The 144,179-nt window shown below is 38.8% G+C and overlaps 5 protein-coding genes and 1 long non-coding RNA gene across 9 annotated transcripts in view; 2 read left to right on the top strand and 4 right to left on the bottom strand.

Moving 5' to 3' along the window:
• Nucleotides 1-25,165, bottom strand: part of Tom70 (translocase of outer membrane 70) — a 25,187-nt gene extending 22 nt beyond the window's left edge. The window contains exons 1-3 of the mRNA XM_067767428.1: nt 24,936-25,165; nt 23,577-24,639; nt 1-6,185 (exon numbers count right to left, since the gene is read on the bottom strand). The exon at nt 1-6,185 is cut by the window's left edge and continues 22 nt beyond it. Coding sequence (XP_067623529.1) covers nt 5,392-6,185; nt 23,577-24,591 — 1,809 coding nt within the window. The 5' untranslated portion in view covers nt 24,592-24,639; nt 24,936-25,165 and the 3' untranslated portion in view covers nt 1-5,391. The remainder of the gene's footprint in view (nt 6,186-23,576; nt 24,640-24,935) is intronic.
• Nucleotides 25,166-39,049: 13,884 nt separating this feature from the next.
• On the top strand, nt 39,050-42,017 carry LOC137242685 (T-complex protein 1 subunit delta). The gene is made up of 5 exons (XM_067769944.1): nt 39,050-39,322; nt 40,144-40,796; nt 40,864-41,003; nt 41,071-41,755; nt 41,842-42,017. Exons 1-5 carry the CDS (start codon nt 39,217-39,219, stop codon nt 41,857-41,859), a joined length of 1,602 nt encoding a protein of 533 aa, XP_067626045.1. The 5' UTR covers nt 39,050-39,216; the 3' UTR covers nt 41,860-42,017.
• Nucleotides 42,018-49,928: 7,911 nt separating this feature from the next.
• Nucleotides 49,929-51,433, bottom strand: LOC137242684 (uncharacterized). Its single transcript, XM_067769943.1, has 4 exons — nt 51,285-51,433; nt 51,110-51,225; nt 50,867-51,050; nt 49,929-50,812 (listed from the first exon to the last, which is right to left on the bottom strand). Exons 1-4 carry the CDS (start codon nt 51,376-51,378, stop codon nt 50,199-50,201), a joined length of 1,008 nt encoding a protein of 335 aa, XP_067626044.1. The 5' UTR covers nt 51,379-51,433; the 3' UTR covers nt 49,929-50,198.
• A 27,941-nt stretch (nt 51,434-79,374) lies between these two features.
• muc (dihydrolipoamide S-acetyltransferase muc) lies at nt 79,375-88,634 on the top strand. 4 transcript variants are annotated; one of them, XM_067767424.1, is made up of 8 exons: nt 79,375-79,759; nt 84,215-84,399; nt 84,461-84,856; nt 84,995-85,161; nt 85,223-85,371; nt 85,446-85,645; nt 87,152-87,254; nt 87,316-88,634. In XM_067767424.1, exons 1-8 carry the CDS (start codon nt 79,629-79,631, stop codon nt 87,443-87,445), a joined length of 1,461 nt encoding a protein of 486 aa, XP_067623525.1. In that variant the 5' UTR covers nt 79,375-79,628; the 3' UTR covers nt 87,446-88,634. The 4 variants fall into 4 exon arrangements, with proteins under 4 accessions (XP_067623525.1, XP_067623527.1, XP_067623526.1 ...); XM_067767426.1 differs by having other exon boundaries at nt 79,376-79,759; nt 84,461-84,760; XM_067767425.1 differs by having other exon boundaries at nt 79,376-79,759; nt 84,461-84,760; nt 84,947-85,161.
• LOC137240750 (uncharacterized) lies at nt 79,378-80,092 on the bottom strand. The gene is made up of 2 exons (XR_010949822.1): nt 79,964-80,092; nt 79,378-79,902 (listed from the first exon to the last, which is right to left on the bottom strand). It is a non-coding gene; the product is annotated as an uncharacterized lncRNA (long non-coding RNA).
• On the bottom strand, nt 87,637-136,991 carry LOC137240749 (clavesin-1). The gene is made up of 4 exons (XM_067767427.1): nt 136,766-136,991; nt 121,790-122,058; nt 92,104-92,565; nt 87,637-89,151 (listed from the first exon to the last, which is right to left on the bottom strand). Exons 2-4 carry the CDS (start codon nt 122,045-122,047, stop codon nt 88,969-88,971), a joined length of 903 nt encoding a protein of 300 aa, XP_067623528.1. The 5' UTR covers nt 122,048-122,058; nt 136,766-136,991; the 3' UTR covers nt 87,637-88,968.
• Between the last annotated feature and the right edge of the window lie 7,188 nt (nt 136,992-144,179).

Here is a 144,179-nt window from a genome sequence, read left to right as displayed (position 1 = left end):
GTTCCAACACTTAAACGAGCTTCCAATTTATTTATTTCAATCAATAACAATAATTTAAGCGTACATAAGTTATATTATAGATAATTTAGTGTTTGCGAGTTACACAAGGATTCTCTAGGCGTTGGGCAAAAAAACAGAAAGAAGATTGCATATTAACAAAGTGTAGTACACTAATCATAACTCTACAAATCACTTATCGTACCCGTCCTGCTATATGGGGCAGAACCATGGACCATGACAACAGCAGATGAAGCGGCTTTGGGAGTGTTCGAGAGAAAATTTCTTCGAAAGATTTATAGACCTCTACGCGTTGGCGATGGCGAGTACCGAAGAAGATTTAATGGTTAGCTGTACGAGCTATACGCAGACATCCACATAGTCCAGCGAATTAAAACGCAGCGGCTGCGCTGGCTAGGCCATGTTATGCGAATGAAAGATGATGCTCCGGCCAAGAAAGTGTTTCTATCGGAACCCGCCTATGGAAGCAGAGGTAGAGGGCGGGCCCACTCCGTTGGAAGGACCAGGTGGAAAACGATTTAAACTCCCTTGGTGTGACCAATTGGCGCCGGTTGGCGGTGCGAAGGAGCAACTGGCGCGCCTTGTTGGACGGTCAACCGTTTAGACGGATAAGCGCCAATTAAGTAAGTACACTAATAGATGACTTTTGATCGATAACAGAGCCAACAAAAAAAGCTGTATGAATAAAATATGTTGTTTCCTAATATTTGTAGTTATGCAACAAAATTGGTTTTAAAAAAAATATAAAATTATATATAGTAACCCAGTGCATTTTGCTACATTTTCAATATGTATGAAATCATTCGTCTACAAGAAGTAGTATCTATGCTTAATAAAACGCGGGCTAGGGTACACGAAATGCATGCTCCAAACTCTTTGATATGAGGCCAAATATTGTTTAACCCTCTCATGCCCACAGGCAACATTATACTTAGAAGCATTTTGTGCCGTTTTTTTTATTACCTTTACATGAGTTTTTTTTGCATTGCTAAGCTTATGAGTTATAGAAGCATGCAGTCCTGTTTTTCTTTTGTACGATGTGCATGCTATCATTTAGGATCCGTTATCTGTTGAGAGAATTTGTAGTGATTATTTCGCAAGTTAAGTGTTTATCAGAAAATTGTAAAAAGATACTGAAAAAAATATTTTGTTGCAAAAACAAGTGAATAGTTTGTATTAAATAAAGGTGAGAGATCTAAAAACGCAAAAGAAAATCATAAAAGTGTTTAGCTTGCTTATACAAATTTTCTGAAGCTGGTGTTGCCTTTAGGCAACATTGGTCAATTATGGACATTTCCAAATAATGCAAATTTATATATGTATGTACAAATTTATATGCGCCCAAGAGATCTAACCAAGACAGAAATTGAAAAAAATTGTTAATTTTGATTGGGATGATTCTGGAGATGAGGGGAATGAAGATGAACTAGAAAGTACTGAAAATTTCTTTGAAGAATCTGTGAAAAACGTGATTGATAAGGAAGAAAATGTAGAAGTCGGCCTGATTGAGGGACTAATTAGCAACGAGCTTCAAGGAGAGGAAGAGATTGTACAGGTGATTGAGAAAATAGATTTACAAAGTTTGAGATGGAGGAGTTCAGAAGTAGCGGAAAGTGATTTCAATTGGAAAAGCGAAGTGCATTGTAATGAGGTAAAGCAACCAAATACTTCATCCAGTTCTTTCAAGAAGAATTCCAAAGTGTTGACGAGCAAATGATTGCATATAAAGGTATTTAATTTTATTCGTACATATGTAGATTGTAGATTTTTATGTATTGCGAAAATATATGTTTACAAGGACAACACAGTTTGAAACAATATCTGCCGAATAAGCCCTACAAATGGGGCCTCAAAATGTTCACTAGGTTTGGTGTATCTGGCATTATTTACGATTTCACCCTCTACATTGAAGAAGGAACGTGCAAGTCTTTTGGTTTGGGAATATCATCGGATATTTTTTTAGATCTGGCTACCAATATTCCCATGAACCAAAATTTCAAGTTATTTTTTGACAATTGGTTTACGTCAATAAGTTTGATGATTGCTCTAAAGCAGAGAGGTATACTAGCCGTAGGTACAATCCGAAGTAATAGATTGAAAAATTGCGCCCTAACCAGTGAGAAGGATCTTCAAAAACGAGGTCGTGGATTAAGCAATTTTAAATTTGAAGCAATGCATGATTTGATAGCTTGTCTTTGGTATGATAACAAGAGTGTGCAACTGGTTTCTAACTACGCAGGTACAAATCCCATGAGTGAGTGCAAGAGATGGTGCCGAAAAGAGAAGAAGTTTATAAACATACCTCGTCCTGGTATCGTTGAATGCTATAACAAACACATGGGAGGAGTCGATCTTGCTAATATGCTGTTAGAGTTGTACAAAATCAACCATCGTTCAAATAAATGGTATATGCGTATAGTTTACTGGTGTATAACATAATCGAATAAGCTAAGATTCCGCATTCCGGAATTGTTGTATTTGTAATCGAATTTGAAAAAAAAGTTTGATGACGTAGCGATTTTGAAATTTTTCGATTTATTACATTTCTCTCATGTTTCGCTACCAGTGTTCGGAGTATTTAAAACTGTTACCTGAGTAAACGACTACGCCGGAGTAAAAATTAAATTTTCAGAGTATATTTTTTCTTCCTTCTTGAAAGCGGACGAACAACTAACATCAAATTGATTTGGTGGCTTGGCAAACCTCTCGATTGTGTTTTTGCCAATAAATGTATCTCAGCAAAAAAGTTATCTGCCTTATCAGATGCACATGGAGTCGGCCTAAAACGTATAGGATGACCAATTAATGCTCCCATTAACACACCACATTCTATCCCCCCGGATATTTAGCGCGAAAAAATCGTATAATTATTATTTTCGTTTTACCATACATATTTCATGCTCTTTTCATGGACCTAGGTTTTGAAGACCGGGACAGATTCCTGTAGGAACGACAATGACGACCTGGTAACTGACGTACAGAGTGTGGGGGAAGACGAACCCGATACCCCGGTCGCCGATGATGAAAAACACTTCCCGGCATCCAATCAATATGACGGCTAAAAAATCACAAGGTGCCAAGTAATGGCGGGATACCCGCCGAGCTGTTCAAACAGGGAGGCGAAGAGTTGGTATAAGATAAAGAAGCAAAAAAAAGTGGGTCTTGCAGTAAATTTGGACAAGATGAAGTACTTGCTGTCATTGCGGCCTTTGTAGCTCACTGTTGACGGATATAAATTCGAGACTGTGAAGGATTTCGTTCATTTTGGAAGCACCATTAAAAGCAAAAACAATGTCGGCTTAGAAATCAAACGGAGAATAATTCTTGCCAACAAGTGCTTCTTTAGGCAATTGAAAAGTAAAGTCCTCTCTCGACGAACAAAATTCTCGCTCTACAAGTCACCCATCATACCTGTCCTGTTGTATGGCTCGGAATCATGGAAGGTGTCGAGAGAAGATGAGATGGCTCTTGGAGTATTCGAGAGAAAAGTTCTCCTGAAGGTTTATAGTCATATGTGTGATGTCGACGGCGAGTATCGAAGGAGGTATAATGATGAGCTATATGATCTTTACGCAGATATGACGATAGTGCAGGGATTAAAAATCCAAAGGCTTTGTTAGGTAGGGCATGTTATGCGGATGAACGAACACGCTCCGGCAGTTTGTAAACAGAGGAAAGAGAAGACCTTCACTGAGTTGGGAGAGATAGTTGGAGGAAGATTTGACCTCGCTTGGTGCCCCCAATTGGCGACTGTTATCGCAAAAGTGGGTTAGCTGGCCTCACTGACTCAACGTACTTAACTTTTATATAAAACTTCAAGAACATACAGCTCGTTGAATTTTGGCAGGATTTACAGATCGTGGCCGGACGCATTTTTTGCTTACATTTTACTCCTTCTATTCTTATTCCGTACAAATAAAGTACAAAAACTGTGAGTAGAATGTGAAGAAACATGTTTTAAGACACGAAAAATGAATTCACGTCATTTCATCCAATCGTCACTTGTAAACAATCAGCTTTTCATACGTATATAATAAAAACTTCAACCAAAAGATATTAGGTAGAAATACTATTTAGTTTTCAACTCGATCCAAATAAACCTTTGCAATAAAAAATGTAGTAGGAGGTAAGAGCGGAGCAAAATACTCCGATTGGAATAAAGTCTGAACACTGAGTCAGCAATAAAACATGTTGTTAAAAGCGTGACTTCACGACGAGAAAATTTATTTCACAGCTATCTATGATTTTGTGCTCTCTCATTTTTTATTGCGGGATCTGTTTATTGGTTCATGGGTGTATAAATTCGTCTGTAGTCAATAGTTGGATGTTGTATCGCAGAGACGTTAAATATACCGACGGTGATGAGAGCCATATGCCGCCTCTAAAATTTCAGTTGAGGTCGCCCATCATCACTGCCTTCAACGATGGATGACCTCAGCGCAGCCATCAACAAGCTCTTCACCATCGGGATCACCATCACCTGCTATTTCGACGGGCTCTGAATTAAACGTCCAAAAAAGACCGTACGTTTCAGAATCTGAAAAATCTATACGATTTCACAATATTGGTCACTGGTTATTATGGGAATCAAAAGGAAGATGCAGGCTATGCCACTCTGGTTTTCCACGCTCCAAATGCAGTAAATGCAATGTTTATTAGTGTTGCAATCCCAAAAAAAATTGTTTTGTGTCTTACCATACTTAAATTTTAATAAACGTTGCATAAAAGACCTATCAACATGTTTTTTAGTTTACCACCATTGCCCGATGTTGCCTATGGGCAACATCTTGTAACGAGCGAACCAGAACACCTATGACTTTGAAATTTTTGTTAATTTATATCGAAGCCAACATTAACGTATATGTTATCTAAAAAAAATTTTAGGCCCTTCGGGGCATGAGAGGGTTAATTTCAATACCCAGTACAAATACGAAAAAATCTAGTAGCCTGGTCCAAAGTAATGGTTTCATTTTCCACGCTGTTAAAACTTATTGCATTGAGTGTTGAAAAATGCATGTTTACATTATACTGCAATTTTGAGCTCTGCAATCCCTCTATCGTTAAACTGTGCTACAAGTAGCTTAAGGTGGCTTAATAAAAAGTTGATATTGGTTTATTGTACAAAGTCTATTAACAAAAGCCAAATATAGTTAGTGTTAATAATAAATAACAAGGTCTTGCACTTCATTTTTTGCATAGAAAACCAATTTTTCAACAAATTCTCAAGTCCACTTAGACAACTAAAAAAAAAACATGCCCGTTTTGCAGTTATACTGCAAACATGTCTCTACTATTTTTAATGTATACTTAGCACATACTAATATTATTTATCTATATGTATTATCTTCTAAATAACTACATAAATTTATTTATTTATCCGCTTGTTGGCATTCCCGCCGTTTGCGCTGCCAGCGCTGAAATTGTTGACATATCAATACCTAATTTTCGTGTTACATTCACTTGAGCAACTGCTGCATTTCGCAAAGCATACAAATGTCCCATTTCCGGACGACTTTTTGCTAATTTTATTGCTTTTTCAAATAGTTCGATAGATCGATTTAGATTTGCACGTTGCACTTCTATGGTGCCTAGTGTTTCAAATGCCAATAAACATTTATCATCCACTTCGAGCGCTTTATTCATAAGTTCGATTGCACCTTCGATATCGCCCTTCCATTGCAATAACATTATACCACGATGTACATAGAGCGATGCATTTTCTGGTGCTAATTTTAATGCTTTCTCGTAAAATTGATCGGCTTGTTGAAATTGTTGTTGATCGCCTAAAACTTGTGCCATCAAGCTATAACATTCAACACAATCGGGAAACTTTTCGATGGCATTCTTGAATTCATTCATAACAATCATGAGACGCATTTGATCTTGTGACATTAGCGCCATACGATATTCTGCATAACATTTTTGTATGTATGCCATTGCATGATTTGGCGCCATTTTTACAACTTTCTCAAATTCATTTAATGCTTCGGATAATTGATCGACTAGAATATAGATTTGTGCACGTTGATGATAGACATCTGGATTTTCCGGTTGTAATTTTGATGCAGCTTCAAAATCGGCCAAACCCAAGTCTTTTTCTTCTTGTTGTATATACAAAGAGGCACGTTTAATGAGCGCAGCAGCCCGAAGTGAAGCCTCAGCATCAGCTGTGGATTAGTGAAAAAATAAAGATTAGATAGGGAGTAGTTAGAATTTTTGTTCTGAAAAGTTATACAACACTCTTCGTGATTATTCGGGTATCGGGAAAAGAACCGTTCCTAGAAAAGGTAAAGCTTCGACGTCAAGTAAATGGTACCCAAAAACTAACCAGATATAAAAAGGCAGCCAGTTCCAAAAAAAAAGCCGATTCCAAATACGTCTTGTTCGAAAGTAACCGGTTGAAAAGAAATTTTATTTATTTATTTAGTTTATTTATTTTATTTATTTATTTATTTATTTATTATTCTACAAATTTTACAACTAATCAGACCAAATATAATTACGGATTACAAAATAAATTACAGAAGCATACATAGTGAGCAAAATTATATTATAAAATATTTATTTATTTATTTAAGCCAATTAAAAAAGAATCTTATAGGCTAATTATAAAATTGTAAAGTAGTTAACAATGTTAATATAAATTACCTTAATTACAAAAAGTATTAAAAATACTCAGAAAGCCATCTTTCGAACAAGAAAAATCTATCTCACAAAATTTAGAAATTCTATTGAACTCAATTAAGGCTCTAGTAATTGGAGCATTCCGCGCATAAAGAGCCCTAAGAACACCAATATGAAAAAAACTCAGAAGCACGAAGAGCTCTAGCCGTCATATTAATGAAAATGCTCTCCAAGAGCACAGGACAATCAACAACCCCACGTAACAAATCGAAAACGAACGACAGCGATAAAATTGTCCTCCTGTTCTGCAATGATTTTAAGTTAATCAATAAGCAACGAGCTTTATACGTCGGGATATGATCCGAGAAGCGCAGACTGCGTAATGCAAAGTGTACGAATACTTTTTGGATTCGTTCAATTCTTGCAACGTGGCAGGAATAATACGGAGACCAGATGAAACAAGCGTACTCAAGTTTGGATCGCACAAACGGGAATATAAAAGCTTTAGCGTATACGGGTCACTGAAATCCAAGCTATGACGCCTAACAAAAGCTAGCATGACATACGACTTAGCAATGCACACATTAATATGACTTGAAAACGAAAACTTCGAGTCAAATATTACTCCCAAGTCCTTAATTTCACTAACCCGCAACAGGGGCGAGTTTGATATTTGATACACGGTATCAATCAAGTTGAAACGCTTCGAAAAAGTTATTTGAAAGCACTTTTTTGGTTAAGTGATAACCGATTATTATTACACCAGTTACTAAGTTTATCCAAAGCTTCTTGCAACAATACCGCATCATGAAGGCTATGAATAGGCAAGTATATCTTAAGGTCATCTGCATACATCAAGAATCTTACTTTAGAGAAGCAAGAGCGAATATCATTCAGGGCTGTCATGGAATCCAAGTCGGTTTTGCGTTTTGTCGGAATTACAAACCAATATTGATTTAAATTGGTGTCATAAAACCGTATTGGTTTTGCTCTTTTCGAATGTAAATAAAACCGATGTTCGAATCAGCTGTTTTGCGGTGCATCGGCAATTTTGATGTTAATTTGTTTGGCAAAATTTTATAAAATAGTTGTTTTGTGCAAGTAAACAGCAATAAACAAATTGATTGACATCAAAATAGCATCAGCAGCTGTAGCATTTATATTATTGGAAGAAGAAAATTGCGAGAAGGTCAAAAGGAAAATTTTGGAGAGATCGCAGCAATCCATTTGAGTTTCCAGAGACAGCGTAAATAAACTATTTCTTAATGTGGGTTTCTAGATATGTATAGTGTATTTGCAGTTACATTGCATACTATCGCTTAAGCAAAGAGACTTTCCGAATGGTATTGGACACCGTTGAAGGATGCGTAACTCGCTCGAAAGTTCTGCCAGTGCTGCAACTAGCAGCTACGTTACGATTTTTGCTGAAGGACCCTATCAAAGATCAGTTAGCAAGGATTCTAGCATGAGTGTAGGTAGAAGCACGGTGTCAACGATTTTAGATGATGTGCTTCGTGAAGCTCTTCGGAATATCTGGATGTTTCTCCATAGATTCATTGAATTTTTATGTTTTCCCCTATTAAGAATGAAAATATATGTAAATTTACATTTATTTTTATAAAATAAACTTTTATTTACTTACATTTTTAGAAAATACTCAATTGCAAGAGAAATTCAACTATGAAAAAATTAAATCCAACAGCATTGAACTGATTGGATTGTTTCCGATAGCAAAACCGATATTATGGGATTCTGTGACACCTAAAACCGACACTAATTCCAATTCGAATATTACACCGTTAACATTGGATTTCATGACACCAAAGTAATTATTTTGTCGTTTTTAAATCCGATTCCGACAACAATTGGATTCCATGACAGCCCTGATTGATTTAAATTGGTGTCATAAAACCGTATTGGTTTTGCTCTTTTCGAATGTAAATAAAAGCGAAGTTCGAATCAGCTGTTTTGCAGTGTTATCGGTGCACCGGCAATTTTGATGTTAATCAGGGCTGTCATGGAATCCAAGTCGGTTTTGCGTTTTGTCGGAATCACAAACCAATATTGATTTAAATTGGTGTCATAAAACCGTATTGGTTTTGCTCTTTTCGAATGTAAATAAAAGCGATTTTCGAATCAGCTGTTTTGCAGTGTTATCGGTGCATCGGCAATTTTGATGTTAATTTTTTTTGCAAAATTTCATAAAATAATTGTTTTGTGCATCTAAACAGAAATAAACAAATTTATTGACATCAAAATGGCATCAGCAGTTGTAGCATTTATGTTATTGAAAGAAGAAAGTTGCGAGAAGGTCAAAAGGAAAATTTTGGGCGATCGCAGCAATTCATTTGAGTTGCCAGAGATAGCGTAATTAAAAATATTTCTGAAAGTGGGTTTCTAAATATTTATAGTATATTTGCAGTTACATTGCATACTATAGCATAAACAAAGGGGCTTTCCGAATGGTATTGGACACCATTGAAGGACACTTAACTCGCTCGCAAGCTCTACCAGTGCTGCAACTAGCAGCTACGTTACGATTTTTAGCTGAAGGACCCTATCAAAGATCAGTTAGCAAGGATTCTAGCATGAGTGTAAGTAGCAGCACAGTGTCATCGATTTTAGATGATGTGCTTCGTGAAGCCCTTCGCAATATCTGGATGTTTCTCCATAAATTCAGTCAAAATACTGTTTTGCATTGAATTTTTATGCTTTCCCCTGTTATGAAGATATATGTAAATTTTGTAAAAATAAACCTTTATTCACTTGCATTTTTAGAAAATACTCAACTGCAAGAGAAATACAACTAGGAAAAAATGAAATCCAACAGCATTTAACTGATTGGATTGTTTCCGATAGCAAAATCGATATTATCGGATTCTGTGACACCTAAAACAGACACTAATTCCAATTCGAACATTAAACCGATAATATTGGATTTCATGACCCCAAAGTAATTTTTTTGTCGTTTTTAAATCCGATTCCGACAACCATTGGATTCCATGACAGCCCTGAATTTTTTTGGCAAAATTTTGTAAAATTAATTGTTTTGTGCATTTAAACATAATCCATTGGAGCTGCCAGAGATAGCGTAAGTAAAAATATTCCTTAATGTGCGTTTCTAAATATTTATAGTGTGCTTGCAGTTTGATCGCATACTATCGCATAAACAAAGAGGCTTTCAGAATGGTATTGGACACCACTGAAGGACGCTTAACGTGCTGCAACTGGCAGCTACGTTACGATTTTTATCTGAAGGATCCTATCAAATATCAGTTGGCAAGGATTCTAGCATGAGTGTAGGTGTCATCGATTTTAGATGATGTGCTTCGTGAAGCGCTTCGCAATATCTGGATGTTTCTATATAAATTTAATCTAAATACTGTTTTGCATTGAATGTTTATGCTTTTCCCTATTAAGAATGAAAATATATATAAATTTACATTTATTTTTATAAAATAAACCTTTATTTACTTACATTTTTAGAAAATATTCGACTGCAAGGGAAAAACAACTATGAAAAAATGAAATCCAACAGCATTTAACTGATTGATTTGTTTCCGATAGCAAAATCAATAAAATCGGATTCTGTGACACCTAAAACCGACACTAATTCCAATTCGAACATTAAACCGATAACATTGGATTTCATGACACCAAAGTAATTTTTTTGTCTTTTTTAAATCCGATTCCGACAACAATTGGATTCCATGACAGCCCTGATTAATAAACATGACAAAAAACAGTGGACCCAGGATACTACCTTGTGGAACACCGGAGGAAGCAACGAACACCATCAACCACAACCATGCAACGACGATTAAATAAATAGGATTCAATCCAACTCAAAAATACTGAGTGAAAGCCAAAACAGACTAACTTTTTTATCAAAATAACATGGGAGACCCGATCGAATGCCTTGGAAAAGTCAGTATACACAGCGTCAACCTGATATCCTGCCTGAAAAGCTGCGAGGCAGTCATTCGAGAAAATAGTCAAATTAGTCACAGTTGAACGTCCTGGAAAAAAACCATGCTGCTCTGGACACACAAAATTCTTAACACAGAAACGTAATTTATCTTGGATGATACATGCAAAGAGGTTCGCAATGGTGGAAAGTTTTGAAATAGGCCTATAATTAGTAATATCATTTTTATTGCCGCTCTTGAAAATAGGTGTAATGAACGCTAATTTTCACGCATCAATAAAAGTACCTGTAGATAACGAATTATTAAAAAATAACAGCAAATATGTATATACATTATTAAATCAGTTGTCGGGATGGACTGTGATGCCGAGCAACGGAATTGATTATTAGTGCTGTCGGAATGGACGTGATTTCGAGCAGCTGATGTATATTTAACACACAATGAGTAGGGCTGCGATGTGTGGGAGGTTGGAAAGGACCTGATTCCAAGCCACCCGCCCAACTTAACTATTGATTATTAGTACTGTCGGAATGGACGTGATTTCGAGCAGCTGATGTATATTTAACACAAAATGAGTAGGGCTGCGATGTGTGGGAGGTTAGAAAGGACGTGATTCCAAGCCACCCGCCCAAAGTAACTGGAGCTGGTAACAGATTTAGTTTAACATTTTAATTTTGAATAAGTTATGAGTTCAAGGCAGTGAGTATATATTTTTGTATATTGTAAAGTGTGTCACAAGTATCAATATTATTGCAGTGATTATTGAAATCCTGACACAGACAACGAAGAGGTTAATGCATTTGAAAATTCGATCTACAGGTAATTAAATATAGCAGTTGGAAATACCGAGAGGACCTAAAAGGGAAATTAAGCATCACCTCGCCAAGCAGTAATGGACTGTTTGTCATCTCTCTTAATAGTTTTACCGTGAATAAAACGCCAAGCATCTCCCTACGGCTCTGTAGTGAAGGCAGCTGTAAAAGTTTTAACCAGCTGCAGTTGGGCGGTAGATTCCTTGATGGATCCCAGGGCAAATGATTTAAAGCAAAAATTGTTTTTGGACCGATTCCAATTTTTCGCTATGAATCTGATAACGCGGGTTCCAGATAATGGAAGCATATTCCAATATAGGCCTAACTAACGATAAAACAAGAGTTTTAGTGACATAGGGGTCATTGAATTCCTTTGACCACCTTTTTAAGAAAGCCAAAGTCCCTCTAGGCCTATTCACGCACGATTCGATATGTAATTTGAAGTCCAGTTTAGGGTCCATCATAACGCCACGATCAGTAAAGTTTGTTACTTGCTTAATGATATAATCGCCTATCAAGTACTGATGGGATTTAAAAGATTTCCACACATAAACATAACATAACAAACATAGAACACATAAACTTGCACTTCGGTAAGTTTAGTGACATGACGTTCACATCACACCACTCAACTAGGTTATTCAAATCCGATTGAAGAAGTGCCCTATCTTCAGGTGAGCGAATGGGCATAACCAGTTTAACATCATCAGCGTACATGAGCGCCATGCAGTGCTTCAAAACATTTGGGAAGTCATTAATGAAGAGCAGGAACAACACTGGACCAAGGTGACTGCCCTGGGGAACTCCAGAAGATACCTTGATGAATTCAGACAAGCAATTGTTAAACACAATATCTCCATCGTACTCAGGCCACATTATTTTAGAGACTTCATCGATTAGTAAAGACCAATTGGCCTTCCTAAATAGTAACCGGCGAGAAGACGCATTCGGATCAGTAGTATTCCGCACCGGTAAACAGAGACAATCCAGGTATATTGAAAGTGCTGGATGATAAACATCCTCAGGCAACACCACTGGATCACATCGAGTTACAGAACAATTCGATGTGTCGTCTGAAAATATTAAACCAAGATATTTGCCAAATTTATTATGAACTCTGTTAAGTTGATAAAGACCAACGTCTGCAAGGTCATTTAAAAACTCGTAGAATATAACATTAGAAGCAGTGGGAACTAGCATTCCGTCAATAAAATTCCACGACACAAAGGGCAGATTGAAGTCGCCAGCCACTAAGACAGAATCAACAGACCTAGACATAGCAAATATAAACTTTAATAGGGAAGAGTGTTTTAAGTATATAGAAATATCTGACTGAGGCGGAATATAAGACGCTACAAAATATTTATAAGTAGATAAGAGTTTAACTCGCACGCAGAGGATTTCAACATCAGCAGAATCATCGAAATACACTTCCTCAGCAGAGAACCTGGTATGTACGGCGATTAACACGCCTCCACCAACTCTGTTTAATCGGTCTTTTCTAAAGATCTCATATGAGTCTGCTAATATCTCAGACTTAAACACCGTTGGTTTCAACCATGTCTCAGTAAAAACCAAAACGTCATAACAGAAGTCATGACTTCGGAGAAAAAGATCCACTAGTTTAGTATTTAGACCCCTAACATTCTGATAATAGACATTGAGGTCATTACGAAAGGTATCAGACAAATCTACGACTCCGCGGAAATGTCTACGTCTTTTGGAAAAAAACGGAAGGGTTTAATGTATACATTAGTGGGCCAAAGAGAAGCATTGAAAAGTTTGCTGTATGCATTTTCAACCACTCGAACTTTAAAAGAGACTCTCACTAAAGAGTTGATGTCAACATCTCGCTTTACTAATTTAAAACAAGCAATATTAGAAGCAGCAATGCCAAAGTGATCAGAGATGTAATTAACAATACTCTCCTCAGTAACAGACGACTTAAACGAGGACAAATGAATCCATTATACCGCACAAATACATCTAATTCGGCATTGACATTGCTACCACTAACAACAACACGCGATTTTACGTTCTCTCGCTAAGTTTGCGGCCTCCGCCGGGAAGTGGGGCCGAATTTCGGGAATTCTCTCGGCGGGAATGAAACGTGCCGAGGTGGATTCAATGACCTTGCGGAAGGCACGCTCCCCTTGGCGGGGATCAGTCGGTATAGGGAGGGCAGCAAAGAGGTTGTCTGTAAAAGATTTATATTCGTCCCACTTTCCTTTTTTTGAAGTTTATGAAAGTGCGTTTTTCTGTGACGATGAAGTCGGCGGTACGCTCGAGCGAAATAAGTATAGGCAGGTGGTCGGATGCCAATGTTACCATCGGCTGACAGTTGACGCAGTTTACGAGTTCTGCGCTCACGATTGAGATATCTGGCGAACTGTGACAGCTTCCTACCATACGTGTGGGGGCTTCTCCGTTTATTATGCAGAACGTCGTTTCTTCTATTTGATCCGCCAACATCTCACCCCTACTGTCCGCCCGCAAATTTGAATGCCATAGATCGTGATGGGCATTGAAATCGCCTAAGATAATGCAATGGGCTGATGCTCAGCATTGCTACCGACTCTACTACGAAGATAGTAGTTATGAGTGGTAGCAGCTGTTTGAGTTGTTGTCGCCGTGGGGCGCGAGCAGCAGCGGGTACTTGTTGTGGCTTGCTGAGAATCTTTTCTGTTCAGTGTGTCTCGTGTAAGGGATGGTTGCATCGGACAGGTTGTTCTGGGCTTGACCCCAAAACCCGACGTCCACGTAACTTTTATAAATCTTTTGTGGCTCCTTGCTGTTCACGCCCAAGGGCGTCGATGGTAACATTGGCATCCGACCACCTGCCTATACTTATTTCGCTCGAGCGTACCGCCGACTTCATCGTCACAGAAAAACGCACTTTCATAAACTTCAAAAAAGGAAAGTGGGACGAATATAAATCTTTTACAGACAACCTCTTTGCTGCCCTCCCTATACCGACTGATCCCCGCCAAGGGGAGCGTGCCTTCCGCAAGGTCATTGAATCCGCCTCGGCACGTTTCATTCCCGCCGAGAGAATTCCCGAAATTCGGCCCCCCTTCCCGGCGGAGGCCGCAAACTTAGCGAGAGAACGTAAAATCGCGTGTTGTTGTTAGTGGTAGCAATGTCAATGCCGAATTAGATGTATTTGTGCGGTATAAATGGATTCATTTGTCCTCGTTTAAGTCGTCTGTTACTGAGGAGAGTATTGTTAATTACATCTCTGATCACTTTGGCATTGCTGCTTCTAATATTGCTTGTTTTAAATTAGTAAAGCGAGATGTTGACATCAACTCTTTAGTGAGTCTCTTTTAAAGTTCGAGTGGTTGAAAATGAATACAGCAAACTTTTCAATGCTTCTCTTTGGCCCACTAATGTATACATTAAACCCTTCCGTTTTTTTCCAAAAGACGTAGAAATTTCCGCGGAGTCGTAGATTTGTCTGATACCTTTCGTAATGACCTCAATGTCTATTATCAGAATGTTAGGGGTCTAAATACTAAACTAGTGGATCTTTTTCTCCGAAGTCATGACTTCTGTTATGACGTTTTGGTTTTTACTGAGACATGGTTGAAACCAACGGTGTTTAAGTCTGAGATATTAGCAGACTCATATGAGATCTTTAGAAAAGACCGATTAAACAGAGTTGGTGGAGGCGTGTTAATCGCCGTACATACCAGGTTCTCTGCTGAGGAAGTGTATTTCGATGATTCTGCTGATGTTGAAATCCTCTGCGTGCGAGTTAAACTCTTATCTACTTATAAATATTTTGTAGCGTCTTATATTCCGCCTCAGTCAGATATTTCTATATACTTAAAACACTCTTCCCTATTAAAGTTTATATTTGCTATGTCTAGGTCTGTTGATTCTGTCTTAGTGGCTGGCGACTTCAATCTGCCCTTTGTGTCGTGGAATTTTATTGACGGAATGCTAGTTCCCACTGCTTCTAATGTTGTATTCTACGAGTTTTTAAATGACCTTGCAGACGTAGGTCTTTATCAACTTAACAGAGTTCATAATAAATTTGGCAAATATCTTGGTTTAATATTTTCAGACGACACATCGAATTGTTCTGTAACTCGATGTGATCCAGTGGTGTTGCCTGAGGATGTTTATCATCCAGCACTTTCAATATACCTGGATTGTCTCTGTTTACCGGTGCGGAATACTACTGATCCGAATGCGTCTTCTCGCCGGTTACTGTTTAGGAAGGCCAATTGGTCTTTACTAATCGATGAAGTCTCTAAAATAATGTGGCCTGAGTACGATGGAGATATTGTGTTTAACAATTGCTTGTCTGAATTCATCAAGGTATCTTCTGGAGTTCCCCAGGGCAGTCACCTTGATCCAGTGTTGTTCCTGCTCTTCATTAATGACTTCCCAAATGTTTTGAAGCACTGCATGCCGCTCATGTACGCTGATGATGTTAAACTGGTTATGCCCATTCGCTCATCTGATGATAGGGCACTTCTTCAATCGGATTTGAATAACCTAGTTGAGTGGTGTGATGTGAACGTCATGTCACTAAACTTACCGAAGTGCAAGTTTATGTGTTTTCCGAGGAAATCTTTTAAATCCCATCAGTACTTGATAGGCGATTATATCATTAAGCAAGTAACAAACTTTACTGATCGTGGCGTTATGATGGACCCTAAACTGGACTTCAAATTACATATCGAATCGTGCGTGAATAGGGCTAGAGGGACTTTGGCTTTCTTAAAAAGGTGGTCAAAGGAATTCAATGACCCCTATGTCACTAAAACTCTTTTTTTTATCGTTAGTAAGACCTATATTGGAATATGCTTCCATTATCTGGAACCCGCGTTATCAGATTCATAGCGAAAAATTGGAATCGGTCCAAAAACAATTTTTGCTTTAAATCATTTGCCCTGGGATCCATCAAGGAATCTACCGCCCAACTGCAGCCGGTTAAAACTTTTACAGCTGCCTTCACTACAGAGCCGTAGGGAGATGCTTGGCGTTTTATTCATGGTAAAACTATTAAGAGAGATTACAAACAGTCCATTACTGCTTGGCGAGGTGATGCTTAATGTCCCTTTTAGGCCCTCTCGGTATTTCCAACTGCTATATTTAATTACCTGTAGATCGAATTTTCAAATGCATGAACCTCTTCGTTGTCTGTATCAGGATTTCAATAATCACTGCAATAATATTGATACTTGTGACACACTTTACAGTATACAAAAATATATACTCACTGCCTTGAACTCATAACTTATTCAAAATTAACATGTTAAACTAAATCTGTTACCAGCTCCAGTTACTTTGGGCGGGTGGCTTGGAATCACGTCCTTTCCAACCTCCCACACATCGCAGCCCTACTCATTGTGTGTTAAATATACATCAGCTGCTCGAAATCACGTCCATTCCGACAGCACTAATAATCAATAGTTAAGTTGGGCGGGTGGCTTGGAATCAGGTCCTTTCCAACCTCCCACACATCGCAGCCCTACTCATTTTGTGTTAAATATACATCAGCTGCTCGAAATCACGTCCATTCCGACAGCACTAATAATCAATTCCGTTGCTCGGCATCACAGTCCATCCCGACAACTGATTTAATAATGTATATACATATTTGCTGTTATTTTTTAATAATTCGTTATCTATAGGTACTTTTATTGATGCGTGAAAATTAGCGTTCATTACACCTATTTTCAAGAGCGGCAATAAAAATGATATTACTAATTATAGGCCTATTTCAAAACTTTCCACCATTGCGAAGCTCTTTGAATGTATCATCCAAGATAAATTACGTTTCTGTGTTAAGAATTTTGTGTGTCCAGAGCAGCATGGTTTTTTTCCAGGACGTTCAGCTGTGACTAATTTGACGATTTTCTCGGATGACTGCCTCGCAGCTTTTCAGGCAGGATATCAGGTTGACGCTGTGTATACTGACTTTTCCAAGGCATTCGATCGGGTCTCCCATGTTATTTTGATAAAAAAGTTAGTCTGTTTGGGCTTTCACTCAGTATTTTTGAGTTGGATTGAATCCTATTTATTTAATCGTCGTTGCATGGTTGTGGTTGATGGTGTTCGGTGCTTCCTCCGGTGTTCCACAAGGTAGTATCCTGGGTCCACTGTTTTTTGTCATGTTTATTAATCAGGGCTGTCATGGAATCCAATTGTTGTCGGAATCGGATTTAAAAAAGAAAAAAAAATTACTTTGGTGTCATGAAATCCAATGTTATCGGTTTAATGTTCGAATTGGAATTAGTGTCGGTTTTAGGTGTCACAGAATCCGATTTTATTGATTTTGCTATCGGAAACAAACCAATCAGTTAAGATTTATAAAAGTTACGTGACACACTGAACAGAAAAGATTCTTTTCCGGCAGATGCAGCAAAACCATTTCTCAAGACCGGGGTCAGGAGACGGACCCGGATTGGATTCGATACCTTCCCGGAGCAAGAGAGTATGGAGCAGTCCCGCTGCAAGGAGCTGCTGGGAGGATGACAATTTGTGGGAGGGACGCAACAAATTAAATGGGGTTACACTGAAATGACAGTCCTTGGTCGGGAAAAATCCCGAGTTGTTGTTGTTGTTGTTGTAGCAATGCGGTCCACCTGACATGGGGGAAGGGTAGACCCTTCCAGGTCTTGCAGTAACGAGCCATGGTTGACCGTATCAAAAGCTTTTGATAGGTCTAGCGCTACGAGTACTGTTCTATGGTGGGGGTATTGATTTAAACCGCAATTTATCTGGGTGCTAATGGCATTTAGCGCGGTAGTAGTGCTATGGAGTTTTCTGAAGCCATGCTGATGAGGGGCTAGCTGCAAATTTGCTTGGAAATAAGGGAGCAAAATGGCTTCAAGCGTCTTTGCCACTGGCGATAAGAGAGATATCGGACGATACGACTCACCTATGTTAGCTGGTTTCCCAGGCTTTAGTAGCGGGACCACCTTGGCCATTTTCCATTTCTCGGGTATGACAAAGGTGGAAACAGACAGGTTGAAGACATGCGCTAAATATTTGAAACCCTCTTTCCCTAGGCTTTTAAGCATCGGCATGGCTATGCCGCCTGGGCCCACTGCTTTGGATGGTTTAGCACGACCAATGGCGTCCTCAACCTCTTTAGCGGTGATGGTGATTGGCAGAATTCTGAAGTGCATAAGGGGAGACGCCGCCACTCTGGGGGTAAGTGACGGGTGACTACGCCTGGGTTGTGGAATGCCAGGACGCAATTGCTGTTGTGGCCCTGGGACTGGGCGTCCTTGGGCAAGCATTGGGGTACCGGATGATTTGGGTTTGCGACCTGGCAACATGGCGCGATGAAACCCGTCGGGGGTTGCCATCGCGGAGACCAGAACATCTAGGAAATTGGCACCACCCAAGGCAGGAGCTGCATTGGGCGGATGTCGCAAACCTATATATTCTGTGCTGGCAGACGGTGCAAAGGGACTAAGAGTCTGTTTCCCTGACCTGCACGATTGCTGCCGGAAAAGAGGGGGGGGGGGGGGGGGGGGGGGGGGGGGCGGGGCTGATGCTCAGCATTGCTACCAACTCTACTACGAAGGTAGTAGTTATGAGTGGTATCAGCTGATTGAGTTGTTGGCGCCGTGGGGCGCGAGCAGCAGCGAGTCGCTTCCCAAGGCAGTCGGTTCTATGTAACCGGAGCGACTCGGGATTTTTCCCGACCAAGGACTGTCATTTCAGTGTGACCCCATTTAATTTGTTTCGTCCCTCCCACAAATTGTCATCCTCCCAGCAGCTCCTTGCAGCAGGACTGCTCCATATTCTCTTACTCCGGGAAGGCATCGAATCCAATCCGGGTCCGTCTCCTGACCCGGTCCTGAGAAATGGTTTTGCTGCATCTGCCGGAAAAGAATTTTTTGGACTGTCATACTCTGTTCAGTGTGTCTCGTGCAAGGGATGGTTGCATCGGACAGGTTGTTCTGGGCTTGATCCCAAAACCCGACGTCCACGTAACTTTTATAAATATTTTGTGGCTCCTTGCTGTTCACGTCCCGTAGTCTACACCTAAGCGCCCCCCCCCCCCCCCCCCCCCCACTACCATCCAGCAGCCCCGCTGCTCAGCAAGCCACAACAAGTACGCGCTGCTGCTCGCGCCCCACGGTGCCAACAACTCAAACAGCTGATACCACTCATAGCTACTACCTTCGTAGTAGAGTTGGTAGCAATGCTGAGCATCAGCCCCTGCCCCCGTCTTCTCCCCCCCCCCCCACTGTTGTTGTTTTTGTTGTTGTAGCGATAAGGTTGCTCCCCGAAGGCTTTGGGGAGTGTTATCGATGTGATGGTCCTTTGCCGGATGCAGATCCGGTACGCTCCGGTACCACAGCACCATTAAGGTGCTAGCCCAACCATCTCAGGAACGATTTATGTGGCCACATTAAACCTTCAGGCCATCCCCTCCCTCCCCACCCCCAAGATCCATGAGGAGCTTGGGGTCGCCAGAGCCTCGTCTGTTAGTGAAACAGGATTCGCCGCGGATAGGTGAGGTTGACAATTGGATTTGGAGAAGCTATATATTGCGCTGGCAACCTGAAGGGTTGCGCTACACACCCCTTGAATCTGGTATTTTAGTCGCCTCTTACGACAGGCATACCTACCGCGAGTATATTCTGACCCCCTTACCCGCTGGGGTGCTCCCCCCCCCCCCCCACTCTTTTCCGACACTCTTTTCCGGCAGCAATCGTGCAGGTCAGGGAAACAGACTCTTAGTCCCTACCTCCGTTTGCACCGTCTGCCAGCACAGAATATATAGGTTTGCGACATCCGCCCAATGCAGCTCCTGCCTTGGGTGGTGCCACTTTCCTAGATGTTCTGGTCTCCGCGACGGCAACCCCCCGACGGGTTTCATCGCGCCATGTTGCCAGGTCGCAAACCCAAATCATCCGGGTACCACAATGCTTGCCCAAGGACGCCCAGTCCCAGGGCCACAATAGCAATTGCGTCCTGGCCTTCCACAACCCAGGCGTAGTCACCCGTCACTTACCCCCAGAGTGGCGGCGTTTCCCCTTATGCACTTCAGAATTCTGCAGTTAAACTGTAATGGACTAACTGGGAAGATTACGGATATAGTCGATTTCATGAAGCGGCACAACATCCGCATTGCTGCGATTCAAGAGACTAAACTCACAGCAAGATCTGCATTGCAGACCTGCTGTTGTTGTTGTTGTTGTTGTAGCGATAAGGTTGCTCCCCGAAGGCTTTGGGGAGTGTTATCGATGTGATGGTCCTTTGCCGGATACAAATCCGGTACGCTCCGGTACCATAGCACCATTAAGGTGCTAGCCCGACCATCTCGGGAACGATGATTGGTGATTGGTGACGCGCTGAATTTGTGTTTATGTGCGTGTCTATTGGCTCTTCTGGCGCTCGCTAATTTTTTCGCGTCCGACAGCACTTTGTTGCCAAAGGCGATGGAAACTTTGTCTTTGTGCTTAGTCGGATTCGATAGGGACTTTACGGTGGACCAAAGTTTACCCACACCGGTAGAGAGGTTACAACCTCTTAGGTGCTCCTCTCATTTCGCCCGCTTGTGTTCATCCACAAGCAATCTGATGCGTTGATTTATATCCCTTATTTGGGGGTCGCCTGGATCAAGCTGTCTTATAAGGTCACGTTCTCTCGCTAAGGTTGCGGCCTCCGCCGGGAAGTGGGCCGGATTTCGGGAATTCTCCCGGCGGGAATGAAATGTGCCGAGGCGGATTCAATGACCTTACGGAAGGCACGCTCCCCTTAGCGGGCATCAGTCGGGATAGGGAGGGCAGCAAAGCGGTTGTCTGTAAAGGATTTATATTCTTCCCACTTTCCTTTTTTTGAAGTTTATGAAAGTGATAGACGGAGAGCCAATAGACACGCACATAAACACAAATTCAGCGCGTCACCAATCACCATCACCGCTAAAGAGGTTGAGGACGCCATTGGTCGTGCTAAACCATCCAAAGCAGTGGGCCCAGACGGCATAGCCATGCCGATGCTTAAAAGCCTAGGGAAAGAGGCGTAGACTACGGGACGCCCTTGGGCGTGTACAGCAGGGAGCCACAAAAGATTTATAAAAGTTACATGGACGTCGGGTTTTGGGATCAAGCCCAGAACAACCTGTCCGATGCAACCATCCCTTGCACGAGACACACTGAACAGAGTATGACCGTCCTAAAAAGATTATTTTCCGGCAGATGCAGCAAAACCATTTCTCAGGACCGGGGTCAGGAGACGGACCCGGATTGGATTCGATTCCTTCCCGGAGTAAGAGAATATGGAGCAGTCCTGCTGCAAGGAGCTGCTGGGAGGATGACAATTTGTGGGAGGGACGAAACAAATTAAATGGGGTCACACTGAAATGACAGTCCTTGGTCGGGAAAAATCCCGAGTCGCTCCGGTACATAGAACCGACTGCCTTGGGAAGCAGATGGCTCATCTGCATTATTTGCATTATTAACTGCGCTAGCTGAAGCATCAGCATACGATAAATTGCCAGCAGAGCACGACACTGCATTAGTATTTGTATTAGTATTTGCCGCATTGTTGACAACCTTTTGAGCATTAGAGTTATTAGTATTATCAGTGGGCATATTTGAATTTGTTTTGCAATTGTTAGCGTCAGCTTTAGTGGATTTAGATGAGGATGCAGTAGATTTAGTTTTAGATATAGAAGTAGTTCCAGATGTAGATGTAGTTTTAGACGAATGTGAGACTTTAGAAGATGAGGTGTTTTTATATGAAGATGCAGATGTAGATGCAGGTGAAGAAGTTTTCTTTGTAATAGAACTAATAGAGAACTTTTGATGTGTGCGTCTGAGTAATATCAACAGGTTTAGATGTAAGAGTAGTATTAGGTGCAGTTGACGAAGCATTAACTGTGAGATTACAGAGAGGGGAATTAGGGAACACCGTGCCAAGCGGGGTAGGGGAAATTCCATAAGATTCCTTTACATTAAGTCGTTGTTGTTGGGTGCGATGGGGAGAAATAGTGCACTATTTTTGGCACTCAGACAACTATATGTATCAGCAACATTTAAGCTGTTGTTGGATGTCCTCAAAGAGTTCATTATATGATTTTTTAAATCATCGAATTTTTTTGTCACAGCACTTGCAATTAAGTCAAAACCTTGTTGTTGAGCCACGAGAATAGCGTTCAAAATATTAGCTAGCTTGTCCGGCATATTTCCACAATTTTCACACAAGTAAAGCAAATGCGGGTTAGACTTGATTAGCTTTACTTCATAGTCAGAGATGCCCTTACTACAGGCTCTGTGGAAAATCGTCTTACAGAACCCATTACACGGAACTAGACTATTGTCACCAGTTCTGGAAAATTGTTTGTTACATTTTCCACAAAATTCATCCATTTTGGCAATTTAAAACGAGAGAAAATAAAAATATAAGAATATGTGAAAATATAAGAGCGAATAAAAAAAAACACGTCCGTACCCGGCGATAGACAAACCGTTGAATTGGATTCAAAAGTAACTGAATTAAATTAAATTATAGCTTCAAAGCTTCCGCAACCCAATTGCAAACCGAGGGGAATCCTGTTACAAATATGAATGTATCATACACATATTTAGCAGGTGAGGCTCTGGCGACCCCAAGTACGTAATGGAACTAGTGGGTGGGGAGGGCGGGATGGCCTAGAAGAATGTGGTCATATCAATCGCTCCCGCGACGATCGGGGTAGTACCTTAATGGTGCTTTGTTACCGGAACGTACCGGATCTATATCCGACAAAGGTTGTCGTAAAAGGCGACTAAAATACCAAAAGGATTCAAGGGGTTGTGTACCGCAACCCTTTCAAGGTGTTTCCAGCGCAAAATATAACTCCTCCAAACCAATTGTCAACCTCACCTATCCGTGGCGAATCCTGTTTCATTAACATCCGAGGCTCTGGTGACCACAAACTACTCATGGATCTAGGGGTGGGAGGACGGTATTGCCTAGAAGTTCGCATGTGATCATACCAAATCGTTCCCGAGATGGTCGGGCATGGTACCAGAACTCACCGGATTGCATCGGCAAAGGACCATCAACATCGATAACGCTCCCCAAGGCCTTCGGGGAGTGTCCTTATCGCTACAATAACAATAACAACAACGAGGAAAGCGGTTCCAAAAAAAATGACATATTCATAATTTTCAAAATGGTATTGCTTTGTGCAAAAAAAAATATTTTAAGTCTTTTCTTCTCTACTCACCATTATTGATCACAGCATCCAAATCTTGTTGTGCTGCAGTAAAATTACCAGAAAGTAAATAAAATGTGCCGCGCAGCAATAAGGCTTCCGTTTTATATTGCGATTCTGATTCGGATTGTTCAATCTCTTCCGTACATGCCGCTATCACACCATCATATTGTTCTTCGTCCAGTGCTTTTTTAGCGCGTACAAAACCTTTCATGGAAGCTGAACCTTCAGCCACTAACTCCTCTGATATATTTATTGCATCAATTGGATCAGCTACGAATGAACGTAAATAAGTGTGAATAAAACTTTTAGATGGCAGCACTGGCACATGCTCTTTTAGACCACGCTCTGTATCTTCACGTCCAGTCTGTTTTAATATGCGATCCGCATACATTATTGTACTATTATTTTGAAACATTTCTAATATACATGTGGCTGTTACATCATCCAAGCAATCCATCAAATCGTTAGTGGCCTCATGCGCTTTAGCACGTCTATAATATGCTTTCGCATAACGTGGATTGTATTCGAGTGAGCGTGAACAATCCTCTTTGACGCGATTCCATTTTTTTAGAATTTCATATGAGGCAGCACGATTTTGATAGAAAATTGCTAAATCAGTACGATTTTCGGCTGGACATTTATCAATCGCTTTATCATAGAATGATATTGCTTCATCATATTTGCCATTGCGATAACATATATTTCCTTCATTTTTGTACATGGTGGCCTCCTTGAGGGGTGACAACTTTTCACTACCTAGTTCCGCATTTTTCTTTTTACGCTCCAATTCGTTATCTTCGGCTGTGCCATCAAGTGATAAAGTTTGGTGCTTATCTTTGACATAGGGTAGTCGCTTCTTACGGTCAGCTGCATTTTTTGATGTGTCATTATCGCCGAGCGCCTTTTTGTCTTCAACCGATTTACGATAGAAGTAAATTCCCAAGCCAATTGCTACAGGAGTGCCAACAAGCAGTGCCATTTGCCATTTTGTAATGCTGATGGAACCACCATATCGAAAAGCCATTATTATTGGGACGTTTAAGTACAGAACGTGAGGCGAGTGGATAGATGTCTGCAAAATAAAATATTCGTCAGTCTTTCCTATCATGTAGAAGTCATGCGTGACAATGTTCATATGTCGTCCCGGAAGGTGTTTAACTTATTCACATCTTGGCGTTACATCAGTAGGGCGAACATACAAAACCAAACTGAGCAAAGCAATCACATTAATGTTAATTTTTTATCTTTGCATTACGCCTGGGTGTAATAAAACAAGATATCAATCGATTTTTTCCTTTATAATGTCGGATTTGTAGCCGCAACCGGGTGGAGGAAAGTGAACGAACATACACGCACATACTTATTTACCTTTAGTTTGTTATTTAATAACTCCGCAACAATCGGCTAGTCTGCTGCAAATTTTGTTCTGATCGCATTGCAATGTTATATATTTTTTATCAATGGCTGATTCTGTTTTTTTAATAAGAATTTTATACAGAATTTAATTTATTTTCTTCACTAAAAGTAATTTTTCTGAGAATTGCAGTGCGGAGACAGATGGAAAAGAAAGACAAAAGGCTCCATTACCGATACTTAGCATAGACTTGACTTGGCTTGCGAACTGTCACTTACAGTTCTGTTAAATAAACATTGCATGTTACTGATTACTCAAAACTTAACTTGACTTAGAAGTCTGTTGAATTTTGATTTTCTATGTAAGTTCTAAGTGACGTTTACATTTTGAGATGCCATTTGTTTGTTTCCATTTCATTTTGACATTTTGTCATACAAATTGACATTTATTTAAAAATAAATTTCAACGCTGATTATGATGCCAGATTTTATGCGCCAAGTGGAGTATAATCGTGGCTAAGTTGCCAAGTTTACGCCAAGTCAAGTCAAGTCTATGCTAAGTATCAGTAATGGGGGCTAAATTCAAGGCGATTCGCCTTGGACAAATTTAACATGTGCCAAGGCGAATCCATACCAGGTGGTGGCAAAGCGAATTCAACCAATTCGCCGTGCAGAAGAATGTCAAGCAAGGCGAATTCAGTAGAGGTGGTGTTATCCCAACAGCTGATTGCTTCTTGATAATTTTCCATACAAAGCCTTGTACAACAAAATGTCAGTTAATCGAAATCTATGAAAATTTTCGTTTGACTTGACATTCTTCTGCACGGCGAATTGGTTGAATTCGCTTTGCCACCACCTTGTATGGATTCGCCTTGATGTCAAGTCAAAAGAAAATTTTCATAGATTTCGATTAACTGATATTTTGTTGAATAAGGCTTTGTATGGAAAATTATCAAGAAGAGGCAATCAGCTGTTAGGATAACACCACTTCTACTGAATTCGCCTTGGTGGTGGTAAAGCGAATTCAACCAATTCGCCGTGCGGAAGAATATCAAGTCAAAATAAAATTTTCATTGATTTCGATTAAATGACATATTGTAGTACCAAGGCGAATCCATACCAGGTGGTGGCAAAGCAAATTCAATCAATTCGCCGTGCAGAAGAATGTCAAGTCAAAAGAAAATTTTCATTGATTTCGATTAACTGACATATTGTTGTACAAGGCTTTGTATGGAAAATTATCAAGAAGAAGCAATCAGCTGATGGGATAACACCACCTCTACTGAATTCGCCTTGTTGTAGTACTAGGCTTTGTATGGAAAATTATCAAGGAGAAGCAATCATCTGATGGGATAACACCACCTGTAATGAATTCGCCTTGACATGTGCTCTCCACACTTTACTGCCCTCAAGTGGGCCGATGAAAGCAGGCTAATCCTGTTTTTTTTTTTTTTTTTAATTCATAAATACGTTTTTTTTTTTTTTTTTTGTATTTTTTTTTTTGTATCGTAATGTGTTATTTATATTTTTTTTTTTGTTACCGAGTCTTTGAGAGGCAGTGGCTTCTGAAGCACCGAGATCCCGCTCAACTACAGAGAAACTCAAGAAATATAGATTCACAAAATACAATAGACTAAAAGTATAAATATAATTTTTTAATTATTATGAGAAGATAGAACCGTCTTTTTTATGGCAAAGAGCGAGTCCGAAACATCAATTATTCTCGAGTGACAGTTATAATCTTCACACAAACATAGAAAAGGTTCGTGTAGTTGGAAATTGCTTCTGCATTGTTTAAGAATTATAGGTTTATAATGCCTTGAAACTCGGCATGGAACATTGAAGTTTACTTCGTTCAAAAGAAATGGGCTTAAAATCGATCCATTTAAAAGTCTAGCCATAAATAGTACACCTAGCATTTCTCTACGACTTGCAAGGGTAGGAAGATTTATTAGTTTTAATCGATTAGTGTAAGGACGAAGATTATACGGAGAGTCCCATTGAAGATTTCTCAAGGCGAAAAGTAAAAACTGTTTTTGAATTGATTCTAGTCTATACACATGAACTTGATAACGCGGATTCCAAATTGTTGATCCATATTCTAATATCGGCGTCACCTATGATGTAAAAAGGGTTTTTGTAACGTAAGGATCACTAAACTCTTTTGCCCATCTTTTCACAAATGCTAAAACCCCTCTCGCTTTATTGACTATGGCATTAATATGATGGTTGAAACTAAGTTTGCAATTCATTGTAACCATTGTTTACTATATAGTTTGGCAGCTTAATTCGAGGTTATGTTGCGAATAGAGTGGAAGGCACTCGCAGGCCGTGAAAATAGGCACTCGAATGGGGTGGAATGAAGAACAGTAGGAAGACCAGAGTTGCATTGGATCAATCATTGCATCAATATTAAAGATAAATTTAGAAAAAATAATTAAATACTTGAGTATAAGCAAAGATTTTCTTTCAATTACTGCAATTAAGGTGTCCTAGATGCTATATATTCCAAAATTATAACATTTTATGTCTGTTTAAAAATTTAACTTCAATTTTCCTAAGATTTCCGTAATATGGCCATTAGTGATGTTTGTGTGTGTGTGCAAGTTTTCAGCGATCAGCTGTTAGTTGCGCTACTTGGTAAAGTTTACAATGATTGTAACTCCCAAGTCGACAAAAACATCAACGCTTTCTAGAGTTTGGCCATTAATTGTGTAGGAAGCTGGCTGTATGTTCCCACGTGAAAAACATATGGATTTACATTTTTCTATGTTGAGAGGCATACAATTCGCATTACACCAAGTAACTAAATGATTTAAATCCGCTTGGAGTACAGAACGTTCTTCAACCGACGCGTATGACTTAAAAAGTTTTACGTCGTCGGCATACATTAAAATTTTAGAATATTTTATAGTTGTGGAAACATCGTCTATAAATATCAAAAACAGAATAGGACCGAGATGGCTGCCCTGAGGCACACTGGAGGGAACATCGATGACATTCGAACAAATGTTTTTAAAAATGACCCTTTGAGTTCAACCGCAAAGATAGGAGGAGATCCAGCGAGTTAGGCCAAGTTGAAAACCACGCAATTTGAGTTTATAAACAAGTAATGAGTAGCGTACTTTGTCGAATGCTTTGCTGAAATCAATGTATATAACGTCGGTATGATGATTGTTTCTTACCCCATTAAAGACAACTCACAAATTCAAGCAAATTGGTTGTGGTTGATTTGGCTCTACAAAAGCCATGCTGAGAACTATCAATCAATGTTGAAATCGAAAATATAAGGTAATTAGTAACGATTGCTTCGAAAAGCTAAGGGATAGCGGAGAGCTTTGCTATTCCACGATAGTTTTCAATAGACGACTTGCTTCCTTTTTTATGGAGTGGGATAAGAAAAGATTCCTTCCAAGCCGTGGGGAAAATGCCATTTTTTAAAGAGAGGTTAAACAGATTAGGAAGGGGCTGGTAAATTTATTCCGCACATTTTTTAAGAAAACATGTTGCGATCAAATCGGGACCGTATTTGAAGGATTCTTTTAGGGTCTTTAGATGTAGTAGAACATTTTCAGGCAGCAAATGTGGGGCATATATTGAGTAACTAGAATGGAGCTCATACGGATAATTTGTAGGTGACGAATCAACCACAGCAGAGTAATTAGAGTGAAAGAATTGAGCGAAGAAGTTTGCAATCTCTTGATCGTCGCTGGAAATGCTATTTCTAAACTTCATGGCAGAAGGAAACCCGTTAGCTCTGCGTTTAGAATTTACGAAATCATAAAAAGACTTGGGGTCGCAAATAATGTTTCTTTTAATTTTACATATGGAAGCTTTATAACACTTTTTATTAAGTTCAAAATAATTATGACGGAAAATAGCGTACTGTGCATAATCAGAATGTAAACCGGTTCCCTTATATAATTTGAATAAACGTTGTTTCTTATTTTTTTAAAGCTTTTAGCTCTTTAGACAATATTGTGATCAACAGTATTCCAAGATATATGTGGCAGGTTAAAGTCGCCTAAAACAATCATTGAGTCCGTGGGCTTTATCATCGAATTGACTGATTGTAACAGTGAAATATGGTGCATATACACTGATAGATCAGAAGACGGTGGAATATAGCAAACGGCTAAGTGCATTTAAACTCGATGGAATGAACTTCGGCTAAAATAACATCTTCAGATGGAATTGAAGAATGTACAGCTAGCAAGACACCACCTCCGGTCCTATTTAAGCGATCATTTCTATAGGTCTGATACTCACCGCAAAAAATTTCGGAATTTAAACATTGGGCTTCAGCCATGTTTCGGTAAAAGCAATAATATTATAGGTACAGTGAATGGTTTTCAAATATAAGTCAGTTAATTTAGTATTTAAGCCTCTAACGTTTTGATAGTAAATGCTTAAGCAAGATGTTAAATTAAGTTTTTTGGATCGGAACTTTGAGGAAGAATTTTTGCTACATTTTGAGTAATCTCAATAGTCTTATGCACAACTTCGCGAACAAAAGCCCCTGGCGGCCAAAATGCGCTGTCCAAAGGTTATCAAAATCTTTTGAGTAGACTTCAATTCTAAATGAAGAAATGTTTCTTTCGGAATTAAATTTAAATTTTCTTAAAGTCATGCCATTAGCCTTAATTTTCGAAGGACATAAGACGAGATATCCTCAACGGAACGGAAGTGTCTTTGTCAAAGCGAGATACAAAAATCGATTTTTTGAGCGGGACTACAATCAGCTTCTTAGCCGGTGCTTCTGAATAAGAAGTCACAGATTGAGAAGTTACAGTTTCAGAAGTTACAGTTTGAGACTCTAAGGTTTTTTCCGCGGCCTTAGAAGTGGATGGAACCACAGCTTGCGGATTAGGGGAAGCCAAGTCTATGAGCTCCACTTGCGGAAGATTAATGTTCTGAGCAGGATTAAGATTCAAAGCGTTAGGTGAGTATGGAAAATTATCAAGAAGAAGCAATCAGCTGATGGGATAACACCATCTGTATTGAATTCGCCTTGAGTTAATCCAAATCAAACAAAAATTTTCTTTTGACTTGACATTCTTCTGCACGGCGAATATGTTGAATTCGCCTTGCCGCCACAGGGTATGGATTCGCGGTAGTGGTGCAGTTTAGGGGCCCCACCCAGATGTTGGGCCAAGATTTTCGAGTGAGGTATCAAAAGACGCGTATAATCTCGAGAACAATAATCCGAAGGCGGAAAAGAAAAATTTTATCTCTGTCCGGAGATATTTGCAGTTGAATTTGGCGATTTTCATGTGGTTGTTGTTGTGTTGTACCCACAAAAAAATTGTGCATCACCGTGGCGGTAGCCACGGTTATACCACACATCCGGACTTGGTATGGCGTAGCCCAGGGTTATTTTTTATAAGCGCGGCCGAAGGCCACCAACGCAGAGAGGTGTTCTGCGCAACAATACTATGGATGCCACCCCCGGTTTCGGAAGTACCCGTGGGTCTTTTTTCGGTTTTTCGTTAATATCTTTTGAACGGGTAAAAAAGTTAACTTCCGCTATCGGATTCTTGATCTAGACGTGAATACGCGTCTTTTGATACCTCACTCAAAAAAAAAAAGGCCCAATTTTAGGGTGGGGCCACTAAACTGCACATTTACCGGATTCGCCTTGGTTGCTCATTGCAATGCAAGGGAATTCAATATGTATGGATTCGCCTTGAACCCAACGGAACGATACTTTGCAAGGTGATGGCCGAAACGAATTCAGTACCAGTTGTTGTTATCCCAACAGCTGATTTCTTCTTCTTGATTATTTTCCTTACAACGCCTTGTACAACAATTTGTCATTTATTTAATAATTTGGGAGAAATTTAAACAACGTGACATCAGGATGGTCAAGGCGACAGCTGTTTCGATTATACCTTGTAAATCTCTTCAAAGCCTTTTATCCCGGGAGTGGGAGTTGAACCCGCTCTCCTACGATAGTTGAAATGGTTACAAACGCATTCAGCTACGTCATGCCTTAGTTGTTGTAAAGTTTTTCCCAATTGCCTTCTTTTTGCATATTTTAATCTTTTACACATTGCTACGTCATGCCTTAGTTGTTGTAAAGTTTTTCCCAATTGCCTTCTTTGCAATTATGTGTTAAAGCTATGCTTGGTACGGCGCAAGGCGAATTCATTACAGGTGGTGTTATCCCATCAGCTGATTGCTTCTTCTTGATAATTTTCCATACAAAGTCTTGTACAGCAAAATGTCAGTTAATCGAAATCTATGAAAATTTTCTTTTGACTTGACATTCATCTGAACGGCGAATTGATTAAATTCGCTTTGACACCACCTGGTATAGATTCGCCTTGGTACGGCGGTTTTCAAAGAAACTTTGGTATTGTTGCTGTTTTTGTTCTATTTATAGAACTACAACGAATTAACCAATTTGTCATTTAATCGAAATCAATGAAAATTTTATTTTGACTTGACATTCGTCTGCACGGCGAATTGGTTGAATTCGCTTTGCCCCACTTTGTATGGGTTCGCCTTGGCTAGTTCAGTACCAGGTATTTATATCCCAACAGCTGATGCCTTCTTCTTGATTATTTTCTATACAACGCCTTGTACAACAATATGTCAGTTAATCGAAATTAATGCAAATTTTTTTTTTGACTTTACATTCTTCTGTACGGCGAATGCATACAAGGTGATGACAAAGCGAATTCAACCAATTCGCTGTGCAGCGAGTTTGCAAGTCTTAAGAGTCAATTAAAGGGAGAATTAATGGTGACTTATAACCATAAAGCCATAACCAGATAAAACAGCTGATCGAACCTGCCTTATGGAAATCAATGTAATCGATTAAAGCTGGAGTCATTGGTGACGTATGTCGTATGGCTGTATCCGTATCCCTAACGTAATCAGCTGTTTATTGTTACGACGGTAAACCAAAACCCAATTGGTTGGCTACGATACGGTTACGACTTTAGCGGCACCAATAATTGATTGCATTGATTCTCATAAGGTTGGTCGAATCAGCTGTTAAAAGGTTACCGATACGGTTACCGATACAGCACCAAGGTCTCCAGCTTAATGGTGCCATACCATAACGCTAACTCGATTACATTGCTTTCCATAAGGAAGGTGTGAACAGCTGTTTTATCTGGTTATGGCTTTATATGCGCCCTTAATTGGTGACTTATAACCATAAAACCATAACCAGATAAAACAGCTGATCGAACCTACATGCAATATTCATTTAACAGAACTGTAAGTGACAGTTCTCAAGTAAAGTCAAGTCTATGCTAAGTATGAGTAATGGGCTCTTAACGCCATAACCATACCATAGCCAACCAATTGGTTTTTGGTTTCTCGCCATATCCATAACCTAAAAATATTTGAGTTGTTAAATTTAATAACTTTTTGTGGATTTTATTCATTGTTTTGTATACGCTATGACTAAAAGACTTTATTTTTCCGGAATATTTTTGTAATTTTTTGCGTTTTCTTCATTTTTATGAAATTTTCACGATTTTTTTGTTAAAGGGCGAATTAATGGTGACTTATAACCATAAAGCCATAACCAGATAAATCAGCTGATCGAACCTACCTTATGGAAAGGAATATAATCGATTAATGGTGCCATACCATAACGCTAACGCCATAGCCAATCAATTAGTTTTTGGTTTCTCGCCATATCCATAACCTAAAAATATTTGAGTTGGTGAATTTAATAACTTTTTGTAGATTTTCTTCATTTTTTTGGATACGTTATGACTAAGAGACTTATTTTTTGTGAAATATGTTTGTAATTTTTTGCGTTTTCTTCATTTTTATGAAATTTTCACGATTTTTAGGTTAAGGCACTATTAATCGATCATATTGGAGATGGTTATGGATATGGGTATGGTTACGACTATGGCGTTAGAGTTAAAAGCCAAATTAAACTTCCTTAACCCTAACGCCATAGTCGTAACCATACCCATATCCATAACCATCTCAATGTGATCGATTAGTTCTATGAAATAATCCCTTACTGGTGCAAGGAAGATTGGAAGAGCAAAAGAAAATATACACAAATACATACTGCGAAGGCTGATGCACAATAAAAGCGGGAACTATTTTGTGGAATTGCTGCTATGTATTGAAAAGTTTAAATAATTCAACTACGCCAATAATTACTTATAAAAGTTATGGTGATCAACGCCAATCAACTAAACCTTAAAACTGCATGTGTTACATATTCACATATTTGTTGAACGTAGAATCAGTCATAAACCAACAATACGGAATCGCGTTAAACAATTGTCGCGGCGCCCTGCTGTTCTAGCAAGTTGGGTGGATCATCATCATACATATATCATTACGTTTATATAGTACATCACTGGTTTCTTGGCTCAGCGTAATAGTGTCTTTATAGATTGCAACAAAGTGGCGTATCACAGGCATAAACAAGAAATAACAGCAGCGTCTTGCTCCTCGTCTTCCCAACGCTTGCGACGACGTGTACGAGATTCAACGCCCTGCCACCATCGTACTTGTATACGCAAAGTGGCTAAAATTCCAAATCCCAGCGCTAAAAATTTTATAATAATCACAAAATTTGGTACTTGCATGATTGGATTAGTACCACAATTACAACCAAGACTCCAACATCTGAAACATCAGCTGGAGGCGCAGCACAAGAAGCAAACATCAAGGTATAAATTTAGATGTAATTACCCTACAAAAAATTCTGGTCACGAAACTTACCCACGCCCATGCAAATATGACTAAGAACATAACATATGATGTATAGTAACTAGTCCAACGGCGTGGAATGACTAGAGCATTTTTTGCAGGGTAGTTAAAGGAACTTCCAAGTGGTACTTGGAGAGTTTTATATAGCCCGGTGAAACATTCGACAGGGACCGATTTTTTTGTCCAAATTACGACATTTTTACTTTCGAATTAGCAACCTAAAAGATAAAAAGGTAGTTTAACGTTTTATAGAAGAAAAGTCACACATAAATGATTGCCACTATGTAACTTTAGCTTGTAATATTTATCTAACCAAAAGAATTACCACATGAACACTCATGTTTGCAACTTAACAAGATATTAAAGAATGCAACCACAGGTTAATATATTTACACATTTTAAAGGCTTGTTCACAAATAAACAGGCAGTTTTGTCTCAGCCAGGTCAAGCAGCCCCTACCTGTTAGAACGCTAACCCTAATTCCAACATACGCCGTTTATTTGTGAATGCATCTTAGACACATTATTTTGAACAAAACTCTTTAGATATAACTAAAATTGTATTCAGCAATTCACGAGCATAATTCCATTTATCTAATACCTACCTAAGCATTAGATTTAAAAAAAAAAAAATTTAAAAGGCATACCCTTTTCTTTATCATTTTAAGAATACATTTTGGCGCTTTAAAATGTTTGAAGTTAGCTCACGCAATCACGTGAAACGTTTTAGCGATTCATTTTGGAGCTCACCCATAAAATGTTAGAAAAAAAAGGAAATTTTATGCACGAATCGGCTAGAAGATTTAAACTTTCTTTTCTTATATCATTCAATTACAATATATATATATATATATATATATATATATATATATATATATATCAACACATATGAATTACTATTGCTAGCGATATTGTTCGAACCACCAGAAGAAGGTAATATACGTGCATATAATGCATAGCGCTACATAAAATTTATCTTTATTGCTTTTGTAACAAATTTTCTCAGTACATATTACATATTATTATTATCATTATAATATGCGCGTTATACCAAATTGATATTTAGTTACACTCAAAAAAATTAAGTTTTACCACAAAGCATATCATAAGTGATTATTGTAACAACGTACTAATGTAAGGGCAAAATGAGTAAGGGGATAAACCATATAACACTAAAATAGTATGTGCATAGATCAAGTATGTATGTATGTAACTTATATACACTCGCAACCAACAACACCAACACATTCACCAACCCCCTACGTTAATAACCAAAACTAGCTAGAACTTTATATATATTTTTTTTTATAATGAATTGTGAATAAATATTGTAATTAAAATGGGAATGTTGACTACCCTATTCTTTTAGAAGGCACTTAGGGCATACAGGTAAGGGGCCACCGAATTATAGGTGCGTCGGTGGCCATGGATTTTGAGGGTGGGACAAGCACCGGGCGTCGCAACAACACCCGCGGCGCCCCCAAGTTATATTCGGCCCTTTTATTTATATTTTTATTTTTCAGCCGGTTTCTTTTGAGTTTCATTTTCAGCGTTGGTAACCGGCCATGTCCGGTTCGGTAAATTTTTTTGCGGTAATTTTTTTTGAATTTTTGAATTTTTAAATTTTGGGAATGTTAACGGGTCGTCCGTGGCACCCGGTTCGACCGGAAGTCGTTTTGATTTGAATTTATAAGCGTTTTGAGTCGGTCTCTGCGCTTCTGTCAGTTTATTTTGATTTTGACAGCTGCTAGTTTGATAGGAACTTTTTTCTGTTTATGGCGCAGGAACAGTAAGGTTGGCAAGGACCCGCCCCAGCCGACAATGACTAGCCACTGTGCACCACTACATCATGCCGACCGCCTTCCTTACTGCTTCCATTGTAAATGCGATTCCATAACAAAATTGCATGGAGTTTGTGTGTATGTCCGCTAACTGTTTCGATCTTACGGCTCCACCATGGCTATAGCATTGCCAGCACAATTCAAACATAAAGTATCACGTTTTTGTTAACGTTTTTAACGTTACCGAAAGCTTTTCGTTTCGGTTGAAAACGAGTTACAATTTGTCTTGATAATTTCTTTATCGCTAATATTTCGAAGTGTTTCAACGGAAACGGTGGAAATTTTTTGATAAACGATTAGCTTAACGTTAAGGTGCATCCCTGAAATATACTCTGGACGAGGCTATAAGTACAGCCTCAATTGCAATCTACCAAAGGCGAATTCAGTACCAAGTACTTTCTATCACCCGCTGTAGATAGGCGCCCTCATATTGAGCACCCTGTCAAAACGCTAAAAAGTAGCCATATTGAACATCCTGTCAGGCATTTGACAGGTAAGATATCACACTTAGTTATCATTCACAATGGTTATCGCAACAGCTGATTGCTTCTTCTTCATTATTTTCCAAACAACGCCTTGTACAACAATAGCTGTTTTTTTTACACCTATGGACGTTTACGCTTAAACTAAGCGTCAAACTTTAAATACACCTCTGAAATTGCTGCGCAAAAAAATTGTACTACTAAATTTCAATACGCATTATACTCAGATGTAACTGAAATATATGTCTATGTTTCACCCACTACACTGATTCTATGCATGTCCACTATTCATCGCAACTGATTCAGCTATATTTTATACACAGCCCTACAGCAGAGGTTTGTGTCTCCGATTTTAGGTACACCCTGTTCTGTAGCTAGTTATTTAACCATTGCCGCTAGATGGGTCTCCTAAGCATTATCTAAGAGAGGATAGGCGTCTTTTTTACGCGCAAACGTAAACGTATACGCGCGTAAATAAAACACGGCTAATATGTCAGTTAATCGAATTCTTTTCCATACAGTGTCTTGTACTTTAATATGTCAGCTAATCGAAAACAGTAAAAATTTTCTTTTCACTTGACATTCTTCTACACGGCGAATTGGTTGAATTCGCTTTACCACCACCTCGTATGGATTCGCCTTGCCGAAAGCGTGCTTGTTACATACAGACACAATTTGGGGAATATTTTGAATAAGGTGCCACGATTTTCCACCTTTTTTTTCGAGGGGTGGCGGGGGTCATAAAAATCACGAAATTATCATCCGCAACTCTAGGAAACTCTTAGTTAATGAAATATAAGCTTTTTAATTTCCAAATTTAGTTAAATTTCAACTTAAGTCCTGCACTTAAAATTCGGGTCACACATGTCGATAGCGGTATCAAAAGACGCGTATTTGCGTCAAGATTAAGAATCCGAAAGCAGAAACTATATTTTTCATCTCGTTTAAAAGTTATTCGCGGAAACCCCGTCGGTACTATTGTCGCTTTTTTCGTTGTTGCAGTTAAACAATCGAAAACATATGAAGGGGGTGATTAGTGTTGCCAGCTCCGCAACAATATCTTTTTAGCATGGTAGAACATTATAAAGTGGTGGCACGTCGACATAAATGCAAACAACCATACACTATCAATGTATTTTGTTTTTGTAATTCTCGGAATAATTTTAAATTAATGTATTTAATTTAGCGAAACGCGAGATTTTTAAGTAAATATTAAAACTTTTTAAGCTTAAGTGCAGAATACATACATTTGTCAAAAAAAAAAAAAAAATAGGATTTTATAGAGATTTGTATGCTGATTCCAACGGTATATTTCTTTTTTGGTGCAAATGAAAGGTTTGGGGGTAATTCCATGTCAAAAGGCGATATTATGAATTTTTCAAATCAAAATATCTCCGAAACTAGTAGATGGATTTCAAAAATTAAAAAATCCAAAAATAACTTATAAAAATACCTTTTATCTCATGTATATATATCTCTAACCTTTCTAGTCTTTATTTACCAAAAATTTGAAAAAGCTTTTTTGGTGGAAATTTGTTAAATTTTAATTCTGCGTGGAACACCTTTCTGCATAGGCGGCCTTTGGCCGGGTTTATAAAAAATAACCCTGGGCTACGCCGTGCCAAGGCCGGGTGTGTGGTATAACCGTGGCTACCGCCACGGTGATATCCTTCTGCGTAGTACACCCTTCTGCGTTCCTTTTCACATGGAATTACCCCTATAGTTATTATTTGCACCAAAAAAAATTATACGGTTGAACTCACCATAAACACCACTACCGATACTCATATACGTTTTTTTAATTTGACAAATGTATGTATTCTGCACTTAAGCCCAGAAGGGTGTACTATGCAGAAGGACATCACGTGCCCCCACCTTATAATGTTCTACCAAGATAAAAAGACATTGTTGTAGAGCTGGCAACACTATTCACCACCTTCATATGTTTTCGTTTGCTTAAGCGCCAAATACACGACACGAACATTTCCGCGAACCTTCCCGTTATGTCATGTTTCTGCGACCTTTTCTGTCGTGTATGGTGGTGTTCACCAGTTCGCCAAAAATCAAAATATTTAAATTTTTGGCGAACATTTGCGCGAACTGTTCTTGCGTGTATGGCGAAATAGCTCATAATTGTAGTAATTTCTGAACGGAACAGACGTGCGCGGAAAAATAAAATGGACAATTAAAAATTTCTGAGTGAATTTATTGAAATGTATAAATTTTTTTTGCGCTTAATTGCCACAGCGAGCAATATTGCTGCAGCACAATTGTTGTCCGTATTCATCACTGTCTGAAAGAGAGCTAATGTTCGGCCAAAAGTTCGTATGGTGTATGGCCAAAGCTGCGAACAAGATTGCGGAATGTTCGCGAAATGTTCGTGTCGTGTATTTGGCGCTTTAATTGCAACAACGAAAAAATCGTCAATAGTACCGACGGGTTTTCCGCGAATAACTTTTAAACGAGATAAAAAATATAGTTTCTGCTTTCGGATTTTGAATCTTGACGCAAATACGCGTCTTTTGATACCGCTATTGACATGTGCGACCCGAATTTTTAGTGCAGGACTTAAGTTGAAATTTTACTAAATTTGGAAATTAAAAAGCTTATAGTTCATAAACTAAGAGTTTCCTAGAGTTGCGGATGATAATTTTATGATTTTTAGGACCCCCTCTACCCCTAAAAATCAACAAAAGTTTGAAAATCGGGGCACCTAATATAAAATCCAATACCACCATTTAAAGTAATGTTGAATGCGCGAAAAATAGTGTGGAGTAACCTTGTAGTAGGACACATTCACCACACACCACAGCAGTATGTATTAAATTACCACTGTCTGTATTTATTATTTAATAATTATTTGTACATTTTTTATTCAGATAATCTGTTCAAAATTTTCGTTTTTACTCTCTAAAACTCAAATCAGCGTATTTTGTGGGTTTAAATTATGTTAAAAATTGTGTTAAAGTTTGTGATGTGGAGGAGGTGTCCTCCGCTGCTTTCCACTGAAGTTCGCGCATGCAACATCTTTAAGTTCAAATATTTTGCTATTTCTCTGCTGGCAGTTCTTTTTATTGTTTTGACAGCTATTTTTTGTGTTGACAATTCAGTTGTCAAAAGCCAGAAGTCTGCCAAGAAAAAAAAAATTCTTCAACCCGTTTTCTCCGTTGATTTTTGTTTGGTATACGATATTGTGATTTTAATCCGCGTAAATCGTTGCCTAAATTAATTCAATCAATTGTAAAGTGCATAAATTTGAAAACACAATACAACAATGGCCCCGAAAGCAAGTTTCGTTCCGGTTAAACCAAAAGGACAAGCCTTCAAAGATAAATCGAAACCGGCAGATGTTCGTCTATCAAATATTCAAGCTGCAAAAGGTTAGAATTTGTGGAAAATATCGTTAAATAAGGCTTGATGTCGACATTTTCATATTTTTAAAGTAGAAAAGTATGTGGTTTGTGGCATAAACGAAATGGGACTTAAAATTTCTTGAAAATAAAAACAGTTGGTTTAATTGCATACAAGCTATGTAACTAAGCTGTCTAGAATATTCCATTTGATTTTTACGGGGTGTGGCGTGTGAATTATTAAGATTTTACCAAAAGCAAATTTAAATTAGAAACCGTTGTAATATTGGGTAATAGTCTAGTTGAGGGGTCGACTGCTAATACGCTACCAAAAATATCGAGAGAGATGTCAAACGACGCGTCGACATCAGTATTAATAATCCAAAGGCGGAAAATAAAAATTAACGCGTTCAAAAGAAAAAAAGACCCGCGGGTACCTCCGAAACCGGGGGTCGGATCCATAGTATTTTTGCGCAGAACACCTTTCTGCGTTGGCGGCCTTCGGCCGCGCTTATAAAAAATAACCCTGGGCTACGCCATGCCAAGTCCGGGTCCGCCACGGTGATGCACAATTTTTTTTGGGGGTACGAACACAACAACCACATGGAAATCGCCAAATTCAAATGCAAATATCTCCGCACAGAGATAAAATTTGTCTTTTCCGCCAACGGGTTATTGTTCTCGAGATTAATACGCGTCGTTTGACACCTCTCGATATTTTTGGTAGCGTATTAGCAGTCGACCCTCAACTAGACTATTACCGTAATTAATGACGTCACGATGTAGAGATATTACTCATACAATTTTATTTCACAAGCATTTAAAAATGATAATTTTTCCTCTATCTTTAGCTGTCTCCGATGCAATTCGTACAAGCTTAGGTCCACGCGGCATGGACAAAATGATTCAAGCCGCCAATGGTGAAGTATCGATAACAAATGACGGCGCCACTATTCTCAAGCAAATGAACGTCTTACATCCAGCTGCTAAAATGCTAGTAGAGCTATCACGTGCACAAGATGTTGAAGCTGGTGATGGTACAACTTCAGTTGTTGTAATTGCTGGAGCTCTATTGGAAGCTTGTGAAAAGTTGTTGCACAAAGGTATTCACCCTACTGCTATTTCCGACTCATTCCAACGTTGCGGCAATAAAGCTATTGAAATACTCACTGATATGTCAACACCAATTGAATTAACTGATCGTGATACTCTTATAAAGAGTGCTTCAACTGCATTAAATTCTAAAGTCGTTTACCAACAGAGCAGTCTTTTGGCACCTCTTGCTGTTGACGCTGTGCTCAAAGTGACTGAGCCCGGCAAGGAGGGAGCTGTTGATTTGAAAAATATTAAGGTTATTCGAAGTCTTGGTGGAACTGTTGAAGATACCGAACTGATTGAAGGTTTGGTGTTTACCTCACGTTCGGCTGGCACTAATGCACCCAAGCGTATTGAAAAAGCTAAAATTGGTTTGATACAGTTTTGCATTTCAGCGCCAAAGACTGATGTAAGTTGCAACAAAGTTCATAATTTCATAAAACTAGTGACATTGCTTTTTATGTTATTGTATGTAGATGGATCACAATGTTATTGTATCTGATTATGCAGCAATGGATCGTGTACTGAAAGAAGAACGCGCTTACATTTTGAATATTGTCAAACAAATTAAGAAAGCAGGCTGCAATGTTCTTTTGGTGCAAAAATCTATTTTAAGGTAAATTATATTGTAAATTAAAATTTTAGAGCTTGGCACTATACAAAAAATACTTTTTATTTTACAGAGATGCTGTATCTGACTTGGCCCAACATTTCCTTGACAAGATCAAGTGTCTTGTTGTAAAAGATGTTGAACGTGAAGATATCGAATTTGTTTGCAAAACTTTGAATTGTCGTCCGATAGCATCATTAGATCACTTTGTTGCTGAAAATCTTGTAAATGCTGATTTGGTTGAGGAGGTACCAAGTGGCAGCACAAAGTTTGTCAAAATTACTGGCATACAAAATCCTGGACGTACTGTATCCATTGTTTGTCGTGGTTCAAATAAATTGGTACTCGAAGAGGCAGCACGTTCATTACATGATGCACTCTGTGTGGTGCGCTGCTTGGTGAAGAAACGTGCTCAGATTGTTGGTGGTGGTGCACCTGAAATTGAAATGGCCCTACAGTTGGCTGCTTATGCACAGACAGTGGAAGGTGTTGATGCTTATTGTTTCCGTGCTTTTTCTGATGCCTTAGAGGTTATACCATCAACATTGGCTGAGAATGCTGGTCTTAATCCGATTGCTACAGTTACTGAGCTAAGAAATCGTCATGCACAAGGTGAAAAAACGGCCGGTATTAATGTACGCAAAGGTGCTATTACTGATATTCTAGCCGAAAATGTTTTACAACCTTTACTGGTCAGCATTTCGGCAATATCATTATCTACCGAAACAGTGCGTTCAATATTGAAGATTGATGATATTGTAAGTCATATATATATATATATATATATATACTTAATACCAAGTGGATACTGTTTATTAATACTCACTTTTCTATTACTTTTTAGGTCAATACAATGGGTTAAATTGATCGCAAAATTTTCATTATAGTCTATTTTTAAATATTTGTTAAAAGTAATCGTTGAGCCTAGCACGTGCGTATGTATGCCATTTTTCATGGCGAACCATTTACTAAATTTCATACTACATATTGAATATACTTGCTGCTTTGATCAAAATCTAATCTAATATATATTATAAATGGCAAAGTTTGGATGTTTGGATGTTTAGATGTTTGGATGTTTGTCCAGACGTTTGTCTTTGTGACTCAATCACGCAAGAACGGCTGGACCGATTTGGCTGAAATTTTGCACACATATAGCCAATAGTCTAGAAGGATCTACTAGCTATATATTTTTCAAAAGGGGCGTGGTCTCCGCCCCCTAGGAACAGTTATAATTTAATTATTATATTTTTTCGTCTTTGCGACTGAATCACACCAGAATGGCTACACGGATTTTGATGAAATTTGGGACACAGACAGTCTACTAGCGAAATTTTTTTCGAACATGGAAAGAGGGGTGGGGGTCCTACAACCCCTTCGAGAAATTATTTCTCAATAATTTTTACACATTATAACTTTACGTATACTGGCCTTCACCAATATCACAGACTCAAGGGGTCAAATAAGTCGAGGGCTTACAAAGTAAGCAGTGACACCCTCCGCCCGCCCCCTTTATTTACCCTCTGGTGTAAAATCTATAAATTGTTATAACTCAATATAAATTTTCTCCTAAATCAATAGTTTTTGGTATCTGGTACATACAGAACGAGATCTAGACAATTTTGGAGGAACGATCAGTGGTCCTCTCCTCTACTCCCGCCATCCGCCCTCCATCAATTGTTTTTATTAGCACGCTTTTATTAGCTTTACCTGTATGTTTCTATGTAACTTTTTATTCGCTCCAATGCGCCTGCTGCCTTATTAAAATGGTTTTATAATTAGCTTCACCTTTTTTGTAATGCCGTAAGGGTCATATCGAGACCCTTCCGGGATCATTTCTGGATGGTTTTCGGGATCGGTCCGGGATTACGCCGGAGTAATTTCGGGACTTTTTCGGGACTATTTCGGGATCATTTTGGGACTCTTTCGGGATAATTTCTGTATAGTTTTCGGGATCCATCCGGGATCCCGTCGGGGTTTTTTTTTGGGACATTTTCGGGACTATTCCGGAATCATTTCGGGACTATTTCGCGATCATTTGGGGACCCTTCCGGCATCATTTCTGGATGGTTTTCGGGATCCGTCCGGGATCCCGTCGGGCTACTTTCGGGATCATTTGCATACCTTCGAGAGATAAATTCTTGATGGTTTCCGGCATCATTACGGGACTTTTTCGGAGTTATTTTGGGTCCCTTTAGGCATAATTTCTGGATGGTCCTCGGGATTCGTCCGGCATCCCGTCGGGGTCATTTCGGGACTTTTTCGCGACTAATACGGGATCATTCGGCATCATTTCTGGATGGTTTTCGGGATCCGTCCGGGATCTCGTCGGGGTCATTTGGGGACTTTTTCGGGATCATTTGGGGGCTCTTCCGGCATCATTTCTGGATGGTTTTCGGGATCCTTCCGGGATCTCGCCGGGGCCATTTGGGGACTTTATCGGGATCATTTGGGGGCTCTTCCGCATAATTTCTGGATGGTTTCCGGGATCCGTCCGGGATCTCGTCGGGGTCATTTGGGGACTTTTTCGGGATCATTTTGGGGCTCTTCCGGCATTATTTCTGGATGGTTTTCGGGATCCGTCCGGGATCCCGTCGGGGTCATTTCGGGACTTTTTCGCGACTAATACGGGATCATTTGGGAACCCTCTCGGCATCATTTCTGGATGGTTTTCTTTATACGTCCGGGATCCCGTCGGGGTCATTTCGGGACTTTTTCGCGACTAATACGGGATCATTTGGGAACCCTTTCGGCATCATTTCTGGATAGTTGTCGGGATCACGTCACGGTAATTTCGGGACTAGTAGGGGATCCTTTGAGGACCTTTCCGGCATCATTTCTGGATTGTTTTCGGAATCCTTTGGGGATCACGTCAGGGTCATTTTGGGACTTTTTCGGGGCTAATACGGGATCATTTGGGGATCCTCTAGGGGTCGTTTCGTGACTTTCTGTGTTATTTCGGGATCATTTGGCATTATTTCTTGATGGTTTGCCGGATCCACCAGGGTCATTTCGGGACCATTTTGGGATCATTTGGGGACCTTTCCGAGATCATTTCTGGATCCGTCCGGGATGCGGTAGGAGCCATTTCGGGATTTTTTGTTACTTTTCCGGGATAGTTTTTGGACCCTCCGGGATCATTTCTGGATCTGTGCGGGATTCCATCTGGGTCATTTCCGGACTATTTCGGGATCATTTTGGGATCCTTCCGGAATGATTTGTGTATGGTTTTCGCGATCCGTCGCTGATTCCCTCGGAGCCATTTGGGGGCTCTTCCGGCATCATTTCTGTATGGTTTTCGGGATCTGTTCGGGATCCTGTCACGGTCATTTCGGGACTATTAGGGGATCATTTGAGGACCTTTCCGGCATCATTTCTGGATAGTTTTCGGAATCCTTTCGGGATCCCGTCAGGGTCATTTCGGTTCTTTTTCGGGATCATTTAAGGATGGCTTTCAGGATTCGTCTGGACTTTTCCGAGACTATTTCGGGATCATTTTGGGACCTTCCCAAGATCATTTCTGGATGGATTTCGGGATTTGTCCGGGATGCCGTCAGGTCATTTTGGGACTATTAGGTGAGCATTTGAGGACCTTTCCGGCATCACTTCGATCCGTTCAGGATCCCATCGGAATAATTGCGGGACTTTTTCGGGATTATTGGGGTCCCTTCCGACATCATTTCTGGATGGTTTTTGGGATTCGTCCGGCATCCCGTCGGGGTCATTTCGGGACTTTTTCTCGACTAATACGGGATCATTTATTTATTTATTTATTTATTTATTTAGTCTAGTAACAAATGTTTAGTACAGACACTTATGACTAAATTACAGAGACCTGCTTATATTAAGCAATGGAGAACATTAACAAGAATTTATATTATTACAGATTAAGTAATTTTTTAGTTTAAGTTGAAAAGCGTATTTTGAGTCGGAGAAATCAATATCCAAAACACTAGAGAAGCAATTAATTTCTGATAGGGCTCTGTTAATAGGCACTTTTGAGTTATAAACAGTTCTACTCAGCCCTATGAAAAAGATTTCAAAGTGGCGGAGGTTTCTACAGGGAGTATTTAAGCATAGTCTTTCAAGAAGCAGCGCGCAGTCAATTTTGCCCGTGAAAAGATCGAAAATGAACAACGAGGCCAAAAGAATTCTGCGATTGTTAAGGGATAATAAGGATATCAGTTGGCATCGAGACTCATAAGACGGGATCGGTTCAGAGAAACGTAATGAAATAAGCGCGAAGCGCATAAAGATTTTTTGAACCCTCTCCAGGCGGTTGATGTGAACTGTGTGGTAGGGCCGCCAAATGAAAGCCGCATACTCAAGTTTGGACCGCACAAAGGACGTATATAAAACTTTGAGTGTGTAGGGGTCAGAGAAGTTTGCGGAATGGCGTCTGACAAAAGCAAGCATTGAAAGCGCCTTAGAAATTGTGAAGCTGACGTGAGTGTTAAAATTAAACTTTGAGTCGAAGTATACCCCCAAGTCTTTAACTTCAAGATTCGTTCGAAGAAAGGTTTCTGCAATATGATAGAAGGTATGAAGTGGCCTCAGCATTTTACCATACGTCACAGTGTGGCACTTACTTATACTAAGGAAAAGACGGTTCTTAACACACCAGATATAAAGCTTATTAATCTCAGATTGAAGAACACCGACATCATTATAACAACTGATCTCAGAATAGATCTTGAGATCATCAGCATAAAGCAGAAATTTGGTAGATGAGAAGCAAGAGCTAATGTCATTAATGAACAAGATAAATAGTAAAGGGCCCAGAATACTGCCCTGGGGCACTCCAGAGGTGGCCCAAAATGGTTTCGAATAAACACCGTCAATATTTACAACATTACTTCTGTTGTGCAGGTAAGATTTAATCCACTGTAGGAACGTAGAGTGGAACCCATAACAAGCTAATTTCGCAATTAGAATTTTATGAGAATTTTTATCGAATGCTTTGGAGAAGTCAAGATATATTGTATCAACCTGAAAACCCCGCCTAAATGCCGCGTAGCAATCCTCAGAAAAGACAGCGAGGTTCGTTAATGTGGATCTGGCCGGGACAAAACCATGTTGATTGGCGCAAATCAGGTGTTTAATGCTAAAGTAAAGCTTGTCATTGACAACACATTCAAATAGCTTCGATGTTGTAGACAATTTGGAAATAGGCCTGTAATTAGAACAGTTACTTTTGTTGCCAGACTTAAAAATGGGAGTGACGGATGCTTGTTTCCAGTCATCAATAAAAATACCCGATTCCAATGATTTATTGAATATAATCATTAAGGGTCGTACTAGAGAAGGACAATTTTTCAATAGAATAACTGAAAGATTATCAACATCAGTTCTGGAGGAATTTTTAAGTTTTATAATCCCCTCAATTATGTCTGCCTCAGTGAGAGTAAGTGACCCAAAATTATTAGCAGAGGGAGACTTAATTAACTTGTGTATGTTATCTGTATCTTCCACAGTTAAATCATTATCTGTGATAAAATTCGCCGAGAAGAAGTCAGCAAAGAGATTAGCAGCATCATTAACAGAGTTGGCAGTAATATTATTGTAGCTTACTGATTTCGGTATGCTAGATACGCTCTTCATGGAGTTAATGTAATTCCAAAAGTTCTTCGGATTGCTCTTGATGTTTACCTCAAAATTTCTGACGTACTTAGCATATAAAGACTTATTAAGATTGTTAAATTTTTTCTTATAAACAATAAACAAATCATAAAATCGACGCTGATTAGTAAACTTATATTTTTTAAAGAACTTGTTTCTCAAATTCTTTAGATGTTTGAGCGCACTATTGTGCCAGGGAGATTTGTAAATTTTATTTTTATATATCGGCACGATTTTTTCGCAAATCTTATGAATTTCATTTTTAAATACATTGAAAGATTTTCCAACTTCACTTTCGCCAAGCATAGCATCCCAATCAACCCCACGTAAAGCAGAATTTAAACGATTAAAATCACATCTTCGAAAATTGAACGATTTTTTCATATTTGATGTAGGAATACAGAAATACTCAAAGAACTGAATTTCAAGCTTTAAGGGCAGGTGATGCAAGTTTGGTGGCGAAATTGAAGACGCAGGTTCCGAGATAACAAAACTAATATTATTAGTTACAAAAATTAAATCAAGAGTGCGATGTAAAGAATTATGGAAACTGTTAATTTGAGATAAACCAACCCCTCCACAATTATCAATAAGATACGATTCATAAGAGCTGTTAATATTAGTAGGAGTTAAATAGAGATTGTTTTCAAGAGAGATCCAGCTAACATTACTTAAATTAAAATCCCCCAGAACACATAGCTGCGTTTCTCCTGAACTTCGCTTAAGATTTAAGATATTATTTACATGAGCCTTATAAATACTTTCTGGGCTGGACGGCGGAATGTATGAAGCACAAATGAGCAGTTGACCCAGAGAGCCATGAATCCGCACACAAAGTTGATCAAGAAGCGTGTCACTAACAGTTAAAGAAACAAGAGAGGCCTGGAGACCGACCCGGGCGGCAATCAGCACACCACCTCCTCTATTTAGGCCAGTCTTTGTTGCATCTCTATCCTTACGGAAAACATGATAAAGCTTAGGATCAAAAAATCCAGCATCTAAGAAATTACTATTCAGCCAAGTCTCAATGATGACAAATACATCATACTCCAATATAGAACTAAATAGGCGCACATTTTCGGTCTTGCTTCTAAGGCCAGAAACATTTTGAAAAAAGATATTGATATATTTGCATGGCATGTGATTGACACTATGAACTAAGTCCGCTGTTGTAGTTTTGCGTCCTTTTGAAAAAAACGGAAGTGGCTGATCGTTACATTGACTGGCCACAACTCAGGCCCTTTCGGTATAATTTCTGGATAGTTGTCGGGATCCATTCGGGATCCCGTCAGGGTCTTTTCGGAACTATTGAGAGATCATTTGAAGACCTTTCCGGCATCATTTCTGGTTAGTTTTCGGGATCCTTTCCGGGTCCCATCAGGGTCATTTCGGGACTTTTTCGGCATCATTTAAGATTGGTTTTCAGGATTCGTCCGGGATCCCGTCAGGGTAATTTCTGGACTTTTCCGAGACTATTTCGGGATAATTTTGGGACCCTCCCAAGATCATTTCTGGATGGATTTCGGGATCTCTCCGGGATGCCGTCAGGGTAATTTTGGGACTATTAGGTGATCATTTGAGGACCTTTCCGGCATCACTTCTGTATGGTTTTCGGTATCCGTTCAGAATCCCGTCGGAATAATTGCGGGACTTTTTCGGAACCATTTGGTGTCCCTTCCGGCATCATTTCTGGATGGTTTTTGGGATTCGTCCGGCATCCCGTCGGGGTCATTTCGGTACTTTTTCTCGACTAATACGGGATCATTTGCGGGCCCTTTCGGCATCATTTCTAGATAGTTGTCGGGATCCGTTCGGGATCCCGTCAGGGTCTTTTCGGAACTATTAGGAGATCATCTGAGGACCTTTCCGGCATCATTTCTGGATAGTTTTCGGGATCCTTTCGGGGCCCAGTCAGGGTCATTGCGGGACTTTTTCGGGATCATTTAGAGATGGCTTTCAGGATTCGTCCGGGAACCCGTCAGGGTAATTTCTGAACTTTTCCGAGACTATTTCGGGATAATTTTGGGACTTTCTCAAGATCATTTCTGGATGGATTTCGGGATCAGTCCGGGATGCCGTCAGGGTAATTTTGGTATTAGGTGATCATTTGAGGACCTTTCCGGCATCACTTCTGGATGGTTTTCGGTATCCGATCAGGATCCCGTCGGAATCATTGCGGGACTTTTTCGGGATCATTTGGGGTCCCTCCCAAGATCATTTCTGGATGGATTTCGGGATCTGTCCGGGATCCCGTCAGGGTCATTTAGGGGTGCGTTCTAGATCCCGTCAGGGTCATTTCGGGACTTCTTCGGGAATATATCGGGATCATTTCTGGATGGTTTATGGGATCCGTCCATGACCCCTTAAGGGTCATTTCGGGACTATTAGGTGATCATTTGGGGACCTTTCCGGCATCACTTCTGGATGATTTTCGGTATCCGTTCGGGATCCCGTCGGAATCAACGCGGGACTTTTTCGGAATCATTTGGGATTCCTTCCGGCATCATTTCTGGATGGTTTTCGGGATTTGTCCGGGGTTATTTCGGGACCTTTTCGGTTCTAATACGGGATCATTTGGGGATCTTCTAGGGGTCGTTTCGTGACTTTTTCTGTGTTATTTCGGGATCATTTTGGGACCCTTTCGGCATAATTTCTTGATGGTTTGCCGGATCCATCAGGGTCATTTCGGGACCATTTTGGGATCATTTGGGGACCCTTTCGAGATCATTTCTGGATCCGTCCGGGATGCCGTAGGAGCCATTTCGGGATTTTTTGTTACTTTTCCGGGATAGTTTTTGCACCTTTCCGGGATCATTTCTGGATCTGTGTGGGATTTCATCTGGGTCATTTCCGGACTATTTTGGGATCATTTTGGGATCCTTCCGGAATCATTTCTGTATGGTTTTCGTGATCCGTCGTGGATCCCCTCGGAGCCATTTCGGAACTTTTTCTGGAGTATGTCGGGATAATTTAGGGACCCTTCCTGGATATTTTCTGGATGGTTTTTGAGATCCGCCCAGGAGCCCGTCAGGGTCATTTCGGAACCTTTTCGGAATCATTTTGGAACACCTTCAGGGATCATTTCTGTGTGGTTCTCTGGATACGTCTAGAGTCGGTTTGTTTGGGACTGTTCGGGGAACTTTTGGACACCCATTCGGGGCATTTCTGGATGGCTTTCGGGATCCGTCCGCGATAGCGTGGGGGTCATTTCGTATCTTTTTCTGGATAATTTCGGGATCATTTGGGATCCTATCAGGTTATCAGCTCATTTAGTTCTTTTTTTTTACTCAATTACAAAAATAAAATGCATTAGACAGAAAACAAAATTTTAAACAGATAATAAGCAGGCTAACGCGAATAGCCCATATATTTAAATTTCTCCTTGCGGACGGGGCCGCGGGTAAAGGCTAGTTTTTTTATAAATATTAAAACTAACTCTGAGAAAAGTTAATTTTTTGTCCTGCAAGCCTTATGGTATAAATACATTTATTAACTTCACTTTATTGAAATCTAAAAGTGAGGAGCCACTTGGATCATCGGCACATTCCGCTTCTCCCAATTTTTTACAATTTAGTTTGTCTGTTAGTTGTGGTGTCCGTATTTAAGTTCGTATTCATATCTCGCTAGTCTTTCTTTCATCTCTATTTCCATTTTTCTCAATTCATAATCTCTATCCGCTTTGCGTTCTTCCAAATAAATTTTTTTTTCCTCCAGATCCAGTCTTCTTTCTTCTAACGATAACTTTTTTTCTTGCAATTCCAAATCATTATTTAGTTTTTGTATTCTATTTCTTTCTCTACTCTCTTCTAATTGTAGTAACTGATTTATGATCATATTTGGATTATAATTACCACTTAAATTGTTTGCATTCGTATTCAAATGTTCAAAATTTTGCTCAATGTTAGTGTTTGGATCACAAACGTTCGAATCGTTTGTAAGATTTGGTGTTTCTGTCGTCCTGCCATTAAAAGGTGGCTCTATATTGTGTGCTGAATTTACTCTGTTATCAGGTATTTCTAACAGGTGTATCGATTCTGTTTTTATATCAGGGTTCGATACTTCATAGTCACAATCTGTCGCAATACCATCTGAATTTACATTATTTGCGTCCTTATCCTTTTGGGGCTTTCTCTTCCTTTTCTGCACACTTATTATTTTTAGCATATCATAGTGCGGACAGAAACGCAAAAGTTGGTCTGCAGTACAATGCAATTAAATAAGTAATTTAAATAACAATATTAGAAACCTACCTCTAATTCGTTCAGGTTGTTGGGCACCCTCCTCTCCCGATGCGGTTGTTGTCGTCTTTAGCCATTGTTCAGCTCTGTCATATGTTTTTTGTAAATTGACTATTTTATAATAGACTAAGTGCCATGCTACATCAATGGATAAATCCTTAGCTAATTTTATGTAATACTGGCGTGCTGTTGGTTTCTGAAAACACTCAATTTCCTTATTAAACATTTCCTGTGACAATTATCAAAGTGTTCTACCTCGAAATTTCCCATATGAACCGTATTGACTGCATAGCGCAGTATCTTTATAATTTCACGATAAGTCCATCTTCTAGATGCCTTAACAATTTTCTTCTTCTTTATACTACATTCAGCTATAATTATATGATGAAGTTGTCAAATATAAATTATTTAAAATGTTGCGAAAACTTACTTTTATTTGCCGGCATTTTTATATAGATTATCAGCTGATGTGATAGTGATGCACAGCCATGGCGGAACGATACACGGTGGCAGCATGGTGACATACCTACAAATATAAATTAAAGTTCCATGTAGTTTGTTTTTGTAAATTCGATGGACAAATGTCAAAATCGTGCTGCGCCGGAAGTTTATGTATCAAATCAAATAAAAAAAGTTTATAATCAGCTGTTCCATGCTGCCACCTTCTATCGTTCCGCCTTCTGCCAAGGCGAATTCATTACAGGTGGTGTTATCCCATCAGCTGCTTGCTTCTTCTTGATAATTTTCCATACAAAGCCTAGTACTACAATATGTCATTTAATCGAAATCAATGAAAATTTTATTTTGACTTGACATTCTTTCGCACAGCGAATTGTTTGAAATCGCTTTACCTTCACCTAGTATAGATTCGCCTTGCCTTGTGCACAGCGGACTTCGATAAGTTTTAAAGTTAAAGCTGCGGGTCAATTCCGTAACTGTGTAAAACTGAAAAATGTACACTCATTGAAAACTCATTTGCACACACAATTTACACTTTAAATTTTCATGCGATTCTGTAAATTATTGTGTACATTGTTTTGCTGAATGAGCGCTGAATGTAAAAGTCTTATGTCAGAGAAAAAATATTCATCAAACGCCATGAAAACAAAAAAGGCATTCTGCAACAGTGCGTATGAGTTTTGAATGTCAGAATAGTGTACACTGGCTGCCAAGAAAACTCACGAAGTTTTTATCAGAATTTTTTTGTTCACAGTTTTGCTTTACAGAATCAGAATTTGACAGTTTACACAATTTCTTATGTACACTTTAAAACTCACAGTTAGCGAAAAGGGCCCCTGGAGACTTTGGTGCTTTATCGGTAACCGTATCGGTAACCTTTTAACAGCTGATTCGACCAACCTTATGAGAATCAATGCAATCGATTATTGGTGCCGCTAAGGTCGTAACCGTATCGTAGCCAACCAATTGGTTTTTGGTTTACCGTCGGAACGATAAACAGCTGATTACGTTAGGGATACGACTACAGCGATACGACATACGGCACCAATGACTCCCGCTTAAAACAGAGTGCACCCAATCCTAAAATACTCGATAATTTTTCACCTCACGATATCGTCGACTCTAAATGGTATAACATGATGGAATTATAGAAGGTGGCGCATTGCGCATGTAAACATTATTTTAAAGGCAATATTTACATCATTTTCCTTTAGCTCTTGTTTTTTTCTCTCTTTCTTTCATTCGCTGAAGAAGTCTAGTGTGACGTAGATTCGCAGAACGAGGCAATTTTTAACTCGTGAATGGACAATCTTATGTGTGTGAATTGTGACTGTATAAGGTTAGGTTTTGTAGTAGATCTTCACAATTTTCAAATTCCTATATGACACTACTTTAATTTGTTTTGAATTCCCATCTAGAAATACTGAAAAACTCTGAAACTTTATCGAAGCACACGATGGAATTATAGAAGGTGGCGGATGTAAGCAGTTTCTCGCTCTAACGCCGCCATCTTGAACGCCCATAAGGCCCCATTACTGATACTTAGCATAGACTTGACTTGGCTTGAGAACTGTCACTTACAGTTCTGTTAAATGAACATTGCATGTTACTGATTACTCAAAACTTAGCAACACTTAACTTGACATAGAAGTCTGTTGAATTTTGATTTTCTATGTAAGTTCTAAGTGACGTTTACATTTTGAGATGCCATTTGTTTGTTTCCATTTCATTTTGACATTTTGTCATACAAATTGACATTTATTTAAAAATAAATTTCAACGCTGATTATGATGCCACATTGTATGCGCCAAGTGGAGTATAATCGTGGCTAAAGGCTCCATTACTGATACTTAGCATAGACTTGACTTGGCTTGCGAACTGTCACTTACAGTTCTGTTAAATGAACATTGCATGTTACTGATTACTCAAAACTTAACTTGACTTAAGCTGGAGACATTGGTGCCTTATCGGTAACCGTATCGGTAACCTTTTAACAGCTGATTCGACCAACCTTATGAGAATCAATGCAATCGATTATTGGTGCCGCTAAGGTCGTAACCATATCGTAGCCAACCAATTGGGTTTTGGTTTACCGTCGTAACGATAAACAGCTGATTACGTTAGGGATACGGATACAGCGATACGACATACGGCACCAATGACTCCGGCTTTAGAAGTCTGTTGAATTTTTATTTTCTATGTAAGTTCTAAGTGACGTTTACATTTTGAGATGCCATTTGTTTGCTTCCATTTCATTTTGACATTTTGTCATACAAATTGACATTTATTTAAAAATAAATTTCAACGCTGATTATGATGCCAGATTTTATGCGCCAAGTGGAGTATAATCGTGTCTAAGTTGCCAAGTTTACGCCAAGTCAAGTCAAGTCTATGCTAAGTATCAGTAATGGGGGCTTAAGTTGCCAAGTTTACGCCAAGTCAAGTCAAGTCTATGCTAAGTATCAGTAATGGAGGCTTTAGAAATAAGAATGTTGGCGCTTTATAAAACTACTTTTTTATTCAGAGGAAAAATGTATATAAAACTATACACATTTTTTTTCTGAAAAAATGGTCAACGGCATCACTTTTTTTCACAAGTTCCGTTTTGTGTTGACTTTTATATGATTCAAACGTGTGACAATTCTCATTTAGTAATTTTGTTTATTTGAAGAAAATTATTAAAGCTAGCATATTTTCTTAATTAAATTATGGCAAGATGTTGCAATATTAATATAAAATCGATAATAAGTGTTTTAAATATATTTTTGCAGGTTTCCTTGTAGGTTTTGCGGTAGGTCTCCTTACAACTACTAAAACTTGGAAGTGGTGTCCTCATTTTTTTCTATGCTCTTGGATGAATGCCCTCTACTCTTTCGAGTAAAAATTACAAATTCTTCCATTTTCTTTTCGTGAAGGAATGCCAACATGTTAGCAGTCCAACATAACCTTTAAAAATTGTCTTGAGGCATTCCATTAACATTGAAATATCAACGACCAGCTTCCGTATCTTATAAGCGGACAGCCTTTGTTGTAAGCGTTTTTGAAGTTCAGGTATTGGTTTCTTCTACAGTGGTAAACTCCCAAGGTTGCCCAAATTTCATATATAAACATTTATCTTGTTTGGTCCAGTCCTACTCACCTTAATGGGAAACTGTTGCGAGAAAGATTTCCAATGATGAAACCTCATACCTGGATATGTATATCAAGCTCAGGGCTCAATCAACATATGTACCATGTTGACTATTTGGAATTTACATTCACGTATATATACACACAAGGACACATATCGATCACTTGTATCACCACCTTCGCAAATTCGATAATAAATACTTTAAATATATTTTTGCAGCTTTCCTTGTAGGTTTTGGGGTAATTCTTCTCACAACTGCTAAAACTCGTCCAAAAATATTGGAAGTGGTGTTCAAAGACGCGCTTTGGACCCAGGACCACGAATCGGAAAGCGGAAATTGAAAATTTGATTTCCTTCGAGAGATATTTGCAAACCGTGACGTATCTCATTCACCACCATTCTGAGACGAACTGTGCTCCTTTCTTTGTTCAATCTATCGCATCTATTGTATGCCGATGTTATCATCGCTTTCCTTGACAAAGACTAGCCGGACAATGGCACCACTGCCCTCAATGGACCGGAAGTTAATGACCTCAAATCATTGGGGTTAAAACCTTTGTCACGGTCAGCATCAAAAGTGGAAGTAGCCGGAGCTGCTAAAACTCGTCCAAAAATATCGGAAGTGGTGTTCAAAGACGCGCTTTGGACCCAGGACCACGAATCGGAAAGCGGAAATTGAAAATTTGATTTCCTTCGAGAGATATTTGCAAACCGTGACGTATCTCATTCACCACCATTCTGAAACGAACTCTGCTCCTTTCTTTGTTCAATCTATCGCATCTATTGTATGCCGATGTTATCATCGCTTTCCTTGACAAAGACTAGCCGGACAATGGCACCACTGCCGTCAATGGACCGGAAGTTAATGACCTCAAATCATTGGGGTTAAAACCTTTGTCACGGTCAGCATCAAAAGTGGAAGTAGCCGGGGCTCTTGGGGTTGTTTGGTTGGTTGCCTAATATACTCTGTGAGTGTTTTACTCAAACCATTTGGTTAGGTCAATATACCTGCTGATGTCCTTTATGGAGCATTTTGATTCCGCCCTTTAACCGGGTAGCAACTGTCATTGAGAGGCCAAGTTTGCTTCGTGTGCCGTTTCTGCTTCAGAAATGTTTAACGAAACATCGGCCTTCAATAGTCCATCCACTTTTCATTGCCGTCAATGTTCCTGTGACCGAGTAACTCAGTGAGTGTAGGAGGCGCAAATTTTTCTGCTGTGGGTACCGCCCTCTTACATCTATCGCCGCTTATATGATTCTCTAATAGGAAATTACATGCACTCTCTGAGCCAAGTAGCTTTTCTTTTGTTGATATTTTTATGTGGCTGGTCCACGCCCAGTAAATTTTACCTTTGTATAGTAATCCGATTGATTTATAAGTCAGCCGAGATGGTCTTGCTAGTACCTTAATGGTACTAGTTACTTGAACGTACCGGAACAACATCCTGCAAAGGATAGTATTCCCCAAAACCTTCGGGGAATGTCTTTATCATCAAAACAACAAAAACCTTCGCTATATAATGTAGACGTAATGCTAGTTTTAACAACGCTTCTCCTTTAATTTGCGTTGTACTCATATTTGATGTTTCCTACAAATTGGCAGGACGGCACCTTCAATTTTTGTGGCAGAAATACTCTCGGAGTGTTTGTTAAATTTTTTTCTAATTGGAAAAAACGTGTTTCCAAATTTGCCAGGATCTCCGGTGTGGTAGGCGGAGTAAGCTACCACAACAACACCGCGGCCGCCATTGTAACACCTTGCTTGATATCTTTACTTTCATCGAAAGTTACATGTGCGGACCGGTGACCGATGCTCCCCTTAGATTCAGGCTCACTGCCTACAGCTGGCCTTTGCATCGAACTTATATAATGTATAATGTATACGTTATGCTCATGACAATCTCCCGAACGGGCATCTGAAAAGTTGCAGCTGCTCGCTTGGTATCTTTACTGTCAGCGAAGGCTTGGCTAGATTTGTACACACTCTCTTCGGTTTCGGACCCCCTACCTATAGTTGGACGCAGGGGAGAAGTCAATGATAGGGATCAAGACTAAAGCCAAAACCTCGACTAATATTCCACCAAATGTATCTACCTGCTGCCTTTTCCGTCCTCCTGTTGTGTGTTCAATAACATTTTCCCCTGATGTAATATATTAAAAACTGCTTTCTTTATTACTCCAGGACACGATTAGACTGTTGTTACACGCCCAAAAATGTCGAGAGAGAGCTCAAAACACACGTTTTTACCTCGGTATTAGTAATCCGGACAACAACCCCTGGCCGCTCCAAAACCGGGGTAGAACACCTTTGTGCATACAATTTTCAACGCTAATTTTGCAAATATCTTTTGGCATCAGTAAAATATATACTTTCAGGTTATTAATATCGAGCTAAGAACGTGTCTTTCAACACCTCTGCCGACATTTTTGCTCGTTTATAAGCATTCCACCTCTGTCCTAAAGTATTACCAGCAAAATTGATGCGCTCACAGGAAGTTTATACGTTGAAAACATCTCAAAATTTAATAAATCGATCTTCATTTCATAATTTTTATGATAAAATTGCTCAGTAATCGCCCGTTTTTTTATTAAAAATTTTCATATTTTATGATAGTAAATTAAAAAAAAAAATAATAATAATTTTTGTACTTTGTCAACAAAGCGCCGCAGGCGAAACTTTTTAATAAAAAATCGGACGTTTTCCGTTTAACACCGCCTCCCCCCCTTATATTTTTCTTAATCCTTTTATTAACTCCACCCTCCATCTTTTTCGATGCATCTATCTCTTGTTCGTCTCACTCTATCTCTTTATCAGTCTCCTTCTTCCTTTTTTTCTCTTCTCTCAATTTCTCTCATTCTTCTTCATCCCTTATTGCCAGTCCCAGAGGGTGGTATGAATTTTGTTCCAGTCCTATTCCGAGTCCCAGTCCCACTCCGAGTCTCAGCCCCAGTCCTAGTCCTAATCCCAGTCCCAGTCCATCTCTGGTCTAGTTCCCGGAAAAAAGGATCGCAAATACTAATACAGGCAAATTAATACACCAAATTTCAGGCAAACCGAATAGGACGTACATCAACAGCTTTCATTTGCTATCCATATTACACACCTTCTAGGGGTATCCGGGTCCACGTTTTGGCCTATATATCGAGACCCTAGTCACCCAGCGATATAAAAATTACTCTGCACTAAAGCACACGTCAACAGCTTCAATTTGATACCCATAATGTAAAAACACATCCTAGTGTTACCCGATCCACGGTTTGGCCTATATCTCGAGACCCTAGTCACCAATAGGTATGAAAATTACCCTCTACTAAGGCATTCATCAACAGCTTTAATTTGGTACCCATAATGTAAGAACACATCCTAGTGTTACCCCGATTCACGTTTTGGCTTATATCTCGGGACCCTAGTCACCATTAGGTATGAAAACTACTCTGTACTAAAGCACTCATCAACAGCTTCAATTTGATACCCATAATGTAAAAACACTATATAGGCGTTCACGGGCCCACGTTTTGGCCTATATCTCAAGAGCCTAGTCACCCAGAGGTATGAAAATTACCCTCTACTAAAGTACACATCAACAGCTTTCATTTGCTATCCATATTCTATAAACATATTCTAGTGGTACCCGGGTCTACGCTTTGGCCTATATCTCGAGACCCTAGTCACCCAGGCATATGAAAACTACCCTCTACTAAAGCACTATTCAACAGATTTCATTTGATATCCATACTACACACATATTCTAGGGGTTTCCGGGTCCACTTTTTGGCCTATATCTCGAGGCCCTAGCCACCAATAGGTATGAATACTACCCTGTTGTAAAGCACTCATCAACAGCTTTCATTTGATATCCATATTGTATAAACATTGTCTCGGGGTATCCGGGTCCACGTTTTGGTCTATATCTTGAAAACCAAGTCACCAATAGGTATGAAAACTACCCTGTACTAAAGCACTCATCAACAGCTTTCATTTGATATCCATATTGTATAAACACATTCTAAAAAATAATTTGTAGTAAAGCACACATCAACAGCTTCAATTTGATACCTATAATGTAAAAACATACCCTATTGTTACCCTGATCCACGTTTTTGCCTATATCTCGAGACCCTAGCCACCAATAGGTATGAAAACAATCCTGTACGAAAGCACTCAGCAACAGCTTTTATTTGATATCCATATAGTATAACACATTCTAGGGGTGCCCGGGTCCACGTTTTGGCCTATATCTCGAGACCCTAGTCACCAATAGGTATGGAAACTACCCTGTACTAAAGTACTCATCAACAGCTTTCATTTGATATCCATATTGTATAAACACATTCTAGGGGTGCCCAGTTCCACGTTTTGGCCTATATCTCGAGACCCTAGTCACCAATAGGTATGACAACTACCCTGTACTAAAGCACCCGTCAACAGCTTTCATTTGATATCCATATTGTATAAACACATTCTAGGGGTTCCCGGTCCACGTTTTGGCCTATATCTCGAGACCGTAGTCACCAATAAGTATGAAAACTACCCTGTACTAAAGCACTCATCAACAGCTTTCATTTGATATCCATATTGTATAAACACATTCTAGGGATGCCCGGTCCACGTTTTGGTCTATATCTCGAGACCCTAGTCACCAATAGGTATGGAAACTACCCAGTACTAAAGCACTCATCAACAGCTTTCATTTGATATCCATATTGTATAAACACATTCTAGGAGTGCCCGGGTCCACGTTTTGGCCTATATTTCGAGACCCTAGTCACCCAGGGGTACGAAAAATACCCAGTATCAAAGTACACATAAACATCTTCCATTTGATAGCCATATTGTACAAAACATCCCAGGATTACCCAAGTCCACGTTTTGATCTCAAGACCCTAGCCAGAAAGGGATAAAAAGTATCCTATGTCCGTTCCCTGGTTCTAAGCTAGCTCTCCACCACTTTCAGCCAAATCGGTTCATCCGTTCTTGAGTTATGCGTAGTGTAACTAACACGACTTTCTTTTATATATATAGATTTTTATGTTTTATGATACGAGAATTAAAGAAATATAATCAAAGAATATTATAAATCAAGTTTTATAATAGTAAATTTAAAACAAGAAAAAAGAATGTTTGTATTTTTTTAACAAAAGCGCCACAGGCGAAAGAGAAGTGAAATAAAGAGAAAAGAAAATAAGAAGAAGAGAGAAGAGAGGATAGGAGAAGAGAAAATAAGAGAAGGAAGAGAGGACAAGAGAAGAGAAGAAACAACAACAGAGAAGATAAGAGAAGAAAAGTTAATTTTTAGTGCAGGGTTGGGAATTGACATTTCATGAATTGTACTAAATCCACTCAAAAATCGTACTTTTTTCGTTCAAATTGTACTGATTTACATATATTGCACTATTACTCATTTACTTTTTTTTAATTTTTAGTACCAAAATAAAAATACGTGCTTAACCGTCCTGTTCATGCATAATTTTTCTTCTTAGTTCGCATGGCTGGGTACACGGGTACCACAAGGCAGTTCATACGTGAGAACTACTAGTGGTACCTGGGTAACCCAGCCATGAGAACTAGTAATAAAAAACTAATTTATTAAAAAAATCATCTTTATGAAATTATATTTAAAAAATTGTCTCTCCTTTTTGTAGACAACTTATTTCCATAGGATGCCACAACATTTTGACTCGTTTCTATTTTTAGATTATGTAAAAATGGTTTTTGAATATGCAAAAGGTACCCGGGTAGCAATCTATGAACAGGACGGTTAATGTATGAATTCATTTGAAATTAATTTTTCTTTTTATTTAGAAGGAAACATTTTTTTTAGTTCAATAAGAGTTTTTGAAAAATATAAATATTATTTTCTCATACATAAAACATACTATTATTAAATAGGTATATTTTAAATATTTGCATATATGTATGTATGTTTGTTAATCAAAAGACTTTTCATCATCTCATTCTGTATATATTTGCAAAAAACGCCTCGTTCAGTTCATTTTTCAATAATCGCACATTTGCCCAAAACTCAAAAATGGAATGATTTTTAAGAGCACGCAATTCTTCGTGTTCTGACAGGGCTCGATATTCCGAATTAATTTCCTCGATTTTATCAATTTTACATGTAGGAAATAACTTAGCAACCAGTGGAACAATGCTAGTTACTTCTCCTGATAAAACAGTTTCAGGAGCAAGCTTTGTGCCCCTATTCAAAATTTCATTATCAAAGTCACTTTTCGTCTGTAGGTTTTTACAAAACTCCTTGTGAAATAAAAAAAAATAAAAAAATAAATGTAAGGCGCGATAACCTCCGAAGAGATCTAAGGCCGAGCTTCTCTTCCAATTTGCGTCGTGCTCCTCTTGATTTTTCCCTACAAATTGGCCGGACGGGACCTACATGTTTTATGCCTACTCCGAACGGCATCTGCAAGGCAGATGAGTTTTCACTGAGAGCTTTTCATGGCAGAAATACAATCGGAGCGCTTGCCAGACACTGCCGAGGGGCGACCCCGCTTAGAAAAATTTTCTTCTAATTGAAAAATCTTATTTCTAAAATTTTGATGTTGCTTTGCCCGGGAGTTGGACCCAGGGCATACGGTGTGATAGGCGGAGCACGCTACCATCACACCACGGTGGCCGCCTCCTTGTGAAATAGTTTGACGTTTAGTTTAAAATTTTGAATATCTTGTTTTTCCAATAAATTTTTACAAATGAATAGATCTACTTCAGCGCTGCAATATATATTATCTATCTATTTAGAAATAGTAGTATTATTCAAATATTCTTTTTAATTTCAGTGAAAACAGGTGGGTTTCATACATATGTATGATGTATGTTCATATTATTTCAAACTAATTATTGCTTGAAAAATCGTATGTGATAAAGAGAGACAGTGCTAATCGAACTACTAGTGCAAGTACACAGACGAAAGGAACGTTGTCGTTTGTTCGAAAGAAGGTTGCCATAGCGTCAAAATACATTACTTAAATTAGAATATTAGCTGTAGGAAAAATTGTACCAAAAAAAGCAGCGTAGTACTTCACTACTTTCTTGAGTCAATTGTACCGAAAATCCCAATCCTGTTTTAGTGACATTTTATCGGTCAAAACAGAGAGTGAATCAATTATTTGCAAGCAATTTTAAAGTTTGAAAATCGTGGCACCTTATATAAAATCGAACCCACTGTGAACAAGAACACTCACTGATTTTTTTTATTGATTTTTCTTGACAGCCAGTGTACACTATTATGACATTCGTTGCGTACTATTGCAGAATAACTTTGTTGTTTTCATGGCATTTGATAAACATTTTCTCACTGACATGACTTTTACATTCAGCAAAACAATGTACACAGTACTTTGCATAATCGCCTGAAAATTTAAGATCTTTTTTATGCAAATGAGTTTTCAATAATTAGGCGGAGTAAGCTACCACAACAACACCGCGGCCGCCATTGTAACACCTTGCTTGATATCTTTACTTTCATCGAAAGTTACATGTGCGGACCGGTGACCGATGCTCCCCTTAGATTCAGGCTCACTGCCTACAGCTGGCCTTTGCATCGAACTTATATAATGTATAATGTATACGTTATGCTCATGACAATCTCCCGAACGGGCATCTGAAAAGTTGCAGCTGCTCGCTTGGTATCTTTACTGTCAGCGAAGGCTTGGCTAGATTTGTACACACTCTCTTCGGTTTCGGACCCCCTACCTATAGTTGGACGCAGGGGAGAAGTCAATGATAGGGATCAAGACTAAAGCCAAAACCTCGACTAATATTCCACCAAATGTATCTACCTGCTGCCTTTTCCGTCCTCCTGTTGTGTGTTCAATAACATTTTCCCCTGATGTAATATATTAAAAACTGCTTTCTTTATTACTCCAGGACACGATTAGACTGTTGTTACACGCCCAAAAATGTCGAGAGAGAGCTCAAAACACACGTTTTTACCTCGGTATTAGTAATCCGGACAACAACCCCTGGCCGCTCCAAAACCGGGGTAGAACACCTTTGTGCATACAATTTTCAACGCTAATTTTGCAAATATCTTTTGGCATCAGTAAAATATATACTTTCAGGTTATTAATATCGAGCTAAGAACGTGTCTTTCAACACCTCTGCCGACATTTTTGCTCGTTTATAAGCATTCCACCTCTGTCCTAAAGTATTACCAGCAAAATTGATGCGCTCACAGGAAGTTTATACGTTGAAAACATCTCAAAATTTAATAAATCGATCTTCATTTCATAATTTTTATGATAAAATTGCTCAGTAATCGCCCGTTTTTTTATTAAAAATTTTCATATTTTATGATAGTAAATTAAAAAAAAAAATAATAATAATTTTTGTACTTTGTCAACAAAGCGCCGCAGGCGAAACTTTTTAATAAAAAATCGGACGTTTTCCGTTTAACACCGCCTCCCCCCCTTATATTTTTCTTAATCCTTTTATTAACTCCACCCTCCATCTTTTTCGATGCATCTATCTCTTGTTCGTCTCACTCTATCTCTTTATCAGTCTCCTTCTTCCTTTTTTTCTCTTCTCTCAATTTCTCTCATTCTTCTTCATCCCTTATTGCCAGTCCCAGAGGGTGGTATGAATTTTGTTCCAGTCCTATTCCGAGTCCCAGTCCCACTCCGAGTCTCAGCCCCAGTCCTAGTCCTAATCCCAGTCCCAGTCCATCTCTGGTCTAGTTCCCGGAAAAAAGGATCGCAAATACTAATACAGGCAAATTAATACACCAAATTTCAGGCAAACCGAATAGGACGTACATCAACAGCTTTCATTTGCTATCCATATTACACACCTTCTAGGGGTATCCGGGTCCACGTTTTGGCCTATATATCGAGACCCTAGTCACCCAGCGATATAAAAATTACTCTGCACTAAAGCACACGTCAACAGCTTCAATTTGATACCCATAATGTAAAAACACATCCTAGTGTTACCCGATCCACGGTTTGGCCTATATCTCGAGACCCTAGTCACCAATAGGTATGAAAATTACCCTCTACTAAGGCATTCATCAACAGCTTTAATTTGGTACCCATAATGTAAGAACACATCCTAGTGTTACCCCGATTCACGTTTTGGCTTATATCTCGGGACCCTAGTCACCATTAGGTATGAAAACTACTCTGTACTAAAGCACTCATCAACAGCTTCAATTTGATACCCATAATGTAAAAACACTATATAGGCGTTCACGGGCCCACGTTTTGGCCTATATCTCAAGAGCCTAGTCACCCAGAGGTATGAAAATTACCCTCTACTAAAGTACACATCAACAGCTTTCATTTGCTATCCATATTCTATAAACATATTCTAGTGGTACCCGGGTCTACGCTTTGGCCTATATCTCGAGACCCTAGTCACCCAGGCATATGAAAACTACCCTCTACTAAAGCACTATTCAACAGATTTCATTTGATATCCATACTACACACATATTCTAGGGGTTTCCGGGTCCACTTTTTGGCCTATATCTCGAGGCCCTAGCCACCAATAGGTATGAATACTACCCTGTTGTAAAGCACTCATCAACAGCTTTCATTTGATATCCATATTGTATAAACATTGTCTCGGGGTATCCGGGTCCACGTTTTGGTCTATATCTTGAAAACCAAGTCACCAATAGGTATGAAAACTACCCTGTACTAAAGCACTCATCAACAGCTTTCATTTGATATCCATATTGTATAAACACATTCTAAAAAATAATTTGTAGTAAAGCACACATCAACAGCTTCAATTTGATACCTATAATGTAAAAACATACCCTATTGTTACCCTGATCCACGTTTTTGCCTATATCTCGAGACCCTAGCCACCAATAGGTATGAAAACAATCCTGTACGAAAGCACTCAGCAACAGCTTTTATTTGATATCCATATAGTATAACACATTCTAGGGGTGCCCGGGTCCACGTTTTGGCCTATATCTCGAGACCCTAGTCACCAATAGGTATGGAAACTACCCTGTACTAAAGTACTCATCAACAGCTTTCATTTGATATCCATATTGTATAAACACATTCTAGGGGTGCCCAGTTCCACGTTTTGGCCTATATCTCGAGACCCTAGTCACCAATAGGTATGACAACTACCCTGTACTAAAGCACCCGTCAACAGCTTTCATTTGATATCCATATTGTATAAACACATTCTAGGGGTTCCCGGTCCACGTTTTGGCCTATATCTCGAGACCGTAGTCACCAATAAGTATGAAAACTACCCTGTACTAAAGCACTCATCAACAGCTTTCATTTGATATCCATATTGTATAAACACATTCTAGGGATGCCCGGTCCACGTTTTGGTCTATATCTCGAGACCCTAGTCACCAATAGGTATGGAAACTACCCAGTACTAAAGCACTCATCAACAGCTTTCATTTGATATCCATATTGTATAAACACATTCTAGGAGTGCCCGGGTCCACGTTTTGGCCTATATTTCGAGACCCTAGTCACCCAGGGGTACGAAAAATACCCAGTATCAAAGTACACATAAACATCTTCCATTTGATAGCCATATTGTACAAAACATCCCAGGATTACCCAAGTCCACGTTTTGATCTCAAGACCCTAGCCAGAAAGGGATAAAAAGTATCCTATGTCCGTTCCCTGGTTCTAAGCTAGCTCTCCACCACTTTCAGCCAAATCGGTTCATCCGTTCTTGAGTTATGCGTAGTGTAACTAACACGACTTTCTTTTATATATATAGATTTTTATGTTTTATGATACGAGAATTAAAGAAATATAATCAAAGAATATTATAAATCAAGTTTTATAATAGTAAATTTAAAACAAGAAAAAAGAATGTTTGTATTTTTTTAACAAAAGCGCCACAGGCGAAAGAGAAGTGAAATAAAGAGAAAAGAAAATAAGAAGAAGAGAGAAGAGAGGATAGGAGAAGAGAAAATAAGAGAAGGAAGAGAGGACAAGAGAAGAGAAGAAACAACAACAGAGAAGATAAGAGAAGAAAAGTTAATTTTTAGTGCAGGGTTGGGAATTGACATTTCATGAATTGTACTAAATCCACTCAAAAATCGTACTTTTTTCGTTCAAATTGTACTGATTTACATATATTGCACTATTACTCATTTACTTTTTTTTAATTTTTAGTACCAAAATAAAAATACGTGCTTAACCGTCCTGTTCATGCATAATTTTTCTTCTTAGTTCGCATGGCTGGGTACACGGGTACCACAAGGCAGTTCATACGTGAGAACTACTAGTGGTACCTGGGTAACCCAGCCATGAGAACTAGTAATAAAAAACTAATTTATTAAAAAAATCATCTTTATGAAATTATATTTAAAAAATTGTCTCTCCTTTTTGTAGACAACTTATTTCCATAGGATGCCACAACATTTTGACTCGTTTCTATTTTTAGATTATGTAAAAATGGTTTTTGAATATGCAAAAGGTACCCGGGTAGCAATCTATGAACAGGACGGTTAATGTATGAATTCATTTGAAATTAATTTTTCTTTTTATTTAGAAGGAAACATTTTTTTTAGTTCAATAAGAGTTTTTGAAAAATATAAATATTATTTTCTCATACATAAAACATACTATTATTAAATAGGTATATTTTAAATATTTGCATATATGTATGTATGTTTGTTAATCAAAAGACTTTTCATCATCTCATTCTGTATATATTTGCAAAAAACGCCTCGTTCAGTTCATTTTTCAATAATCGCACATTTGCCCAAAACTCAAAAATGGAATGATTTTTAAGAGCACGCAATTCTTCGTGTTCTGACAGGGCTCGATATTCCGAATTAATTTCCTCGATTTTATCAATTTTACATGTAGGAAATAACTTAGCAACCAGTGGAACAATGCTAGTTACTTCTCCTGATAAAACAGTTTCAGGAGCAAGCTTTGTGCCCCTATTCAAAATTTCATTATCAAAGTCACTTTTCGTCTGTAGGTTTTTACAAAACTCCTTGTGAAATAAAAAAAAATAAAAAAATAAATGTAAGGCGCGATAACCTCCGAAGAGATCTAAGGCCGAGCTTCTCTTCCAATTTGCGTCGTGCTCCTCTTGATTTTTCCCTACAAATTGGCCGGACGGGACCTACATGTTTTATGCCTACTCCGAACGGCATCTGCAAGGCAGATGAGTTTTCACTGAGAGCTTTTCATGGCAGAAATACAATCGGAGCGCTTGCCAGACACTGCCGAGGGGCGACCCCGCTTAGAAAAATTTTCTTCTAATTGAAAAATCTTATTTCTAAAATTTTGATGTTGCTTTGCCCGGGAGTTGGACCCAGGGCATACGGTGTGATAGGCGGAGCACGCTACCATCACACCACGGTGGCCGCCTCCTTGTGAAATAGTTTGACGTTTAGTTTAAAATTTTGAATATCTTGTTTTTCCAATAAATTTTTACAAATGAATAGATCTACTTCAGCGCTGCAATATATATTATCTATCTATTTAGAAATAGTAGTATTATTCAAATATTCTTTTTAATTTCAGTGAAAACAGGTGGGTTTCATACATATGTATGATGTATGTTCATATTATTTCAAACTAATTATTGCTTGAAAAATCGTATGTGATAAAGAGAGACAGTGCTAATCGAACTACTAGTGCAAGTACACAGACGAAAGGAACGTTGTCGTTTGTTCGAAAGAAGGTTGCCATAGCGTCAAAATACATTACTTAAATTAGAATATTAGCTGTAGGAAAAATTGTACCAAAAAAAGCAGCGTAGTACTTCACTACTTTCTTGAGTCAATTGTACCGAAAATCCCAATCCTGTTTTAGTGACATTTTATCGGTCAAAACAGAGAGTGAATCAATTATTTGCAAGCAATTTTAAAGTTTGAAAATCGTGGCACCTTATATAAAATCGAACCCACTGTGAACAAGAACACTCACTGATTTTTTTTATTGATTTTTCTTGACAGCCAGTGTACACTATTATGACATTCGTTGCGTACTATTGCAGAATAACTTTGTTGTTTTCATGGCATTTGATAAACATTTTCTCACTGACATGACTTTTACATTCAGCAAAACAATGTACACAGTACTTTGCATAATCGCCTGAAAATTTAAGATCTTTTTTATGCAAATGAGTTTTCAATAATTATACATTTTTCAGTTTTTCACAGTTAGGGAATCTAGCCCCTGGCTCGTTTGTATTTAATGAATCTGGTTGTATCTGTCTGGTATTTCGTTAGTTTTTGGGAATATAGTTTACACACTTACACCAATGCTTAAGGCGCATTACCACGGATGGCGTATAAAACATTTTAGAATCAAACTGAGGCGGTTCTTTGTATATGAAAAAAAGAGATCGCATTACATAAGTTTGTTATACATATATGACACTACTTTATTTTTGCTTGGATTCCAAGCTAAAGAAACTGACGAAACTTTATCGGAAATTCAAAACACAAAAAAAATTTCTATTATGAAAAAGCGAGACCACTATTCCCCCAAAATTAGTGAGTTTCACATGTTTTTGTTTATCTTTTACATTTTATTTTTACATTAACAATTTTAACAATAAAAACAATGCAAATAACACGCGAAAATTATTTCGGTCTCTAATGGTTCACTGTTTTCACAAGACAGCTGATTTTAATTGTGTGTTTATGCACCAAATTTTCAAACTAAAAAGAAAATTTTCTTGTGTCAAAAAAAAAAAAAATAAAATAATTAAAAAAAATTTTTAAGTTAAACGGTTTTATTGAAAACAATACTTACATGAAGTAATAATAATACGAAAAGCTAGAAAATAATTAGGTAGGTCCTAGGTACTAGTCATCACACTCCTTATCAATCTATGGCATTGATCAGACAATTAAATAAAAGCGTTGGGCGCGTGAAATTTCTAAAACTGTTAGGCGTAGCATAACCTGATTAAGGTTCAGTTGGTTTTACTTATGACTATCAATAGAAATATGACGCGTCCAACGCTTTTATTTAATTGTCTGATCAACGCCATAGATTGATAAGGAGTTTGATGACTAGTACCTAGGACCTACCTAATTATTTTCTAGCTTTTCGTATTATTATTACTTCATGTAAGTATTGTTTTCAATAAAACCGTTTAACTTAAAAACTTTTTTTTAATTATTTTATTTTAAAGTTTTTAGTCTTTATTTATTATTATAGCCTATTATTTCTCATTCTATTTAGTTCATTTAGTGACTCATTATTACAAGGACTCTTCCTGACAATTTGTTACAATCTAAGTCCTCAATGCATAATCCTTCCAAAGACTTTACTCGACTCTGCGCCACGTATGCTTGTCCCTCCTCCAACTCCCAAATATTTTGATGTCACTTCTACCGGACTTTATGCAATATTTGTTCCAAATATGAGCCAAATCGGGCATCATAGGTCGCTTTCTATTCATGTATGTATTATGTGTTCCAACTATGGACCAAATCAAATCAGATAGGTCGCTTTCTATTCTTGTATGTATTATGTGTTCCAAGCATGAGCCAAATCGGACCACAAATACGATTTTTGTTAATATCTCGATCCTTGCGCCACCTAACGGCGATTTTTTTCATAAGTCGCTTTTTATTCTTGCATGTATTATGTGTTCCAAATATGAGCCAAATCGGACAACAATTACGATTTTTGTGAATATCACGATCCATGCGCCACCTAGCGGCGATTTTTTTCACAGATCGATTTCTATTCTTGCATGTATTATGTGTTCCAAATATGAGCCAAATCGGACCACAAATACGATTTTTGTGAATATCTCGATCCATGCGCCATCCAGGGGCGATTTTTTCACAGGTCGATTCTATTCTTGCACGTATTATGTGTTCCAAATACGAGCCAAATCGGGCTACAAAACGATTTTTGTGAATATCTCGATCCATGCGCCACTTAGCTGCGATTTTTATCTTATTATTGCATTGTCATCGGGTTCTGAACTACATTCCAAGTTTCAAGCTTGTACCTTATCGGGAAGTTACTTAAATTTTAATTACAAGATTCATTCACAACGGCCGTGCATGCAGCCTGCCTGTCAAGTCAACCTAAATAAAACCGTTTAATAAAGAAAAAACGGCCGATTCTCAAAAAAACCTATCGAAATACAAACTGACTCGTTTGTTTTTATTGAACTAGGTTGTATATTCCTTGTATTTTTTTAGTTTTTTGAAATATAGTTTACACACTTACACTAGTACTGAAGCCGTATTAGGAGGGAGTGCGACAAAAATTTAAGATAAAATACAAGAAAAAATATACGAAAATAAAGTAGTGTAGGTATTAATAATAACAGAATAACGAAAGGAAAATTTTGTATGGTAAATCTGGTTTTTTAATTACCAATTAGGAGTAAAGCACGAAAACGAAGATAATGTTATACGTAAACTAGGTTAGGACCTACAAGATTGTCTTCAATTTCGTGCTTTACTCCTAATTGTTAATTTAATAACTAGATTTCCTATATAAACCTTTTCCGTCGATAATCAGTTATTATGAACAAATTTTAGATGTACTTATTTTTTTCATCGAAAAAGAACTACCCTTAAAAATAGAATACGGAAGATATGAAAGTTATCAAAAGCTAGGATTTGCCTGACTTTCGTTACATCTCGAAGTTGTTACGGTCTGCTGTTATGGTCTACGGTTACGGTACACTTGGGAGCGTTTTCGTGCGAACACACCTAGTGATAAGGCGAAAGTTGCGATAAAAAGTATCGAAAAACAAGGAAAAAAACAGACCGGCCATCACTAGCGAAAATTGCCATGAGTTTCCGGGAAAAAATAAAAGAGGAAAGGTGGAAACTTGCGTGAGCGAAATTTTGGCGACCGTACAATTATACAAACGGGATATATAACATCTAGGGGCATAACTTCAGCCTTAGTAACCTTATTGCTCACTTCGCATCCCCAACGATACTCAACTATACTATACTGCTTTGGTAACCTTATTGCTCACGGCGCATCCCCAACGATACTCAACTAATCACAAAACATCCTCGCCGGCTGTGCGCGTAAGCAGGTGATTGTCCAGAAACTAGGAAAGAGTCGATAGCGCAAAGCACCGAAACCGTTCTTTCCAACAAATCTCGTTTCTACGCGTCTATTTTGGGTGGTAATAAACCTTGCATCGGTTGTGTTGCGTGGACACAAGATCCAGCTGAAGTAGGTCGGCGTTCGCAGTCACAGTGCAGTGAGATAAACCCCTTCCTCTACGTTTACAAAGAACCCTACCATCTGCGAAAAAGCGTCTGACACCACCTCTGCCTCCAGGGCCAGCAGTACGCTGCCGCGTAATACAATCAACGTCAAAGAGCCGAGTCATCCGGCTCGTAAAGGGTAGCACGAAGCTTTATCGCCACCCGGTTCACTCGGTTACCTCGACCCAAAGCGCCAACCACCGCCAACGGCGCCTACTATTATCACGGGCACCACCGACAACAATATTAGCCGCAACCTTTTCAACTACGACCATAACGGCTACAGCAATACTAGCCGCATCCTTATCAGCTACGACTATACCGGCTATAACAATGCTAGCGCAACCCTATCAGCTACGACCATAACGGCTACAACAATACTAGCCGCATACTCATCAGCTACGACCATACCGGCTACAACAATACTAGCCGAAACCTTATCAGCTATGACCATACGGGCTACAACAACACCAGCTACAATAACAACCACAGGGCAGCGAACATCGGCCTGCGGCCATCCCAATTGCGACAACGAATATCAGCGGTTAAAGCGGTGAGTTCGTTCCAATACTGAACTAAACATACGTATTTGTAGTCTCAACCTTGTTCTTTAAATTTTTTTTTGACGGCAACAACATATATTGTTAATATACAGACATATTCAAATTCAAGGCTATCACCCTAGTATAGAATCTTAACACGTAATACATATATACATGCATATACCTAAGTTAAAGAGAGCAAGCTGCATCCACTTGTAGTAAAGTTAACTTATTATACCATGCAAAAAAAAAAGGTAGACGTAACGTAAAGTTAAGTAGATAGGTTTAATTAACTTAGAGGCAAGAAAAAAAAAAAAAAAACAATACCAGCACTGACTGATAAATGCGAAACAGTTTACATTTTACCTGAACATGTAAAACGATTTCATTAATTTTACTATAATTTTAAAAGTTCACATTTTGCCTGAACAGGTAAAACGATGTCGTTAGTCTTACTATAAATTTAAAAGTTCACGTTTTACCTGAACATGTAAAACGATGTCGTTAATTTTACCATAAATTTAAAAGTTCACGTTTTACCTGAACATGTAAACGATTTCGTTAATATTTCTATGAATTTAAAGTACACGTTTTACCTGAACATGTAAAACGATTCCGTTAATTTTCCTATAAATTTAAAAGTTATGTTTTACTTGAATATGTGAAACAATTTCTTCGAGGTGTTTAAGCGACTTAAACTATGATTTTTTTCTTTCATTTGTTTCATTAGAAATTAAGTGTGCTTGTAATTCTCAACTTGTTAGTGAAATATTCTAAAGATATAGTTTAAGTTTTTAATTTAAAATTGAGGTTCTTCGAGTGGAAGATGGGGTGCCAATACCTCAGAGCCCAGTGCTCGTCTCCATATCACATTTTTTAAGGGTTCTTCAAATAGAAGATGAGGTGGCTCATTAGAGCGAAATCTCAGAGCCCCCAGTGCTCGCCCCCAATGAATAAATACAAAATGTTCTTCAAATAGAAGATGAGGTGGCTCATTAGGGCGAAACCTCAGAGCCCCCAGTGCTCACCCCCGATGAATAAATACAAGAGGTTCTTCAAATAGAAGATGAGGTGGCTCATTAGAGCGAAACCTCAGAGCCCCCAGTGCTCGCCCCCAATGAATAAATACAAGGGGTTTTTCAAAGCAAAACAAGGTAGCTCATCCCGCAGCCAATACCTTGGAGCCCCCAGTGCTCGCCCCCAATGAATAAATACAAGGTGTAACAGGTACATAGTGACCTCTCTAAATAAATTTAAAAATAACAAACAAATACATTAAAATAAAGATATCATAAATAAGGTGTACCGATGCTTTGCATCGTCCCGTATTTTAAATACACCATAAACAAAGTAAAATAACATACAGTCCATTAAAATAGTAATTTATAAAATAAAAAAGGTAATCAATTTAAAAAATGCTTGCTTGCAGTGGGCTTGAACCCGCAACCCCAACGTGTGAGTCGGGTACGTCATCCACTGTGCCACGACTCATACGCCTACAAGCACATCAAATTACTCCCTTATAACTCACACTAAACTGCTCGCCCTCAACTGCCCCACGCTTAGCTATGGTCCTTCGAGCCGGATGACCGGCTCCTATGGAATTACAACTAGACGACTAAGCCGTCTAGGGGGGGAGCATGTTTAAGCGACTTAAACTATGACTTTTTTTTTCTTTCGTTTGTTTCATTAGCCATTGAGTGTGCTTGTAATTCTCAACTTGTTAGTGAAATATTCTAAAGATATAGTTTTAGTTTTTAATTTAAAATTGAGGTTCTTCGAGTAGAAAGTGGGGTGCCAATACCTCAGAGCCCAGTGCTCGTCTCCATATCACATTTTTAAGGGTTCTTCAAATGGAAGATGAGGTGGCTCATTAGAGCGAAACCTCATAGGCCCCAGTGCTCACCCCCAATGAATAAATACAAAAGGTTCTTCAAATAGAAGATGAGGTGGCTCATTAGGGCGAAACCTCAGAGCCCCCAATGAATAAATACAAAAGGTTCTTCAAATAGAAGATGAGGTGGCTCATTAGAGCGAAACCTCAGAGCCCCCAGTGCTCGCCCCCAATGAATAAATACAAGTGGTTTTTCAAAGCAAAACAAGGTGGCTCATCCCGCAGCCAATACCTTGGAGCCCCCAGTGCTCGCCCCCAATGAATAAATACAAGGTGTAACAGGTACATAGTGACCTCTCTCTAAATAAATTTAAAAATAACAAACAAATACATTAAAATAAAGATATCATAAATAAGGTGTACCGATGCTTTGCATCGACCCGTATTTTAAATACACCATAAACAAAGTAAAATAACATACAGTCCAATAAAATAGTAATTTATAAAATAAAAAAGATAATAAATTTAAAAAATGCTTGCTTGCAGTGGGCTTTGAACCCGCAACCCCAAACGTGTGAGTCGGGTACGTCATCCACTGTGCCACGACTCATACGCCTACAAGCACATCAAATTACTCCCTTGTAACTCACACTAAACTGCTCGCCCTCAACTGCCCCACGCTTAGCTAGAGGAGTATGATTTACCCCAATTTTAATCTTAATTGCGTTTGTAACAAATTTTCTTAGTACATATTACATATTAGTGTCATTATACTATGCGTTATACCGAATTGATATTTTGTTAAACTCAAAAATAAGTTATACTACAACAACATATTAATTTTGTAAGGGGGCCCCAATTATCGGAATTTGTATCCAAACTGTATAGCCCTAGAATAGGTTTGTGAATGAAACGAAAACGGGGATTTAACCAAATTTTTACTTTGTATGTAATATATCTACTATTTATAAGCACGTTTATTTACAATTTTTTTTTTTCACACCAAGCGCTTATAACCCTTGTCAGGAAAAAAGGGGGTGACATAAATATAGGTATAACTTTAAATATTTCTTTTATGCATATATACGATAGTAATAATGAAATTTGAATAAACTTGTAAATAATATGGGAATGCTGGCGTAGCCATTTATTTAGAAGGCACGTAGGGTTATCAGGTAAGGGGCCACCGAAATTTTAGGTACGTCGGTGGCCATGGATTTTGAGGGTGGGATAAGCACCGGGCGTCGCAACACCACCCGCGGCGCCCCCTATATATATTCGGCCCTCTTTGTTTATTTTTCTTTTTGCTTTCATTTTAATTTTCAGCTTTTTGTTTTAATTTTTATCAGTTAGTAACCGGTCATTTCCGGTTGGGTTAGCTGTGTCTCCTTTTCGCTAGATTTTTTTGAGTTTTTTTTTTTAATTGGATTTTTTGAATGTTAAAGGTTTGTCCGTGACATCCAGTTCGGCCGGATGTTGTTTTATTTTGAATTATAAGCGTTTTGAGTCGTCTCTGCGCTTTTTGACAGTTGAGTTTTGATAGGCATGATAGGAATTTTTTTTCTGTTTATGGCGCAGGAACAGTCAGGTTGGCAAGGACCCGCCCCAGCCGACAATGACTAGCCACTGTGCACCAACACATCATGCCGACCGCCTTCCTTACTGCTTCCACTGTAAATGCGATTCCATAACAGATGGCGCTCAACGGGATTTGGTGCCCGAGGCGCTGTCGCGCTGGTCATTCCGGGTCAACTTGTGAAGTTGACCATCCCACCAGTCCGAGGTGAGCAGCCGCAGGAGCAGTCACCTGCGTTGCGGTGGGATGGTTAGATGGATCAAGTTGTCCGGAGTGATCATCGTTGACAGTTGCTGAGGGCCCCATAACAGATGGCGCCCAACGTGGTTCCTGAGGCGCCGGGTGCGAGGGTCACTCCTGGTCAAACTGTGAAGTTGACCATCCCACCAGTCCGGGGTGAGCAGCCACCTGCGTTGCGGTGGGATGGTTAGACGGATCAGGGTGTCCGGAGTGATCATCGTCTCCGGTAGCGGAAGGATCCACGGGACTTCACGTCAGTCCTCCGGATATTTGTATTCACCCGGTGAGGCAGTGCTGAACGCACTTAGTTTTTTTGTAATTGGGATTTTATTTTCCCGGAATGTGGTCCGTTAGTCGGCTTGGAATAATTTTGTCCGCTAATTGGGTTTTTTTTTGTAATGTTAAAATTTTTTTTTATAACTTTTCTTTGCCGAATTTGGTTTGTCTGGTGTGAGTGTGTGAGCGAATGGTAGGACCCCAGCTCAGCCACGTCTCAGGTGGTACCGCAGAATACCACCTGGATTGTGACGGGTTGAGCTGGGATTCAAAGTGGCACCTCTTCCTGTCCCACCAGTCTGGGGAGCGGGCATTGAAGCCGCTCCACCCATTGCGGCGGAGGCAGAAGGGGTGTCCCGGGTGAATGAACGGGAGGCCTCAGCACCCCCAGCCAGTCCCACTAGCGCGTCCTCAGAGACCGCCTCTGCGTTGCAGCTGGGTGTGTTGGGACCAACCTGTGTGTGTAGGACATTGACCCTAGTGGCCCCAACCAGTCCCAGAGGCAGGTCCTTAAGACCCCCTTATGCGTTGCGGTTGGGAGCACTAGGGACAAGAATGAATGAGTTTGTGTTTTTTTTTTCTTTTTTTTTAGCCCGAGTGCCTTCGGGGCATGGGATGTCAGCGTTCCCATTGACTACCCAAATATATTTTTTTGGCCTTCTGTGGGGGCGATAATCACTAGCCTTTCGGAGTTTGGACGAGTTCTCCGTATCAAAATGTCTACACCTTGTTTTTGTTTTGGCCTTCTGTGGGGGCGATAACCACTAGTCTTTCGGAGTTTGGACGAGTTCTCCATATCAAAATGTCTCCCCTTTTTTTGTTTTGCCTTTCTGTGGGGGCGATAGCCACTAGAAATCATCTTTCGGAGTTTTGACGAGTTCTCCATAACAAATGTCGAATTGCCGCAAAGCCCTTTCAAACTAGGAAACAGAATTAATTCCCAACTTGACTTAACCTTTTTTTTTGATGGACCTATGTTGCCCGGCTAGCTTCGTAGTAGGACTTTGAGACTCTTATCTCAGGGGTGAGTCGTGCCCCACGTTGATTGGCATCGGAGGCCCCTGGCAGTGGCTTCCCACAGAGGATCCGGTTTCCTGTTCGCTTCATCGTCAGGTCTTCGAAGGGAAACAGGTTTGTTACGGTCTGCTGTTATGGTCTACGGTTACAGTACACTTGGGAGCGTTTTCGTGCGAACACACCTAGTGATGGGGCGAAAGTTGCGATAAAAAGTATCGAAAAACAAGGAAAAAAACAGACCGTCCATCACTAGCGAAAATTACCATGAGTTTCCGGGAAAAAAGAAAAGAGGAAAGGTGGAAAATTGCGTGAGCGAAATTTTGGCGACCCTACAATTATACAAACGGGATATATAACATCTAGGGGCATAACTTCAGCAGCAAAGGCGTCAAGTTCCGCTAATATACTGCCTTAGTAACCTTATTGCTCACTTCGCATCCCCAACGATACTCAACTATACTGCTTTGGTAACCTTATTGCTCACGGCGCATCCCCAACGATATTCAACTAATCACAACACATCCTCGCCGGCTGTGCGCGTAAGCAGGTGATTGTCCCGAAACTAGGAAAGAGTCGATAGCGCAAAGCACCGAAACCGTTCTTTCCCACAAATCTCGTTTTTACGCGTCTATTTTGGGTGGTAATAAACCTTGCACCGGTTGTGTTGCGTTTACACAAGATCCAGTTGAAGTAGGTCGGCGGTCACAATCACACCTAGTGAGATAAACCCCTTCCTCTACGTTTACAAAGAAACCTACCATCTGCGAAAAGCGTCTGACACCACCTCTGCCTCCAGGGCCAGCAGTACGCTGCCGCGTAATACAATCAACGTCAAAGAGCCGAGTCATCTGGCTCGTAAAGGGTAGCACGAAGCTTTATCGCCACCCGGTTCACTCGGTTACCTCGACCCAAAGCGCCAACCACCACCAACGGCGCCTACTATTATCACGGGCACCACCGACAACAATATTAGCCGCAACCTTATCAGCTACGACCATAACGGCTACAGCAGTACTAGCCGCATCCTTATCAGCTACGACTATACCGGCTATAACAATGCTAGCGCAACCCTATCAGCTACGACCAGAACGGATACAACAATACTAGCCGCATCCTTATCAGCTACGACTATACCGGCTATAACAATGCTATCGCAACCATATCAGCTACGACCATAACGGCTACAACAATGCTAGCCGCATCCATATCAGCTACGACCATACCGGCTACAACAATACTAGCCGCAACCTTATCAGCTACGACCATACGGGCTAAAACAACAGCAGCTACAATAACAACCACAGGGCAGCGAACATCGGCCTGCGGCCATCCCAATTGCGACAACGAATATCGGCGGTTAAAGCGGTGAGTTCGTTCCAATACTGAACTAAACATACGTATTTTTAGTCTCAACCTTGTTCTTTAAATTTTTTTTTTTTACTCTGCAACAACATATATTGTTAATATACAGACATATTCAAATTCAAGGCTATCACCCTAGTATAGAATCTTAACACGTAATACATATATACATGCATATACCTAAGTTAAAGAGAGCAAGCTGCATTGTAGTAAAGTTAACTTATTATACCATGCAAAAAAAAAAGGTAGAGTTAACGTAAAGTTAAGTAGATAGGTTTAATTAACTTAGAAGCAAGAAAAAAAACGAATACCAGCACTGACTGATATATGCGAAACAGTTTACGTTTTACCTGAACATGTAAAACGATTTCATTAATTTTACTATAATTTTAAAAGTTCACATTTTGCCTGAACAGGTAAAACGATGTCGTTAGTCTTACTATAAATTTAAAAGTTCACGTTTTACCTGAACATGTAAAACGATGTCGTTAATTTTACCATAAATTTAAAAGTTCACGTTTTACCTGAACATGTAAACGATTTCGTTAATTTTTCTATGAATTTAAAGTACACGTTTTACCTGAACATGTAAAACGATTCCGTTAATTTTCCTATAAATTTAAAAGTTATGTTTTACTTGAATATGTGAAACAATTTCTTCGAGGAGTATGATTTACCCCAAGTTTAATCTTAATTGCGTTTATAACAAATTTTCTTAGTATATATTACATATTAGTGTCATTATACAATGCGTTATACCGAATTGATATTTTGTTAAACTCAAAAATAAGTTCTACTACAACAACATATTAATTTTGTAAGGGGGCCCCAATTATCGGAATTTGTATCCAAACTGTAAAGCCCTAGAATAAGTTTGTGAATGAAACGAAAACGGGCATTTAACCAAATTTTTACTTTGTATGTAATATATCTACTATTCATAAGCACGTTTATTTACAATTTTTTTTTTCACACCAAGCGCTTATAACCCTTGTCAAGAAAAAAGGGGGTGGCATACATATTGGTATAGCTTTAAATATTTCTTTTATGCATATATACGATAGTAATAATGAAATTTAAATAAACTTGTAAATAATATGGGAATGCTGGCGTCGCCATTTATTTAGAAGGCACGTAGGGTTACCAGGTAAGGGGCCACCGAAATTTTAGGTGCGTCGGTGGCCATGGATTTTGAGGGTGGGATAAGCACCGGGCGTCGCAACACCACCCGCGGCGCCCCCTATATATATTCGGCCCTCTTTGTTTATTTTTCTTTTTGCTTTCATTTTAATTTTCAGCTTTTTGTTTTAATTTTTATCAGTTAGTAACCGGTCATTTCCGGTTGGGTTAGCTGTGTCTCCTTTTGCGCTAGATTTTTTTGAGTTTTTTTTTTAAGTGGATTTTTTGAATGTTAACGGTCTGTCCGTGACATCCGGTTCGGCCTGATGTTGTTTTATTTTGAATTATAAGCGTTTTGCGTCGTCTCTGCGCTTTTTGACAGTTGAGTTTTGATAGGCATGATAGGAATTTTTTTTCTGTTTATGGCGCAGGAACAGTAAGGTTGGCAAGGACCCGCCCCAGCCACTGCTTCCACTGTAAATGCGATTCCATAACAAAGTCGAAGCATTCATTCTGTTAACTTTCACGAGTTCGTATGTTTCAACTTTGCTGTCAAAGTAAAAGTTGTGCATAAAGTTTTGACTGATGCCACCTTAAGGTGTAGAGGAATGGTGCTACATGACATAAAACGTTACGTTACGTATGCTTCCAACCTGAGTCATTGATTGACGAACAGAAATTAGAACGGTTCTACCGTGCATCGCGTTTCATTGCAGAAAATGTCAAATAATTTGACATTCTTTGCCCACAGAAAATTTATTTAGTTTGACGTTCCCACATCATTCTACCATTTAGTTCAAAACAATTTTTGCCAAAGAGTATTCTTTAATTTTTGCTGTGTGTATGTAACCTTCCGAGAAAGGTCGGTGTTTGGAGCGCGAATATTACTAAATTAAAAAACTCTGTTTGAATTAATAAAGTAGACAGCATTTTGCAGCTAAAAAAGAAAAGTGATAAACGATATTAGCTGCTTTACATTGATTTGTTGTTTAAAATCGGTGTTGGACTTAAATTAAAAAAGTTGTTTTCAAGTACGTCAAGATGTTGAGGACAATTGCAGCACGCAACGAGCTCATGATACTGCGTGGAACAGCTTTATCCAAAGTTAGACCAGCACGTGCAGCCTTACGTGTAATAGGTGTGCAAACAGCAAGGAAGTTACTAACTCTCAGGTGCGTCCAAAAAAGTAGAACTAATATACCATTGTCTTATCGCTGATAAGTTGTGAGGAGCGGATGCGTCAATGACGTTTTAAGGTTAGAAATTGTGATTGTGTAACGTCGAATGATGATTGGATTTGGTGGGTTGCAAATAACTGAAAAAGAATACTTGAATGTCATATGTAATAGGGAAATAAAAGCAATATTTCTTTTTACCTTAAGTTCCGAGTCAACAACAACATTCAAGAGCAAACCCTACACATTTTATCGTAAGGCACCGGATGGTGCGTTTTCGGAATCAAGTTAGTTTATCGACACTAATTGATTATGGCGTCACGATTAGCAAGTGATAACAATCGGCAATAAGGTTTTTTTCTTACTCGCTCACATGTGAACAGACATAAACTATGTATATCGTATACATATGTATGTACACTTGTAGTCTTTGTGGATTTGTTTGTGTCCTATGCATACATTTACATACTAACATATTATAAAGTTGTAATATGATTTTAAATTTACTCTTATACCAAGTTGACGATGTCAGGGTTTAGTTGGAGAGTATCCAGCCTGTTGCGATATCCAGAGCAATGATTGACATCGTGATGCAAATGAATTGAAGGGACTTTGCTGCCCTTGACGCAATCTGCATATTCCATGAGAAACTTGGGGTCGCCAGAGCTTCGCCTGCTAAATATATGTATGATACATTCATATATGTAACAGGATTCGCCCTGCGTTGGTGAGGTTGACAATTGGGTTGCGGAAGCTGTGTATTGCGCTTATCAATCAGCACAGGTGGAACGTGATTATATAAAATCGCTCCCGAGAATTTGGGGAATGTACCCTATTGGTGTTATTTTCAAGAACGTACTGCATCAATACCCGGGAAAGGACCATTAACATCGATACATCTAAAACTTATTTAATGCTCAAAGAAAACATAAAAGCGCGATTTAAATTCCATAAGTTAGGTTTTCTTATTCTCCTGGGTACCAATATTGCATTTTCATGATACAAGTTGCTAAAACTATGACGAATTTACACCCATTATGCACCTAAAGGGATTAACTAAATCTAACAGTATATGCAGATTAATAATGCCCAAACGTAATGGTGGCTGGAATTTTAAGGCATGTCTTTCGTAAGATGAGACTCCACTCTCGGGTTCGCGAAAGGAAAGCAAATTACAAAAAAATCTCTAGTCCCCCGTCGTACAGGATTCGTATCAAAAACAACCATAAATGAAATTACCGCATGCGGAATAGAATTTTCGGCAGTATTGAAGTCGCGACCTTCGATTTATTTGGACTACTAGAACTGAGTCTGGTTCTTCAGTAACGCAATGTCTCTCTAGAATCAAATTTTTTTCTCTATATAAGCTTTCTAGTTTTTTAGGAGCATAATTCTGTTAATTTTTCCAATCTTTGGCATTCGATTCTGGGTTCCTGAGAGAGGACAGTTACAAATCAAATTTCGGTTGTTTTAGAACCCTTTGTAGAATATTTTCTCTGTTCTTTTAGATCCATTTCTTGTTAGGACCGAGCTCATCATGATGGTCCTTTTGAAGAAACTCATTTCGATTCATTTTGAATACAGAAGATAAAGTAACAACTTTTATATTGCGCAATCAAGGCGGAGGCGATCTGTCCGGTCAGGCGATGCAAATCTAGAAATCATCAACATCTACATCCCTCCTGTCACCTGTTGCCCCAGTGGATACCGCCCTAATACCGAGGCCTTACTCACTGGCAACAATCGCATTATCTTAGGCGATTTCAATGCCCATCACGACCTATGGCATCCAAACTTGCGGGCGGACAGTAGGGGTGAGATGTTGGCGGATCAAATAGACGAAACGACGTTCTGCACAATAAACGGAGACGCCCCCACACGTATGGTAGGAAGCTGTCATAGCTCGCCAGATATCTCAATCGTGAGCGCAGAACTCGTAAACTGCGTCAACTGGCAGCCGATGGTAACATTGGCATCCGACCACCTGCCCATACTTATTTCGTTCGAGCGTACCGCCGACTTCATCGTCACCGAAAAACGCACTTTCATAAACTTCAAAAAAGGAAAGTGGGAAGAATATAAATCTGCAACAGACAGCAGCTTTGCTGCCCTCCCTATCCCGACTGATGCCCGCCAAGGGGAGCGTGCCTTCCGTAAGGTCATTGAATCCGCCTCGGCACATTTCATTCCCGCCGGGAGAATTCCCGAAATCCGGCCCCACTTCCCGGCGGAGGCCGCGAGCTTAGCGCGGGAACGCGACCTTATAAGACAGCTTGATCCAGGCGACCCCCAAATAAGGGATATAAACCAACGCATCAGATTGCTTGTGGACGAACACAAGCGGGCGAAATGGGAAAGCACCTAAGAGGTTGTAACCTCTCTACCGGTGTAGGTCCACCGTAAAGTCCCTATCGAATCCGACTAAGCACAAAGACAAAGTTTCCATCGCCTTTGGCGATAAGGTGCTGTCGGATGCGAAAAAATGCGCGAGCGCTTTCTGCCGACAATATATAATGCATCATACGGTCGACAAAGATAGACGGAGAGCCAATAGACACGCACATAAACACAAACTCAGCGCGTCACCAATTACCATCACCGCTAGAGAGGTTGAGGATGCCATTGGTCGCGCTAAACCATCCAAAGCAGTGGGCCCAGACGGCATAGCCATGCCAATGCTTAAAAACCTAGGGAAAGAGGGTTTCAAATATTTAGCGCATGTCTTCAACCTGTCTCTTTCCACCTTTGTCATACCCGAGAAATGGAAAATGGCCAAGGTGGTCCCGCTACTAAAGCCTGGGAAACCAGCTAACGTAGGTGAGTCATATCGTCCGATATCTCTCCTATCGCCAGTGGCAAAGACGCCTGAAGCCATTTTGATCCCTTATTTCCAAGCACATTTGCAGCTAGCCCCTCATCAGCATGGCTTCAGAAAACTCCATAGCACTACCTCCGCGCTAAATGTCATTAGCACCCAGATAAATTGCGGTTTGAATCAATATCCCCACCATAGAACAGTACTCGTAGCGTTAGACCTATCAAAAGCTATCTCCCTGATCTCTCCAGTTTGTTCGCCTCGCGAAACCTGGCATTGTCACCGACTAAATCTTCCGCGACCTTATTTACAACATGGACGCCCCAAATGTCGACCATATTGAACAACCACGTCGATGGCACTACGCTACCGACTGTCCTACACCCCAAAATCTTAGGTGTGACGTTTGATCAGGATCTACATTTTGGTGCGCACGCAACCGCAATTGTTCCAAGAATTCAGAGCCGTAATAAAATCCTCAAATCCCTTGCTGGCAGTACCTGGGAAAAAGATAAAGAAACGCTCTTGACCACATACAAAGCAATTAGCCACCCGATTACGTGCTACGCGTCACCCATATGGTCGCCAAGCCTAAAAACCACCCACTGGAAGAAACTACAGGCCTGCCAAAATACTGCTCCCAGAATCGCCACGGGCTGTCTTCTTATGTCCCCAGAACACCATCTGCATAATGAGGCGAGAATACTCCCCATCAGGGAGAGAAATGAGATGCTGACCAAACAGTTTCTGTTGAATACCCAGAATCTGATTGACGAACCAGCACCGCCTAGGGGCCTAAGGAGTCATCTCCGTAAGCATTTTGAGGAAATACGGCACCTGAGAACCCAGCCGTAGGAAGCGGAAAAACACAAGCAGGTCCTTGGTGAACTCCATAGACAGGCGTCGGACCTTTATGTCGGGAATTGCCCGGTGAATCCAGTACTTGAAGAAAAATATCCAGAACTCGCAGAAGAGGAACGCATACTCCCCAGGGAAACGCGTGTCACTCTTGCTCAACTTCGTTCTGGATACTGTAACAGGTTAAACTCTTACCTATCCAGAACCAACCCCGACATACAAAATGTATGCCCTGCTTGCAATGTGACCCCACATGACACCAACCATCTCTTTAATTGTAATGTGGAACCAACGCCTCTAACACCCCTTTCCTTATGGTCCACCCCTGTTGAAACGGCAAGTTTCCTTGGACTCCCGTTAGAGGATATTGATGACAATTTGTGATCGGTCGCGGCTATTAGGTGGGGCGAGCATTGCTACAACAACAACAACAACAACAGGCGATGTAGTGCTCCCCCTTGGAACTACAAACCCACCCTGTCAACATAGTGAGAGAAATGACTCCTATCGTCTCATAACAGCTATTGCTCAAATTTGCTTTTTAACTTTGGCAATCAAAAAAGGTACTTTACCAAATTTTGGAGTGTGGCTGCAGTTGGCTAAGTGTTAGAAAGTGTCATGTTTTATTTTCTTGGTTCAGTTAAAACCCGATGCAAATTAAGCCGAGTTCCGGCCGTCAAAGATATTTTATTGCAGTTGTAACATAATTTTAAAACGCAGACGGATTTGATATTCTCCACGGGACGGACATCACCTAAACTTCTCTTTCTACTTTCCAGCCTTACCCCAAAAAATCGTTTAGCCGTAGTCCAGAAGCCAATAAATATGTGGAGCACGAATTTCGCGCGTACTTATGCCGACCTACCACCGCACATTAGAGTGGCATTGCCAGCACTCTCACCAACCATGGAGCAGGGTACCATTATAAGTTGGGAAAAAAAAGAGGGTGATAAATTGAATGAAGGTAATCAATAAATACTTCATGAGCATAACTTAAACTAAACAATTTTTGTATCCACCCTTAGGTGACTTGCTGGCTGAAATTGAAACTGATAAGGCAACAATGGGCTTCGAAACACCAGAAGAAGGTTATTTAGCAAAAATTGTTGTACAGGCCGGTACTAAAGATGTTGCTATTGGTAAACTTGTTTGTATTATTGTATCGGAACAAGCGGACGTGGCTGCATTCAAGGACTTTGTTGATGATGCACCTGCAGCTGCAAAACCTGCCGCCGCTGCGGCACCAGCAGCAGCTGCACCACCACCACCACCACCACCACCTTCACCAGTTGCAAATGCACCTGCTTCTGCTGCACCCGTCGGTGGTAAGCCCATGACTGCCGTTGAGCAACGAGGTGAACGTGTTTATGCCAGTCCCATGGCTAAAAAATTGGCCGAAGCACAGAATCTTCGATTGCAAGGTTTCGTTCTTATAAATCCTATTGTTAAAATCTAACCATCTAAATAGCTTACTAATAATTGGTTTTTTTTGTTGAATATTACGCATGCAGGTAAAGGCACAGGCATCTTTGGGTCAATAAAATCTACTGATCTTGCAGGCATCGCAGCAGCACCTGCAGCAGGAGCGCCAGGAGCTATAGTACCACAAGGCGGCTACATCGATATACCAGTTACGAACGTGCGTGGTGTGATTGCAAAACGACTAAAGGAATCGAAACAACAAATACCACACTATTATGTTACTATGGAATGTAATATGGAGAATGTAAGTGAATGTAAATTTGTTAATATAGCTTAAAAAAATTGCCCAAATTTTTACTTTCTAGTTGCTCAAGTTGCGTGCAAAGATAAACAAAAAGTATGAGAAGGAAGGTGTGCGTGTTTCAGTGAACGATTTTATTATTAAAGCCACTGCCACAGCATGTCGCAAAGTGCCGGAATCAAATTCATATTGGATGGAGAATGTGATAAGACAGTGAGTGGCGGCAGAAAATTTTGTTTGTATAGAATTATGCGTTCACACTAAAACTGTAAACTTTTCCCTCACAGGTTTGATAATGTCGATGTCTCAATGGCCGTTTCAACTGAAACTGGCTTAATAACGCCAATAGTTTTTAGTGCTGACCGTAAGGGTGTTATCGATATTTCTAAGGAGACAAAATCGTTAGCTGCCAAAGCCAGAGAAAACAAATTGAAGCCTCAAGAATTCCAGGGTGGTACTGTCTGCGTGTCCAACCTAGGCATGATGGGTGAGTATAGCTTTGAAGAATGGCAGGAGGGTTCTTTAAGTCATTGCGGTGTAAGGTCAAGTTGAGAATTTTATATATGAAAAAAAAAAAATGTTTAAAAACGCGATATTTCCACAAAAAGTTGAAGAATACCATATACTAGAACATACTTAAAAACGCTGTATCTTAAAAATGTTTCAAGGGTGTTTTTGAATCTAATTTGAGTTATGGCGTTCTTCAACTAAATGGAGTTTCTTCAGATGCTTACTGGATAAAACGTTTGCGAAATATGTATTTTCTAAGAAAGCGCGTTTTCCACTCAACCGTCGATTATCGTTTATTAAATTTTCTGTTTTGCGATTTTGATATACCGGGTGATCACATCGTATACCTAGATCAAAACAGCGATCAATTCAAAAAATTGTGTTGGTAGTAGTGCAGTTTACGGTACCCACCCTAAAGTTGGGCCAAGATTTTCGAGTGAGGTATCAAAAGACGCGCATTAATCTCGAGAACAATAATCCGAAGGCGGAAAAGAAAAATTTTATCTCTGTCCGGAGATATTTGCAGTTGAAGTTGGCGATTTTAATGTGCGTGTTGTTGTTTGTACCCACAAAAAAAAATTGTGCATCACCGTGGCGGTAGCCACGGTTATACCACACACCCGGACTTGGCATGGTGTAGCCAAGGGTTATTTTTTATAAGCGCGGCCGAAGGCCGCCAACGCAGAAAGGGGACCCGCTGGTCTTTTTTCGGTTTTTCGTTTTGAACGGGTAAAAAAAGTTAACTTCCGCTTTCGGATTCTTGATCTAGACGTGAATACGCGTCTTTTGATACCTCAATCGAAAATTTTGGCCCAAATTTCGGTGGGTACCGTAAACTGCACTATTACCACTGTCTTTCCTATATGCGCCAATGCAATTTTAAATTTTTGCAAAATCTTTTCTGGTTGATAAGTGCAGGTATTAAAAACCCGAGTATACAGTTCGGTGCGTATTGAGTTGGAAAGTCTGGAGATACTTATTACTTCGAAATTTCACATTTTTGAGTTAAATCCCTATTGATCTAAGTGTGCGATATAGCATTTTCCCCATACTTTTTTTAAGGTGACATTTTTCCTAAATAACTTTTATTAATATTGCATACTTTTAGGAGTCGGCGGCCACCATGGTGTGATGGTAGCGTGCTCCGCCTACCACACCATATGCCCTGGGTTCACACCCCGGGCAAAGAAACATCAAAATTTTAGAAATAAGGTTTTTCAATTAGAAGAAAATTTGTCTAAGCGGGGTCGCCCCTCGGCAGTGTTTGGCAAGCGCTCCGGGTGTATTTCTGCCATGAAAAGCTCTCAGTGAAAACTCATCTGCCTTGCAGATACGTTCGGAGTCGGCATAAAACATGTAGGTCCCGTCCGGCCGATTTGTAGGGAAAATCAATAGGAGCACGACGCAAATTGGAAGAGAATTCGGCCTTAGATCTCTTCGGAGGTTATCGCGCCTTACATTTATTTTTTTTTTTTACTTTTAGGAGTCTCACAATTCTGTGCTGTCATAAATCCGCCACAATCATGCATTTTGGCAATTGGCGCCACAACAAAGAAATTGGTACTCGATCCCGATAGTCTTAAAGGGTATGCATGCACCAATGCATATACATATATAAAATTTTACTCATATGCGCTTTAATTACAGTTTCAAAGAAGTAAGCGTTATGAACGTGACCCTTAGTGCAGATCATAGAACTGTTGATGGCGCTGTTGCTGCCAAATGGCTGCAATATTTCCGCGACTTCATAGAAGATCCACAAACAATGATTCTATAAGCTTAATATCTTGAAATACCTTCATACATTAATTCTTCTCACTCACATGCAGTTAAGCGTACTTCACTTGTGCGACCAACGAATAAATCAAAAGCAGGACGCTGCTGTGTTGCAACAGAGCACACCTAAACGCTACCATAAGCACCTTTACCCCTGTTTATTAAAAAAATAATAATACGCAATTATGTGAATTTTTATTTTTCGTTTCTTTAATTTTAAATTATTTCTAATTGATTTTGAATCAGCTGATATGTGATCGATTGATTAATTAAACTTAGTTTGTTATTCATTTTGCTAATTAAATTGGAAAACCCAAAAATATGAAATTGAAATCAATGTTATATTTTGTAATTAATTAATTTAGTAATGGGTAATCCACAAAAAAAAAAAAAAACGAAGAGTATGATATTCAAAGTATGTAGTGTACAATTACTGCCGATAAGAAAGAAGATAACAAAAAGGAATGATTGTAATTCATTGCACTATTCTCATACAAATATAGTTATCAAGTAAGTTTTACGAAAAGTTTAACTTTCATTCTAGTAATTTATCAATGATAACGCGCTATAAGTAACATGCATGTATGTATATAGAAAAATATGTATATTTTTTGTACACCTGCGGACTTTTATTTACCTAAAAGGTATAGTAATTTTTCAAAATATAATTGCAAAAATTAATCTTGGTTTGAAATTTTGTTATTAAAATCAATGTGTCATGCCCGTAAAGGCAGCTTGCTACATTATTGTTTTTATTTTATTTTAATATTTTGTCTCAATGAGTCCTTTTAAATAGAGAAAACTAGCAATGTTTTCATTCTCATGACTATTAGCATATCGCTCATTTACTTCAATAGTGTCATAACTCAAAAAACACCACTTTTGTGTTAATAACATATAAACGTACCCAATATCATGATCTATGTTGTATAAAAAAATCTTTCTGATGAGTTAAAAATTTACCACGTGCTATAAAAATGAAAATATGCCTTAATATGCTCAACATATGGCAGTTAAAATCTGTGAATGGCTCTCCTGGAAAATGGTGTTTTTTGAGTTATGACACTATTGAAGTAAATGAGCGATATGTGAAAAAAAGAAAGAAGTAACAATATAATTGTTGTATTTGAATTAATCAATACAAATATGTATAGAAAAGTTAATAAAAATGAAGGAAAATACAATAATAATAAATAAATGAAAAAAAGTAATTTTTTAAAAACATTTTTATTTGCACTAAACAGTGTTTTATATGTATAATGAAAAAGTGGAATAATGCCTTACAAACTAAGTGAAAATACGCATTAAGCTGAAACAGTGTCTTAAATTCTTTGTTTAAAGTTATTGTATAAAATTTTGTATAAACACATTTTAATGAATTGTCGCCTTTTTTGTACCTTAAAATAAAATGAAAAGTAATTTACTCTTCAAAAAAGGCATAGAAGAAATAAAACGAAATGAGAAGGAATGTACAGCCTTTGGTTACGACAGCATCATTTATATGCTGTGGTAATCTCGCGGTGATTACCATTTCGCTGGTCCCATTTCGGACCATTCCTTAACAAAATCAGTATGCTTCTCAACTGCTGGGAACCAATCAGCGCCACCATAATCAATTTTTGGCAATGTACCTTTGTAATTTTCGGGCAGGATTTCGGGCGAAATGAATTTTTGCAGTGATTTCATATCGCCGCCATGGAAGTGCATCTGGAAGAAAAGGAAGAAACATTATTTTATAAAGATGATTATATGTAGCTATTTATTTGGTAATAATTTCTTAAATTATGCAATCAAAATGAGATTGGAATCCACCAAGAAAGACATCACAGCTCATTTCCACTTCAGTTGGGTTTAAGCACGAAGGCGACTCGAACTATTTTTAATTGAAAACAGCATTCTATAAAATCTTCGGGGAAGCTATTGTCATAGAAACATAACCGTGTTATTATCCTGACAAACATTTTCACCGCCGCAGGAAGTGGTTTTTCAGTTACCAAAAAATATTTTGAATTTAATCAAATCCTATTTCGGTTGACGCCCAAGCAAGAGTGGTGTTAGATGATTTGGTTTAAGGAAAAAAGTCAAAATAGTTCGAATAGTGCTGGGAGTCTACGGTTAATCTGCATAAGTAAAAGACGGTATCCAGAGTGGAGACGTGCCAAAGTAACGCGGTTGGTGATAAAGCCCTGCTTAGTCGGCAAGCTCTATGATGTTAATGGAAAACGGGCTAAAAAGGGTTGTATTGAAATAAAAAGGGTTGTATTGAAGACGAACCAAATAAAATATCGAAAAGTCCGCATAAAACACAAAAGGCCTTTCTTGTTATTTTCTTTGACTGTAAACCAGAAACTGAACAAAGTTAAACATCCGCTTGTTCACTTATATGAGTTAACCGGGGATTGCCAGTATCGCTTTAAATGTATGAAAACATTTATTTCAAGCAATTTTTTAATTTTATAATTTATTTAATAATTTGGGAAAAATTTAAACAACGTGACATCAGGACGGACAAGGCGACAGCTGTTTCGATTATACCTTGTAAATCTCTTCAAAACCTTTTCTCCCGGGAGTGGGAGTCGAACCCGCACTCCTACGATAGTTGAAATGGTTATAAACGCATTCAGCTACGTCATGCTTTAGTTGTTGTAAAGTTTTCCAATTTCTTTCTTTTCGCATATATTACATCACATAATTCGTATGTAGTTATGTGTTGAAGTTATGCCTGTTTGTATGGCGGTTTTCAGAGAAACCAAGTTTCGAGATTTACAAGGTATAATCGAAACAGCTGTCGCCTTGTCCGTCCTTATGTCACGTTGTTTAAATTTTTCCCAAATTATGAAATCCGCTTGTTCCGTTGGTGTGCCGATCGACCGTCAGCGCATTCAAGAAGAAGAAGATCTGGTGTCCAGATGGACGGTTGTTGTTGTTGTAGCGATTAGGTTACTCCCCGAAGGCTTTGGGGAGTGTTATCGATGTAATGGTCCTTTGTCGGATACAGATCCGATACGCTCCGGTAACACAGCACCATTAAGGTGCTGGCCCGACCATCTCGGGAACGTTTTTTATGGCCACATTGAACCTTCAGGTCATCCCTTCCTCCCCACCACCAAGTTCCATGAGGAGCTTGGGGTTGCCAGAGCCTCGTCTGCTAGTGAAAGTGAGGTTGACAATTGGGTTGGAGAAGCTATATGTTGCGCTACACAACCCCTTGAATCCCGATGGACGGTCTCCTGTTGTTGTTGTTGTTGTAGCGATAAGATTGCTCCCCAAAAGTTTTGGGGAGTGTTATCAATGTGATGGTCCTTTGCCGGATACAAATCCGGTACGCTCCGGTAACACAGCAACATTAAGGTGCTAGCCCGACCATCTCGGGAACGATTTATATGGCCACATTAAACCTTCAGGCCATCCCTCCCTCCCCACCCCCAAGTTCCATGAGGAGCTTACTAAACGGACCACCCAAAAATAACGCCAGGAAAACCAACTGGGACATGTTCAGGTATATAGTGCCGCGAATCACAGAGTCCACGCAAAAAACTACTTTGTGGTCGATCAAGCTCTCGGCGATTAGGAAAACCGAGTGGAAGGTCTTCAACCAGACATAACGCATGGTAAGCTGGGAGGAGTAATAATGGAAAATATAACGCCTTACAATAAGCAAAGCACAAAAGAACCACTTCAAATAGCCCTGAACGAGAAATGGAAATAGACAAGACTTCGCGATGGTCCATATTCCAGTAACACGACCTTTTTAGGGAGCACGCATCTAGATGGGCAAAAAGGGTAATTTGAGCGCGACAAATGTCCGGGCTGAACGGTATGCATCCAGCCTTTCATTGACGCCGCGCCTAACAAAGATCATGAAAGATATTTCCCCAGCGGTTTAGGGGGTCAGAATATACCCGCGGTAGGTATGCCTGTCGTAATAGGCGACTAAAATACCAGATTCAAGGTGTTGTGTAGTGCAACCCTTTCTGGTTGCCAGCGCAATATATAGCTTCTCAAAACCCAATTGTGAACCTCACCTATCCGTGGCGAAACCTGTTTCATTAACAGCCGAGGCTCTGGCGACCCTGAACTCGTCATGTATCTAGAGGGTGGGAGGGCGGAATGGGCAAGAAGGTCGCATGTGGTCATAACATACCGGAACGTACTGGATCTGCATCCGGCAAAGAACCATCAACATCGATAACACTCCACAAGACCTTCGGGAAGAGTCCTTATCGCTACAACAACAACAACAACATTAGAAAGATAGCTTCAAATTGGCATATATCCCGATGGTATGGAGTGGAGAAAATGCCCATTTATACCCAAGCCCGGCATACGAAATGTACAAATTTCCTGCATGCACGAATTGAATTGAATTGGATTGAAAAATGTGTTGTCACTGGTCACCAAACTTCTTTTCAATTTTAATGTGGAATCAACAGCTCTAACACTCATATATCTGCAAGTTTCCTTGGACTTCTGCTAGAGGATGTAGACACTTAGTGTGTGATCGCACCAATTGGATAGGGCGAGGTAAGGACTCTGCTAAGCACATGATAATATTTTAATATAAAAAGGATAGACGGATCCATTTTGCTTAGACTAGATTTTTGTTCGGAGCTATCTTGAAGTAACTTAAGCTAAATTTTATGTACTCCACCCACTTACCCTCTTATTGAGTTTCTCGCGAACAAATGGCTTGAAGAGTGCCCACACCATTTTAAAGATGAACGGTTGCTTCACAAAATGTACCTCCTTCATACGCAAAGGCATTGCATCTTGTATGAAGGTGAGTAGACGTTTTGAAAAACTGGGCGACAAAGCTCTGACTTGCTTCATTGATAGACCATCAAAGTCCATTATACAAACCACACCGCGAATTTGTGTCTCAGGCTCAAGTTGAGCAGCAATATGTACCATATATAACATGCGAAAGACATCATCGGAAGGAACTGAATTGGGATCCCAAAGCTCACCACAATTTACAATTAATATACGACGTCCTAATTGATCACAATTCTTTAAAACATTCACAATACCGTATTTGATGAATTTGTCTTTTAGTTGTTCGATGACTAGACCATGGACGAGGGCAGCATTATCCTTGCGAAATGAGGCTGTTGTACGCATCTGAAAGGGGAGAAAATAAATAAATGAGATGGTTATAATGAATTTCTGATAGCCTACGAGTGGCTACAAATTTGCAGAAACAATGCTTATTTCTATTGAGTAGACTAGACCTTTTTTATACTAAGCTGAGCAGAGCTCACAGAGTATATTAATTTTGCTCGCATAACGGTACCGTAACGGCATAAACTAATCGAGATAGATATAGACCTCTATATATCAAAATGATCTGGGCGAAAAAAGAAATCCATTTACCCATGTCCGTCCGTCCGTCCGTCTGTCTGTCCGTGAACACGATAACTTGAGTAAATTTTGAGGTAAGTGCATTGCTTCTATGATGATAACCGTTTTTTGTGAAAATGGGCGAAATCGGTTGAAGCCACGCCCAGTTTTTATACACAGTCGACCTTCCGAGTCTGGCCGTTAACACGATAACTTCAACATCGATATATCTTTACTAAACTTAGTTTACGTACTTATCTGAACTCACTTTATCTTGGTATTAAAAATGGGCGAAATACGATTATGACCAGGCCCACTTTTTCGATATCGAAAATTTCGAAAAATGAAAAAATGCCATAATTCTGTACCAACTACGAAAAGAGGGATGAAGCATGGTGATTGGATTGATTTTTTGACGCAAGGTATACATAACTTTTGAAAAAACTTTGTAAAATGGGTGTGACACCTACCATATTAAGTAGAAGAAAATGAAAAATTCCAGCAGGGCGAAATCAAAAGCATTTGGAATCATGGCAGGAATACTGTTCGTGATATTGCATATATAAATAAATTTGCGGTACCCGACAGATGATGTTCTGGGTCATCCTGGTCCACATTTTGGTCGATATCTCGAAACTCGTTCACATATACGACTAGGGGCCACTCCCTTTTAAAACCCTCATTAATACCTTGAATTTGATACCCATATCGTACAAACACGTTTTAGAGTCACCCCTGGTCCACCCTTATGGCGATATCTCGAAAAGGCGTCCACCTATAGAACTATGGCCCACTCCCTTTTAAAATACTCTTTAATACCTTCCATTTGATACCCATGTCATACAAACACATTCCAGGGTTACCCTAGGTTCATTTTCCTACATGGCGATTTCCCTTATTTTGTCTCCAAAGCTCTCAACTGAGTATGTAATGTTCGGTTACACCCGAACTTAGCCTTCCTTACTTGTTTAGTCTTGAAAACAAAACAGAACACTATAAATTCCTATAGGGAGCTCTTTTACCAAAGGAATAAAAAGGCTTAACGCCTGTAAACTCATTATAGGTTATATGTTACGTTATGATAGTTGGCGGGGAAGTGGAGAACGATTTTGAAGTAGATGAAAAAAAAAAATAACGGTTCTAACGAAGAAATCCTTTTGGGTATCCATTTTTTCTTTTAGCACTTGTTCTTTAAAATTTCTCAGAAAGGTTAGGTTAATATTGAAATGATCGATGGCTTTTCTTGCTACAACAACAACAACAACAGGCTCTACCTTGCCAGAGCAACGTATCCGTAGAGAATATGAGCCGGCGTTTAATCCTCCAACGCACAAAACATGAGATTGATTTGGATTAGTGATTTTTGTCTAATACTGTCGTTGCTGGTAGTGTGAACAATTCGACCTGTCTTTGTCCTGGACATTCAGTTCACTATTGTATCAACTGCTTTGATTTCCTACTACTACTACTTATGGTTTTCATAGTGTGTGCCTTTGTGAGTCCATAGCAGGGCTCTGCTTGGCTAGGTAGTCTGCCCGTTCATTACCTTCATTTCCCTGATACCCGGGAACCCATCCTAACAAAACCTTGTTTTTGGCTCCCAGATCATTAAGGACTACAATGCATTCATCCACTAATATAGAAGTAATTGTGTAGAACTGCGAGGCTGTCTGGCATAATGAGGATATTACTCGAGTAAAAACCTATTTGTAGGCATTCTTTACCGCAAACTTCTAGTGTATGGATTTCTGCCAAAAAATGGTGAGCATCCCCGTAGATACCAGTTTCCGTTTTTAAGATCAGTATATCGATTCCCTTTTTCCCAAACTTTGGGACCCAAAGAGTTCTGTCCACAATGGATACCTCAAAGATATGTTACATTCTGAGTACAAGAGCCATTACATTACGTAGTTGCAAAATGGGATTTCCCATGAAATTTCTTATAACCTTCAATCTTCAACTCAGAAATATTTTGAAGTCTTAATGCAGCAAGTCTTACATTTTTCTGCAACAGTAGGGGACAATAATAAGTAATAGATACCAATACAAACTAGACTTAGTGTGTCATTTTGTCTTAACCAGCCCAACCTAATACAATATTACATTCTTCATCTTAGTTTAAAGAGCCATAGTGGTAAGTTCAAGTTTAATTCTTATTTAAAGTCGCATCGGGCTTAGGTATTTTTTATAACTCAAATACTTTAATGTGGGGCATTCCGTGACAACTCAACCTACCGATGGATTTTGCGTGATCGATTTTTAAGGCTTAAATATTTTGGTCAAATTGTATAAAGAAAATCAACAGATAACTTATAATTTTTTTTTAAATTATGAAAAAACATAAAAAACATTATCCATATAGTTTAAAAGCAAAATAAAGACTATGATCCTTAAAGTTATTGTATCCAGGGCCGTAGAGAAAAAAACCGGGCCCGGGACTAAACAATTTACGGGCCCCCTATAAAAGAACCAATAATACATTTGATTAATTTGAATTGATGATGTCTCATTCATGAATCATTATTGATGGATTACATCAAAAAGAATATTTGCCACATCAACTAAATGATTTTTGGACTAAGAGCTGAAAATAAAATTAACACAGAATATTTACTGTTTATACTATTTTATTGTAACGTAGAAATAAAATTCTTTTTTAACAACCACATATTGTTTCAAATAATCTTTTGTAGTTATTTTGGTAATATTTTAATACATTTCTGATAAATTTAATGATGATTATAAATTTTAATTATTCAATATAGAAGGTTCGGATATCAAAGAGTGGATTTTCTTGCTTTTTTCGCTGCAAAATTTTTTTTATAATAATATCAAAATTTAATTGTCCTGCTAAAACGGATTCAACACAAAGCGTGGCAAGTCCTTAAACTCGCTCTTGATATGAACACGATCTATGAAAGTTTTTGATTCTTGAAAGGACGCTGAAGGAACGTTCTGCACTAGCTACAGTGACAGGTATAGTGCAAAAGATACGTAAAACAACACAAATGTTGCAGAAAATCGTATACAGATTTTGAACCTACATATGTAGATGGCATTTAGCAATTCCGATGGTGACAGACCTTTATTAAAATTTGCAACGTAAATGTGTTTCAAGTGAATTATATCGCATTCTAAGCTTTGAGAAATGTCCGACTTGTACTTTTCTACAAATTAATTGCCACAAAGAGGAAAACGTCTCGCTCAAATTTCTCATAGCTGCAAATCGTTCAGTAATGCCAGTGATTACCGAATCAACGATCACAAGCAATGTATTGTTTTTAAAATCAGACTCTGAATCGTCCGTAATCATCTCATTTAAATTATCTTCAGAACGTTTTTTGGGTTTTGCATTCGTTTAAAATTGTTTCCCATTGGTTCGTGATCAACTTCAAATCAGCTAATAAGGCATCTCGATGTCGAACCTCAACATCTATGGTGGCGTCTCTAGCTTGGAGGACCACGTTTCTTTCATTAATGGTAGTCAGTATTTTGAACCAAATTGAGGACAGCAATATACATTCGAACTTGTTGATGTACTTGAGAATGTCGGTAACATCTCCGTATGCTTGCGCAGTCAAATTTCGCTTTTGGCTGAAAGACTATGAGAGAGCTCGGTACATTTTTTTTCAGGAGTACTGCTGAAAATAGTGGAGTGCTGCTGAAAATAGTAAAACATTTTTGTACAACTCCGAAGAAAGTATTTGCAGCCGTAGAACATTCTGCAGCATCAACACCACATAAATTGAGACTGTGGGTTGCACAAGGCGAGTAATCAGCATTCGAGTTTTTGTCGATAATGTGACGTAGTGCTCTGAAGCTCCTTTTATATTGGGGCCGTTGTCGTACCCTTGTGCACGACAATCTTTTATTGGGATTTCATGTTTACCTAGAATATGGCAAATTAAATCAGCGATTTTCTGACCAGTTTTTTGGTTACAATTCACGAAAGCCAAAAGCCGTTCTTGAATTGTAAAATTTGTTGCTTTCGAATTGAAATGGAGTTAGCGCAAAATGAACGTAGGCAACGTGACTAGCATCAGGCGTAGCATCAGCGAAACAGCAAAATGCTTGACTTTCTTGCCTTGATCTAATATAGTTTCCCTCACGTGCTTTGAACAAATTTCTATAAACTCGTTCTGAATGTCTGGGGAAATCCTAACTTTCTCCAAATGATCTCTAAGTATCGGATCATAATGGGTTATGAGATCTTAGATGCCCAAAAAATGTCCACCGTTTGGCCTTTGAAAGCTAGGGTTCTTTCACCCAAAAATAAAATAGTGGCCAAAATTATAATTATAAAATTTCTTTCCACTTTTGAGTTTGAGTGATTAGCTGTTCATTGATAAGTGTATCAACTTTAGCCTTTAAAGATCGCCATTTAATATAACATTTAATGTGATCTTGAGTATTTTCGTGTGATGGCAGTTTATCCTATAGCTTCTTCCATACCTGGAATTTCGAATATCCGCAGAATAAATTTTAAGTCGATTTAAAGTATTGGTGCTTAATAGACGACATGGTAGGCAATAAAAAGCATTGCTATTGGCATTCCACACTAACCAGTCACACTCCACTTTCTCTCCATTTGGCAAGATTCTGTTTAACAACGAGGTAGGAAATGCCTCGTAATTACAATCACGTGGAAAAATAACAGGACACTTTTAATGACCTCGACGAATTATTTCGTTGACTTCTTCAGATCGCAAAAACTCATTATTCACGGTATCGATATCGAAGTCGTTTAAATAATCTGGGCTTTGATACAGAGTTGGTGGTATTGTGTCACCACGAAAACTTTTAGATTTCCGATTCATGTAAACATACATTTCATTATCAATATTCGTTGCTTTTGAAATTTGGCTTAAAATTTGCACATGGAACAACTAAAGACTCACCTCAATTAAAAAAAAAAATGTCTTAGTACCTCTAAATCGCGGGCCCCCTGAGAAACACATGTTTGTTTGATGTTTTTATTGTCTCCTCAGGCCCAGGCAAAAAATCTTTATCAATATTCGTTGCTTTTGCACATGGAACAACTAAAGACTCTACTGAATTAAAAAAAATTTCTTAGTACCTTTAAACCGCGGGCCCCCTGAGAAACACATGTTTGTTTGATGTTTTTATTGTCTCCTCAGGCACAGGCAAAAAGTCATTATCAATATTCGTTGGTTTTGCAAATGGAACAACTAAAGACTCTCCTGAATAAAAAAAAATTTCTTACTACCTTTAAATCGCGGGCCTCCTGAGAAACACATATTTGTTTGATGTTTTTATTGTCTCCTCAGGCCCAGGCAAAAAGTCATTATCAATATTCGTTGGTTTTGCACATGGAACAACTAACGACTCTCCTGAATTAAAAAAAAAAATGTCTTAGTAACTCTAAATCGCGGGCCCCTGAGAAACAGATGTTTGTTTGATGTTTTTATTATCTCCTCAGGCCCAGCCAAAAAGTCATTAGGGGGACTCATGTAACCGTATAAATGCCTTATAAAGTGTGTAAACGTATAAATTTATCTAGTTTACGCACGAGCTGTCAAATTTTGTATGAAAAATCATTTACACAATTTGTATAAATTTACGCGCACATTTCATTGTGTAAACGCGGTAAACTCAAAGGAATGCAACCTTGCAGACATTACAGACGGCATTTTCATCAAAAATCTCCGACATCAGCAAGTAAAGGCGTTTTAGTTTTGATTTTTCACTTAATCTTGGTATTTTTTAATTTGTATAACAATCAAAAAAATTTTTTTGGAAATAATACAGCTGAAAAACAATCAAGTTTATCAAGAGTATTACTAGGTGCGTTCATATAACCGCGTGTGTAAATGGATATAATTTTACACCTTATAAGTTTATATGCTATCATGAGTCCCCCTATTATCAATATTCGTTGCTTTTGCACATGGAACAACTAACGACTCTCCTGAATTAAAAAAAATTTCTTACTACCTTTAAATCGCGGGCCCCCTGAGAAACACATATTTGTTTGATGTTTTTATTGTCTCCTCAGGCCCAGGCAAAAAGTCATTATCAATATTCGTTGCTTTTGCACATGGAACAACTAACGACTCTCCCGAATTAAAAAAAATGTCCTAGTACCTCTAAATCGCGGGCCCCCTTAGAAACCCCGGGCCTGGGGGAGCACATATAACATACGATAATAATTTATCAGGGTGATGCTATCAAAAAAATGTCGTAAAACATAGTTAGTGGCTGAAAGTGGCAACTGATATTAAAAATCTTAAAACTTTGACTAATAATAAGTCCCAACGTGAGGATCGGTGAAGAACCCAACTAAAACTTTAGCTGAAATTGAAATATTTGTGCAAATAAACATTAATAAAGGCACTGGTGAAATTTTAAATAATAAAAAAAAAAACACAAGAAGCTAAAGACACTTATACCAATTTCACACAGATCGGTGAAACCTTTGATAACATTACGAAATTGCCTGATGATGATTACGTGGCGGTTTTCGAAATGGTACCATGGCAATATGCCAGTAAATGTTTCTTTCCTTATTTTCAGTTTCTGTTAGAAAAGATAGATAGATAGATGTTGTGAGGTTAAGTACTGCGACCTATTGGCCTATTGTGCCCTCAATTCTCTTTCTATTCTTTTACTTCATCCAGGCCGAGTTCTCTGAGAAAATCCAGAATGGTTCCCGGCTTCAGAGAGTGTATGTGACTATTTTCTAGTTTGGATGATCCTAGGATTCTAAGTCTTCGTCTCGCGACTGCCTCACATTCCTTCAGGATGTGTTCTGCAGACTCATCTTCGACATCACAGAATCGACAGAGGCTACTAGCTGATATGCACAATTTATGCATATGGCTCTTTAGCCTACAGTGACCTGTGAGTATACCTGTTACAATCCTAAGGCTACTTTTTGGGAGGTTAATCATAGCCTTATATCGCTTCGAGTTGTACCCTCCTATTAGTGCTTTTGCCTGCCGAAGTCCTGGACTTTCGCGCCAGTGTTGTTCTCTGAGGCACGCCTCCTTTTATATAAAGTCCTCCCTTATTGTATGTGACCCTATTGGCACCATAGGGTCGGGTCCTATTGACTTTCCGGCCGCTACCAACTTGGCAAGCTCGTCCGCTCGCTCGTTACCTTCCACTCCTCTGTGTCCAGGTACCCATGCCAGACGGATGGTGTTATTGACTCCTAGATTGTTTAACCTCTCCACGCACTCAAGGATTGTTGATGATTTAATCTCAACCGAAGATAAGTCCTCCCTTATTGTATGTGACCCTATTGGCACCATAGGATCGGGTCCTATTGGATTTCCGGCCGCTGCCAACTTGGCAAGCTCGTCCGCTCGCTCGTTACCATCCACTCCTCTGTGTCCAGGTACCCATGCCAGACGGATGGTGTTATTGACTCCTAGATTGTTTAACCTCTCCACGCACTCAAGGACTGTTGATGATTTAATCTCAACCGAAGATAATGCCTTGAGTGCAGCCTGACTGTCGCTGAGTATAGCTGTAAATTTATCTCTGCACACCGGCTTATGGCGACAACTTCGGCCTGGAAGATGCTCGGATATTTTCCGAGTGGTAGGGATATTTTGGTTCGGGGCCCGAAGATCCCCTCTCCTATGCCCTCCAGTGTCTTCGAGCCATCGGTGTACCATATTATAGTGTGTTCCTGGTGAAGCGCTTCATTCCTGGAGGTGTCCCACGTACATTTTTGTTCCCCAGCTCTATTTTGAAGCGCTTCTCAAACTTAATTATCTTCCTCGTATCATCTCCGGGAAGTTGGATAAGTGGAATCTGCAGATTCTCTTAGAAACACATAATAATTAAATATTCAATTATTATAGGCCGGTGTTAAGCTCATGAATTCTTAATAATAAGTATAAATTGAACTCACCATTAAAAACAAAAAAGAAAAGTTTTCACTTTGATTTTTTTATTTTTGGCCTATGGAACCGACCACTGTGCGTTCGGAGTTTGTAAGAAAAATTAGAACACTTTTCCCAATTGCCTTCTTTGCATAGATTTACTCTTTTTGGACACCTATACTTTGTATGTTAGCTTGTACCAAATCCATGCCTCTGTTGTTGGTGCTTCATTTAAAGAACTGCTCTGGATCCGAACCCGGTTACCTGCAGTGGTTGATCTGTTGACAAATACATTCAACCAAAGCCATGCCTTTGTTTCTGTGCAACTGTTCCCAATTGATTTCTAACATAGATTTAATATTTGCACAGTCATACTTTGTGTGTTAGTTTGTACAAAATCTACGCTTTGTTGTTGGTGGCTCATTTTAAGAACTGGTTTGCCACTCCCACTAATTTAAAGAGATTTACAAGGTATAATCGAGACAGCTGTCGCTTTGTGCGGCCTGAGGTCATATTACTTAAGTTTTTCCCAAATTTTTAAATAAAAACAAGTAAAGGTGTCTAAGTTCGGGTGTAACCGAACTTTATATACTCAGCGTGAGCTACAATTGTACATTTCATTTCAGATAAATTCTTTTCTACATAACACGTAGCACCGTCCGTTTAAAAAAAATGTCTCCCCATTTCCTCTTACAATAAAACTTGATAAGTGAAATATCATTGATTCAAAACTATTTTTTGCTAAGTTATAGCTTATTATTTTCGTCTACGACCCTTTTAAAAATCTTTTATATAAATGGGGGCGTGTACCCAATTTTATTACGATCCGTTAATTTTTTTTCGAGTTATGGCTCCCGAAACACCAAAAAATAGCTTAGTCATAAAAGGGGCGGTGCCACGCCCATTTTTTAAATTTGAAGTTTTTCCTATTTATTGTTATAAATCCACTTAGGAAATGAAATACCATTGATATAAAAATCTTTTTTGCAAAGACATAGCTTATTTTATTCGTCCACCACCATTTTAAAATCTTTTATATAAAAGTGGGCGTGGCCCTTAACCGATGTCTTCAAAGCATTCCTTATAGTAAAGGCAACCTCTCTGCCGAATTTTGTTACGATAGGTTTAACGATTTTTGATTTATGATTAATAATATTTGTAAAATTCATTTTATCACAAGAGGGCGGTGCCACGCCCATTTAAAATTTTTTTTTTAAATTTTTATCAAGGGTCTTAATATCAGTTCGCATGTCAAATTTCATCATTCTAGGTGTATTATTTACTAAATAATCAGGTTTTTTGTTTTCCAAAATGTTATATATATAAAAAGTGGGCGTGGTTATCATCCGATTTCGCTCATTTTCAATACCAATCTATTCTGGGTCCCGATAAGCTCGTGTACCGAATTTGGTGAGGATATCTCAATATTTACTCACGTTATCGTGTTAACGGACAGATGGACGGACGGACGGTCAGACATGGCTCAATCAAATTTTTTTTTGATACTGATGATTTTGATATATGGAAGTCTAGCACGCTGAGTATAAAAATTTGAAAAGTTTGAAAACTAACCATATTTAATATCCTAAGAGTCTACACTTAAAATTTGTATTTCCGAAAGCAGGAGTTATCAAAAATAGAAAAAACGAAAATTATTTTTATTTCTACTGAGATCTATGTTCTTGCAACCATAATTTCTAAATAGTAAAAGACTTCATTTATTTGGGAACCAGCATCAACACTAACAACAACATCAGCTCTGAAGTCCAGCGAATAATTACCCTTGCCAATAAATGCTACTTTGGACTAGGTAGGCAAATTAAAAGTAATGTCCTCTCTCGGCATACGAAAATCATACTCTACAAGTCACTTTCGTACCCGTCCTGCTATATGGTGGAGAAGCATGGACCATGACATCAGATGAAGCGGCTCTGAGCTGTACGAGCTCTACGCATACATCAATATAGTCCAGCGAATTAAAACGCAGTGGCTGCGCTGGCTAGGCCATATTATGGGAATGGAAGTTGACGCTCCGACCAAGAAAGTGTTTCTATGGGAACCCGCCTATGGAAGCAGGGGTAGAGGACGGCCTCCACTCACCTGGAAGGACCAGGTGGAAAACGATTTAAACTCTCTTGGTGTAACCGATTGGCGCCGCTTGGCAAAGAGAAGAAGCGACTGACGCGCCTTGTTTTACGGCCGTAACCGTTTAAACGGTTAAGCGCCAATTAAGTAAGTAAGAAAGTGAGATTCATGTTTTCGTTTTTTGTTTAGACTTTGAAATCAAGAAACAATAGAATTGTTTTTGCATTTTTTTTTATCAAAAAACAAATAGTTAAGAAAATAACTAAAAGGTTTGACAATTTTTAACCACGGCCTTAAACAAGAGAACACTGAAAAAATCTCGAAATGTAAAAAACAGCGGAAGCATTGCTAATAACGCATCTCTAAAACAAATTATCCTATGTTACTAATCACAGTTCTGTTAAACGCGCCCGAAAATATTCCACACAATTTCGATTAAAAACATACGAGCCGGACCCGTGCGCATCTTGCGCAACCAATATAAACCCTGCAAAAATTGTTGGATTACGTGTTCCATTTTCTTCATGTTGGAGTACTCTAACAATACTCCTTTGCAATGCGTTTGCGGACCACCATCACCCGATCATTGATCGTTTTTTAACGACCGTGATCCCAACACGATGACGATCGAACAGAGTTACCAAAAGTAATATATTGCATACAAATAACTGATAATAAAATTTAACGTTGGCAACTCTGATAAAATGCAACAGCGCACTGCTTTTATGTATGCATACTATAGTAAAGAGAAATATTATTTTCTTTATTCACGCAAATGCTAAATAACATAAGAATATTCGTAGTATAAAATATATAAGTTGTATTGCCCCTCTTCATTTACTTTCATTTTAAATTAAATTCACTCTGATAATTCTTTCCGACAACACAATTCCTCTTTAGTACTTTGGCATATGATCCTCTGTGGGTGCTCCATGGAGTACTACAGTGAAAGTACTTTGGAATGTACTCTCACGTATGTACTCTATGGAATACTCACAAACAAAGCGAGAGTGGGATCACCTACTCCTCTCCTAGGACATCGCAATGTTAATTGGACCACATTTTTTGTATGAACACAGATTAGATTTGGAGCAGTCCTATACTCCCAAAGGAGTATTCCTTACATTATTTATAGAGTACTCGCGTTTTTTGAAGGGAAAGTTTCTTATCAAATATCAACAGAAATCAGCTGTTCTATCAATAAATTATGGCATCTGACGTATGGTAGCAACTGCCGGTAATGCAGTGCAAATATTCACAATAGTGCCATAGTACACATATATTTTTTTTGTGTGCTCACAATCGTTTATTTTTAACAAATTATTTTAATAAAATATAGCTAAACAAAAGCTCTACGACCAAAATTGCCCAAAGCTCGCTAATACCCGAATCTCCATGTTTCCAATGTGCCTGTAAAACTCTTACTTATAAACTTGAGTAGAAACATACTATTATCAACAAAAAACTGTAGAACACCATTTAAAATTTGTCGTTTTTAGTTTTAAATTTTATTTTATTAAAATTATGTATGTATATTAAAAAAGAAATAAAATAAATATGTAAGTAATGAGCTTTGTAAAATCGCGATTATTTTGCTCAACTTCTTGGGGCTGGGGGCACCTCAAAACGCCATCCTACGAAAATAATATTTGGTGGTTTTGGTTAATTCTTATAAAGAAAACTTTTCATTGCTAGGTCATTACAAAAAAAAAAAAACAAGTAAGGAAGGTTAAGTTCGGGTGTAACCGAACATTACATACTCAGTTGAGAGCTATGGTGACAATATAAGGGAAAATAACCATGTAGGAAAATGAACCGAGGGAAACCCTGGAATGTGTTTGTATGACATATCTATCAAATGAAAGACACTAAAGAGTATTTTATGAGTGAGTGGGCCATAGTTCTATAGGTGGACGCCATTTAGGGATATCTCCATAAAGGTGGATCAGGGTTGACTCTAGAATTTGTTTGCACGATATGGGTATCAAAAGAAAGGTGTTAATGAGTATTTTAAAAGGGAGTAATCGTTAGTTCCACCACCACGGCGGCCACCGTGGTGTGATAGTAGCGTGCTCCGCCTACCACACCGTATGCCCTGGGTTCACACCCCGGGCAAAGCAACATCAAAATTTTAGAAATACGGTTTTTCAATTAGAAGAAAATTTTTCTAAGCGGGGTCGCCCCTCGGCAGTGTTTGGCAAGCGCTCCGGGTGTATTTCTGCCATGAAAAGCTCTCAGTGAAAACTCATCTGCCTTGCAGATGCCGTTCGGAGTCGGCATAAAACATGTAGGTCCCGTCCGGCCAATTTGTAGGGAAAATCAAGAAGAGCACGACGCAAATTGGAAGAGATGCTCGGCCTTAGATCTCTTCGGAGGTTATCGCGCCTTACATTTTTTTTTTTTTTAATCGTTAGTTCCATAGGTGGACGCCATAAAGGGATATCGCCATAAAGGTGGACCAGGGGTGACCCTAGAATTTGTTTGTTCAATATGGGTATCAAAAGAAAGGTGTTAATGAGTATTTTAAAGGGAGTGATCCTTAGTTCCATAGGTGGACGCCGTTTCGAGATATCGCTATAAAGGTGGACCAGGGGTGACCCTAGAATTTGTTTTTACGATATGGGTATCAAATTAAAGGTATTAATGAGGGTTTTAGTAGTTGTGGTAGTTGTATAGGTGGTCGCCTTTTCAAAGATATCGCCATAAAGGTGGACCAGGGGTGACTCTAGAATGCGTTTGTACAATATGGGTATCAAACGAAAGGTGTTAATGAGTATTTTAAAAGGGAGTGGGCCTTAGTTCTATAGGTGGAAGCCGTTTCAAAATATCGCCAAAAAGGTGGACCAGGGGTGACTCTAGAATGTGTTTGTACGATATGGGTATAAAATTAAAGGGATTAATGAGGGTTTTAAAAGGGAGTGGTGGTAGTTGTATAGGTGGTCGCCTTTTCGAGATATCGCCATAAAGGTGGACCAGGGGTGACTCTAGAATGCGTTTGTACAATATGGGTATCAAAAGAAAGGTGCCAATGAGTATTTTAAAAGGGAGTGGGCCTTAGTTCTATAGGTGGACGCCTTTTCGAGGTATCGCAACTTAGACTTTGTTTGTACGATATGGGTATCAAATGAAAGGTGTAAATGAGTATTTTTAAAAGGGAGTGGGTCTTCGTTCTATAGGTGGTCGCTTTTTCGAGATATCGCCATAAAGGTGGACCAGGGGTGACTCTAGAATATGTTTGTACGATATGGGTATCAAATGAAAGGTGTTAATGGGTATTTTAAAAGGGCGTGGGGCTTAGTTCTATAGGTGGACGCCTTTTCGAGATATCGCCATAAAGGTGGACCAGGGGTGACTCTAGAATGTGTTTGTACGATATTGGTATAAAATTAAAGGCATTAATGAGAGTTTTAAAAGGGAGTGGTGGTAGTTGTATATGTGAAGGCGTTTTCCAGATATCGACCAAAATGTGGACCAGGGTGACCCAGAACATCATCTGTTGGATACCGCTAATTTATTTATATATGTAATACCTGCCAAGATTCCAAGGGCGTTGATTTCGCCCTGCAGAACTTTTGTCATTGTGTTCTACTTAATATGGTAGGTGTCACACCCATTTTACAAAGTTTTTTCTAAAGTTATATTTTGCGTCAATAAACCAATCCAATTACCATGTTTCATCTCTTTTTTCATATTTGGTATAGAATTGTGGCTTTTTTTCATTTTTCGTAATTTTCGATATCGAAAAAGTGGGCGTGGTCATAGTCGGATTTCGTTCATTTTAAATAGCGATCTGAGATGAGTGCTCAGGAACCTACATACCAAATTTCATCAAGATACCTCAAAATTTACTCAAGTTATCGTGTTAACGGACGGACGGACATGGCTCAATCAAATTTTTTTTCGATCCTGATGATTTTGATATATGGAAGTCTATATCTATCTCGATTCCTTTATACCTGTACAACCAACCGTTATCCAATCAAACTTAATATACTCTGTGAGCTCTGCTCAACTGAGTATAAAACAAAAATCTATAGGGTATCACTCCTCCCTAATGGACATACATATGTAACTGATTGTGTAGAAAAGTAAGAGCAGGAAAAAAGCACATTTAGAGACAAATTACAAAGCGGGCAGCGCGACATTGAAATTATTGAGTGGATAGAGGCATCTGCCTCTACACCAGTATCAAGTATGAATGTTGGAGGGTTCGAGCTCAAAACCCAACTCCCAAAAAGCTAGCTGATGAAGAAGTGAAATTCAGCAAAACATGTCCCAGAAACCATCACCGTGTACAAATTTTGTAATTCCTCGCTAATTTCATTAAAAAAATTCTATCTCCCGATTTGCTGGAGAGAAAAAAATTATTAAAAAACTTTGTGACATGGAATGCCCCATTTACAAAAGGTGTTTATATATTTCCACAAAATTTAAGCAAAGCAATTAAGCATTGACCATTGACCATTTTTGATAAATGTTAACTAATTCGCAGGCCATAAATAAAAGTTTGATAACAATTTTTGTTTTTATAGATAAAAAGCCAACTTTTTATTGAATATATGCCTGCGTGTTTTCCCGCAATTAATGGGCGGTGGTTAAACAGTTTTTTATCTATTAAAAAAAATTATGACGTTTATGAAATCATTTTGAGTCATAAATGTTGTTATTGTGCAAACATTTGCTTGTTGAACGGAAGCTACTTTTATACTCAGCTGAGCAGAGCTCACAGAGTATATTAATTTTGTTCGCATAACGGTAATCCGTAACGGCATAAACTAATGGAGATAGATATAGACTTCTATATATCAAAATCATCTGGGCGAAAAAAGAAGTTCATTTAGCCATGTCCGTCCGTCCGTCCGTCCGTAAACACGATAACTTGAGTAAATTTTGACGCATCTTAATGAAATCGCTATTTAAAATGGACAAAATCGGACTATAACCACTCCCACTTTTTCGATATCGAAAATTTCGAAGAACCAAAAAGTTCGATAATTCATTACCAAAGACGGATAAAGCGATGAAACTTAGTAGATGGGTTGACCTTATGACGCAGAATAGAAAATTCGTAAAATTTTGAACAATGGGCGTGGCACCGCCCACTTTTAAAAGAAGGTAATTTAAAAGTTTTGCAAGCTATAATTTGGCAGTCGTTGAAGATATCATAATGAAATTTGGCAGGAACGTTACTATATGTGTGCTAAAATTTGGCAAAATCGGATGACGAACACACCCACTTACAAAAAAAAATTTTTAAATTCAAATTTTAACAAAAAATTGAATATCTTTACAGTATGTAAGTAAATTATGCCAACATTCAACTCCAGTAATGATATGGTGCAACAAAATAAAAAAAAGAAAATATCAAAATGGGCGTGGCTCCGCCCTTTTTCATAAAATTTGTCTAGAATACTTTTAATGCCATAAGTCGAACAAAAATTGACCAGTCCTTGTAAAATTTGCTAAGGGCATAGCTTCTATGCCGGTAACTGTAACTGTAAAAATGGGCGAAATCGGTTGAAGCCACGCCCATTTTTATACACAGTCGACCGTCTGTCCTTCCTCTTGGCCGTGAACACGATAACTTGAACAAAATTCGATATATCTTTACTAAACCTAGTTCACTTACTTATCTGAACTCACTTTATTTTGGTATTAAAAATGGGCGAAATCCTACTTTGACCACGCCCACTTTTTCGATATCGAAAATTTCGGAAAATGAAAAAAATGCAATAATTCTATACCAAATACGAAAAGGGATGACACATGGTGATTGGATTGGTTTTTTGACGCAAAATTTAAGTTTAGAAAAAACTTTGTAAAATTGTTGAGACACCTAGAAGAAAATGAAAAAGTTCTGCATGGCGAAATCAAAAGCCCTTGGAATCTTGGCAGAAATACTGTTCGTGGTATTACATATATAAATAAATTAGCGGTACCCGACAGATGATGTTCTGGGTCACCCTGGTCCACATTTTGGTCAATATCTCGAAAACGCCTTCACATATACAACTAAAGGCCACTCACTTTTAAAACCCTCATTAGTGCCTTTAATTTGATACCCATATCGTACAAACATATTCTAGAGTCACCCCTGGCCCACCTTTATGGCGATATCTTGAAAAGGCGTCCACCTATAGAAATATGGCCCACTCCCTTCTAAAATACTCTTTAATACCTTCCATTTGATACCCATGTCATACAAACACATTCCAGGGTTACCCTAGGTTAATTTTCCTACATGGTGATTTTCCTTTATTTTGTCTCCAAAGCTCTCAGCTGAGTATGTAATGTTCGGTTACACCCGAACTTAGCCTTCCTTACTTGTTTTGTTGTTATTTGTAGCGTTACTGCATCTGCGCGGAAGCCAATTTGACGTTATATTTATGTTGTTCTTGACCAAGACCTCAATTTGCATGCAATTTTTGTTTATAATTTTAAAGTTTTAAATAATCTTGCTAACTTCCATAAGTTTAGGTCAAATGAGACATTAAAAGATATAAACATATATGTACTTTATATATACACATGTGTATGTACGTATGTATATTCTAAATGCCATCTTTGTTGAATCTGTATGTAGTTCACGTCAGCTATATTGTTGACACACCGACAGTTACCTTGCAACTTATTGACAAGGCTATTCAACGGGTTAACAAAATTTTTTAACAAATGTACGTAATAACTTAACTATTGGCAGTGCGATGAGTTCTGTATGCCAATTAAGAGAATATATGGATTTATATGACAAGTAAAGAAGTGGAGGTTCTAGTACAACGCAGCAATATATACCCAGTAGTGTGATAGCTTTATAGGGGTCACTACGCCATATTGGGCTTACTTGGTTACTCAATTTCGTCACATATCTCCAGCGGTAGCGGGCTCCGCCTACTACACCGAGGGTGCTAGATTCAACTCTCGGACAAAGTATCATCAACAATTTTGTAATCGATGTCGTAAACACCCAGAAAGTATTTCTGCCATGAAACTTCTCATTGAAAACTAATCTGACCTTCAGATGCCGTTCGGAGTCGTCATAGAACATGTAGGTCCCGTCCGGCCAATTTAAGGGCCAGTTAATGGTGACTTAACCATAACCAGATAAAACAGCTGATCGAACCAACCTTATGGAAATCAATGTAATCGATTAGTGGTGCCATACCATAACGCTAAAACCATAACCATACCATAGACAACCAATTGCTTTTTGGTTTTTCGCCATATCTATAACCTAAAAATATTTGAGTTGGAGAATTTATTAACTTTTTGTTGATTTATATTTATTGTTTTGTATACGTTTTGACTAAGATACTTATTTTTTGTGGTATATGTTTGTAATTTTTTGCGTTTTCTTCATTTTTATGAAATTTTCACGATTTTTGGTTAAGGCACCAACAACTGATGCAAATTTGATATGGATAAGCAAAAATATAGTTATGACTTTGGCGTTATGACTATGTCAACTTTAACACGGGCTTCATAGGGAAAATTACCAGGAGTACGACGAAAATTGGAGAGAAGCAAGGCCTAAAATCTCTTCGGAGGTTATCGCACCTTGCATTTATCTTTATTTATAAGAGAGTCGCCATGTAAGTATGTAAATAGGAGTGGTGACTTAAGGTTAACGGCCATAACATCAGTTGACCACAAAGTCAATGGAAGTTATGAAATGGTCACAACGTCAAATTTGAAATCGTGATAACATCAACTCTTTTTTTCAAACGGCCATAAGGCCAATTATTTTGTTTCGCACTTCCACGTATTAAAATGGTGACAACTTTTTAATTACAATAACGTTTTATTGTTTTCGCTATATTTTTGTACAATCGAATGAAAAGAAACAATTTTTTTCACCAAATTCACTGGGTCGAGCGTGGATTTTTTAAGAAAAGGTATTATTTATTCAAATGAATGTTAGTGAAAATTTTTAATAAAAAATTGCGTTTCAGATGTTGGATCGATCATGATTCCTTTAAGAAGAACATATTCAATTAAGCGCCTAATCTTTCCTATCTTATGTTGCTATATGTGGTATCGTCTTTTTCCCCAAGCGATAAGAGGGCACACAAATTTGCAAAAAGTCAAATAAAGAATGGTCATAAGGTCATAGGGTCAATTATCGTCAATTGACCTTTTGGTCGTTGTCCTTATGTCACTTCATCGTGTAAATATGAGAGTATTATATTTTCATGATGTTTGCCGTCAAATGTAGCCAGAAAGTTGCCCCTGCCCGGCGGGTTAAAGTGCTCGTAAGAGCCAAAATTTCGATTTGCCTACAAAATTAAAACTAAGCTTAGATTTATATTTTATGCCTTGGCGGTTAACCCGACTTCAGATTCCCAGACATTTGCACCATGAAGCATCTGATGAGCTAACTGTTGTCAATCGATTAAGCTCTGGATGTAAATATAATGCTGCTCTTCCCCAGACTCTTCGTTTGTAAATATGGAAATGCTCTCGAGGTCCGCCGCATGGTGTAAAGCAAAGTATATATTGCTAAGGGCTGCAGCATAGTCTCCCGTGCCTTTTGCAGTGCCACAGGACTCCATCAACAATTGGTACTGGTTACAATGGTGTCCGGTTGCACTTATCGGTCTTCAAAGTTAAGGTATTTGCAATTTTCAAGGCTATTTTGTGGAAAACATGTCAAGGGTCAGGAGTTAACGTGTAGCGGCTATTCAACCCACAAGAAGCGTCAAAGCTATGTATAAATGGACAAAGCTCATATTATCAACAGCCTCAGAAGCATCTGGATAGGTGTTTGCTTTCATTGAACAGATGAAGTTGCAAACACGTTGTGGAATTGTGAACATAGTGACCACTGACGACTGAGCGGTTTATGTGCGTCAGCCCTGCCTTTACTAGGCATTTGTAAAAATATTGGTAGGAGACGATACCATGAGTTCTTTATCGTATTTGTGATGGGAAGAGACTTGGCCGCTGAGTATATTCACTCACTCCTGTGGACGAACTTCTTGGAAAGGACTATATCAAAGAAACATTTTTCAATTTATCGGCGGATGTAAGTGCTCCCCACGGTCCGAAATATGGTTTTATGAACATAAATGTTCTAGTATGAAAATATCTAGGTTGTGACCGATTACACGTATAGTTCCATTGTCCTGGTTATACATACTGTACGCGCTCCTAAAGACGACTTGAACCAATATCTTATGGCAGTCAATACACACACATATATATATATGCCTGCGTAAATAAAAAGGTGATCACAGTATCACAAGAAAACTTTGCCGAACGAACCTGCTTTAGAAACCAAGAAGAACACTACGCAGCTATTGCAAATGCTCTCCGATGTAAGCGGCAAGTGGGATTATAATTTATATTAACTTTACACATTGAACTTTTCGTCGATATCAAATCGACCTTACCAATAGAAACTCTCTACTTTCAGCAATGCTTGAATTCAGGTTTCTTCTTCCAAACTTTAGACGACTCCTCCGCGCCTTTCTAAGTCAAGCGATGTTACCGTGCGATTGCTTCAACTTGATGATACACAGAAGATATTCCTGGTAGGTATGAATGTAGTGCAGCGAAATGAAAGCCTTACGGCTCCACTTCGATCTAGAGAAGGGCTTGGAATTCGAATTTTCAGCTGATCAAAGGTAATACAAAGAAGAGATGACGAAACGATTTACCGATTGAGCGACTCGCAACAAGACTGGATTTGTTGAATATTAGCCGGGGGTTTTTTTACGCGTATATACGTCTACGTTTGTGCGTAAAAAACGCTTATCCTCTCTTAGGTAATGCTTAGGAGACCCATCTAGCGGCAACTAGCTACAGAACATGTTGTACCGAAAAGCGGAGACACAAACCTCTGTTGTATGGCTGTGTATAACCTATAGCTGAATCGGTTGCGATGAATAGAATTAGTGTAGAGGTGAGACATAGACACATATTTCAGTTGCATTTGAGTATAATGCGTATTGAAATTTAGGAGTACTAATTTTATGCGCAGCAATTTGAGAAGAGTCGATAAAGTTTAACGCTTAGCAGTCTATATAAAGTTTAAGCGTAAACGTATATAGATGTAACAAGTAAGGAAAGCTAAGTTCGGGTGTAACCGAACATTACATACTCAGCTGAGAGCTTTGAAGACAAAATAAGGGAAAATCACCATGTAGGAAAATTAACCTAGGGTAACCCTGGAATGTGTTTGTATGACATGGGTATCAAATGGAAGGTATTAAAGAGTATTTTAAAAGTGAGTGGGCCATAGTTCTATAGGTGGACGCCCTTTCGAAAAATCGCCATAAAGGTGGTCCAGGGATGACTCTAGAATGTGTTTGTACGATATGGGTATCAAATTAAAGGTATTAATGAGGGTTTTAAAAGGGAGTGGCCCTTAGTTATATATGTGAAGACGTTTTCGAGATATCAACCAAAATGTGGACCAGGGTGACCCAGAACACCATCTGTCGGGTACCGCTAATTTATTTATATGTATATGTAATAGCACGAACAGTATTCCTGCGAAGATTTTAAGGGCTTTTGATTTCGCCCTGCAGAACTTTTTCATTTTCTTCTACTTAATATGGTAGATGTCACACCCATTTTACAAAGTTTTTTCTAAAGTTATATTTTGCGTCAAAAAACCTATCCAATCATCATGTTTCATCCCTTTTTTCGTATATGGTATAGAATTATGGCATTTTTTTCATTTTTCGAAATTTTCGATATCGAAAAAGTGGGCGTGGTCATGGTCGGATTTCGCTCATTTTTAATACGAAGAAAAAGTGAGTTCAGATAAGTATGTGAACTAAGTTTAGTAAAAATATATCGATTTTTGCTCAAACTATCGAGTTAACGGCCGAGCTGAAGGACAGGCGGTCTACTGTGTATAAAATCTGGGCGTGGCTTAAACCGACCCATTTTCACAGAAAACAGTTATCGTCATAGAAGCTATGCCTTACCAAATTTCACAAGGATTGGTAAATTTTTTCGACTTATAGCATTTAAAGTATTCTATACAAATTAAATGAAAAAGGGCGGAGTCACGCCCATTTTGAAATTTTCTTTAATTTTGGTATTTTGTTGCACCATATCATTACTGGAGTTGAATGTTGAGATAATTTACTTATATACTGTAAAGTTATTAAATTTTTTGTTAAAATTTGACTTAAAACAATTTTTTTTTTAAAGTGGGCGTGTTCGTCATCCAATTTAGGAGTAACGTTCCTGCCCAATTTCATCATGACATCTTCAATGACTGCCAAATTACAGCTTGCAAAACTTTTAAGTTACCTTCTTTTAAAAGTGGGCGGTGCCACGCCCATTGTCCAAAATTCTACTAATTTTCTATTCTGCGTCATAAGATCAACCCACGTACCAAGTTTCATCGCTCTATCCGTCTTCGGTAATGAATTATCGCACTTTTTCGGTTTTTCGAAATTTTCGATATCGAAAAAGTGGGCGTCGTTATAGTCCCATTTCGTTCATTTTAAATAGCGATCTGAGATGAGGTCCAGGAACTTACATACCAAATTCCATTGAGATACCTCAAAATTTACTCAAGTTATCGTGTTTAGGAACAGACGGACGGACGGACGAACGGACATGGCTAAATGAATTTCTTTTTTCGCCCAGATCATTTTGATATATAGAAGTCAATATCTATCTCGATTAGTTTATGCCGTTACGGGGTACCGTTATGCGAACAAAATTAATATACTCTGTGAGCTCTGCTCAGCTGAGTATAAAAAAACACAGCTATTAAGTAGATCAGTTGTGATCTGAATGGATCTGGAAAATATGTTTTGAATTATATAACTAAATTTAACCTTTGATTAACTCTGGCGAGTTATCATACATTGTGTATGTGTAAAATCAATTTGTATAAACTTTGTCAGCCTTATCGCTTGAAGTGTAGCCAGTCTACAAGAAATCGGTTCACATTACGTGACCACAGTAATGCGTCAATCGATCAGTGTTATCATTACAACAACAAATTTAGTGAAGAAGACCTTTTGAACATAAAAACAGGGGTTTGTGATTGGAAAGCCTCTGAGAGTAGCAAACTGCTCCGATAAGGCTTTGTTCTGAATAAGTTATTTTATTACTTATCTCCCCTGTTGCTTTTGTTAATTGCCGACCTAAGCGACTATCAACCTCTCCCCAGAGTCGCTATAAAACAGTAGTTTCGTCGATCATCGACATCCACTTACCAACTGATACTTAGAGTCAGTCTGAATACTGATTTCTTGTCTTCGTATTTTGACTTTGTTATGGTTAACGTTAAAAGCTACTAATCACTTGAATTTAGCTTTCCTTTCTTTTCCGATATACAGGCTAACGAATCGATTTTGAGGTACTGCATTGTAGCTCTAGCACTTGGCGCATCGATTCAAGGACATTGCTTTATAGTTTCACCAGGTTGGGTTACTGGTTACTGGGCCAAGAAGTTGCATCCCAGCCCGACACTAAGGTCGCCAATGGGCCCATTGTGATGCCCTAAATGGTAAGTAACCCTTACTGCATCAGCTACCGCGCAACGAACCACTTCGTTCAACTAATAATCAATCGCTCTTATTCTGAGTTTGGATACCTCCGAAATATCATTGAAAAACGGTTTACCAAGAGCAGCCAACCTCCTTTTACTTAGTGCCGGGCAGTGACACAGACGGCGCTGCACGTTTTGCTGCTTCCTAATACATCAGCAGCTGCGGCAGTAGTCGTAAGCTTAGATGGCCATTCTAGCGACGTGAGTGCCTAAGTATCGAAGAGGGACCAGTGAGAATCGCTACCGGTGACGATAGACCTGACCTATTCAGGTTCAGAAGAGTGTTATTGCGTCCTTTATCATCGGAAGGCTAATTTAACCTTGATAGATCGGAAGAATGTGGACGTTGTACCGCTTCTGGCCAGTTCAGTAGCTCTACAGGTGCCTTTAATATCTCTGTGTCCTGGTGTCTATATTAATTTCATAATGTGCAATCTCATTGAGAGATCTGTGTCATTCAGTCGTCGACTTTGTCGTCTTTAGGCACAGGATCAAAATGTTTTAGAGCACAGCGTATTGCTAACAATTCAGCTTGATGCACACAAAAAGGAATTCGAAGGAAATCTCTAGTCCAAGGTGCGGTGAAGAGATACTACCCCCCACCTTCCTGTTAAACTTAGAGCCATCGGTAAATAATTTGTTGATTTGTCCATTCTTGTCGCGTTGGAATGCACAATATGGAATTCCTAGGAAATGCTGCTATGAGAGTGCAAACATCTGTGAGTGCTGGCATTCAAACTGGAGCATTGGGCCTCAAAATCATCGCACTATAACTTTCTTCCTTCTCCAACTGTCGTCGGAGCGAAGGCAAGAGCGTCGCTAATTGCAAGTGATGGAAGCTTGTGACCTTTCTAAATGCCGGCCACCAAGCCAGAATACTATAGATTAGAATTGAGCGTACAATGGCTGTATAAATCCAAATAAGTACTAGTATGGGGGGAAAGCCCCACAAGATACCAATTGCTCTTTTACATGATAACAACGAAGTTGTTGTTGCAGCATGATCCTTAGATTGTGGACTTTATCGCTGAAAGCCATGCTTTCGCCGCCAATCTCGGGTGGAATACGATTCGACATTTTGTAACTTGTTGTGAAGAATACCTCTTGAAATATTTCCAGTGTATGGATAAACTCAGTAAGGCATGCGTCGATTTACCGGCTTTTTAAAATCGAAGTGATTTCCTGCGGATAACATTATTAAAGGCACCTGCTATATTCAATAATGCCACCAGTGGGTACTTGAGATTGAGATTGAGCGACCTTTCAATGTATCAGGTACCACAGAGTGAAGAGCAGTTTCGGTTGATCTGCTTATTCAGCACCTAGAATGGGGTTTACCGCGCAGAACTCGGCATAAGAATTTACAGGCTTTGCGTGAATGAGGTTGAAGATCTTCTCAGTCTCTTTTAGACTAAATAGCTCTTAACAGTGCATACGTAGATGTGCCCCTTGTCTGTTTGGATGCCCAGGTTTCTGGAAATTCAAAAGAAACTCTCCGTTAAAGGCTCCATTACCGATACTTAGCATAGACTTGATTTGGCTTGCGAACTGTCACTTACAGTTCTGTTAAATAAACATTGCATGTTACTGATTACTCAAAACTTAACTTGACTTAGAAGTCTGTTGAATTTTGATTTTCTATGTAAGTTCTAAGTGACGTTTACATTTTGAGATGCCATTTGTTTGTTTCCATTTCATTTTGACATTTTGTCATACAAATTGACATTTATTTAAAAATAAATTTCAACGCTGATTATGATGCCAGATTTTATGCGCCAAGTGGAGTATAATCGTGGCTAAGTTGCCAAGTTTACGCCAAGTCAAGTCAAGTCTATGCTAAGTATCAGTAATGGGGGCTTAAGCATTTCGTTGTGCTCCGTTATGGTGTGGTAGTTCTGAGCGCAGAGGTCTGTAGCTTCCTCCAGTGGGTATCTTTAAAGTCAGGCGACGTATGTAGCACATGAGCGAGTGGTGGGAGATACTTTTCATAAAACCGATCAGAACCAGCTATAAATCGATTTTATTTCTTTCTCAAAGAAATGACTTTTGGTTAGTTTTTTGTGACATCACTACTGATTCCAGCTACGTTTCAGTTTACTTATGTATATATGGTATGACCAATGTCTTTTCAAACTCTGTTAGGTTTCAATGTTTTATTTTTGTTTCAAATAGCATATATGTATACGTGTATTAGGGTGGTTCCTATAAATTAAATAACCTGTTTTTTTTAGTCTCATCACCTCAAACAGTAATACCGAGGTCAAAATCGTCACATATAAATGTGCGTACCGATTGAAAAGGGTTAAAGGGTATCGCACAGGGATAGGGCTGCCAGGTCCCCCTGGGGCAAAACGGGACACTTTGAAAATTCAAGATATGTATGTATACATCCAACCCCCACCCCACCAAAACCCATTAACATTTCTTTTTATTTACGCACATAAGTATTATTTTTTATTTACACAACACAAAAATAAAACCATAAACAAATGATATACATTTCAGGTACTCTAAAACAGCTAATCACAACTACAATTCAAAATAAATACTTCTAAAGAAAAAAAAAAAAATAAATAAATGTAAGGCGCGATAACCTCCGAAGAGATGTTATGCCGAGCTTCTCTTCCAATTTGCGTCGTGCTCTTTTTAATTTATCCTACAAATTGGCGGGACGGGTCCTATTTGTTTTATTCCGACTCTGAACGGCATCTGCACGGCAGATGTGTTTTCACTTAGAGCTTTTCATGGTAGAAATACACTCGGAGTGCTTGCCAAACACTGCCGAGTGGCGACCCAGCTTAGAAAAATGTTCTTCTAATTTAAAAATCTTGTTTCAAAAATTTTTGGTGTTGTTTTGCCGGGGCGTATCCTCGGTGTGGATGGCGGAGCACGCTAACGTCACACCACGGGGGCCGCCTCATCTTTAAAGTGGTTCATATACATAAGTAGGTATATATGTAACTATGTATGTATGTTTAAATACTAGGTTTCGTGAATGGAACATTTTTTACATAACTATAAAAGAATACAATTAAACAGTCATATATTTTTAGCTAATTAGGAAGAATATCGATAATCGATATACATATGTGTACTGTGCAATGTGCAACTATCTAGCGATGCTAGAATTTTTAAAGTCGGTCGTTGGTTCAGACTAGCTGGAGCACACATTATAAGCAAACCAAATAGTTGGTAGGGGTCATGGCTTTTTAAAAACCTGGATATTTTAGGGTTGGAACGGGACACCGGGACAAATCGCCTAAAACCGGGACGTCTGGCAACCCTACACAGGGATCATAATAAAGGTTTCTCTATGGAAAGTCAGAAAATGAAATTTGTTGGCAATACTATAAAGAGCGCTTCAATGAGCCATTCAGCGCTGTATTACGATCAGATCTTACTGGAACGATTCGGATCAGTTCTATAAGAGTTGGCAGCACTCAACCTATGTGTACACATGAAAGAGTGCTTGTTATTCACAAACGTTTCCTAATTAGGGGGACTCATTTAACCTTATAAATTAGCTATAAATTGTGTAAACGTATAAATTTATCTAGTGTGTAAATGAACTGTCAAATTTTGTATGACAAATAATTTAGACAATTTGTATAACTTATGCCGGGTTTCACAGCGCGAGTTTAAACTCCAGTTAAAGTTGACTAGAGTTTAACCCTAACACTTCGGTGGCTTAAGCTGAGATGAGCAGCAAAATTGTATGTTATCGAACAAAGTGGCAAGGTTAAACTCTAGTCAACTTTAACTAGAGTTTAAACTTGCACTGAAAAACCAGGCATTATACGCACATTTCATCGTGCAATAGCTCCGTCACATAAGCAATTTTTCATATAGATGAGTTTAACACAAGCTTATGCATCATGAGTAGATTGCACGTATTTTTATGGAGAACGGTAGATTGGGCGACAGTGGCGCCATCTGATATGGAAAAGTAGCCAACTCCCAAATTTTGTTGCAAGCAAATCATAAGAAGAAGAATTTGACATTTGCTTTGGCTAAGGGTGTTGGCACACTTTGCAAGTGCAATTATTTTATCCACTGGTTGGTAACTTTTCTAACATTTTTCGCAATTAAAAATTGCAATATAACAAATTAATACGACACAAAATATCTTAGCAAGTATTATTGTTGTATAGAGATAATGTTTATAACAGTGCTTCGCGAAATTTTGTACGTGAATGGGCCTTGCCGAAATAAACTTCAATTGCCAAGTCTGAGTTCCTTCATATTTACAAACGCAACATCTTGGTTGATTGTGGCGATGTTATTGGAATTCATAAGCTTGTGTTAAACGCACCTATATGAACAAAGTCATTGTGCCGCGGCCTTAAACACGGTAAACTCAAATGCTGGCTGGCAACAGTACATAAAATTATGCTGGTAACCATAGCAATGGGTGGTTGTGTGCGTATCGGGTGATTGTCGCTTGCCCCGCCACCACACAAGCAGAAAGCATCAAGCGCCAGTTGTATTGAAAATTCGTAGCGTGTGGACGTAAACATGTCATTGGATGACGATTTTTTATTGCTTGTAACTGCATTTGTTTTGGTGGAAAAAAAGAAAGAAAATAAAAAAAAAAAAACGGTTGGAATATGTTTCACACTTTACATTCCACAATGCTGGTAAGCATCCGTAGGTTTCAATAAACCGCAACGTAAAATCTTTTTCTTCCGCGAACTTGCTCATTTCTCATTCTCACAAAACTAACACACTAGTGCTTGTCAATCACGTTGGCCACGATCAAATAGACCGGCTATCAAGCGAAAAAGCATGACTACCGCCGCTCGCGCCGATTGCTATGGTATCCACCCGTTGCTTTGGATACCAGCAACCATTGTGAATGATAACTAAGTGTGATATCTTATCTGTCAACTGCCTGACAGGATGTTCAATATGGCTACTTTTTAGCGTTTTGACACGGTGTTCAATATGGTGGCGCATATCTTCAGCGGGTGATAGAAAGAGATGCAGAATGAGATAGCGATAGTCAATTACAAATCAGGTGATCCAATCATTTTGGAATTTTGACGCCTATTATTTTTCAGACTTAAAGTAAAAATTTATGTGGTGTGGTAAATAGTTGGCAAATATCGAACAACCAAGTGTAAAAGGGTTAGCTGTCAAAAATCTATGTAACCAACAGAGCCTTTCTGTGGATCCGAAATTAAAAATAAATAAATGTAAGGCGCGATAACCTCCGAAGAAATCTAAGGCCGATCTTCTCTTCCAATTTGCGTCGTTCTCCTATTGATTTTCCCTACAAATTGACCGGACGGGACCTACATGTTTTATGCCGACTACGAACGGCATCTGCAAGGCAGATGAGTTTTCACTGAGAGCTTTTCATCGCAGAAATACACCCGGAGCGCTTGCCAAACACTGCCGAGGGGCGACCCCGCTTAGAAAAATTTTCTTCTAATTGAAAAACCTTATTTCTAAAATTTTCATGTTGCTTTGCCCGGGGTGTGAACCTAGGGCATACGTTGTGGTAGGTAGGCACGCTACCATCACACTATGGTGGCCGCCGAAATTGATGCAGATAAATATCAGGATCAGAAATTTTTTCTTGAATTTACGTGCTAAATTTGTATCGGGATCTTGATGACACAGTTTGATGATACACTTTTGTTCTTCGTAGGGCAATTCGAACTTTGATCCCAGTACAACACGTCTTAACCGTTTCCAATCGTGACCAAAATATATATGTGAAAATGTTGGAAAGAGACTGGACCTTTGTTTTCAAATTTATAACGACCACCCTAATGTATATGTATACATTTATGGACAATACTTTTGCCGCCCACTGTATATCTGTGTTGACGTGCTAAGAAAACAAAGAATAGTAAATAATCGCTATTTGCATTACTTTTTTGTGCTTTAAATTTTTTTTTAAATATTGTAGGTGCAAACACACGTGCGTACAATGCTCACCTTCGCGTACGAGAGCTGTTTGGCATGTTTGATTATACGAGTAACCCATATTTAGTATTATTTCTAACCATACCGTAATACAAACGCTTTAATTTGCGTAAAATTTCGAGTTTGAATTGTTTTTTTCATCTAATTACTAGTTTATTTTCTATGTTGTTGTTGTTGTTGTAGCGATAGGCCTTGGGGAGTGTTATCGAGTTGATGGTCCTTTGCCGGATGCAGATCCGGTACGTTCAGGTACCAAGCCCGACCATCTCTGGAACGAATTGTTATGACCACATGCCTTCTAGGTCATTCCGCCCTCCCACCTCTAGATCCATGACAAGTTCGGGGTCGCCAGAGCCCTGGCATTTAATGAAACAGGATCCACCTTGGGTTTGGAGACGATATGTATATCGCTGGCAACCCGAAAGGGCTGCGCTACACAAACCCCCTGACTCCGGTAGTTTAGTCGCCTCTTATGACAGGCATACCTACCGCAGGTATATTCTAACCCCCTAACCCGCTGGGGGGTTTATTTTCTATTAAATAGCTAGACTAGAGTTTAACTTACTAATTATTTTGTTTGCCTCCCACAGACATACTTTCTACTTGAACTTACCTTCTCAAGCGCACTCTGTGGATAGAAATGACAAGCACGTAAGAATATCACCAAAAACTCATCATCGTCCTTGTAATTAATATCTGTGGCGGCATGTAAAAGTTCACGTAGCTCCTTAATGGCGGCTTCCTTCACCTCGGGCGTTTCACGCAGCTCATTTTTGGCAATTTCCTCAGTTTCGGGTTTCAAGTAACCGATACGTATATTGAAGGCTTCTTCACTGTTGGCATTCGACATTATTGTACTTAATATGTGCATGTATGTGTGAACTGCGAAGAATTAAAAAATTTAGAAAGTACTATAGGATTAGAGCTGGTTTTCTGATATGTGGCTAACGTTGACGCCACTTAATTTGATCACTCAATTAAGCAGCGGTAATGTTATTGAAGATTCATCTGCCTCGGAGTTGGCATAAAACATGTAGGCCCCGTCACACCAATTTGAAAGGAAAATTAAAAGAAGCACAACTCAAATTGGAATAGAAGCTCGGCATAAATCTGCTCGAAGGTAAATCGCAACATTTCATTGCGATACCGACTAGTCTAACTAAAATTATATGTATATTTTATACAAAGTTCTTTCTACGGGTTCGGGGTTAGAATATGACCGCGGTAGGTTATACTGGTTGTAAGAGGCGGTGTATCACTTGCGCGACTCTATCATGGTAGCTTTTAAAAACTTTTCTCGCAAGGAGCAGGAAAAGCAGTTGTGATTGTTTACAGGCCTCATATCCTGTCCTTGCGTTGGCCCCCTAGTGGGCTAATCGGGGGGGGGGGTATGTGGTTTCGCCACTGAGGGTTCACTTTTGGGGAAGTTGCCAATAAAGCATTCTCACTGGAGGTATTCTCCGCTGAAATTGACAATAAATTATTCTCTTCGAATTCAAGCGGTCTCTTCGTTAAGAAAGTGGGTAATAAAGCTCGTTCTTGGAGGCTCTGTTGACTTCTTTACTTATTCTAAGCTTTGCATACATTGTTCAAATATTTCTTCTGCTTAAATTCAAAGAAAATATTTATCTTAATTGTGCGGAGATATCTGGTGGGTAAATGAAGACCAAGCAGATGTCATCGCTTGTTGATAACAATTTATAATAGCAAGAGTGGAGTATGTGGTCACTGTTTATTTTGAAATATTTGAAACTGCGTCAGGATGTGCTGAACGGTAGCATCGGATTTTGTGAAAATGTGATTAGTAGCTGAGACATTATGTCGTATACTCGAATGGCCATTTTTATTCCGCTGATTAGATCCGTGTGTATTCGACACTGTGAGGTTGGACGACATAAAGGTCTGTAGTTTAATGCAGCTGCAGCAGGTTGGGTTTCCAGTACACTCAGAGGTATAGCATCTACTCTCATTGGGCAGTGGCACATCAGATCCCCAACCGCCAAATACGAATGAGCCTTGAATAACACAACAAGTTTTGCAGACCGTATTTCATACACTTTTAACGAGAAGGATCGCAAGTTGCAAGCGGAACTGCAAGAGATCAGCCTAACATTTTCCAGGGATATCACCATGCCCCTAATCCCAACAATTCTAGTCTTAAAATAAAACAAAAATGTAAGGTGGGATAGCCTCCGAAGAGATTTTAGGTCGAGTTTTTAAATTGCTTCTACAAATTGGCAGGACGGGATGTACATGTTTTATGTCGACTCCGAACGGCATCTACAAGGCAAATGAGTTTCCACTGATAAGCTTTAAATGGCAAAAATATACTTGGTGCGCTTGCCAAATCACTGCCGATGTTGATTTGCCCGGAGCGTGAACCCAGGACCTTCGGTGTGGTGGGCGGAGCACGCTACCACCACACCACGGTGGCCACCGTGGAAATAGCAAGCGAGGTCAGACACTCTCTTACCGGTTCGCCCACACAACAGTAGCCTCAACTACCACTTGTCGTTGGATAGCATCTCATCCACATTATTTCTTATCGCTGCGACTTTCGCTTGGAAGTCACTACAGAGATTTTACTGTCTGAGCTTGCGGCTTACAATGAGCTCCTGACAGAAAACCTCTCCACCAGCCTTTTCTTCCAACTTTGAATCATCCCATTGTTATGTATGAAACGAAGTGGTAACGCCACACACTGAATTAATTTACTATCATTTTGGCACCTCTGTTTTTGCTTATTCTTTTTTGTTCTTTAGTATTAACTTAACACATTTTATATTGAAATGTTCATATTCGCTCATATTAAATAAACTGAGTAAATATACATATACAAAAGTGGTGTCAAAAGTGGGATTAAAAAGATGAGCCTCACACCGGAAGATTTGAAGAGGGTGATGGATGCATTGGCAGGGTCAATTCGCGAGGCTGTAGAGGGGGCGTCCCACAGTGCTGCGGCAAATGCAAATCAGCGGGCAGCAACCAAACCGCCACCGTTTAGTATTGCAGAATAAAAGTCAGAAGACAAATCCTCAGTGCAGGATTTTTTCACACGCGTAGATTGGGCCTTACAGCTGAGCCAAGTTCCAGAAGAGGAACAACACAAATTCGTACTCGTGCATATGGGGCAGAGCGGAACGCCGCACTAAAAATACTTGTTAGCCCAAAGACGTCTGACTCGCTGAAATACAATGAAATAAAAACCGTGTTAATTCGCCATTTTGAGGGCTCACGGAACAAGTATGCTGAAAGTATCAAATTTAGACAAAGTAAGCAAGAAAAAGGCGAATCGATTGCCGAGTACGCACTTCGTTTAAAAAAGGGCGCTGCATATTGTGAATATGGCGACTTTTTGGATAGGATGTTAACAGAGCAGTTACTGTATGGCGTGGAGTCACGCTATATTTGCAATGAGGTTATAAGTAAAAAACCAAACAATTTTACTGAGGCATACGAAATTGCGCACACAATCGAACTAACACAAAGTGCAACAACAGATCTGAAGTGTACAGAGTGGTAACAGCCAAGTGAACCAACGTTTAAACTGGGATACGAACCAGTCAAAACAAAAAGAAATGCAAATGCTGAAAAGTTGACCAAGAAGCCAACAGAAAAATCCGCAAATTGTTACGGATGTGGGGGCCAACACAGCAGAAAAGACTGCAAATTCAGTAGCTCCAAATGTTTTTCATGTGGAAAATTGGGCCACATTGCAAAAGTGTGCAAGGCAAAACTAGACCAGATTTCAGAGGATGAGCTCGAACCAGTTCAGCAGCTGAACAGCATTAATGTATGTAAAGCAGTAGACAGAAAAATGCTTCACGTAAATATCGATGGAAAGCAAATACAGATGGAGCTTGATACGGGTGCCCCATGCGCCATTATTAATTATAAAACTCTTCGCACTATAAAACCGAATTTTAGATTATTAAAAACAGATAGACGATTTACAAGCTACACGGGGCATAGAGTGAACTGCATGGGTAGGGTTGTAGTAACCGCATCAATGGGGAGGACTAAGCGGCGCCTGAATCTGTATGTTGTTCAAGAAGATTTCGATACACTTTGCGGCAGAGAATGGATCTCACAATTCTCACGTGAAATTAACTTTTCGGAGCTATTTTCGTCAGCCAGGCAAATTAACTCTATAAGTTCAACCGCGCCAAAACTTTCAGAAAATCAACGAGAACGGCTGCAACATCTCCTTGCAAGTTACGAAGAAGTCTTTGACACGACAGCGGGTAAGTTGAGAGGGCCGCCTGCAAAAGTGAAGCTGAAGGCGGGAGCCACACCAGTGTTCGCACGAGCACGCGAAATACCAATGGCATTGAGAGAGGCGTATGCCAAGGAAATAGATCGCAAAATCCAGTCTGGCTTTTACGTGAGAGTAGAGCATTCGGAATGGGCTTCAGCAACACATGTAGTCGCGAAAAAAAATGGAGATATTCGCATCACTGGCAATTACAAGCCAAAGGTTAATCCAAGAATGATTATTGACGAACATCCGATTCCTAAAGCGGAAGACTTGTTCAATAAAATGAAAAAAGTGGCGATATTTTGTCACTTGGATATAACCGACGCATATACACACCTTACGATCGACGATGATTTCGCACATGTTTTGACATTAAACACAGCTACACACGGACTAGTACGACCGACTCGTGCGGTATATGGGGCAGCAAATATTCCAGCTATTTGGCAAAGAAAAATGAAGACGCTCCTGCAAGGAGTGCCAAACGTTTTAAATTTCTTTGATGACATCTTGGTGTTCGCGGAAAATTTTGAAGAGCTGCTGAGGGTTTTGGCGACAACGCTAAATCGCATCAAATGCAATGGTCTACGCTTAAATAAGTCAAAGTGTGTTTTTGCTACTCCATCGGTGGAGTTTTTAGGCCATCGCATCGACACACAGGGGGTGCATAAATCTGACAAACACATTGAAGCTGTACTGATTAGCCCCAAACCAACGAATGTGGAGGAGCTACAGCTGTTTTTAGGAAAAGCTACTTACTATAGTGCATTTATCCCAGACCTGGCGACGAGAGCGCAACCATTGCGCGATATGCTGAAAAGCGAAAAATTTCACTGGTCCAAAGAGGCAAATTCAGCCTTTGAGTATCTAAAACATGCGCTGGTTTCTCCACAAGTCCTGATACCCTACAACCCGGCACTACCGGTTCTACTAGCGACGGACGCGAGTCAAACAGGGTTGGGAGCGGTACTATCACATCGCTTAGAGAACGGAACTGAACGACCCATTGCATACGCAAGTCGAACACTAAATACTGCAGAACAGCGATACCCACAGATGGACAAAGAGGCACTGGCAATAGTATGGGCAGTTCAGAAATTTTTCAAATATTTGTACGCGCGTCATTTCACGCTAATCACAGATCATAAACCGTTGTCACAAATTTTACAACCAGACAAGTCTCTACCAGTACTTTGCATTAGCAGAATGGCTAATTACGCAGACTTTCTAGTAGATTCGATTTCGAAGTGGTGTATAAAAATTCAAAGGCAAACGCTGACTATCTTTCACGGGCCCACCCTCTACGACAGCAAGCATTACAGGTGGGACATGTGCGGCAGGCATATACGGATAATCCAGACGAATACGACGAGTTCGACAACTTTGTGATTCGCCAAATCAACCAATTACCATTAAGATCCGACAAAATTGCAAACGAATCCAGAAAAGACGAGCGACTGGGTAAAATAATGAAACTGCTGGAAACAGGTCAATGCTTGAAGAGAACAGGATACAAGTCCCCAGAAGTGAGTTACAAGCTATCGTCAGGATGTTTGATGTTCGAGCATCGCGTCGTCATTCCACCAAAGTACAGAGCCAAACTGCTTGACAATTTACACACATCACACCTAGGGATTGTCAAGATGAAAGGAATCGCCCGCTCATTCATATACCCGAGAAAAGTGGCGATCATCATTGGGAGTATCCCAAGGGACCGTGGGAACGCATTCATATTGACTATGCGGGGCCGTTCGAAGGAGCAATGCTACTGATAATCTCGGATGCGTATAGCAAGTGGTTAGAGGTGAAAATCACAAAATCAATTACGGCGGCCGCGACAATTACTTTGCTGGACGACGTATTTGTGGCTTATGGCGTTCCTCAAACGGTTGTATCTGATAATGGAACAAATTTCACGTCCGCGGAATTTAACAACTTCTTGACTACCGTCGGTGTTAAATATCACAAATACTCAGCACCGTATCACCCGGCAACTAATGGACAAGCAGAGCGAAGCGTACAGACGGTCAAGAACGCATTGAAAGCAATGGGTACCACGAATAGTTCCTAAGAACACGATTGGACTTGATTCGACCAGAGGAAATCTCGAGGAAATTAGAGGAAAAACAATACATGCATCTCAAGAAAAAGGGAAAAGAGAGAACAGGATACAAGTCCCCAGAAGTGAGTTACAAGCTATCGTCAGGATGTTTGATGTTCGAGCATCGCGTCGTCATTCCACCAAAGTACAGAGCCAAACTGCTTGACAATTTACACACATCACACCTAGGGATTGTCAAGATGAAAGGAATCGCCCGCTCATTCATATACTGGCCGGGCATTGACAATGATATCGAGAACATGGCGAACAAATGCGAATCATGTGCAAAACCGGCAAACAAACCCGAGAAAAGTGGCGATCATCATTGGGAGTATCCCAAGGGACCGTGGGAACGCATTCATATTGACTATGCGGGGCCGTTCGAAGGAGCAATGCTACTGATAATCTCGGATGCGTACAGCAAGTGGTTAGAGGTGAAAATCACAAAATCAATTACGGCGGCCGCGACAATTACTTTGCTGGACGACGTATTTGCGGCTTATGGCGTTCCTCAAACGGTTGTATCTGATAATGGAACAAATTTCACGTCCGCGGAATTTAACAACTTCTTGACTACCGTCGGTGTTAAATATCACAAATACTCAGCACCGTATCACCCGGCAACTAATGGACAAGCAGAGCGAAGCGTACAGACGGTCAAGAACGCATTGAAAGCAATGGGTACCACGAATAGTTCCTAAGAACACGATTGGACTTGATTCGACCAGAGGAAATCTCGAGGAAAGTAGAGGAAAAACAATACATGCATCTCAAGAAAAAGGGAAAAGAGTTCAAGGTAAATCAAAACGTATACTTCCTGTCGGGTAACCCGCGAATTGCTAAGTGGCTCAAAGGAACAATACACGCCCGTCTAGGGGATCTTCACTATCAAATACAATTCAATGGGAAAATGATAAAAAGACATGTAGACCAAATACGGTAGTCACACGCGGGGCCCGATAAAGCAACACCGGAAGTGAATCATCATGAAACGAGGGTTGCAGCTAAAGAGAACGGCACAGCTGCATCGGGTATAGTAGAAAACCACGAAGAAGTCGAAGCACCCATAGAATCACCACAAAATATATCATTGGGATCAGAAGAAGATTTGGAAGGGTTATCTACTCCCAACACTACAATAATACAGGACGATACACCGCCATCGCATTCAACACTAGCACGGCAGGCGACACCGGAAAGAGAGCCGGAACTAAGCGAGACGCCGGCAGCCCCTCGGTGGTCGACCAGACAAAGGAACCCGAGAGTTCCATTCTCACCTTAACTCCTGCAGAGGAAGGAAAATGTTATGTATGAAACGAAGTGGTAACGCCACAAACTGAATTAATTTACTATCATTTTGGCAACTCTGTTTTTGCTTATTCTTTTTTGTTCTTTTTTATTCTTTAGTATTAACTCAACACATTTTATATTGAAATGTTCATATTCGCTCATATTAAATAAACTGAGTAAATATACATATACAAAACCCATGAATCAATTAGCTGGTCCACTGACGCACTAGTGTTTCTGATAGTTGGCTAATTTGACAAGTCACGAATATTGACTGAATCATGAATATTTCAAAGTGAGTCCTGCCCTATCAGGCCCATCTCTTTAAGTTAAAATAAGTATATATTTAAGAATTTACCACGAATAATTTTCTGCTATAGAAGCAACAAGTGGAGAGGGTCCTTCAGCTTTAAATAGAAATAAAGGGAATGGCGCTGATTTAGATATAATCGAGACATAACTTTATGTGGTAATTTTTGGTTGAAAGAAGTGCGGCACTTTTAGAGTAACGAAGTAGCAAGGGTCTTTACCCTCCCAAGTGACCTCCCTTAGAAAAATGAAGGCTACTCAATTGCACCGCCGCACTTGCTATGGACCGACCGATTACATTGCCAGGTTTTAAGGCACACATGGTCGCCTTGGTGTGGAGATGATGTGCTGAACTATCTGAATGTTACTGACTCAAATGGCGCTATAACTAACCCACATTAGACAAATTTTGTAAAAGGTGGACGCCCCTCGCTACTTATTTTTTCTACTCGATAGTTTTGCAAGGAGATTTGGAGCGATCAAGTATCCGAGTCTGAAGCTATCATCCGGTGGCAAAATCCTGAGCCAGATAAATAATTTTGCATGTAAATGCAACAACAACGATTTGAGCCAGATAAATCCAGATATAAGTCTGGTTCAATTTGTGAGCCAGATAATTTGTTAATTACTTCTTTTTAGGTTGGCAACGCGGCCTTTAATATACCTACTTTTTCGAAAATAGATGTCACTGCTTAGCCTTTCACCGTATGAGTTAAATGAAAAACAGCGGCGAAATCTGCCTATCACATTTCACGTGTGCGAAAATTTCACGACATCTGCTTCTCAAGTCTCTCAATGATCCAGAGCATTCCCGTGAGAATTGAGCGTGAGCCGGAGCTGTAAAACTCACTGAAAGATGGGGTGAGTAACCTACCGACGTGGAGGAGAAAAATCGGTTGTCGAGTGATTGAAGAAAAGTGTCATCACAACAAATATCGCTGAAAAACTCAAAATATTCATCGTTTCTTAAGCGACGATAGCTGTTTATAAATAAACGACTATCGTTTAAACTTGGTTACTGAATAGCAACATCTTTAAAAATATCGTTTAAATAAAATGCCGTTAAAAACTTAAGCGAACTCTACTACTTTTAACGTTGACATTTGTTGTGTTTGAATTTTCGCTTATGACAACGATTGTGCGAATAATGGAATCTCTAATGACGTCGTTAATCGTAAAACAATATTCTATAGCTAAGCGACAATAGTTGAACAAAGTTTAACAAATATAAAGTGGTAACTGATTATCATAACCGTTAGAGGTAACGCTTCGCCAAGATATCGATCCCGAAAATCGTCAAAAAAGTTAGTGAATTCCACGACAGTATTGTAATTCTGTAAACTTTCTAGCGATGTTCACCATCGCTATATAACGAATCGATAAATGTAGCGATTTTAGATTTCAACAACAACTTTTTATCGATATTCGTTAATATACAATCAGCTATTGTCGTTAAATAATAGATGAATTTATGTTTGCTTAACGGCATTAGCTCGAAAGCCATTTTACTTAAATGTTTACTCAATAAATGTATTGTATTGTATTGTATTTTATTAAACATTTTCCAGATGCATACTTATTAACCTAAGATTACAATATTACATTAAATAATTTCAAATTACTATGCAGCATAGGAAAAGTATATGGCATTTTTTATATTAAAGTTTAACATAGTTCTAAATGCCAGTCCTAGCTTTGGTATATTGTTTTGTGTGGGGTGTACAAAAATAAAAATTTCATAAAGAATTTAAGTTATACAATTAAATCATCAAAGATATGAAAGAGAATCAATACTAAATATTTGCAGCTTCCTAAGGTATGTACGGTTTATAGGGTCATCCTCAGCATCGTTTCTAATTTAAAGTGATTATAACCAAAAAGATACAGCTTAACTTCTTTTTTAAATAAGTTGACATTTCTTATTACCTGTACAGTGGCAGGAAGGGAGTTGAAAAATTTGCACGACGTGTATGTGTAAAAACTTCTAAAGTGCGACGTCCTAGTATGCGGAATTTGTACCATCGGAAGTAGATTTCATCGTAAGTTGTAGACTTCCGAAGGAAAGCTTTCCAGGTAGCCACACCGTATAAAGAATGTTTTTAAAACTTTGTAAAGATAGAGATGTCGACACGGAAATATATCTAGTTTCCTAAAATATAGCATAGAATGGTACCTATAGTTTGCACTACAGATTCGCCTTATAATACCCTTTTGAATTGTTACCACTGCTGACAGCTTATTAGCCGAGGCGCCGCCCCAGCATGTGATACCATATTGCAGTTTAGATTGAAATATTCCGTAGTAAACTGTTTTTAGAGTGGATATTGAACATACCTTTTTCAGACGATAAAAGTGACGAGTGGTATATAGAAAGTATTTTTTTAGAGCATTAATGTGCTCAGACCAACTCAAGCGGTTGTCTATTATAATTCCTAGGTACTTGAAATTCTCAACAACTTCAACCCTGAAGCATCTCTCACTACAGTTTCTATTACAATCAAAAGATCTCATCGCGTCACTTTGAGTGCACGCTATATGGTGCATGTTAAAGCGAGAGCACACTGCGGAGTGAAATATGACATCATAACTTGGTTGTTCTTTGAGAACATGACTGAAATACATAAGTCTAGTTTTACTACTTACAATCAGTTTGTGTGAAGCGAACCAGGTTCGTAACAAATGTATATCATGGTTAATGTCACATATTAATTCAAAGTAATTCGGTGTACTGTACGCAATTGCAAGATCGTCTGCAGTGGCCTTGCCTCTTAATGGAAGCTTAAATATTGAATTAATATAGACCAAGGACAATATTGGACCAAGAACTGAGCCCTGGGGAACGCCCAGATTAACAAGCTGTAAGCTACTGTAGCTACATTCTACTTTAACTTTTTGTGTTCTGCCCGATATATACGATTTAAGCCACTTATGCATAACACCGCGGAATCCTGCACTATATAGTTTATCCAATAGTATACCCCTATCGACCATATCAAAAGCTTTTGTTATGTCCACACAGAGACCAGCACAACTTCTTTTTTCATCCAGAGCTTTGTAGACGTTGGTGCAAAAATCTAGCAAAGCGTCTTCTGTTGAAAGGTCAGAACGAAAGCCAAACTGCATGGAGCTAAAAAAGCTCGCTTTATTTAGAAAATTAGCAATTCTGGTTTTAACAGCCTTTTCAAAAACTTTAGATATGGCCGAGAGTAGTGAAATAGGTCTGTAATTATTAACATCTTGTTTATCCCCTTTTTTCAAGATCGGAATTACAATCGCACATTTCAAACTATCGGGAAAAATACCCTGAGTAATGCTGGTGTTGAATAAGTATATCAGTATATCAACCACATTAAAATATATCTTTTTTAAAATTAAATTGGAAATACCATCCTCACCGCATGAACTAGAGTTTTTTAAGGTTTTTATAATGCTTATAATTTCGAAACCTGTGATAGGGTCAAAAAAGAAGCTATTTCGAGCATCTTGGCCCGATGGTAAATGGATCGCAAACCGACAATTGCACTTAGTTAATACTGTGTTCCCAACCGTTGTAAAGTGCGTGTTAAGTTTATTAGCTACTTCCACAGCATCCGTAATCGACTGACCTCCAGCTTGTAATGCTATTCGCTCATTATATTTTTCACCGTTTCGATTAAGAAGATTATTGACAACTTCCCATTCTTTCCTAATATTACCAAGTGCTGAATTAAACTTGTTTCGAAAGAAGTTTTCCCGCGTCCGTCGTATGGCCTTATTGGTGCTATTACTTATTTTGTTGTATCTAGTGCGGAGCCTTCTATTACTAGGATACTTAGCACACTTTTTTCTTAGTTGGTTTTTGAGCTTTATTTTCTGTAGGAGATCCCGAGTAATCCAAGGCTTAAGTCTCACATTTTTTTTACGATTATTTACAGTATACGAAGAGTTGAGAATGTGCGCGTTTAAGTTATCTAAAAATATGTAAAAAGCTACTGATATGTCATTTTCAGCGAGGACATTCGACCAACTTTCGAAACATAGCTTATGGTTCAGCATAGGGAAATTAACTTTGGTATATGATTTCTGAACGCGATTTGCTTTTGGTTTGTCGAAAACAATTCCAAATATTTTCAAACCCGTCATCGTGTGATCAGTTACTTGCAAGTCAATGTTAAAACTATTACAATATCTATATGGTCACCATGTGAGTGATGTTGAATTTGAGTTAGTCGAAAGCACAATCGTTATCGTAAGCGAAAAATCGTTAGTTAAAATCTCGATAAATCGTATCGTTAAAAGTAAATGACTTCGCCGACTGATCAGCTGTTGTCGGTAAATAATAGAAGAAAATTTGAATTTTTTTACCGGAATTAGCTCTGGGGCTAAAAATAAGTGAGGTGAAAAGCATTTTCGTTATTACAAGTTCTTAAGGCCCAATCGTTTTGAAAGAACGCAGTTTGGAAGGTTTCCTGCCACATCTAACGAAAAAAGAAAAACTCAAATTTCGATTTTTTGTCACCAAGAAAAGTAATTTTTTTTTTTCGAAAAAGAAGACATTATACTAGGTTCAAACACACACCAAATTAGCAATTTATACTATTTGGGCAATTTATTACGCAATTTATCATATAATAAATTGTAATAACAAATTGCCAATTTAAAAAGAATTGCGTAATAAATTGTTTCAAACTGCAAATGCAACCTTGTATAGTGTGTTTATTGAGTAGATTTAAACGTCAGTTGCGCATGGCTGAACTATATGGTTGGCTCATCTCATCAGCTGATTTTATGTCTTTCATTTCACTGGAGTAGGGATTGTCAAAAGAAGATGGCAAACTCAAAATGAAACCAAAACATTGAACACATTTTCTTATAACACACAAAAATTTCAAAGTTTTATGTTTTCATTCCATTTCATTCGCCTAATACCAACACGCACATTTTGACAGTCTGAACAAAGGTATGTTCTTGCTGTAGAGATGAGCCAACCAGCTATCAAATTACTATTGTGTAAGCTAAATCGAGTTGTATGAACAGCACTCAATTCAAATCGAAATTTCCTCAATTTATTTTTCTGTTTGAACATAGTATTATTGAAAATTTTATAAAATCAATTTAAAATTCAAGCAAAATTCAAAAGCTAAAAAGAAATGCAGTGACGACGCCAGCAAAATGTAAGTTTTTGAATTCCTTTTACGTTACTTTAGCGTTCTCGTTGCGTTGCCGGAGGATTGAGAACATACCCATCAAGATGTGCGTGTTCAAAATCAGCTGCTGACGCAGCGTAAAAGCCCTATTACATAAGCCGTTTTTCATATAGATGCGTTTAACACAATCTTATGCATCATGATGCACGTATTTTTATGCAGAACGGCATATCGAGCGACACCAGCGCCATCTGACATGAAAAAGTACACATCCTCCAACTTTTGTTGCAAGCGAAGCATAAGAAGAAGACTTTGACATTTTCTTTGGCTAAGGGTGCTTTCACACTTTGCAAGTGTAATTATTTTTCTCTTTCGTTGGTACTTTTAAAACATTTTTCACATTTAAAAATTGCGATTTAACAAATGAATAGAATACATAATATGGTGGCAAGTATTTTTCTTGCATAGTTAAAATGTTTATAACAATGCTTCGCTAAGTTTTGTATATGAATGGGCAATGCGAAATAAACTTCTTTTGCCAAGTCTGAAGTTCCTTCATATATACAAAAGCTACATCTTGGTTGATTGTGGCGATGTTACTGGAATGCATAAGATTGCGTTGAACGCATATAAATGAAAAACTTTATTGTGTCTCGGCCATAAGCGTTGAAACGACGCAAAATTCGAATGTATTTGGACCTTTATGAGCACTTGTGAAGGAAACTGATAACTTTTTTACACCCTATTAATAACTGGCGGCCACCGTGGTGTGATGGGTAGCGTGCTCCGCCTATCACATCGTATGCCCTGGGTTCAACTCCCGGGCAAAGCAACATCAAAATTTTAGAAATAAGATTTTTCAATTAGAAGAAAATTTTTCTAAGCGGGGTCGCCCCTCGGCAGTGTTTGGCAAGCACTCCGGGTGTATTTCTGCCATGAAAAGCTCTCAGTGAAAACTCATCTGCTTTGCAGATGCCGTTCGGAGTCGGCATAAAACATGTAGGTCCCGTCCGGCCAATTTGTAGGGAAAATCAAGAGGAGCACGACGCAAATTGGAAGAGAAGCTCGGCCTTAGATCTCTTCGGAGGTTATCGCACCTTACATTTATTTTATTTTAATAACTTATCTAATTAGGGAACCAACAACAGAACGAATAATGGGAAACTGTAAACCATCAAATCGCGGGTAGGTAATTCACCATTGGGGAAATGTGGCATGAATTTCGTCAATTCCGAAGCTAGAAAACCTTCATTTTGATGTAATAATCACAATTTAACTATTTCTTTTAACGTTTGCAATAACTTTTATGTGAACTTTTAACGAAAACACCGCATTTTTTGTTAATCTTTTGCCCGGTTTTTCAGTGCGAGTTCAAACTACAATTAAAGTTGACTAGGGTTTAACCCTGCCACTTCGGTCGCTTAAGCTGAGATGAGCAGCAAAATTTTATGTTATCGATCAAAGTGGCAAGGTTAAACTCCAGTCAAATTTAACTGTAGTTTAAACTGAAAAGCCGGGCATTAAAGTAGATAATGTGGTGAATTACCTATCGCCAGTTTGACAATTTCTATTGCTCTTTACGTCTCTGTAGCTAATCGACAATTTAAACGACTTTGATTTAATGAAGATTGTCTGAATTTTGATTTCACCCTGCATTCATTGAGAGCATTTACTATGGTTTAAGGGCCAATTAAACTTCCTTAACCCTAACGCCGTAGTCGTAACCATACCCATATCCATAACCATCTCCAATGTGATCGATTAATGGTGCCTTAACCTAAAAATCGTGAAATTTCATAAAAATGAAGAAAACTAAAAAAAAAAAATACAAACATATACCACAAAAAATTAGGACATATCTAAGTTAAAATGTATACAAAACAATAAATAAAGTCAACAAAAAGTTAATAAATTCTCCAACTCAAATATGTTTAGGTGTTGGATATGGCGAAAAACTAAAAACCAATTGGTTGGCTATGGAATGGTTATGGCGTTAGCGTTATGGTATGGCACCATTAATCGATTACATTCATTTCCATAAGGTAGGTTCGATCAGCTGTTTTATCTGGTTATGGATAAGTCACTATTAATTGGCCTTTAAAGACCGACGGATGGCTGCACATCGTTGAAACGATTTGTTTTTTCTGATAGTCACGATATATAGCAATCTACATCTATCTCTATTTCCTTACACTACTTTTTCCCCAGTTCTATAATATCCTGCATTCTAGCACCATGGATTAAAAAAATTCAAAAGTTTTTTTTTTTTTTTAATAATATGATTACGTTTGATTGCACACGGAATTCTATATGGAGGGAAAAAAAATTTTTCAAGAAATGCAAATAATCAAATTACTACACAAAATCACAAAACGCATAAAACGCACGCGTACATTAAAAAGTAAAAAAGCCTTAAGTAATTTGATTATAATGTTCACTTGAAGATCAATTTTCTAGTAAGCATTGCGTGCTGTTAAGAATTTCAAACATTTGCAAAATAATCACCTGCAATTTGTTTCAATTCTTCTTTTTTAAATGTATATGAAATTTTTCCTTATGAGCTATATTATAAACCACTTCAAATGACTGTTATTTTGTTTTAAATTTTAACGGCAAGATTTAAGTTATTTTTTTTCTCAATTGTCTTGGAAGTATCAGCGCATGCACTTCCACATCCGACACGACGTTTGACTAAACTAAAATTTACTTTACTGTTTTTCAGCAAAGCACGTTCGACTCACAATTATAAATATTAAGTGACTACCAGCAATCAGCCAGCAATCGACAGCTAAGCGTCACAGTAAACAGAGAATCAGCGGCTGCCCACGTTATCAAATGTTAAGCGTGCTGAGCGCGCAGAGTGTTCTATGCGATCGTTGTTGCTGTGGTCGTTGATCGCTGCTGATCGCCGGTCTGCTTAAGTAGTATGCCTACAATGTCGCTGATAGCTGGGGTTATAATGTGAAGGTACATTGTAAGTATTAACCTGGGTCGATTTGTATGGACGAAAGTTAACCGATATCGCGCGATCGATTTTTCTATAGGATTTGGGCTCAGGAAAAAAAGTTCCACTACGCATATCCAAAAAAATAATTTTCGAGCATGCGAAAAAAAAAATGGCGAAAGGGTAAATTTTTCGACCAAAACACTCCCCAAACCCAAAAAATATTTTTTTTCAAAAACTTTGGCGATAACAGGCTCGAAAATTATTTTTTTGGGCATGCGTAGTGGAACTGTTTTTTCCTGAGCCCAAATCCAATCGAAAAATCGATGGCGCGATATCGGTTAATAAATCGACCCAGTCTAGTAAGTATGTATGCATTTTAAGGGTGATATATTTGGTATAAAGACTATGAAGTAATTATCTAAAAAATGAGTTACTTTGGTGTAGGGTAACTAAAACTAGGATCTATATACTAAACTAGGATCTGTATACGTCTTTTGTCGTGTTACTTGTGATCAGATCACTTGCCCTTGATTTTTGCTCAGTATTAAGGGATGTCCTTGTAGAGATGGGGCTAAGCAGTTCAACATTTTGCCCACTACTGACAGCAACCATATTTTCTAGCAGGATAAATGATTTTCATGACTTCGTCGAAACGTCTCCATCTACAGCGACAACTCTAAAATAGGTATACGCAGAATGCAGAATACCCACTTTATACAGGGCTGAAATATGAAACATTTCAGAATTTATATCTTCGCGAGAGGATATTCACCCTAAGTGAGAGCCAAGTAGTAATTAACTGACGCCAGTCTCCATAGGGAATGAACCTATAAAACACAAGCACAAATTGCGTCTTCTCTGAGCCAATTACGAAACTTAATCATTTTCCAATCAGTAATTTCAGTGTAGTGCGGGCCACTTCGTTTTGTTCTCGTCCACCATAACAGTCTTTTTCCAGCCTGGAGTAAAGGAACTTACGGCGACATGGTTTAGACCGATGATGCTAATGTCGTCACAATACGCACAATAGGGGGTAACTGTATGACACCTCGTTTAGTTTCGAACGACTTGAACGGGATGTTCAAAAAGTTATTTCGCATAGCCGTATGAAGTTTGCGGTGAAATTAAACTTAGTCAAAGCAAAGGTGGCTGGTTTGAGTAGCTATGCAGGTATTCAGCTCCCACGGATTTATTGGTTTTTATCTGGGTATTAATATTCGTATCTCGTCATAGTCATTATGGGTTTGATATCTGCCGTGGTGCCTTATCTCTGCCTCCGCTTAAGAACGAAGTGTAGTGTACCTAAGAATCTCCAGACGTCGGTTACCAGGTCATCGTTTTCGGCGTAACGGGAGTTCCTCCTGGCTTTGAAACCTTGCCTGCTCGCGTATTTTTTGGGATAAATTTTACGGGCTTTCTTTCTATTGGGTTGCATATAAACGATTCTAATTATATAATTGGTTATGGCCGTATAATAAGTTACGCCAGTGGCTTCAGCATTGTTCTAACTGGTGCTAACTGCTAACATTTGGTAACACCAAGAGAGTTTAAATCGTTTTCCATCAGATCATACATCAGATTGGGGGCCGTTCTATTCCTCTGCTCCCAAAGGCGGGTGCTAAATTTTTTTTGAAGTCTGCAAAAAACTCATAATTAAAGAGGCTCATAACTCTTTCGAAGAACTTTTCTCTGGAACACTGTTCGAGGCGCTTCATTTGCTGTTGTCATGGATCATTCATGGATCATTCACCATGATCTTCGTTTCCCGAGAAAGGACATTAATTTCGAAAGTAGCATTTGGTGACAGGGGCCATTTTTCGCTGGATATCAAGACTGACGATGCTGGTTGTGTTAAAGCTGGTTAACGATAACCTTCACCAACACAAATACTTATGCCAACATCAACATACACATCAACATCAACATCACACACATCACACGCAACACACTCTAACACCAACACGATTACCAACACCATGCCCATCACCAACACCCACACCAACATGAACTATAACACCAACATCAACACTAACATAATCATGAACACAAACAAAAACTCCAAACCAACATCAACATCAATACTAGCAACAAATCCAGCATCAATAACAACATCAACCCTAACAACATAAACACCAACGCCAACACCAACACCAACAACAAAATCAACATGAGCACAAACTCTAACACCAACACCAACACCAACACCAATATCAACACTAACACAAACATCAATACTACCACCAACACCAGTACAAATAACAACACCAAAAACAACAACAACCCCAACACCGACATACACTCTTAAACGAACATTGACATTGATCACACTTTTATGCAAAGTATTTGCTGTCAAATAGGCTCAGTCAAATATCGCCGATCCCCAAACAAGTTACCCTTTTTTATTGCACACAATAAAACCGATTACTCGCTGTGGATCGCAGCAAAAGCCAATTCTTAACTGAATTTTGTGTATGAAATAAATGCTTGTATAGTTATTGACTCTTTACATGTTTTCTCATATTTCACTTGATTTGCTTAGTGAAAACAACAACAAAAACAAGGCAACACATTTTTATGAAACTGACTCTTATCAGTGCTTCTCCATACAAAGAACTACAACTCAAAATTGGTAAATGTGCATATGTGTGCATGTGTTGATGCCCACACCACATTTAAACAGAGACGGAAACAGAAGTTGCGTTAGCAGCGCCACCGCCAAAGTTAGCGACAGCGACAGCAACTGCGAATTGGCGATCGCGCATAATTTAAGCTTAATTGAAATTCCTAAAAAAAGAACTGGTTGTAACTTTGTTTATTAAAACAAATTTGCTTTCGCACATTTTCTTTTTTAGGTGTCTATCGAACCCTGATTTCCTATAACACTACGGACTTGTTCAGTCTATGTGAGGTCCTCATGGACCGGCCAGCTACACCTGATTTCCTATACTTCGGTCTTCGATTCTTGCTCTTCAACCAATAACATTTATTTTTGCAACTAACTTGTGTTGTTATTGTTGGTTGCAGGGCCGGATTAACAAGTAGGCGGCAGAATAGGTAGTTGCCTGGGGCCCCCGATTTTAGGGGCCCCCGAAAAATGAAAAAGACTTCTAAAATTTTTTTGAAAACATAAAATTCTAGAGAGTGAAAAAAAATATAATCAGAACTGAAAATAAATTTTACTCAAATAAATAAAACTAAATTGACCGCATTCAAAAGGCGACGACCGACAAACTAGACAAGGTTCCTAAAAAGGACATTTCCGACTCATTTGACAAATTGTATGAGCGTGCAAAGAAGTGTATCGAAGTGAAAGGAGAGTATATTGAATAATAAAAAAGGTTTATAACTTTTCTTCAGTTGGAAGGTCATACTGGTGAAATTCTAGCGAATCAAACTTTAAAGTTTCTTACTGAAGACTGTGGCTTAGATATTCAAAATTGTAGAGGACAATAATATGACAACGCAGTAAACATGTCCGGAAAGTATCAAGGTGTGCAGGCTAGAATATTGAGTTTGAATGAGAATGCGATCTATGTTCCCTGTTCCGCGCATTCCCTTAATTTGGTTGAAGAGCATGCTGTGAAGAGCTGTTTTCAAGCAGTAGATTTTTTTCGCCATTATGCAGACATTATATAATTTTTTCCGCTTTCATCTATCGTTGGGGCGTATTAAAAAATATAATAAACAATGAGAAAACTTTGGAGACATTGTCAACTACACTCTTGGAAGCACATTCGAATGCGACGAATGCAGTTAACGATTCATTTGATATCATATTAGAGGCTCTAGAAATCATTGCTGATGATGAATCACAAAATATTGATACTCGTTATGAGGCGATGTTGTATCGCGAATAAAATTCAAATATTCGAATTTGATTTCATGTTGATTTTATGGAACTCTATTTTGACTGCTATGCGTTCAGTGAGTACTTACTTACTTACTTACTTAATTGGCGCTTAACCGTCTAAACGGTTATGGCCGTCCAACAAGGCGCGCCAGTCGCTCCTTCGCTCCGCCAACCGGCGCCAATTGGTCACACCAAGGGAGTTTAAATCGTTTTCCACCTGGTCCTTCCAACGGAGTGGGGGCTGTCCTCTACCTCTGCTTCCATAGGCGAGTTCTGATAGAAACACTTTCTTGGCCGGAGCATCATCTTTCATTCGCATAACATGGCCTAGCCAGCGCAGCCGCTGCGTTTTAATTCGCTTGACTATGTTGATGTCTGCGTAGAGCTATACGTTCAGTGAGTAAGTCATTGCGAATTGAAGAAGCAGATTTGTAAACGTGTGGTTTTTGTACGGATCGTTAGAAGATAGTTTAGTTTCATTCCGTGAAAAGTTCAATTATTTCGAGGAAAGAACAAAGCAATTACCTGGTGTAGGTTATACAGAAATCGTAAAACGTACTCGTCGTAGAAGAAACCAACCTAATGACGGAAATGTTCCAGAAGTCCAAAAGCAGAATTTTCGCCTCGCGATGATTTTAGGACAAAAGGTTTCCTCGAAATCATCGAAAATCTTCACAGTTAAATCAAACGACGTGCGAAAGTGTATATGGAAGTTTCAGAGAGATTTGCATTTCCCATCAACTTTTCTATAAGCGATGGAGACCTCCACGAAGCTATAAATAACTTATTTCGTTTTTATTCTAGAGATTTGGAAATTTCTTCATTGAAATGAAACAATTCCAAAGTTACGTGAACTCCAGATACACTGATGCTCAAAAACTCATAGTCATTTGTATAAGATTCTAATGGAAGATCAATTAGCCGATGTATTTCCTAACACAGAAATAGCTCTTCGGATTTTTTTTAACATTAATGATCACAAATTGTTCTGTCGAACGATTATTCTCGCAATTAAAAAGAATCAAAGCTGCTGAAAGAGCTACGACGCGACAAGAGCGACTCGAGATGTTAGGTATACCTTGCATTGAGTTAGATTTATTGAGCAAAATCGATGTTGATGATATAATGTAGAAAACGACATGTCTAAAATGTAGATAGTAATTTTATTTATATTACTACATTTTGACAATACAATTTTTATGAAAGATATAAGTTTGTATTTTTTAATCGAAAAAAGAAGGGACCGGACGTGAAAAAAGGGCCCCCAAATTGATGGTTGCCTAGGGCCCCGTTGAGGGTTAATGCGGTCCTGGTTCGTTGTATGCTTCAAAGGTTAGTTGGGCTAATTTGTATAATATTTGCTAATAATATGCAAGAACTTTGCGCTGGTGGTTTGCTGATACAAAGTGTTGAAAACAGCCAATCACTCACCGAAATTTCCCTTGATATACGAACTACTAAGTTCGCATTTAGACTTCAGCAGCAAACGACGCCATGGTATATTTCGAAAATTCTATTCTTGAAATGCGCGTATGATATAGTTTGTACTGATTGTACACATTATACATAAATATGTAAACATAGATTATAAAATATCGTATTTAGTGTATGCGTCACTTGACGGATAGTTCGTAATGTCCAGAGTTCAACTTAATGTTTCATAACTCTTATGCATACAAATATATATAGTGTTTTATACCTTTCATGTATGTAAATGAAATGGTATATTTAGTTTTTCACGAATCTCAAAATTGTAAGTTCTTAGAACAGAAGAGATAGACCCACCAATAAGTATACCGAAGCGATCGCGATGACGTTATGAGTTGATTGAGGACTATATCATCTGTCTGTATGTTTGAAAGCAAAATAGTCCCTCAATTGTTCAGAAATCTCGATGAAATTCTGTCAGCGGGTATATTTTGGTCTCCTATGAGACATGTGTCGCAGTCGACCGGATCGGTTCACTATAACATAGATCAACCATATAAAGAATTGTTCAGAAAAGAGGTTTTTTTTTGTCAGATAGAAGCTTAAAATTTCAGCAAATGTTTTCGTATATAGCTAGAGATGTCAAAAAAATAAAAATAATGTATTAATAAATCATATTATAAATTGCAGAAGTAAAATAATTGACTGTCTTAATTGCAATTAATAAGAATTAATCGATTAATTGCCGATTTATAAAATCTATATATAAAAAGAAGTGTACATTTTGATTGTCACTCCATAACTCGAGAACGGATAGAAAGATTGCCATGAAATTTTTAGGAAAGATACAGGAAGGAGAGATGATGGTTAGTTGATTTTGAAATCCCAAATCGGTTTAGCCATTCTTGAGTTATGATTTTTTTTTAGAAAAATTTCAAATTTGGTATATAAATTTGCCTATATTAGTATTTACGATGCTTTTTTCCGGGAAGTTAACCAGAGATGGACTGGGACTGAGACTCGGAGTGGGACTGGAACAAAATACATACCACCCTCTGGGACATGCAATAAGGGATGAAAAATAATGAGAAGAAGGTGAGAGAAGAGAAAAGGGAGAAGTAGAAGGATACTGAGAAAGAAATAGAATGAGACGAATATGGAGATAGATGAAGCGAAAAAGACGGAAGGAGGAGTGAATAAAAGGATCAGGAAAAAGTGAAGAGGGGTGGGGGAGGGCAGAGTTAGACGGAAAAAGCTAATTAAAAAATGCAGATAGGCCAAATTTAGGTTGTTCCGCCCGTCTGCCAGGTCTGCTAGTATAATGATTAGACAATTGAGACCCCTGTTTCAAAAAGCTACGATAATGTATTAAAATAATTAAAAACAATTTACTTGAAAAAATTCTTCTATTTTTTATTTAGCCAAGTTTGTAGAAATAATAATTTTGACAGCCGTTTAGTTGTTAGTCGGTTTCTTTTTAATGTTGCGGTGGATCCAGCCTTGGAAAACAACTGTTCTGCAGGCACTGATGTTCCAATCAAGTGGCAATAATTTTTAGAGACTTCATAGAGCTTGGGATAAACTGTTTTTATGTCCACCCAAGCATCTACTACGTTCGATTTAAGTGGCAAAACTTGGGAGTTTAAATAAAAAGTGAGCTCGCCTTGAGGTTGCACTTCGTCGCATGCTCTCTT

This window comes from Eurosta solidaginis, chromosome 2 (genome assembly GCF_040869045.1).
Source record: "Eurosta solidaginis isolate ZX-2024a chromosome 2, ASM4086904v1, whole genome shotgun sequence".
NCBI lineage: Eukaryota > Metazoa > Arthropoda > Insecta > Diptera > Tephritidae > Eurosta > Eurosta solidaginis.
The sequence above is the reverse complement of the archived record's forward strand: the minus strand, read 5'-3'. Positions and strand labels throughout refer to the sequence as shown.

Excerpts from the sequence above, each read along its gene's own strand:
- LOC137242685 (XM_067769944.1), top strand. The coding sequence starts at position 39,217 with ATGGCCCCGAAAGCAAGTTTCGTTCCGGTTAAACCAAAAGGACAAGCC. Across the intron at positions 40,797-40,863 it reads TTTCAGCGCCAAAGACTGAT|ATGGATCACAATGTTATTGT; the intron begins GTAAGTTGCAAC and ends TATTGTATGTAG. Across the intron at positions 41,004-41,070 it reads GTGCAAAAATCTATTTTAAG|AGATGCTGTATCTGACTTGG; the intron begins GTAAATTATATT and ends TTTATTTTACAG.
- LOC137242684 (XM_067769943.1), bottom strand. The coding sequence starts at position 51,378 with ATGTCACCATGCTGCCACCGTGTATCGTTCCGCCATGGCTGTGCATCA. Across the intron at positions 51,226-51,284 it reads AAAAATGCCGGCAAATAAAA|CTGAATGTAGTATAAAGAAG; the intron begins GTAAGTTTTCGC and ends ATATAATTATAG. Across the intron at positions 50,813-50,866 it reads ACAACCTGAACGAATTAGAG|ACCAACTTTTGCGTTTCTGT; the intron begins GTAGGTTTCTAA and ends ATTGTACTGCAG.
- LOC137240749 (XM_067767427.1), bottom strand. The coding sequence starts at position 122,047 with ATGCACATATTAAGTACAATAATGTCGAATGCCAACAGTGAAGAAGCC. Across the intron at positions 92,566-121,789 it reads CACAGAGTGCGCTTGAGAAG|ATGCGTACAACAGCCTCATT; the intron begins GTAAGTTCAAGT and ends CTCCCCTTTCAG. Across the intron at positions 89,152-92,103 it reads GCGAGAAACTCAATAAGAGG|ATGCACTTCCATGGCGGCGA; the intron begins GTAAGTGGGTGG and ends CTTTTCTTCCAG.
- muc (XM_067767422.1), top strand. The coding sequence starts at position 79,629 with ATGTTGAGGACAATTGCAGCACGCAACGAGCTCATGATACTGCGTGGA. Across the intron at positions 84,857-84,946 it reads ACAGAATCTTCGATTGCAAG|GTAAAGGCACAGGCATCTTT; the intron begins GTTTCGTTCTTA and ends TTACGCATGCAG. Across the intron at positions 87,255-87,315 it reads GATCCCGATAGTCTTAAAGG|TTTCAAAGAAGTAAGCGTTA; the intron begins GTATGCATGCAC and ends CTTTAATTACAG.